We start from the raw sequence: 144,179 nt of genomic DNA on the forward strand, positions 1-144,179 counted from the left end.
TTATTTTTATCTCGGAAAAGTTGAAAAATCAAATAATTGCCGCAGTATATTGAGGGATTAAGCTCCTTTCATTTTAATGTTAACTCAACCACAAGGCGGGCAATGTTTCGAAAGAAAAGTTCACAGTTTGCCTCAGCTTTCTCGCTTGATTTCATGAACAGAGTGTGTACAGAGTCTATTATAAAAATCGAATTAGTCGTTAAGTTCTGTCAACATCACACATCCGAAAATTGGATTAGTTAACAAATTTTTCAAAAATAAATCTCTTAGTTTTCTTATTTAATTTTATAGTTTAATCACTCAGCGCTTTTAGATAGGTATTTTGCAATTAAGATTGTTAAGAATATTTCGAAAGTAACTTTCTTTACTTTTCCGATGAATCGTTGTGTCCTCCTATGTGGCTGTAACGTATTTCTACTGGTATTTTGTAACGGGTTATAAAGGATCGTAGCAGGCTTTCTTTGGCTCATCTATTCTTTCCGTTGGCCCGTTTCCAATAAAATTCATTCTTATCGCCTTGTAGACGTAAGTACGTGTCGAGTTAGCGCGTTAGTGACGTCTGACGACAGTCGCAAACTCATAACTGAGCTAAGTTTGCGGTGCAAAGTCCCGCTAGGGCGTGTCTCGATTTCTCTCACGTCGTCGAAAATTGTTCTTCGGAAAATTTGTACCCCTTGGCGATTGACGGACGTCGGCTGAGCAAACGAGACACGAGAGTAACGTGTAATATGTCAAACGATACAGAACAACAAATAAATACAAAGAACCGAGAAGAAGAACATAATCATAGACGAACAAATTTATTTATTTAAAAAAAACAACTAAATATAAAAACTGAATAATATAAAAATAAAATCATAAACATATTTTTTAAAGGCTTAATCATCAAGCTTAATACAAATATATATATATATATATATATATATATATATAATTAATTAAATTATTTTTTGTGTATTAATTTAGAAATCCGAAATGTCTTTAATAAATTAATTATGTCAAATGAATTGTTCAATTTAATGGGGGGAAAACAATTTAATGAATTATATATTTTTTTAAATTTTATATTTATTTCTTATTACTATTAAATATAATATATATATATATATATATATAATATATTTTAAATTTGAATATATTAGAAAGAATATATAATTATATTAATGTATAAATTAATCAATATTTATTTAATTAAAAAAATGTATATATAAATTTTTTTTATTTTTTACGTACAGTGGTAAATGGAAATCTGCTGTAATTACATACATTATTCGTAATAATATAAAGTTTACATTAATACAGAATTTTTTTATTATTTCTCTGAAAATATTAAAAAATATAACAATGAAAGAATATTAAAAGTAGCGGTATTACGAATTTTTATAGTCAAATTATTAAGCGATTTAAATGTCATTTCTGTTTTTGTACGTTTATGTAATTTTCTTCTCTATTTTCTCGCAATTATCGATTTCCTGCATTGGTTGGCCAAATTCTAGACTGTGGTTTAAGTCAAGTTGAGGTTTCACAGACAAATTGTTTGCTACGACTCCAGAGTATCCAATGTCTCGTTCTCCATGATAAAGGTGGTGAGAGCGGTTTCTCTGCTTGTGTGTAAGCTAAATTCTCAGATATTAATTCAACTTTGTAGAACATTCTACCCTTGATCATCTTAAGTGTTCGAAAATTGTAACATAAAGTAAATATTTTTATCAAACTAAAATATATTTTTAATTAACATAATAATATATGTACGTGTAAATATGTTTGTTTGCTTATATCGTTTTGTTTAAAGTTAATACAAGATTTTTTTATTTTTGCATTAGTAGCAGTGTGATAAAGTATAGAATAGTACTTGTAATATAATTTAATGTACATATGTCAAATTTATTAATAAATTAAACATAGAATCAAATATACCACCTCTGTACATTAATAAACAAATGAAGTTACTTTGCTTACATTTAACATAATTATTATGATACTAATTACTTTAATTTATTGTTGGCACTGTAACACGTTATCTACGAGCGACTTTATCATTTCCATGCTATTGTAGATACGAACATGTCTTTATTCTTCCTTTTTGAATAAACACTTATTTCGTATTCGTTGCACGCAAGGTGCGACACATTCTCTTTGCTGGAAGAAACTTGGTTCGGGAAGATCTTCCGTTTACAACTTTCCAACTGCCGCGTGAAGCAACAACTAAAGAGAAAAAGATACTCCCGGCCGTATGGAAGTTGCAGAGCCGTCCTTTTATTCTTCTCGTCTCGTCGTCCGTCTGCTTAGAATGTATCGAATATCGCAGCAAATATCAAGGATTCTTATATTAGAATTCAAAATTCGAACAAAAACATTTATATATCTATCATACATAAATTTCCAATTTAGTAGATTCTGCTTGGTAGAATATCATAAAAATTAGAAAAAAACAAAATTCTTAAATATTAAGAATTATTTTATCATAAAAATTTGCGTTATATGTTTTACTATCATCTTTATAAATCTCAAATGAAACTGGCTGAAATTGTGATATTTTGTAAATTATGAGATGCTGATCAAAAGTTACCTTAGATAAAACCAATCCCATCCAAAAATTTGTCTATTTTTTACGGTTTTGCCTAAAATAATTTTTGCAATTTTACTTGGGATGCAAAATAATATTTTGTATATATAAATCCAAAAAAATTTAAAATAAAAGTAAATAAATTTTCATTAGATTTATGTATCGTTTAAAAGTAAATCGTATGGAGAATACGATAAAAAATAAAATTAAAGCACTAAAAGAAATTATCTTCGTTTCAAGATTAATATAATATAACACCAGAAAAAATTTCGCAGTCGCATATCGGGGAATGGAAACAGGTCGGAAGCGGAAATCTATCGCACGCGACGCACACGCATCGACGTATCGACTCCGACATGTATATCCGCGACTTTTCGTGCGTGACATTTTGCGAGGTCGCGTGAAACAAAATTGGACGGCGATGAATTTCCCGATGGTACTCCGGATATTCCGGCTCGGCTGCTTCTGCACGAACGGAGAACGGAACAAGCCGAGCAATTGGCATGCCACCCGTATTTCTCTGATATCAGCGAAGACGTCGTCGATGAAACATCTTCTCAGATCTGCTGACGATTGTAAACTCGCAAGTAATTCGAATCATACGTTGCACTTTGCCGTTTAATCTAATTAATCTTATGCACACACACACACACACACACACACACACACACACACACACACACACACATACACACACACACACCACACACACACACACACACACACACACACACACACACACACACACACACACACACACACACACACACACACACACACACACACACACACACACACACACACACACACACACACACACACACGCTTTCATACTTGGGATGCATATTCTTTCTTTGTGTATTTTGTTATGTTATTTAAATAAATTACATTACTTTTTTAATTTTAAAAAGACGTATTTTTTTCTTAATTAGCTTCAGATAAAAACGCATTTTATATATATTTTATATATATTTTATAATACACCTCTACTTTCCAAGATTTTGCGATGTCAATACAATAATTAAACATGTTTTTATCATGTATATTTTATGACTAAAAATTCCGATTTTAAATAATTCAGAATGTCTCTTTGAGTCTGTAATTTCGATGAAACGTTAAATAAAAAAGCTTGAAAATATTTGCCGTTTCTTTTTCGTGACCACAGCAGTTGAAACGAATAGACATTAATATAAAAAGTTAAATCTTTTTGTGCTTTTTTTATACAAGTTTGTGCAAATGATATTCGAGTAATTAAAAAAAAAAAGAAAAAAAACACGAATTCTGCTTTTTCGCAACGTTGATCGGACGCGAGTTTATGATCTCACGTTTCGGTAGATATTATCTCGAATTGTCCTTAAGTTAGTGAATCTCGAGCGGTATTAATACATTAATCGAGCACGTCATGACGTACGTTGAGGATTAAACCGCCTGTGCGAAATTGAATGCGGAAGACGTTCAGCATTCTAACTCCGCAGGGCGCTAATTGCACGCGATATCAGACTCGGGCTGCCTGTAAATTATCTTTCGACGGACATTAAAAGCGGCTTCGGTGCGAACGGCCGTGCGAAAGCGGATCGCGATTGTGTATCGGGAGATCGATGTATCTTCTCGCCGTACGGCCGTAATCCATCAATCCACCAGCCGAAGACAATGGATGGATACGTTTCGCATTAGCTCGTTACCTTAGCACTCTCCCCCACCCCTTCTCGTATATTATAAACGTCAGTCAGGGGGATTTCGATTCTATTTCATCTTCATCCCGTTTGACGATGACGAGCGATGGCCATTATGCCTACGCGGGAAGTCGACATCTCGTCCTTCTCGCGCGACTTCCGGGACATTCGCGAGGGTCCTCCATCAGTCGGATCCTCACATTCAGGTGACCACAAACAAGATCTTTCGACGTGAAGGATCCTGGAGAGCCTGTCTCTCGAGACAGCCGCGCGTCTCCAAGATCGTTCGCAGTTGTACGTATATATTATGTATGCAACATTGCAATTTGCATTGCTCCCGTATCATCGAGCACGACCGAGCATCGGTTCACCGGAGGCGCCCCTGCGAGCGAGGGTGGAGGGAAGGGAGGGGGACAAGGACCACAGGAGCACAACCGGCGCACCGGCGGCGGTTATGCGGCGACACTGACGTTACATTTTGTGTAAGCATTTGCATGCTTAACTCGCTATCTCCCCGCCTCTTATAATTCCGGGCCCCGCAATCTATTATCACCATTCCTCTTTACCCCCATATCCCAACCTCTGTTCTTATCGTGCGCCGCTTTCTCATTCGGTGCCGCCTCACTCTTTAACGAGCCATTTTCTCGAATATGCTTCACCGGAGTTTCCGACCACCCCGAGCTACTAGTTAAAACTTTATCCCGCGGAGAGATATTCTTTCCCCCGCTACTCTTTTTCTTTTCCTCCCCTCCCGCCATCGCGGAAGATCTTTATATTACCGTGCTCGCGAGTGCATTCCCTCCTCTGTAGACTCGAGCGAATCGTAGACGTGCAGTTGATTGCATATATGTGACGTATACTTCCGTTGTGATCGTTACGCTTCCGGTGCACTGCGTCGACGCCCGGCGGGATGGTTTCACGAGTCATTCTAACCGAGTTTGCCTTAAAGTATTTTATTTTGTAACGCGTGCCGATCGCATTTCCGGTAGATTACGCTCGTTGCAGCTCGCGCGCAGTGTCGTCCTCCCGTGTTACTTGCGGCTGAACGAATCGACGCATCGGAGAACAAGTATAATTTCTGCGTGAGTACTCAAGCGAGTACTACCTCTTTGAAATTGTGCTGAGCACACCTTCGGAAATGAATTGCGATAAAAGCTATAGCAAGGAATTTGATTCATGCAAAATTTGACTATGAAGGGATGCGATTATCTAAGAAAACGAAAGTTTCGTAGAGATATAAACGATTTTTTATTCTCTGTTTTATTATCTTTATATTAATATATTTGTTATTATTCTTGTTTTCCAAGTTTTTTCGTGTTTCAAGAGAAATTATGTTTTAATTTATTTAAGTCATATTATTTTAATTTCTCTCAAAACACATAAACGTTTGAAAAAAACAATGTAATTTTAGATACTACGTTTTAATAATTTTTACGTTTAATTAAGAAATTATTTAAATGTAAAGAAATTAAATAATTTGTATATATAACTGATGATATAAATTAACACAAGACTGGTTAATTAATTTTCGCAATTAAGAAATCGTACGTATATTGAGTTATTTATCAAAGCAAATATAACGTAATTTATTTAAAATAAGAATTGAATATGGTATCATTTAATATGTCAATATTTAATATGTCAATATTTAATATAGATATCAATATAGATATCACATATTATACTTTTATTTGTTTATAGACAACTTTTTAAAGTGGTATATTTGTTTATTTATTGTTATATGACGAAATAATCAATCTGAAATATGAAAATATATCACTTATAGCGTCATATGTCATTCAAAATACAAAAATGCACAAAAATATGGATTTAAAGCAACAGGTATAATAGCGAGCAGATTGCGAAGCTAGCCGCGTGATTTTCGAATTTCCTCTGCTATTCGAGATTTCATGCATTGTGTTAATTTGTGAGACGTCATGGTCGTCGATCGGTTCGTAGATTCATTCTTTTTTTCACACTATTCTTCCGTTTCAATTTAATGAAATGCATCGTGTGTGATTAATGCCGGAAGCAGTATCGTGAAAAGAATTGCATGATCGTAGTTAATTGAATTGATGCACAGTGTGTGCGCAATTGTAATCAACCGTGTTTTTGCGATTGACTACTTTGTTAGATGTAACGAATTGAAAATTTGATATAAGTGCATAGTACAAAATGTTAGATTAAATTTTTAAGACAATAACAGTTAATCAATGCATGATTTTTTGCTTGGTATTTTGTTTTATTTTAGAATATATATATGTGTGTGTGTGTGTGTGTGTGTGTGTGTGTGTGTGTGTGTGTGTGTGTGTGTGTGTGTGTGTGTGTGTGTGTGTGTGTGTGTGTGTGTGTGTGTGCAATAAAGTAATCTGAGAGAAAGAGGCATAGAAAGCATTGGTGTCGGAACAACCATGGGATAAGTTATTCATTATTTATTTATCATTTATTAATTACAGAATTAATAAATTATTCCGATAACAATCGCATGATTTATACGTTATGCACTTTTTAATACAGTTGTAAATGTATTACATTTCAAATATTTAAAATTTTTATATTAATACGCTTAAAAGAGCAAATATATATATATATAATATTAAATAATTGTTTATGTTTATATAACTTTTTTAGATTTATGATTTATGTAAAATCTGTTTCTATCATTAAATATTTTATACGAAGAAAATTTCCTTTGAAATTATAAAATTATTTTATTAAATAATTTTCTACATTTGAGAAATAAATAAAAATTTAATGAAGCTATTAATTATTTTATACAAAATTATTTTATGATGCATCTTTACGATCAGTATGAGTATCAGTATCAGTATGAGTATTGTTTTAATTTAAATATATTTTACAGAATATTACAGTATTTGTGTTACAACTGTTGCTGCGCATCGTATCGGTGAGTGTCAAATCATCGTTTATTTTAATTTGAGATAATGGATCTGTGGAAATTGTAGCATATACGTGTAGAGATTTATTTATAATTAAAAATTTTAATTAAATGCATAATGATGTTACAGATAAATATTTTAAAAATCTATTATCTTGAAATAAATGGACTGGAACAGAGTTAGTTTAAATATTAAATATTTCATTCTAGAATATATAATTTTAATTTATTATGTATATAAGAATATATATATATATATATATATATATATATATATATATATATATATATATATATATATGTGAGTATTATAAACTCAAGCTTATTATTATATTATTGATCATTATTTGCTCATTTACTGGTACATCGTAATACAATAGAATTATTATTAAAATGCACAAGTAAATTGTTTGAAATTCACAAGTTTGCTCAATAAAAAATAATAAACTACAACAAATTGTTATTTGAAAAATAGAAATTATCTTTAGATTTAATAAAAATTTTATTTTTTAAATAAAATGGAATCTAGATTTGGTCTCTTTGTGTTATTTTAGAATTAAATTATGTATAAGCTGATAAAAGAAGGTTATTATTAAAAGGTTCTTTTAATTTGCATGTATGTATTTAGATAAAGAAAGAAGAGAATAAGAAATATTTTGCAATCATGTAACATATTGTATCTTTTTATTAAAATGAGTTTTTATTTTAGCATTTATTATTACAACATATTAATTTTAATCTAATCTTTGAAAATTTATCTATTTGTATTGACATATAAAATGACATTATATTATTTGGTATGAACATATTAAATTTATTAAATATAAAACTCAATTTAAATTTAATTGTAATTTAATCATTTGTACATACATTTGTACAACTAAATTTATATCACATAAATTATTACAAAATGAAATTTCTAAAAGCGCTTTGCGTTCCAGATGTTATTAATAGACATTTGATTTAATATTGTAATTAACAATAATTAAATTACAATAATTAGAGAATACCAATAACATAGATTTTTAAAAATAAAAAGATAAAAATAATGAAGAGTATTGAGCATTTTGCCACTATGAGAAAAGCTTTTTGACACCATAGATAATATCAGGTTACAGATCTTACTTCAAATACATTTCTATGAAGTCGTTTAACATTTCAAGCGAAATAAAACACTTCGTCGTGTGCATTAATTCTTCATTATGAAATATAATTAACAAATTGTTGCGTAAGGTAACGAGCGCATTTCAAAGAAGCGAGTTTTGAAAGAGAACATGAAGCATGAAACACATTTCTGTGACATTCCTCCTGCATTGAGTTTATTCAGATGAAATAAAGCAGCTCGTAAAGTCGTGAATTGAGAGTACTTAAACAACAACAGAGGGATTTGTCATCATTTTATATGACGCTATACGTCGACAACATAAAATTGAGAGTAACATGCGATCAAAGAGACGAGCGGACTGTATACAAATTAATTTAATGACAGATAGTCAATAATTTTCAAAATTTTCTATTAGGCTTGAGTATCATGTAAATTTATCTCTTGTGGCTACTTAATTATTTCAACCATTAAATTTAGCACATCGACATTATTGGCAATTTCTCCCAATATTTAATACGGATATTAATTGAACAAACGTTCATTATATTACTTTATATTATTAGATACAAATTATTTTATTTTTGAATTATATTTTGAATAATTTCATAGTAATTTGTTATATAAGCTATAATTGTGTACTTTGAGATATTAGAAATATATTGTTTACTCTATATAAATGTATTGTGTATTAAAAAAAATTATTTAGAATTACTTAGAAATAATTCTAATTGATTTATGATTCAAAACTTCATGATCCTTACAGTATATAATGTCTGATAATTAGTATAAAATAAATACTTTCGTAAATAAGTATTGATTAATAAATTAATATTTATTTATTAAAATATGATATTTATATTATTTATATTATTTTGTTAATTTATTATTATAATTTATTAATAAATAAACGTTATAAATGAGTAATTAAACGTACGTAATCTTTTTCTTGAAGAATGATTAATGTAATAAATTAAAGGTGCCATTCTTGACAAGTACGATAACAGGAGAAGAGGGTGAAAGAAATATAATCAGTTCAATCTATCTCGTTGCATAATTACAAAACAATTAACATAAATTTTAAAGTTAAGAGCAGAATTAAAAACTTGTAGTTTAAGAAGCGATATAGATAAATACCATGTAGTTTAAGTCACTGCATACGAGGGTTTAAATCTAGGGAAAAACCATTTATTATTACGTCATCGTTAGAAATTCTAACGCTTCAAGAAACTGCGATTGCATTTCCGTAGTCACTGTTTTTCGTGAATACCTTTTGATGCATGATCTTCCTGCTCTTATCGGTTGCTTCAACGCGCGATCTGTCCGATGGCCCGAAATTGACGCTCGAATGAATGGATATTGATTTGAATACTAACTCGACGGCATCGAGTAACTCTTCGTTTTGTCTTGGACGTGGTTCGAATACACAGGGGAGAAGGAATGGATGATAGGGCGAACGGGGGATGCGAACGGATGCGGCGAATCGCGGATCTGGGTGGCGCCGGGGGGGTCCGGCACTCCGAATGAAGCAAAGAGAATCGAATGTCTGCAGGGATCTGGGATAGGTACTCTCAATCGAAATCTATTTACCAGGTACTTAAGTGGACTCGAAGTACCGCCCAGGATTAAATTGACCTGCAACCAGCTCTCGTCCTTCCAGCTCGCGCTCTCCGCGCTTTCCGTTCCATCTGTATTTCCATACGTGCCTCTCGCTTTCTCTTAAGTTCTTCCTTCTCACTCTCATACTCTCTTTCTCGCTCTCGTTACTTTTCGTACTTTCCCCTGTATCTCTTTTTCGCGCTCATATTTCCATCACCGTTCGAGTTTTTCGCATTTTCTCGAGTTGATCGCCCTGTTGGCGCATAGTACTGACGATTCGATTGACGATTTTCGTCGAAATCACTGATGAATCCATCGATCGTAATCACAATAGGGCGCCCATTACTGCATGTAAATACAGGAGTATTATGCAAATTTTTCGCCATCGAGTTCGCTTCTTTGTCGCTTCCTTTCTCGCTCACCATACGATACATTGGCCGCAATAAGTGGCGACAGCTCACGGATTTACGATAGCCACAAAGCCACCGTAGCTCTCCATTAGGTTTTGCATATCTTTGCTTAAACCTGCAATATTTCTCGACGTTATTTAGTACAAAATTTATATGAATGTAAATATCCATGTACTGTTTTACAAACTTATGGAAATTTCAAGTATTAATCAATAACACTGAAAATTGAAGATGAAAAGACTATTTAAACTTGTTTAATCAAGTTTATTATTGCATCAATAATTAAAATAATTTTTAATAAAAAAATGGCACATAAGAAAATTGCAATATTTTTATGTTTTAAGAGATTTTAAAATAATAATATTATACACTATATATATATATATATATATATATATATATATATATTGTGTATAATATTATTATTTTAAAATCTCTTAAAACATAAAAATATTGCAATTTTCTTATGTGCCATTTTTTTATTAAAAATTATTTTAATTATTGATGCAATAATAAACTTGATTAAACAAGTTTAAATAGTCTTTTCATCTTCAATTTTCAGTATATATATATATATATATATATATATTAACTATATATATATATATTAATTTAATTAAGTATATATATATATTAACATTTTAGCTTATATATAAAAATATGAATTAATGACAATTGTAGGTAAAAGAATTTTATATTAAAACATTGTAATAGCAGTCTTTAATGTGTTGTTAGTCATATCGTATAATATCGTTAGATTATCGTTAGATAATCGTTAGATTATCGTATAATATATACGTTCGACATAGTACGATAGAAGGATACGACGAGCTATTACTCAGGCGATATTCGATTATCGTTTAGCGGTAGTTTTATGTCGTGTTAATGCACACCGGATTTGCCATTGTAATACCGCGAACACCATGCTTTACTACGGCGCGGCACGTATCGAAAATGACTGGAACGCTAAATCCATTCTGCAATAGTACGATAACATTGAAGTAAAGTTGATTAAATTTGATGTAACGTGTTTTATGTTGTAACATGTAAGAACAGTTTGAAAACTGTAATCGTCAATGGATTCGTCTCTTTTTTTCTCTATAACCTGTATCGTTAAATATTTATTTTTATGAGAAATCTCAGATAAATGATGTACAGAGTTGTCTCGATAGCCATTATTTGATATACTTTTGCAATTTAAAATAATATATTCCAAATATTGTAATATAATACAAAACACATTGTTTCCAATTTCCTATCTTTACTTCTAACGTTACATCAATATACAATAAAATTATTGTCATAATATTATATTATTGTCATAATTGTCATATTATATATTTATAATATTATATTATAAATATATTGATTATTGCTCTTTTTGTTTAATCAAAAGTGGTGATGAGTTATTATTATTAAATTGTGAATAAGTATAATTATGCAATAAAATAAGATTCTTATGAATAAAATACATACAAGATACAACATATATTATACACAATATTGTAATACACGGAATTTCAAGTTTATGTAATTAACGTTAAAGTTCGTAGAATAAAATTTGAAAAATTCGAATAGAGACTGATCTTGTAAATCTCCCAAGGGACTAAGGAGGAAGAAGGGCGAACCCCACGTCTCAAATAACATTCTCGGCACCTTCTCGAAGATAGGAAGGGCATCGAATAATTTCAGTACGACATCAAGAAAGGCGAGCTGCCTTGGGGAGAATGGAAACGAGTTGGAGAAGAGTTCGTCGGGACTTAGCTGAAAAGTAGAGTGCTTTCTGTAATTATAGCAAAGTGAGCTGCAAACCTAAAGTCGCAAACAAAGTTGCACATTCTGACAGAAATTCTCAGCCTTAATTAACGTTCTAATTACCGGTCGAGGTTTTAATTAATAATACCGCATTTACAAACAAGACGATTATTATAGTAATTTCGCTTTATCGTTGTAATTTTAAATAATACAACAGCTCTAATATTACAGAAAAACAATACACCAATTCCAATTTTAGTGTAGTTATTTAATTAGTTAAAAATTAGAAAAATATTGTTTTTATTCAATTATTAAGAAAGAATAATATTTATTAATATTGATAATATTTTCCTGCTTCTTAGAATTATTAATATTAATATTAATTATTGCAGAGAATAATTTGGTGATTTATCTATAGATACATTTATCTATAGATACATTTGATATAATCATCATCCTTTCAAATTTTCAACGTTCAAATTTTCTATAAAAAGTGTACAGTATTTACTGGATCTTTTAGTTTTACTGATTCACACGTGTTTCAGCAAATCTGTTTTTGACCAATCATGCAGTTAAACGCGAAAAGACAGCGGAATTTAGGTCGTACTGTATTGCGGCAAAACGAACATCATCGTTCGACGCGAGCTAATTGGCGTAATTGAGTGACTCGACGAGGAAAATCAACATTCAACACGTTGGGTTAGGCCAAAACTAGCCGAAAATGTCGAGCGTTGTTTACATACAAGAAAGCGACCGATTTCTCGTCTGTTTCCACCAGCACCGCAGAAACAAATCGCGACACGAGCGCAATTTTCGCACAGGAAATCCGTACCACCAATTGACAGATCAAACAAATCCTGTCGGCATTCGCTAGCAGACGTCATATCAACTGTCCCGACTGAATGTAGAACATCCGATATGAGCAGTACGCTTCGCGAATAATTTGAGCACAAAGAGAATTTTAGGAATATTGTCTTTCGTGAAATTCGATGGAAATGGAGTTTCTGCATTTCACACAAGTTTAAAAGCAAATAATTGAATTTCGGATCACTAGTATCAAAGATAGAATTAATTCGCTGTAGCAATTTTGTAAGAACTGAAAAAACTCTATATTCTTATTAGAATTTAATATTTAGGACAGAAATTAATATCTAGGGCGAATACACACATACACACAAAGTAAAAAATATCCTTGTTTTCTCTAACTCGAATATATACAGAATTTTAATTAAACTTTGATATATGTCTTATCATATTATATTTTAATCTACTTGTTCTATATATATATATATATATATAAGGAATTTTTTTATTTTAAATTTAACTGACAAAGCCAATCTCAATTAAAAGATAATATTTATAAAGTAATCATCTTTTTTATATAAAACTGAAACAACAAGAGAGCATAAATAAAGCATTTATTTATTTAATGTTTTTAATCCAAAATAGTTTAATTATTCATTTTTTAAATTTTTTTAATCGCAGTTGTAACTTAACAATACAATCAATACTAAACAATTAAATTACGCTTTATACAGAAGATATAATAGCAGTGCAGAATAAAATTGAAGTAATTTGAGAAGTCTTTGATTATGAGTTCTACGGATATCGGTAATTTATATAGAATGACTCTTAACTTTGATGCAACTTCTATTTATTTTACGAAGACGAGTTTGAGTATCAAAATTCAATTAACGCGCATTTTCGATAAGCGGCTTGATTAAATGAAGTCTCATGTTGTGTAATTTATAAGTCCAATGCACTTTAGTGAAATAAATAGAGACAACGAAAATTTCTTGTCTATTTAAACCATAATATTATAGGTTTTTTATGGCAAATAAGATGTTTTTTATCAATAACGAATGGGCGAGGAGTGCTTTTTACTTATGAGCGCATCTGAGTTCGCACGATCATCATTCATCTTCTACTGGTGCATTTATTATTTTTAGATAATTTTTATGTTATCCCCTCGTGTGTCATATTATTTCAGGAATATGACGTTAACATAGTACTTTAAATTTAGAAAATGTAAATGTATATTTTATGTAGAATAGCACATTTTCATTTTATAATAATTTTGACTTTCTTCTAAATTAATCATCGCGTCAGAAATAATCAGAAAATTTAGAGAGATTCCTTTAGAATGAATATTTAATAAGATATATAACTTCTTGAGATAGCGATACTAAAAGCATTTTAAAATTAGCTTTCATATAAAATATTTTGCTATAAATTTTGCTATTCAGAAACTGTGCTAGAAAGAATTAAAATGAATCACTTGAGGGGAAATTTACATGGTTACTTGTAAAAAAAATTTTATTTAAAATTTAGTAAGATATTCAACATTATATATTTACAATACTGATTTCTATAATATATTATTTTATATGTAAAGTGCAGATTCTCTTTAAATAAATGTAATGTTTAATGTAAATAAATGTTTAATGAGAAAATAAATAGTTTAACGTTGTATTATTAAATGTTATCATAAAATGCATTTTTTATATAATATAAAAGAAATTTAATTTATATACTAGATAAAAGGGAAACAGAATGAAGTTTTTTGCATTTATTTTTTGGAGATTGATCTTCGTAAATCGCAAGAAAAGTGCGCTTATATGCAAAAAGCGAACAAAGTTTTTCGGCGGTATCATAAAAGACATCGCGGACACTTTTATGATCTACTAGTGATAAAAGCACAAGTGTCAACAACGATGAACAAATATCACTTTTCCTAATATGCATTCCACTGGTTTGCTTGCGCTTCGGAAGCATTTTAGAATAATGGATTATGCATACCGATAAAGTGAAATTCCTTTTGAACATTCATGTTCCATTTATATAATTAAGAAACATAGTTATTCAAGTTTAATGGCAATTAATCTCGTTAACGCAGATCGAATATTTGAATAAATTGCGCACATTGAAATGCTCATGAAATGGTGACAATGACGATCTATCGCATTTGAAACGAGAAATGGAAATATCGTGTAACGGGATATTATTCGACTAATTGATCAAGATGTATCTCGTTGCTGTTGGAGGGGACTTGGCGATGTCGGTACTTAAGCGGAATTTATGAACTCTCTTCGTAAGTTCGGTGTATTCTAATGAAATTACCTGAGAGAGCCAACTATTAATAGTAAAAAAATCGGTATTTATTCTTGCGGACGACTATTAATAATTCTTCTAGAAGTACTTAATTTTTTTAGATAATTAACCACGTATAGATAATACATAGAATATATATAATAATAAGAGTAAGAATTAATAATAAAAATTTGAATATTTTTATACTCAGAGTTAATTTTTGACATAAGCTTGTAAGTGACATTGATTGATTTTATATTTCATTAAAATTATTATTATTAAAATTATTTTATGATTAGCACTTCTTTCTTTCTCTCTCTTTTTCATCACTTTGATTGTTCTTAATATGAGCCAAAAATGACACATCTAGTTGTATTATGAGCACATGATGTTTCTATAGTGGTAAAAGAGACGAGGAGTGGTCTTGGAAACGATTGTTGCGGATAAGGAAATGTACTAGAGGACTCGAATACATTTCTAAACGGAAAACTACACAATCCTTTTACTCTTTTACTCTTTGTTTTCGAGGCTTATTTACTGGAACGCGGTAAGCCTGCAGAAATAGAGACTCTCTCTAACTTTGCAGTCTCATCCGCGATGCTTTAATACTGGTCCGTATTTGCGCGTTTGCATTTATTTACTATTTAATGACTGAAAATTGCTGGATTTTAACAAATATTACATTTGCTTTTTGAGATTAAAATTGTATTTCTTTTTATAAATAATGAGATTTGTGTTGGCATAATTGACTTCTTATAATATTAACAATATTTTATATGTAGCTTGCAGTTTTATATAAAAATTTAGAAACACATTTATGTCGCAACATTTTTACGTTGAAAATAGTCATGGATTTATATTTTATAAAATAAATCTTGCATTATGTTGTATAAAATATTGAACATTGAAAAATCCAAAAATTAAAATAAAAATTTCAAAAAATCCGGAATCAAGCAAAAAATATTGAATTTAATTGCATTTTTCAGTATGTACAAAAAGCTATTGAAAAAAAGGGGAAGCGTAACGATTATAAGCATTGTGCCAAAATGGGGAACAGTTTGGAGGAGTACAGGCGGATACATGGCAAAATAAACTTCGCCATAACGGCTATACCCGTTGCTGTTCGTCGACGTGTTAAATATGAGCAAAAGTCACGGCATCGTTATCATGTATATGCAAATTTGTTCGCCAAAATAGACGAGCAAGACGTAACGGCCAACATCCTGCTCGTCATATCTCTCTCTTTTACTCTGTGTCTGTCTCTTTCTCTCTTGTATTGCCGCATCTGACTACACGCTCGCAGTCTCTACTCGTTTGGCATTCGTGCATTTGCCTCCTACTCGTTTCTATTCAGGAATCTTCTATTTTTCCGATACACCGGCTGCGTCACGCTTCGGGCGGCATCGATTTCCTTCGTTGGTCCGTTGATTATTGATCTTCTTTCTTTCTGCATTTCTTTCTTTATTCGCTTTTTGTGCTCTTTGCTTATAATATCCGTTCTCTACCTCTTTTTTTTCTCAGGCCAAAATTTTGTACAGTTAAAGTAGATCTCAGTATATTTATCGAGAATCGGTGCCAACCCCCAGTACGAAAACGATAAATCGGTCATGAAAGAAGTAAAATTCGGAGCAACTACATTTCTCGAAATTATTTTTGTCATAATACGAACGCGTACGAGCGAAGCTCATGCGGCAATCGGGAAAGTCTCGAGACATTTGAGCACGCTCGAACAGTAAAGGCGGATCGTAACGTACGGTTGAGCTTAAATGTCCCGCAAAAGATTGGGAAAGACAATAAAATAAATCTAAGTAAATTGTAGGGCGAAGTTTACTAACTTTGGAAGAATCGTAACGGTAGTAAAACACGGGAATGATCAACTGGCTGAGAGACAGTTTTGATTTACTAAAGAAATACTTAAATAATTAAATTAAACATATAATCATACGCATAATAAAAATATGTTGTAACATGTATAACATAACAAAAAAAAAATATTTAGATGAGTCTAAATCTATTTGATAAATATTATTTTTTTAGATCAAAATTAAAAATTAAATTTTCACGGACAGAATTTTGACAATACTGTTTGATTTCGTTTGATTATCAAAATTGTTAATATAATTCTCAAACTGCAATTAATAAATTATCGAGATGTAACTTTTGAATTTTCTGTCTGCTAGTATCCATCGTTATTTTAAATATCAACATTGTGATTCACATTCAGTGCAATAGAAAGTCAGTTAAATTATAAGTAATTTGTGGATTTTGAGAGAACTTAGAAATTTATATTTTTAAGGCGGATATATTTGTTTTGTTCATCCATCATATTCGATCAATTTCCTGATAGGTACTTTTTGGGAATATGAACGCGTTAATTCCATGACGTTGCATATTTTCGTTTTATCTTTAGGCATGAATGAATGTGGCGAACTAAAATTATCGATGGCCTTGTAGGCCAGTGCGACACGTGCGGTAAGTCTCTTGATGGCCGACCATGCATGCGATTAGGGTTATAAACATCATGTCCAGATATTGACATTCTAGACATACATGGCTATTTGCAAAAACGTCATTTTCAGAAGTAAAAAATAATGGAAGATAATGAAGTACGCGTATTATCTTTATTTCTTCATTTCTTATCGTGTAATAGCTTTTGCAGCACTGAAAACGTTTAGCTGGCTCAAATAAACATTTTCGCTTCTTTGTCATTACACGCTTAAAAACTCTTTTAACGTGTAATGCAGTTTTGAACTTAAGTGCATGTTAAATAGTCACATAAAAGAAACGAGTTTCGCTCGTGGTCATGCTGGTGTTCGTTTTTAATGCTCGGGAGATACGACTCCCAAAAGCGAATTTCTTGCACGCCAGTATCTGTCGCTATTTTGAATGGCGATGAGCTCGCAGCTCTCGTATGGAAGCGTATAATTATAGTCGCGCATATTCACTATGGGCAGCTCAATCACATTCATTCTATTTCCATGATTGCGTGATACCTCATAACGGTAATAACAATATCCATGCATATGATCAAAGGCGTGATATACGAGTTATATCCGTTGTACGTTGGTATGCTGTACATTGCAGCAGGACACACACTTATTTCATGACTAACGTACTTGTCATACTGTAAGAATGTCTGCCATACGACGCGACTGTTCTGGACTAGGTCACGCGGTGTGACATGAATTATACATAGCGGATTATACAAAACATTAGGAGGTTTCATAAATTTATCATTTTATATTAAGATTGATAAGTCACTAGGCGCCAACTTGGAATGATAGAATTTAATTGAATGAATTATTTATTTTTACATGTTTTTCCCATGTTTTAATTATGGCGGGAAAGTAGTAAAAATGCAGCGTAAGTTGGGAAAGTAAAACATTATTCATGCATGAGATACAATAAGAAAGAAGAAATAATTATGAGCGATGCAAAGACGATAACAAAACGTAATTAATAATTGTTTAATGCATTCCATAAGATAAATAAAGTAAATTAATAATTAAAGCCCAAAAACTCAAAAAAATTTGTAAAACTTATGATGCGTCAATATCTTTACGTTTATGATGCGTGCAATATGGCGTACGCATTGATACTCTAGTCAAAAACTCGAGTATCTTATCAACGCAAAATTCACACATTCTGATCGAAAAAGCGAAAAATTCACAAGAAAGATTCTGCTCAAATGCACGCGGAATAAAACATGTACTATCCGGATATCCTTCGATTTCCATCGAAAGTAAATCGCATACGTAACCGATAGTTTTGCATACTTGACGAACAATGCCTGTGTTGTCCTGTATGTCGCGATATCAGAATAACTGCAAAAGTGGATCTCGACAGAATGTACAAAAATGATTGACTCTCAAAACATGATATTTGGGATCTAATTTTGACGAATTGATATAGGCAGGAAAAAATGATTTATCTTGCTGAAAAATCACTTTATAATTTCCAATTTTACTTGATTTTTATTTATTTCATTTTTGCAAAGAAATTAGATTAGAATCAAAATCATTTATAACTTTTTTTTTGTAAACAATTGTTAAAAGCAATTGACGTGGTGTATAAAATGACGTTATCTTGGAAAATGAACAAAATTGCGTTACATCCTACAGAGATTGACAAGTATCTCGAACGAAATTGATTGAATTTACGGCAACTTGCAATATCACCGTCGTGATATTCATACCCCGCAGTTCGTCACTTAAAGAGTTTTTATTTTCTTCTCGGTGGAATTCAACTTGCGGACTGTCAGCCGCTCGTTCTTTCCCTTGATCACTCCGGGCAACGTGATGAGGAACCCGGAGAAAGTTATTTGATCCTTTCGCGATTCTGTTCATAAACAAAGGAGAAGTACCCTGTGGCAGGAAGTGAGGATCTCCCTTCATACCGTCTTTGTAGTGTAGTTAGCTTGATACTGAGAGGTGACCTGAATATTTTTCACATAACAGAGGAAAGGCAAACTGAAAACAAATAGTGAGGCAAGAATATTAAAATAAATATACAAGGAAATGTATATAAAGTTTCTTGACGTACAGACAAGCGAATGTAGTTTTCTCGAAAGCACTACGACAATTTAATTGCTAGATTTTGTTATTTTAGAATTGAAAAATATTAGAGAATTCTTCTGTACACCTTACATTTTTCTAAACCACAATACAAGTAATATTTTATTTTTTTTCTCTCACATGTGCTTTTTCTTTGTTTCTTAGTTATTTCATATCGCTTCTGATTTCCGTCGATGTTATTGGTGATACGTTGATATTTCTTATTGTTCTTTACGGTCAGCTGCCTTTCTCATTGATGACGCGTTGCCGTGATATTGAGACACACGACAGTGTCGTATGGGCTAGTTTATTCCGCTTCTTTCGTCCGTTTCGCTCGAGCTCATTTAATAGACCTGTTTCGTAGATCTGCGTCATCAACTTCCCGTCGACCCTATACACGCTCTTCAAGTCTTCTTCAAGACTTCTGTCTCGGTGATGAAGCGCCACGAGAAAGTTATCTGATCTCTTCGAGACTCTTGTTGCAAACTAACGATTCGCAAAATGTATCGCGCCAGTGGAAGTAAGTATCTCCTTAAGAAAGCAGTTTCCTCGCAAAGAAAAGCGACGCTTCTGCTCGTTTATCATTTGCCTTATCTTGTAATGGATACCTTTACTGCCTGCCACAATTTATCTCGGGCAATTTAAAATATTTTATGAATCTATCCACACTCGGTGTTATCCGGTATTGGCCCGACGATTCTAGCAAAGTAAACGGAGTTTATAAATGTTTTTGTGCACATCTAAACTTTGAACGTAATTCATCTGCTTTGTTTCCGGATTTTAAAGAACTTTTTAATATTCCTCTGCTGCGATTAAACATAAAGCGAAACGCGTAAAGATAACACGCGTGCATTCTGTGAAATTACTGTTCCTTATTCCCGAGTAACATCTTCGTTAGCATTCGCGTTGCAATGCAACTACGATGGCCGAGGAAGCTTTAACAGCATGGATCTTCTTTAATCAACGCATAATTATTGCATAATTTCGGACCCGGGAAACTCTCTTGAATATACTCCAACGTTGCAGAAGGACTCATAAATCAACCACCTAGAGTTCTAAATGTGAAAATTTATGGAACAACAGAGAGGAAAATGCGTTATGCTTTCGCACGATCGCGCTAACGTATTACACACAAGAAATTGCTGACATCGACAAAGCATAATTATCGATGGATGGAATTTTCATTGTAATTTTATGCATTTTACAGTTAATTTAGTGTGATTTACGTTTGATTAGACTTTACAAAATTTTATCAGATTTAATATCTGATTACAAGAATATAGTATTTTGTATTTTATTGTGATTTTTTTACAAGAAGCTAAGTAAATAATTTATTTCTGACAACGCATGGATTTTGTATATGTAATTTAATTCTTATCTCTCTAATTTAATTATATTAGGAATTATTCAGCGCAGTCGCGTGTGGAAAACATCGTCAAGTTTGACTAGTATTCTTTACACATACTTTCTAAGTTCTTAAAACATGGTAATCCAGAAAGAGAAAGTTTCAAAATCTTTTGAAGATTGTACGTAGATGGCTCGATCGTGAAGAAATGTGTGTTCTACAGGTGGCGATATACATACACTCTAAAAGAGAATAGCAGTAGTTTCCTCTATGATATCGCATCTCAGTTACTTTATCCTTGATATAGATTTATTTTAGCGCTACCTATTTTTACTTAAAAGGAGCTAGAATTTTTTATTTAAATCTTTCGATATATTCCTCGCTATAATAAACGTCAATTTTAAAAATATACAGGAAAGCTGCGTAATGAACAATTCGCGCGAAAATTCCAATCAATCTCAAGTTGTGCATGACACTGATAGTCATTTTGATGTGAATCACACACGCGCGAATTCGCGTAATATATGGAGCGGAGTAAAACTTTCAATATAAAATATATATTTCGATTGCAATGTCGATCTCGTCGTATTCTAGATTCTTAGCAATTTGGTCCCGAAGCCGAATTCAATTTTCCGTAATAGACGTAGCCGGGTAGGCTTGTCAAAATAACGGGCGACACTCGTTCGTTTTGCGATGCCGCGATTTGTTACAAGGCGCACGCATGGTCACTCTAGCCAGGTAATAACGTGATTTTTCACTGGCCGCGGCACACCAGCCCGGCATACGTTTTCGCGCGCGATCCAATGCTGTTTGAGCGATCGCGTCATTTCGTCGTTGCGACGTCTCTCGTGAACAATATCGTACCGATTTCAAGCAAACAATCCATCGCGCCCCGTTTGCATCGGCGAGAAGAATCGGCTGGTTTTCACTCACTCAAACGTTACATTCGTACTATCGCCTTTAAGGCTCCGACAATAAATTTACGTAAACACAGAAAAGCCTAAGGCGGAGAATGACTAAGGGGTATAATACTTTACCAGTTACGAAGTTGATAAAGAAATATGGAATGAAATGTAGCATTATGATGCAATAAGTTAATGATATTATGGAAATATGAATTACGTTCCTTTCTCCGTTTTCTTTTCTTTTTTTGAAGAGAGATAAGGATTACTCGATTGACTTTATATCTATAAAAATTTAAAAAATTTTTAAACACGAGGAATCATCAATTTTGCCTTTCTCGTGCCGAATATCTGCTATTTAGAAACTCCAGTTTAGAAATTCGTAAACTATGTCACTTGTCAGTATCGTGATAAAACTTTCTTCGACTGTGAAGCTTTGTTAGTTGCTTCAGTTAGTTAAGCACGTGTGTTAGAGATTACAAATGAAATTTCCATCCAACCAGACAGTTTCCTCTCATCTATTTGTATTATTGCATCGCATTCGTTATCAAGGATAAAGTTACGTCGACATATGTTGAAAATAATGACAAGAAAACTGACATGACGGAAACATGACATGACATGACTAGCACTGAAAAGGATAGTCGTCTATCATATTTGATATTTTCTAAAGATATGCTTATATATAACACGACAATGCAATTATAAATTCGAAGGCAGAGATTGTTGACATAAAACTATTGTTAACGAAATAAGGAAAACTTTAATAAGAGAACTAGTAACCGAGAAATCGTCAGAAAAGGATCAAATAACTCATTATTACGATTCAGAGATTTTCTCTGTCGTATTGGACTATCACTTTTTAATTGAGCGTGAGGACAAAGAGAGGAAAGAGGGAAGAAGGTAAGCGAAGGTAAATTCTCTCTTCGTGTCTCTGCGGCGACATTGAGAGTCGAACCGACGGAAATTGTACCGCTTTCAATCGCCGCCCCGAACGGAATGAATGCGACAGAACTTCATTACGACAATCAGTCTGGGGTCTGGGGGGTTCGTCGCGGGTCAATCGTCCGCACCCCGCTTCCGAATGCCGGCGGCTTCTCCCTAGGAAAATAGAACACGCGCCGGTGATGCATCGACTTTCAAAGAAAGCTCTCCCGTTTCGCTCTTCCGGCGCGCGCGCTCGCGCGCGCGCGCAACAGCGGCAGCGGCAGCTAAGAAGTGTCGCACTTAATAAACTGAGAGTTAGACGCGGGCGCTACAACGAGCACCATCGAGAAGGGTCACCAATAACTTCCGGTCGGTCGTTTATTTGCGTTCGTTTTCCACCTTTGAGAAACAGCACCAACTTCGATCTCTCACCGTCTCTCTTCCTTTCCTCTCAACGTTCCCCCTACTTTCCGCCCTTTCTCGCGTGTGCTTTGAGTTTCACAGTGTAATCTATGGGGCGTGGCGAAATAGTTTTCGATTTCTCAGCCTTAGAACGACGGAATTTACGACGCCCGACGTTTTAACTTCCAGTTTCTTCCCGCTGACGCCCAGCCCACATCGTCCACCTCTATCACCTCTTTCCCAGGACGGGGGACTGCGCCTAGGGGTGCGGGTGGGGTGTCCTAGCTTATCCTCTTTGGAGAAGAAAAAGGGAATAACTGGAGCACACGTGTACATATATATCCATATGCGGTGAAACTAAGCCGCCAACGCTTGCCATAATTTCAAATTGTATCGAGGCGATTTAACCGACCCACGATCCTCGTAATTTTAGGATAAAGCATCATGTATTCATACCCTCTTATTGCTTTTCTTATGTTGTCTGACGTGTGTTTACGTATGTGCTTGTGTATTTTTGGATGGTATCGCTTGGCTAGTGAGCCAAATCGTGCTTACAGTTTTCTTTTTTGCATAAATGTGATTAATACTAATAAATATTTGGTGAATATAGATAACAATCATACAATATTTTAATATTTCTAATTATTTGAAAAGTACAAATGTAATGTATCTCTCTTTATGATAAATATATAAAATATAAATAAAATATTATCTCTATAAAATAATCTCTATTAAATGAAAGAAGAATTGCAAAAGAGATAATACTTTTTTAATTTTATTTAAATTAAATTTGAATTTAATATTAAATTCCGATTGTTTAATGACTGATTTTATTTAAAATTAAGTAAGAGAGACGATTTCCATTATTTATATTAGGCATGTTAATTAATCTAATATCGTATAATTATGTTATCATAGATAATCTAGTAACCAATCGCCAGGTTTCTTAGCTCTTATTATATGCGTCGACATTTTAAAGTCTCATTTAATATTAAAGATATGTAGAGAACAATTTTGCGATGCAGATAAATTTATTGTTCCGTACGTTTACTAAGCGAATTCAAAGAGCTATTTATAGACGTCAGAACAGATAGTATAATGGTAGGATACAGATAAAATAGTTCTGTTCAGAAATTCTCAAGCGGAAACCCGCTGGTTTTGTCGAATTTCAGGCGCAGGCATAGATCGTCGTAGTTTGAATCTGAGCTTTCGAAAAGTACAGAGAAGAGATATCCTTTGTCCAGACGAAATAGATGTGAAATTCTATTTCCTCATAAGTTATGTATTGCGACACATGATATATGATAGGATACGTCAATATATATAAAATGGGCTGCATACCATCTCGAAGTTGACACGGCAAAATAACTTTGAGCTTTAAAAATTATCTGTGAAAATTATACGTCATCTAGACTGTTTGACAAAAAGAAATAGCAGAAAAGCTAAAATAATAAAACAAAAGAATTGATAAAGTTGAAAAATTATAAACTAATTTGATTCTTTAAGAAATTAAATTTTATAAAAAATAAAAGTTTCTGATCTATTAATTAATTTTAATTATTTTTTAATGAAATTTAGCTAGTTGTTATATTCGAGTCATTAATTAAATTAAATACATATAAACACATAATATTACCTTTGTACAAATTAACTCTATTTAATTAACTTTAACATTAATAGATTATTTTATTATGCTGTCATTCTTGTTATGATATATTATTTATTAAATAATGAATGTAATAATATATTGATTATATCTTTTATATTTATTATGTTTTTATTTTGTATTGTTTTATATTTATTATAATTTATTTTAATTAATGTTGTTAATATTTGTACAACAATTATCAATATAGAAATTAATGACTGACAAATTGCAATTTATAATTGTACGACATTATAAATTGATATAATATTTTTTTTTGAAGTAATTTTTGATATATTTTGTAATATTATATAAATAATGTTACTCACTACTTACTATCTCTATGACAAATGGACTATCAAATGAAAGATATTAAACGTCATAACATATGCGTTTATTTAATTGTTAAGCTATTTGTAAGTAATTGATAAATTATTAATTTAAACGGAAAAATAGCTTGTTTGATCTCTCGTAATAAAATATTTGTTTATAAAATGAGAGAAAAAAATACAACAATTATGAATTATTTGATTTGTTACCGAAATAATTTTTTATTGGAAATTTCAAACAAACTGCAATTTGAGCTAAATTATCATTTGTCATAGATCTTGAATCGACCATTCTTGAATAAGTGATACGTCTGAAACGTATGCGCGTGTCGGATTACGTAATGAAACACTGTGTTTCAACTGCGCTTATACTATACCGGCTCGATGCAATTTTAATGTGAGAAAGAAAGAGAATATAGAGGCTATCTCGAAATGGATGCGCACGAATAGCATGCATTTATCTTGAAGAATATGTATTAAGCATTTATTTCTTGCTAATAGAAAATTATAAAATACAGAAAGTTATAAAATCCTTTTGTTTAAAATTTTATAACATTCACAATAAGAAATATCAAATGTGATTATTATTACTCTTTGTAATTTTTATTTATTAGCGCTTGAAATTCAATTTCTTATAAAGTTCAAAAATAGGTTGCATTTCTACATTAATATAATTCTAATATTCTCTTGTTGTAAAAGTTGAATGACGATTAAGCATTGAAGAACTTTTGTTATTACGATGTTATCCATAGGTACGAACGCAAAAACAGAAAGAAGCAGCTGGCATTTATTGTTGTGCTATGCTCGCGTTGTATTATTCTTGTTTATTATTCTTCTCTTTGGTATCTCGAAATTAAGTTGCAATATTCTTATATCTCGAATGTAATCTACGGCAACTTATTGGCATAGTGGCAATAAAGAAATATGAGCAAAACGGCGATATTGTTGTGCATCGCCTGCAACGATGAAAGCGTCCATTTATCTGAGACAGAATCGTTTGTAAGCTGTACATTGAAGCAGAATGCGCGATGCCGTGTTAGATTTATGAACGATCAAAATCTGGTGTAGCACGTATAAAATCTGAGCTCGTAAATCTTAACGCAATTATCCAGATACAGTTTTCAACGAAAATTGTGTAGCAAAATGTATCCCATATAAACAAGTTTAAGTTACGCAGAGAAGTTATTCATGTAAAACTTAAACTTTAAAGTACGATATGAAAGCTGATCAAAAATAAACACACTGCCAATCTATATAGTCTGTCTCAAGAAAAAGCTTCTGAAACAGAGAATTTCAATTAGTCAAGTAATTTGAGAGAGTGCAAAAAGAAAAAATATTTTAAAAGGTTTTTAATTGAGATCTGAGTGACGAAATATTTTATGCTTATTAAATATTTGATAGAAAAAAGCGATCGATCAAATTTTTCTTAGAAAAAAGATTTATTCCTTTTATTCTTAATTTCATTTAATACCTTCTAAGAAGAAGAAGGAAAACGATATTTTCACATAGTTAATTGTAGTTATTAGATTAAGAAGACCTTAAGACAATTAAGAGGTTCGCAGGCACTCTCGCTTTAACGGGCAAGCTGAGTGGCGATGAATATAATTAGCGTTCTCGCGATTGGCCGTTTTCGAGCAACAAATCTCATGATGGCGAAATCGTTGGCGGCATGGTGGACACAAAAGTCCCTCTTGGACACTCTACAAGAGCGACTGGCAGGATAACGTTTGGCAAGGCGCCCGTGTTTGTTGACTTGAAATTTAGCGGCCAGCGATTATTCTGGCTATGTGCCATTATCTGCTACATGCGAATCGAATCGCAAGAGAGATAGATAAATAGATAGAAAGAGAGGGGAGAGAGAGAAAGAGAGAGAGAGAGAGGGGGGGGAAGCTGGAATAGGGTGGAGTCCTGTCCCTCATGTCCCTTTGGAATAGGGAGAACGTCAAATCGCATTACCATCCGGCACGGTGGCGTTATTCATTTGCATTATTATTTCTCGTGCGAATAACCCCGAATTCCATGCCCTCTGCGTCAATGACGCGCAACTCTCTCCGATAGAGCTTGCGATTTTGTCTTTATTCAAGCTACTGGTGCAAAATGCCTTGTCTCAAGTAAATTTAGTAAATCTAGTTAAAAGAGAACATTCGATCATTTAGACTGCTCTGTGTTTAGACTGTTAAAATATTCAAGGATCTTATCGAGTTGGTTCTAACTTCAACCCTAACGTAACCACGTTCCCTTAATATCTTTTGAAGGCTAGACTTGAAAGCATGCAAATGATTGATGAAACAGATCTAAATCAATATTTTCTTCATTTGAAATTACGAAATGTATGTAATGTTGAAGTTTAAATAATCGGAGTGAATCTTCATGGATGATTAGAAGTTGTGCGCCACTGCTTTATATTTGACTCCATCTCTTCTCTATCGTTTCGCACCTCGCACCATCTTACAGCACTCACGTTCGAACTTAACGTATTGCGACAAGGATAAATTCGCAGCTCGGAAGCATTCCGGCTTCGTCCGCGATTTTTCTTGGATATTTGTTGCTCCATCCACGTGATATCACCCGCAAATCGAAAATTCTCAACTGTCGGTGGACTTTAAAGCAAAACGAAAGTCACGCAACTGGTAGAATAATTATGAGAAGCTTATCGCGACGGCTCTTCCAACCGGTTTTTCCAACAAATTTCAAATCATAAAGTTTCAGATGCGTTTCTGTCGGATAATTTGCGTCATCGTATTCGTGGATCTAAAAACAGTTAAAATATAAAAGCGGTAACAACGTTTCCCCCTTTTCAAAAGTTACATATGATTCTGCACGCGTCTTTCTTTATACAAATACGCTTTTACAATGATCATTACGTCCTCCTTTTTCATTCCCCTAGTTTAGGGATAAGGTTTATCGGGCTATCTCGAATATCGGTGAAATTCTCCACATTGGAGCACACATATTGTACGACGTATGCAGCACGCGTAGCGTGATAATGTTCACGTATCAATGCAATCGCACGTGGCGTCACGCTTACCCGTCTCGTTTCGGCCACGATGGCGGTGTAAATATTAAAGATAACGCGACGCGAGGCGCCATGCCGTCTGTCAAGATTAGAGCTGCCACCCTCGGCACGCTGAATATAATGCTGCAAAAGGGACGAGGATAGGCGTGGAAAAAGGGCGGACGAGATCCTACAAATTACTTCTCGCGTCGAGACTACTGGGGTGAGCTCGCTCGGTCTGATTTCACCCCTGTCTACGCCACGGAAAGAGCATTTTTTTGTCTACCGCTCGTTGATCTCCCTCTTGGTGTACGTCATCCCTGTGATGCTGCAGGGCGCGACAAAAGAGTCCGTTTGACGAGCCGCGACAGACGCTTCCCATTTTCGAGGACTTTCTTCTTGAGACTTAAGTGGCTTCACTTCTGCCTGCGACAGTCTCGGAGAGTTATTGACGTTTACACCACTAATTTCTGCTCTGATTTTGTGACTATTTGTTGTAAGAAGTTTTTTCAATAAATAGACACAATGACTATCAAATAACTTTTTGCTAAATTTGAAACGTAATTCAATGTGAGGTTAAACAGTTACATATTTTAACAACTGATTTTATTAGCTTAGGTAAAATTCAATCGTTTGATTTCGTTGAATTGTTCCCTTCTAACTTTATCTAATTGTAAGTTAAATTTTTTTCATGTTGAAGCTTAAATTTTTTAAATTAAAATTAATCATTTAATCTCATAAAGGTATGAGATATTATTAAAGAGATATTAAATTTAAAAGTGAGACGAAACTGTATTAGACAATGTTATATAAGAATAATTACAATGTAACTATTATACAATATATAATAAACGTCTTTAATAGATAATGTAATAGATTAATGGTTTAATAGATTAATAGTTTTTCAATTGTTACTTTGAGTTTTTAGAAGGAGTCCAAATGCATATAATCTTTCAATTAAAAAATTGAAAATAAGTGAGAAGGATATTTTTTTGATAAATATTTATGCGATGGGATGATGTACGAAAAATGTTATTTTCGTCAAAAGAGATATCGTTACATCGCAAATTATAAGACTCAAAGTGTCAGCACGTGCAAATGAAAAAGCTGTATATTTCAAACTGTCGCATTGATGCACTCGTCAACGCAAAGTTATATCGAGGAAAATGTCGCTATCAGTTTTGCTCAAAGTGACTTTGAAAGCTTTCCCTCTTTCCCTCCCGTCGTTATCTCTCTCAGCGGATTTCGGAATCGTCTTTGGATTGCAGCCGTGAAATCCATTACCGTCCTCATGAGGTGACGTCGCGCGTACATCATATTCCTTTGAATTTCCATAAGTGCGGACACTTCTCAACGCCGCGGCTCCCCGGACGAGATGCAAATGGCTAGGTACGTAAATGCAAATCTGCCGAGCGCGTAGCACGGACACAACGAAGACGGCGTCCGCTCGGTGCACGGTGCAGATTCTGCGACACCATTACGCTTCGTTCGCTGTCATTCCATGAGTGACTGATTTGTCAAACTCGTTATACTCATGCATGCATAACTAAGTGCATTTTAACGAAGTCAAAGATAAGATTTATGCTTAAAATTATACATATGTATATATATATATATATGATATATATATATATATATATATATATATATATATGTGTGTGTGTGTGTATGAGTGCTGTATAAGAAAAATTTCTATATGAAAAAGATAAATATTGAATTTTAAATATTGCTGGACGTACGAATTGTTATTAAATTAAATTTGTGTGTGCTGGATAAATTAAATATTTTTTTAATATATGTTTTTAATATAATGTTACGTTACGACTTTTTTTTTATGAACTAAAACTTTGTCTTGTCTTCTAACATTTTTACAAATTTACAAACTCACGTCAATAAAATTCTGATACCGTCGTGTTATATAAAACTTTGAATGCAAAATGGCCCGGTTCTTTAAATTTAACGTAGCATTTGGAAAATATACATTGTACGATTGTCGACTTTCTGTCTGATGAGATAAATCTAACGCGAGATTATTATTCGCGTGGAAAGCGGGAGTTTTAGGCGTATTTTCGGCAAGATCGGAGTTCGTGCTGTTCGCCAACTTGTAAGTCACTGCGAACAACGCTGGGCGTACGAAACTACGGGGATGGTTATGTATGACCGATGTGCCGAACCACGTTGGATCTAATCCAGTGTGCATGCTGGGGCATACATCAGTGACTACTAATGTACCGGCGCTGCTCCGCGTGCTTGCGCTCTGCAGTATGGGAACGCGTGCACGTATGCATGCGATAATTCTGATGTTCCACGGTTCCACTTTGGAGATATCTACGGCTTGTAAACGGACGGAACGATCGGTGCTGTCCTTATGACGGTATTCGTGAAGCTCGTGTTGCGCAGATACGACAATTGGAGTTGAGAGACTGAACGTTCCTCGTTTCATCTTTTTACTCCCTTCTAGAAATTTAATTTTAACACTGGCCAATGCAATATTAGAAATTACTTATTTTCTAAGTATTAAAAACCGCTATTAGTCTCCGTGATTTTAATCTATACTCAAAATGAGTAATTAATCACTATGTTCCAGTATTAAATTTCTATAAGGGCTTCGATGGTTTGAGTGTGACTATTCTTTTTTTATTTACGGAGTAAAAATGGAAATATTGAGGAAATCCATTGTTGCAAGAAATATCTAGGAAATGAGTAAGAACCGATATTGAAAGTATGCTCCGCATTATAATAGCACACGTCATGAGAGATTCAATTCTTATCTAATTATTTAGTTCATTAATTGCTTTATTGTCTTCTCAATGAGTATAACGTAATTTGAATTCTCTATATCTCTGATCTGTCGATAGCAGTGTCGGGCGAAATAATTTGATTTCTAAATGCGCGATGTAATTTGGTTTAATCGATGGTTCAGAATAGTAGAGTCTTCCGCACTAAATCTGGAAGTGAGTTTCGCCAAGAGGGTTGGCTCAAACAGTGTTTTAATGATTGGCGGTACCAATACGTAAACGGTAATTGCTATGATATAATGAATGCATTCACAGTGCATTAAATATAAGAAACGTTATTGTTCATAACTGACGCAACAATACTGAATTGTATTATTTGAAGGTACAAAAATACGTCAGCTTACAACGAGGTCGAGATTTTATTAAAATATTTACTTTACGACGCATTAATCGCCTTGGGTAACAGTACTTTCGGCAGCTATCGCGAGACTGTGAAGTTCTTGATATTATGCTTGTGATTTATGTCATTAATTAACGAGCTCCGTTAATTTTGTTTATTTAATTTCTGTTTATTAACGTTCTCTCAAATAGCTCCGAATTTATTCGTGTAGATTGAATATGATACTCAAATACGTGAATACCTGCAAGAGCGTACGGTAATTTAAGATACCTTATAATACTGTTGTTATTCGAGATGAGGGAGGTTTTGCGATTTCGCTTTCTTGAAAGATTATGGAAATGCTGCGGATTATTAATGAAAATCCAGCAGCATTTGAAGATACAACGCGTGACTACATAATAAAGGCATGCATGAAAAAAAAAAAAAAAACAGAAATAGAAAGAAATAGGTATTAAATATTTGATATCAATAGAATCACATTTCTCGTATGGTCAACCCCTCGAGAATATTCAGCAGAAACGGACGTTATTTTTATCATTGCCTGCTCGTTAAGAGTCCCCGACTCACCGTAACGATACTTCCGGATGTTGTATTAGCTCCAATGATTTACGGTATGCCATACGTCTTACGGGTGCTTGCTCAAAGGAGGATCGATCGAGCGCACGTCGCGTCCGAACAACCGTTGCAAACGAGGCAACTGCTTAACTGTGAGACGCGAGTTGTGTCTCGTCGCGCGACATACTTGCAGTCAAAGTGAGTCATTATTGGACGCTTTGTCTCGTCGGGGCGACGAGAAATTCACGAAACTTTACTCTAGGTAACCACTCCGCGCGAGGAAAGTTTGCGTTTCCGACGAAATGAGTCTTATCCCCATCGACGCTTCGCGACGGGGAAATACTCTTTATTTCTGCCGTGCTGTCGCGAAGTTGACGATTTGTTATTGATGCATAAACTTGAACGCAAGTTTACACGCGTATCGCGAAGCATAAATAATCAACGCGAGTTACGTAGTTGCCGTGAAAGCGGCGCCTTGCATACTTTACGTCACTCGTTATTTTATTAATTGAGCTTTCGCGATCGATTAAAAGTTAAGTTTAAATACAGATGCGTCTTATTAGTTTTCATCAAAGAGACATAGCATAAAAAAGTATTTATATAATTATAAATATTTATGTAAAATAAATGCAACATTCAGAGAGGATATTAGAATTCTTAATGTGATAGAAATGGCGTTGCAAAGTATTCGTCTGCAATATAATAATTTCTTTGGAGAAGCCCGCTCGGTTTAAAGAAATGAGGGTGAGAATCGCCTACGGAAATGTAATTCGCGATAATTTCTCAGTTTCAATGGATAATAATGATGCCGGAACTGACCTGCGGAGATTTATCAGCACGCAAGTAGCAAGTGGGACCACTCTCGGCCACTCTTTGAGACTTCATTCCCCCAGTTTCGGTAAGCTCGATATCGCGTGACGAAACTTATTGGAAAAGTTTCCCCCCCACCCTTTCTCGCGGGAATTCCGCGAGTTGGAAATACGATCGAGTGGATTTGCCGATTCGCTGTTACGGAATAACGGGGCGGTGAAACACTTGAAATATACAATGTCGCAAAGATGAAGTGTCGTAATGAAACGTTTCGTACGCATACCGTCCTTCCGCGAAAGTTCGAAACCGGCACGGCGCACTGGTTATTGGAAAAGTTTTCTTTTCACCGATAAAACCTCTTAATTCATGGTGATTTGTTATTGGCAGGTGCTAACTTAATAATCTCCTTAGATTATTAGAATTATGACGTAGATTAGAAATTTCTGCTTTATCAATAATAGGAGAAAATTTAAAATATACAATTTCATTGCAAGAAGCTTCGCTTCAGTTATATCTGCATTATTTAACATTTGCTTTAATCTCTGTCGTTAAATTATTTTAATTTTTAATGTAATCCCTTTATGAATAAATGATTTTAAAATTAAAAAATTTGAAATACTTTAAAATTTGAAAATTTAATGTATTTTTAACTTATTACTGTAATTTAAGTATGTAAAGGAGAGGGAAAGAGGAAGATAGGAGGGCAATATAGCTCTGTAAAATATTCTCTTCATTTAAGGATTACACGGCTGTAGCAATTAGAAGTAGCGGTAAAACGTTACTCTTGATAAAATAGTCACGAATAGTCACGAATTCCGCAAAGCCTCCCTTCAAATTAGATTAAGACATGCGAAAATATAAAAGTAATTTATCATAATTCAACGTTGCTCCTATGAAAACGAAACATAGTTCATGGTCAAGATAGATCGAATAGATAAGATAGGTTTACGTGAAAAATATTTATTAACGATTAATATAAAATAGCGAGATATGACGCAAGTAACAGGAGCGAGCGACGAATTTGAATCGAACGAATTGCTGGAGATCGTGATAAGATAAAAAAAAATAAATCGTGTATGGAAGGAGAAAAAAGGTCTAGTGAATATTGCGAACTATGATTTGGACACTGTACGAAAACGCGAGGGGATATTAATGCGTTTGGGCCCGACTTGGCCGGAGGCAGAGCAACGCAAACTTCAATCGAATTAACATATGAATGGCACTCGAGCCAATTGCGAAACTTTCATTTTAGTCGAGCAACAACCCAAAAAAAGTCTCTCCGCTTTCTATTTCGTCGAATACAAAGTTTTGTTCGGTAACATTATCATCACTCGCCAGACGAAATTAATTTATTTTAAATTTGTTGTAGGTTTCATATTATTTTAGTTATTCGTTTACTGGAACAACATTTTGAAGGATCCGATGATTTATGCTTTTTGTTATTAAAATCAAATTTTATATAGTTAAAAAAATACTTCAAAATGTGACAAAAATATAAATTTTAGACTAATGGAAAAAAAAGTTCAACATGTTTTTTCTATCACAGAAAAAAACAATAAATATAAATATAATGCGATAAGACAAATTTTTATAAATCGTACCATTGGTAACATTATACAAATATTCTTTTTGAATAACGAAAGATTATATAAGATTATATAATTGAAAATAGCAACCATCGACGATTTGTTTTGCAGGATAACGTTGTAACACTGTGCAGATACTCGTGTAAGATGAATTACTATGCTTTCGGGACTTTCCCATCGTAGATAGTAATTGAATCGCGTTGAGCTAATTACATTCTATAATTAGGTATGCTATAACAACTGTGTCGCTGCAGTAATTTGCTTCTGTGATAAGAGTGTATAACATGATTGCTGTCTCTATTTCTAGGAGAATAAATCAAAGTTATCACGTAAATCCAACATCTTTTTTGCGAAAACCCATTGGCATTTTATAAACGGAAAAAAACATCTTTTATATTGTTATGAGCAATTACTGCTTTAGCTACCATAGCATATAGTATACATGAGATCAAGTTAACATCCTGTATTAAAAGTAAATCTATATGTGCGATAAAAATAGCTTGTTTGAATAAAAAACTTTATTACGCGCGCTACATACAATGTTTTCTCACTTATGAAAGTAGCTCTAAAAACCCTTATTATATTCTACATCCCAAATAAATAGGATATTGTATTTATTTGATACGAAATTTATCATTTATTATGCTAAACATTATTTTAGTTCATTATTTTATTATATTTTATATGATATTTATTAGAATTTAATATTTATTTTTAAGTAATATGTTAAATTGTATTTCGTGTATATCAAATATAGATACAAATGCATAGATTAAAACACAAATGCTATATTTTTAAATTAATTGAATATATGATTTTAATTAATCGATAGTTAATACATCAAATTGTTATATTATAATATATTAAAATAAAAATTATTCCATGCCGAAAAAGTCGATTTATTATATTTTTCCACGAGATGAATAAATTTATATTTTTTTGTTAAATATGAAAGATTCTCATATTTAATTTATCATCGGTAGCATATTAAGTTACATTTTCCATTTTCTTTTCTGAAAACATATCTGCAATTATATTCGAGAAAATACATATTTATTTAATTTTATTTTTAAATTTATCCGTTATTCAAATTGAACTATGAATGTTGCTAAACTTGAAATTAACTGTTAAAATTTTTGATGATTAATTATGTATTGACAGGTTAATGATGGAGAATCGCTGACAACATCCTTATCAATAGACTATAGTACTATACGTTATTATTATCACTATACATTATTATCGTTATTATCACGTTATTATTACTCATGACGTAGCTCTGAAGGTTTGATTAAATCGTCTTTTGTAATAATAGTCTTTTGTAAATCGCCGCATCGAACAACTTATTCGTATACGTATTACGAATAAATACAGTTTTAGATCTTTATGAGGATATTTTTTAAAATTCTAATAAAGAAAATTTCAATAAATGACAGTTTAATATGACACATGATTATATGAAAAAAGAAAATGTCTTTGTTTTCATTGTTTCGTAAGTGTATTATTATTATTTTTGGTCAAGTATGTAAAAATATATTTGTATGTTTTTTATATGTTAATATATTGCTATTTTAAATTCTCTTCAATATTGTAGAAAATAAATTTTCTATTAACTGCTATTCCATATATAAAAAAAAACCTAGATTGTTAGATATTTGCATGTTTCATATAGTTCATATTTGACATGTGTAATGTTTGACTACATCTTCGTACGCGTTCAGAAAGGGCAATCCACTGTGTAAACGATTAAGAGATGATTTCGTGTAATGGGAAAAATTTCGCGATTGTCATGCAGTACAATAGGGCGTTATCGAGGCCGTTCGATATTCCGAAGAATAATTTATCACCTTACGGCGAAACCGCCGTCGTTGACATCCGCGTTTCCTGGCGGCACCCATGATAAGGGACAAAAATTATTCAAATTCCATTTAGGGAGTTTTATTACATTCCTCTCGCGAAACGCCAAAGCGTTCCTTCACGCTTAAATCCATTTTGATTCGTTATTAAATTGTTATATGCGCGGTGTGAAACGCGGATCGTAGATCGTCACCGTTTTACGTAACGCCGTTTTACGTAACGCCGTTTTACGTAACGAGCGTTCGCATAATTTACAACGTGATATATTTAATCCGTATTAATGAGGGGATTATTAATCGCGTTGGCACGACGCCACAGCGTTAAGGCTAGACATGTTTTCCTGCCGGCCGGAGTGCGACGTGTAAATCCTCGCGACTCATGAGAGTGGGAAACAATGGAAATGCACGAGCGATTTTCGCGGTAACGCTAGCGAGCGCACTCACGGAATTTGTGACACTGAAAGGACTTCATTGATATTAAATGCCGCAATGCCCGCATTTGTTAGAGTGTGCTTTGCCACGATGTGCCGAGGCAAGACCGGACTAAAAATTGTTCCATTAATAATTCAGGCGAGTCAGCGACCGGAGACGTCTTTTAACTGTGATGCTAATTTAATTTATTCGCACCATTAATTCTTGAATTTTTAGATATTTCTTCTTGCGAATATTTTACAATATAATATATAATATATAATAAGATGAAATATTTTATGCAATATTCATTTTTATAAATGAATGTATGTATGTATGCGGAAAATTCTTTGAAAATTTGCTCTAAACGTCTTGCCATTATAAATAAATGTCTATTTGTATGATCATATTACTTTCACGCATGTTTTCTAAATATTACTATTATTATTGAAACAATATTTGTAATTAACAGAACACGTGTCTAATTATTTAAATCAGTTTGAGGAATAAAATGGTTATGTCATCAATCAATTAGCGCATCAGTAATTAGTATTATGATTATATAATTCCAATGTTTTGATCTAAATAAGCTAAATTCGTACTTTACTTTTGGCAAGAAATACATTTACATCCAAGTTTTTACTTCCAGTAAAAAATTATTATCTCGGAAGATAATCCCGGACATGTTTATTTTTTTACCGATGGCAGTTCATCGTTGCGGTTTTGTAAGCTCGGGAGCGGAATGGCTAGACTTTAAAGTCGCCCTTAAAACTTTATCGCCTTCGTATACACATCGAGAGCGTAGGAAACGTGGCGGGAAAGAATTCCTCGTGCTGGGGCATAGCGTGACGCACGTAGCGATAGATTCTGTAAATCCCCGATACAGTTACACGGTTCCCGCTGCTGGAAATACGAGCGGGAACGCGGTGGCGGTGCGATTTAACGATCACAAGAGGCGCACGCTTAAGCGGGGAGAAAGTTCCCCTCTCAAACTTTGGATGAGAGTCCCGCAACTCCGCCACCGTCTATCTGTCCATTTGCCGTTTGCGCTGTACTGGCGTTATACTACTTGAAACATGGATACAATCTATTATTGCGTGGCGGTTTCCGAGGCCGACTTTAACTCGAGTCGTCGTTTAATCGAAGATCGAATTCAAGACCATGTTCGGCTTCTGTTCGATTTCAGCCTTTATAGAAACTTACAGAGAATTTGAGTTTTCAAGAATTGAATATAGGATAATTTTTCGTTTATAATATAAATGGAATAACAAATATGTTTACGTTCTCTCACAGAGAATAGCAAGCTGGGAAGGAATCCTTTTGCATTTTAGACAGTTTCTTTTACAATAATTTAAAGAAAATTTTTTTCAAGAGAAACCGGTTACTGTCATGTCGTGCATTTTATGTTCTGAAAAAAGTGTTAATATTTCTTTAAGATGCATGCTCGATTTCCAATAATAATTATGACAAAATAATAATATACTTTTCATATTTTTCTTGAATGTATAGTAATTACGTGTTTACATGAAAATCGCAGAGCGAGAATGCGAACACATTCTTGTAATACGACAGAATGGGAACAACTCGTGGCGCCATTATTCCAGCAGTGGATGAAATTAGTAGAGCCGTTTCAGAACGAATTCCAAGACAGGATTCCTTAGCGGGGTAACCTTCTGTGGTTGTGTTATCGCATAAATTTGTGCCCCTTGTATGCCGACGAGGGTGTGCAAGAAAGAAGGAGTACAAGCCAAGCCATTTACGCAGACGCGCGATTTGCGCAAAATCCGCTCAAATCCGCGTTCCTCGAAAAGTCTCCCATTTTCAGGAATTCTTGATGCATTCCGCGCCTAGAAGACGCCGTTTTAAGATGTTATATGTTTTATATATATCTTATATATATCCTATACTTATGGAGAAAACAAATTCGTTTTTTCATCGCGCTCATCATCGATGCAAAGGGTTGGTCTTGATGGCAAGAATGCTGGACGTGCCGGCGGGGTTTTATCGGAATAGAAATCTCGCGTCGCGTTTCTTCGATTCCGGTTTTGAAACTTTGATCGCTCGCGGCTTTGTATAAACTACGCGAAGTTCGCGAACTTCGAAGAGGAGCGCGGCTTGATATGAGTGGTGCATTTTGAGTTAAACGTAATGCGGAAAGTTGGGAGATGGGCGCGAACACGAATACACAAGAGACGGATTTTGGCGTAACGCCGCCAGAAATGTTGAAACGAAAAACGGATGAAGAGACGAGAAAAGATTTTTCCCCTTTGCATAACTAGGCAAAAGTCAGGAAGAGCGAGCGCATAATTAGACGCGTATGCAACTCTCTGAAGAAAGGCTGAACATTCAAACTGAATGAGGTAACATTCGTCAGGATTTAATACATCCTCGTAATCTCTCGTAATATTTAAATACTCTCTCTAGAGCATTAAAGAGTTTACTATTTGCATTTATTTTACAATACTAATATATAAATATATAATATGGAAAATATTAAAATTCTTAAAGCAGAATTCTTAAAGCAGATTGGACGAAAATATAAAATACTCAAAAATTAACATATGCTAAATATGTATTAAATATATATATTATTTAATATTACAAAAATTGTTGGCATTTAAATAAACAAAAAAGATTTAAATTAATGTAAATTTAATTTTAGATTTTATACATTAAAAAGTATAATTAAAATTTAAAATTAAATTTGCAGTTTAAATCTTTTTTGTTCATTTAAATGTTAACAACTTTTGTGTTAGATAATTTTTAACAATATATATTAATATTTTTGTCAACTGAAAAGAGAGAAATTAAAAAATGTTCTATCTGCTTCTCATGTAATAAGTTGTATTGACTTCTTTATTCTAAAATCGGTGCATCTGTCGGTTCTCTGCAAGATTTCATCTTAAAATGCTGCGACTACGAAAGCAGGCGGGATTCTTCAAAAATGAAAATATTGGAAAACCATTTGAAGTGGAAATCCCACTTCGAGATGAGGTTTAAAGATGGAACTGCTTTGATAAAGTTACGTTTGATGGATTTGCCTTAGCTCAATAGTAAACTTTTGTAATGTTTTAAAATACCGAAATTTTTTGCATGTTTTAAACTGGCTGTATCCACAAAAAATACGACCGTAACAAAATGTCATCTATCAGTGCTCAACAAATTGAAATATTTTCAATTGACTGGGATTATTTTCAATTCGCAACATATTCACTTTTAATAAAAAATAATTTTATGATACTTTTAAATTATATACATATATATAAATTTTATATATATATATATATATATATATATATAATGCTTTATAATATATATCGTTTCATACAATACAATAATAATTAAATATAATAATTAAATGATAACTTTAATATGACTAATAAATTATTATTACATTAAATATTTTATTTATTTTATTAAATAGAGTTCTTTTTTCAATTTATAAAAAAATTTAGATCACAACATATATCTACATAGAGCTCTAAAAGACTTCAATTATATTAAAAATTCACTGTATGTCAACATGCCATTACAAATGGTCTTTTTTCTCTATATATAAAAACTTTTATTAAATTGGGATATTTAAAAGAGGTAATATTTTTACGAATATTATATTGGTACTTTTTATTTAACGATATGGGTAATTTATACGCATTTAAAAAAATTCACCTAGAATATTTTGATATTAATTAAAAAAAATGTTCTACTGCATTGAATAAAATTATAATATTGTCATGTAATATATAATGCATGATTGTTTCACCTAATACTGTTTAGTTATCAGTGCTAGATGGAACATCATTAATGTACGTTCTCTTCTACATAAAAGATACAATTGTGTGATACTACAACGGCACGATTTATTTTAGAAAATTATACATTTGCATACTAAACGTTGCTATTTTCATCGGCGGTCACTCGCGTTTCTGCTTCATGATAACGCTCCGGGTCGTGCCGTGATGCGCCGCTTTAAAAAAAGAATAAAAGAAGAAAAAATTAAAAAAGAAGAGAGAAGAGACAAAGTGAAAAAGTAAAAAAGTAAAAAAGAAAGGAAATAAACGAATAGTTATGTCATTAGGAGGCGCGTTGTAAAGCTCTGAATATCTCCACGCTCGCTTGCATACTGCATTAATGTCTCCCACGCGTTTAGCCTTTCATCGATCAAGCCACGTTGCAGTTTGGAGTGACGATGTCCGGTGCTTCAAAGGGTGCTTTGCCAATGCGGTTACGAGTTTCATCAAAACTTCGGCCCTGCCACGTAGTCGTGATATCCAGGCCCGGACGAAGTCCTGCGTCGTAATGCCGTTTTACAGCGCGGTGTTGCGTTATCCCATTTCCCGGTGGTCTAGAAGATGCGGACGTCACCTTTAATATCATACATTTTAATAGCTACGCCTTCTCTCGGGATCGCGCGAGCGTTAATGAACGCCCGCATGTTTTATAGGTAAACGTTGCACTTCCGCCGCGCGCATGTACGCGGGGGAAAGCCGCATGATTAATTTCGCGTCAGAAACTGGAAACCCCCCGATCTGTACCTACGAAAATTGCTAATTAACGATTGCGAGGTAACGCTCGTGACGGACGAGAAAACATGCGAAAACGAAAATATTATGCTTACATTACAGTTTAGCGTCGGACCCGTGATAATTGCCGGACTTGTGATACGCTCATTTCCGAGGTACGAGAGACGAGAACTCGATTACAACGTAATCGAATACGATGAGATACGTGTAACATTTTACGTTCGATTATCTGATATCACTTTTTCGCAAAAATGTTAAATACGGACGAGAATGATTCGTAAAATAGACACTTTCATTAAACATAAGTAAAAAAGTTTCATATTTATTAAATGCAACATATGCATATGTATAATATTACGCGTAATATATAAAAATTTATAGGTCACAGAGAAGTTCATAAGTCTCTTTGTCAACTTTGAATAAAAATCGGAGTTACATGTTTATGTGACATTTTTAGTTTATCATCATGCCGGAGGAGTAAGATCCATTCTGACATATAGTCGCTGTACACCGTTTATGTTCTCATCATGCCGTCAATAATTCTGATGCCAGGGATGTGTATATGTATGTGAACGCTGTATATCGCCAATTCTCCGCGAAATACGTCAATCTTCGAATAGAGCCCGAGGCCGATCCTTAATACTGATAAACTAGAAAGCAGGCCAGATCGACCTGTTCTTTCGGATGGTGCGGGATCGTTAATAAATTTGTGTTTACTAGCATGTTGCAGGAGTATTTTTACTCCTTTATCCTTAACGTGCATTGTCGCAATCCCTTTGTCATGAACATAAATATTCCATCACCGATGGTTTAAGCCATCACCGCACGTTTAAGAAGTCTACTACTCGTAAGTAGTAGCCAATCTCGGCATTATTCGCAATTTCGTAAACGAAATCGCGCTTCAGTGAAATGTAATCACGCTAGTCAGTGTCACTTTACGTCTTATCTCCTGTATAATTCGATCTTCCGAGGGAAGAGATTAATTTCATTTATTACTTTTTATAAAAAAAAAATATATATATATATATATATATATATATATAAAGCATTTGTAAAATAATCTAGATAGGTCAAATTTATTATTAATTAAACTATTAATTTATTTATATAAATAATATTGATTTAATAAGATAATATATATTAATTTAAATTAATATATAAGATCTTTGTTTGAACTTGTTCGTCATTTATTATAAAATTTTTAAAACAAACATAAGTTTAATTGTCGATAAATCGATTGACGAAAGTTGGTCGTGTAAATTTATATAGTAGGCAAAGTGATATCGTAAAGTTTAAGAAGTCTACTTATATCAGTTTTAAAATTACCTGAATTAAAACTTGTAAGTTATGTTCTCTTTCTCCCTCCTTCCTCTCTCTCTCTCTCTTTCTGGAATGATTACTGCTAAAGTTGATATTATTTGGAGCAAGCTCAACACGCAGCTTTATGTTTTTATATGTGTCGCACGTGTAAAGGAAATTTGATGAAAGAATAATATATATATATATATATATATATATATATATATATATTGACCATTTGCTACATAGAGACGAATTCTACTCCAGTTGCCGGCCACGCGCTGCAAATGATGCAAATTGGTGCTAAATATTTGTATTTCATCGTACACGGTATTACGGCCAAGCCGCGCGCGTATATATAATGGGAAAATGTTTAATTATTAAATTGCGTTATCAATGCGCGCTGGTCCTCGTATTTAATTAATCGGAATCGATTGACGTCGTAACGGCGGAAGGGGGGGAGGGGGAGGAGAAGCGGGGGATACGGCGGCGATATTGCGTTGAACAGCACTTCGACGGCGTCCGAATTTAATTGCGGAATCGTAAAGGCATAATTTTGCAGTTATCGCAATACGGCGCGACGCCGCTCTCTCCACCGGGCGCATACCAACGCGGTATGCGACCGCGCTGCTAAACCCACAATAATCTCAACTCGTTCCCGAAGTGAACGAGGCGGGTGCGATTCTGGGGCGATCTGCTATCCTGCGAGATTCCACGCCCGCGGATTTCGACGCTGCAGGCACACACCGCCGGGAAAGGAGAGGAGCCCACGGTGCCGCGCGTCCTTTGCATTGCGGCCGGGTTAATGCTCGACGTCTGCTGCCCCACACCGCCGCGCCAAACCAGTAGGACTTCGAATTACAATGGAAGCATGAGAACGCCCGGGACTCAGACATGCGACACGGTTGCTCGATCGGGGGATCTGTGCAGCGTGTTGCGAAGTGCTCGCGTCAGGCGTCTCTTTGTGTTGCACCACCTATCGTGCAAATCGCACGAAAACTGCTGCGATTCCTCCTCTCTCGTAACGTTTCGAACGCGATGTGATTATGGTTCAACGACACCCATGGCATGGTTCCGTTCAGCATCGCTTCAGCACGAAATTATTATGTATGTTTACCAGAAAATGAAACATTCATCAATGACTTAATGATCAATGACCATGATGGATAATGTACTTAACGTAAGATACATTTTCTCCTTATATTACATCGTTTGCTCTCATAATTTTTGATTTATGATATTCACACGCAACGCAATTGTGTGATTCTGCCGGGGATGGTAAATATTTTAGAACAAGAGAGGACTCTTGAATCGGTAAGTGTTCGATCAGGAAACGATCGACCTCGTTTTACTTTGATACACTGACGGGGGTGTAAGAAAGAATGGCGTCTATCTGACGTGCCGTGCAAAATCGATCAAAACTAGGAAGATAAAATTTTTCATTGGCGATTCCTTGCTTCTGAATACTAAAATGAGCATAATGTAATCTTTCTCTCTCCTTCTCTCTCTCTCTCTCTCTCTCTCTCTCTCTCTCCCTCTCTATCTCCATCTCTCTAAGAAAGAAAAAAAGAGAAAAAGGGACGGAGTAAGCTTCATTTTTTTAACTTTTTTATGACAAATCACACATTGGTTTTCTGGCAAATTCTCAATTATGACTGCTGATTATTAATTCTTAACAGATGCATTTTAAAATGCATTTTGTCGATATCATATGAAAATTTGTCTGGATCATAAAACTACGAGAAAGTATAACAGCTCACAGAAATAGTTTCCAGTAACGTGATAAGATAGATAGTTTACATACCAAAGTTTCCGTCAACTCGAGTGTCAAGTAGTAAAACAATTCAGGCATGCATATTACCTTAAGCGCACCTTAACTCATATAAAATAGGTAATTTGATGACGCTATTGTCGAACTTTGCTAGTCATCTCACCTGTTCCAACCAATATACTCTCGATCTCGACTCGACAAGATCGTAGTTTAAACTTGTCATACAAATAAAAATAATATAAAGTTAAATTTGATTATATTTTATTATATTATATATAAAACAAATAGATTTATAAAGGTATATAAGATAAATTAAATTTGAGTTATTGTTAGATAAAAAACCGGTTATTTTGTACGAGTAAAGCGTGTTGTTTTTCATACTCTTTAAAAAGTTGTACACTTTATATATCGATGTCTCTATAAAATACAATTGGTATATTTATTGCATGTCCATCATGGTTTATTTTAGCGTTCAATCGGTTTTTCCAAAGACGCGTGATTGATGGTTCTATTCTCGTCGAAGAGACGCTTGAGCTTCAAATCCCATAGCGTTTCGGGAAAAAAAATTGATCAGCGAGCGAAGTAATCCGCCGGCTTATGCGCGACGTATCGTCGGCTACAGGAAAGAACCAAATTGGCCATTAGTATCATTGATGTAACACCGTCGCCGTCGACTCTCGCAAACGTCTTCGAGTCAGCCCGACACTTCGATTTAGAAACTCACGCCGCCTGAACTTTCCCATTAACCGGTTAATTTGAATACGTCTCGCGCCATGGCATGTGACTAACGATCGAGCTCATTGATCTCGGCCTTGATGCATCGCGGCTGGTGCTTTAAAATGCATCAGAATAGCGCGACCTAACGGAAACGAAAGTGATCACTTTCCTTCTTCCTCTTCTAAACTCGACGACGTCCGGAAATTCCAAAAATTCCTTCTCGCCTCCTCGCCATTGAAGTCAGCCATGCTGATCTTCAATTAATAGTTGTTGACTTTTCATTATAGATTATTAACGATTACATTCTTGCCAGATTTAACTGTTCTTGTACATATTCCTCACTAAAGACTCTCGGGTTAAAACGCTTTTCGCGAGGATTTATAATCTTTATCATCAATTATCCATCCAAATGACTGAGTACTCGTTTGCTATTGTGAATATTTCTGACACAAATTCACTATAAAATTTATCGTAGCGCTTGCAAGATAGCGAATAATAAATGGCAACATTAATCGGATAACTACCGAATTATATTCGCAATAATGAAATTCAGTCAGTTCGTTTGGGTTGATAATTGTTGGTATCTCTTCCATATCTCGAATTTATAAATTTTCGATCACTACCACGCGTATTTGTTAAAAAAAATCATCTAAATTTCCGGTAATAAAATGAAAATGTGTATAGATGGTTGTATATTTAAATGTGCAAATATCGGATTATTATTATTGTTACATCTCGCGTTGCTAAATCGCTTGTTAAATTTAACGGTAAGATTTATAATATCCCACTAATCCCAAAGATATAAACTAACGCGTTTCATTTTAACAATAATTCCTTGTAATATTAAAATGTGTGTTGGCACAGAAGAACAAAAAAATTTTCTTCTTCAAATCGTGGAGTTGCCGCGAGGTAAAGCATTTGAGCCAGTTGAATGACATAAGGTACACGCGAGTACGAGATTGGGATGGGAACATCGGCATGGAGATAGCGCGATAATGAATTCGAATCATCGCGAAGAATTTCAATGAGGAAGCATACCGGGGGCAGATCAGTCGCAGGAAAGAGAGGCTAAGAGAGATTCTAACGTAAAAGAACTTTTCAATCTCTCCTCGTGGTCCTACGAAGGATGAAAGGATCTCGTAAGTCGTACGATTCGTTTTATATCCTTCCTCAGAGCCCAATGTTTCTGCTCCCATCTCTCTCTCTCTCTCTCTCTCTCTTTCTCTCTACGTCCTCCCGGGCGAACTGGGAAGCCTCGGGCGGTGTCACGCGAGGGTAAAGAGGGTAAATCAGTCCTAGGCACTCTCTCACTTTAACGAGAGTAAACGCGCTTGTTTCCGAGTACAAAATACTCCTAAAGCAGCTAATGCACTATTTGGCTCTACTTTCGGTTGACTGATATAATATGTCAAATCCTGTAAATAGATTAAAAACCTTTAAAAGAGTATCTTTTCCCTCTTTTTTCTTTCTTTCTTAATTAAGGATAATTTAAAATCGATTATTTTTCTGTATATAATGAATTATTAAAAGATTTTTTTATAATTTTACTAATGTCTCTTAAAATAAGTGATGATATGTAAACATAATAACGTAAAGATATTTTTTATCTACAGAATATCACAAAGAAAAATATATTTTTATTTACAACAATCGTAGAAAGAGATAGATTCGCTTGTTAACTATTGTAATATTATATCAATTTTCTTACAATAAAATTTATTCTTCTGATGAAGTAAAAAGTTCAGGTTACATACATATTAAAACGGAAAAAATCTGACATTTGGATTTTATGTGCAAGTGAAGTTTGACTGTAGCGGATAGATTCGAAGACTAGTGTTTAACAAGAATTAGCATCTAATTTGCAAGTCTGCATTTATAAGTGCGTTTATTAGTGTTAGCTTTTTATTAACATCTGCAAATTATGCAACATCGTGCAGCATCGTGCGGTAAAGCGTCTTTCCACGATGAAGTTTTATCGTATTCTCATGGTAATGACGCTTTTTTATACGGCGGGGCTAAATTTAAGGGAAGCAACCGTTAAATATGGGAGACAAATAGTAGCGTATTATGTGAAATACGTTTCACATCGGGGCGGCGTTGCAATAAGCGATTTTAAAAGCTATTTACCAATTCATTTTGTTGCAATCTCGCGATGCGAAACGATCGGAAGTTTAGTCAAAGGAAACTAGGACGCGGTCAATCGCGGGGAGGAAACGTGTCGACTGGAAAGATGAGAGCAAAAGCGATAGGAAAAGGTAGAAACACAAGAGGTAACTGGTAACCTGCAGCGAGCGAATCAATAGCCTCTACGTAAAGATCTCCGTAAAAACAAGTCGGGAGTGGGAAATTTCTTTGCACGGGGCGTTATTCCGCGGCCTCGTAATCGGAATTGCGGATTTTAAAACGAACCGTCGATTTTGAATTAATCCGGAAATGTCGGCGTATTAAATTCCTTTAATCTCGAATCCTCGGAGTCGGAGCTTCGGCAATCCTGGGAATCGGTTCCCACAATCGCGGAGGAATATTGACAATAAAACGAAACCGTCGTTCGTTCTCGTTATCGCGACAAATAATAATCCCGCGCCGCCGATGCCCGATGTAAGCCGAGAAAAACATTACGGGCGCACCGTATATCTCCGACCGGCGTTTATCGCGCGTTACCGGGACAGCACAGCGACCTACAACCAACGAAGGGAAGCAGCACCATCGTAAGAAATATTAAGGGTCGGCGAAAAAAAAAAAAAAAGAAAAGCCCGAACCGGATGTTCGAATGGTCCATAAAATACGATGGTTGAATTGGCCCGAGTTCTATGACGCGTGTCGGGGCGGTGTGAAAAATGTTCCAGCGGTGCCGCGATCGAAATGAAACGATCGCATTATTACTTGGGTGTGGTAGAAGTTACATCGAGGACCCCTAGGTTTGCCGCAACTCTTTCCGTCTACAAAGCTTTATATTTGCCTGATCTGTAATAGAATTTCTTGACGAAACTTCGTCGAGATATCGATAGTTCTCCAGTCATGCGAATAAAATTCTAACATCTCAAATACAGACGGAATTTTATGGATATTTTACGTTGCCAGAAAATTTTAATTTAAAATCTCATTAAAAAGATATTTTATGTTGATATTATGCTAACATTAAAAAGATTATGAATTATGCCATTTACATAGAAAAAAACGTAAATTCACTGTATATTCATGATTTAATATTCATAATTCTTTAAATGATCAAAACTATACTTCAAGAAATGATCGTATCGCATGTCTGACACGTTGTATCGAACAGTGAATGACTTGTTTGTTATTTTCTTTCTTAAAAATTCAGAATTTAGGTTCAATCGAATATTTTTGTTGGTAACCTATTGTTTGGCAACGTATGGTATGGAAAATAAAAACTCACTCCAACCAACCTCGCGGTGCAGTTTTTCGAAGCTGGTGCACGGAAACGTTTTTCCGGGACACTCGCGTGCGCGACATTTTCAAGAAATTACCTCGTGCAATTTTCTACCTTTCGTTGGCTCGTACCTTTTACTATCTGGGCAGAAAATGATTTTGTATACTGGCGAATTTGTACCGTGACATGTATTGATACGACGTTAGAATTATTCAACGAATTATGGTCTATAAACTCCACCGACGTTAAATATTTTTAAAAAAAGCAGATGTACATATTTTGGTATATATGTTATATGAATTTAAAGTAAAAACAAATTTTACTATTTTAAATATGAGGCTTAGTAAATGCGAGATTGATTAAATTTCTTGAAAAAAAAAAAAAAAAAAAACAATTATTTTCGATTTCTAAATCGCGATTAAAGTATTTAAATGTTAAAAAAAAGTTAGACATTTGAGAAACAATATATTTACCAATAATTATGTAAATATATAAAAAGTATTATTTTTACGTAAATTATATTTATATAAAATATGAAGACTAAATGTATGAACGCGATAAACATGTAATAAATACCTAGCCTGCAAATTGTATTTCTGGAAAAGCAAGAATTACATAAAAGAATTAAATAAATAAGAAAATCTTTCCTTCATGATAAAATATGATAAATGATTTGTGAAAAAAAAATCTTTTTTGTTTTTATTTTCTTACAATTAAAAAAAAGACTGTTAACGCAAATTTAATTTACTTACGAAAAATGTCCGATATCAAATTGGTCAAAGAGCAAAGAATAACGGTTAAGTTAGGGAAGTTTTTAGGGTACCGCGTGGGTATCCCGCTATTGACCGGAAGAGATGATCGCGACGCAAATAGAAAGGGATAAGTGGAGAAGGACAGGTGGTAGTAGGACACACACGTATAGGGTGAGGGAGGCGCACAAGGGAGGCGAGAAAAGAGAGTAGTGGTTTCCTCGTCAAAAAAGATGAAGTCAACGCGGTTTCGTGGAGGGTAGCTGCACACGGCTGAGCCCGCGGCGACGCGAGGGCGGGGGTGCGTTCTTTAAGGTAGGAGGCATGCGCGGACGTCCGGGGGTGCAAAGCGGCTCTCGGAGGTTAGTCGCTTGCCAACATCACGACGTGCCGCTTGCGCCTCGCGATCGCGTTGGATTTACACGCACTCGCTTTCTTCCCCTTCCATCCTCGTCGTCGCGCTATCACTCCGCTCATCGTCAGTATCCGATTTGTCAACTGTCCGGCATTGATCGAGAGAACTTGTCAATTTGTTTGTGACGTCAATTCTTTTATCGACGATTCTTGCAAATCGAATTACGAATCCTATCAAACTGCGATTTCAAATTTATTGAAAACAGCGCGTAAATTTTTACGCGCTACGACAACGACAACGACGACGACGATCGCGCATTTTGGGGATGTGTATCAGAAAAGTGCTCCGATTGACCGGTTAAAATGTGGATCGCACGATCGCGATTGCGAACGAGGAACGATTGACGACGTGATTCACTACGGTAGTGATTCACCCCTGGGGATTCTCGACGCATCCTACTTGGGCGAACGTTTGTTCTCTGACGATCAACAATGATCTACGGATCGAAGTGACTGATTGTGGCGCGATGATGGAATGAAAGTGCGCGCGGGGGCGCGTTCAACCCGGGACCAGTTTTTTCGCGACAAGCAGTGGCTAAACAGTGTCGCGTACTCGACAAACAGCGATCTGTTGTGAGATATCAGCTGCGACGGATTCCTGGACCGGAAGTGATACCTGCACTGCGTGTGTGTCATCGTCATTGCGGTAAACGGCGCGTAAAAGTGCGCGTGGAACGGCTTATGACATGACGAACGACACGTTCCTCTATGTAAATTGAAGAGGATCGCAGTGCGATTCCCTAGTGATCTGGATACGTGTCTGGGGTACACGGTGCAGAAACGCTGTCTTACCCTTCAAGAAATTCGCCGTGTCCGAAAAGTGCAGTTCCGAAACCGTAAGTGACATTTCTTTCCGTTTCTTTTATGTGCGTACAAATATATCGTTGAATCTCCTGTGAAGTGAACGGATACTGAAATATACGAAATGTTTCTAAAAGGCGTATCTACCTCTAAAGCGGAATCTTGAAAAAGCTCTTCTATGATGCAACGGAAGTTTAGCTACTGACTACATTATTTAATCGAGATCCGTATTTTCATCGCGCTTATAATAAGCGCGTCTATATAAACGAGAACGTTATTATACGTTTACACGTTTTCGTTTTTTAAATTTTCTTTTCCGTAATGCGAATTTGACTGGAAGGCTAAATCATAAATAAAAAGTTAAGATAAAAGAGGTAAAAAGTTTTTATATTTAATTTTTAATAAACATCCCGAAGAAGTCGATATCTATTTATTTTTTGTATGAAGAAAAATCTGGTTATACGTTACAATTTAAAGTCTAATTAATGATTTGTGAATTTGGATTTATTAATTTCAAGAATGTTTAGTTTGATAAATTTTAATGTTATTAATTCTCTTTGTCATTGTGTTTACACCAATACATTGATCTTATAGTTTATGATCATTACATTCCATAATGACAGAACACATCTCATTAAATTTAATAACGTAACTCTACTTAACTATTAATTTAATTAAATCTTATTGTATTTGATACAATGTCGTTCTGTGAACACATGTATTTTAAGTTTGATTGTATTGAAGCGTATTCAGTGGCTAATAATAAACGAAGGGAGCACAAATGACGTTGCTCCAAATATCGCACTAATAACCGTACAATGAGAGACGTGTATACGTATCTATATGAAGGATTAATGACGCTTGTGGTTAAAAGGGCACAATAATAATAGCAACAATTTTGATAGCGTTTTGGTATAATAACAACAACGGAACTCTTAATGTAACGACGCTCGCGATGTCGACTGGCTGGCTGATAGATTGAAATACGCGTTATTGCGTTATTGCGAATGGCGAGCAATAATATTTACTCACGGAAACAGCAAAACAGGAGAATTCTTGCTTGATTTTCTAATTGGATTTTTACGCCATTTCCGTATTGAACGATGTTGCGATGATGAGCGAGCGCGGGAGATGAGACTTCGATTTGCACTCCAGACGAAAAACGTAATACAATTTATCAGCGACGCCGTGCGAATTTCGGTGTGCCGAATATGCAATCGACTGTACATGCTGAATATGCAATGCATTCTCCAACTTATATCTTTTGCGGAAGGAATTTTATTGGATGGCAGCCCTCGGACGCTTTGCGCTGTTCGGCAATAAAAATGTTCAAAGTTAATCGATTATCCCATCGAGTCGAGTTTAGATCCTCGTTTTTAGCTTTAGAGTTTCGTTTCGAGTTTGCCTACGGACTTTGCGTACGACACGCTACTGAAATTATACTAGCTATGCAGAGAGAAACGTGATAAAATATTCAAGCCGGTACGATATAACTTCAGTTGATCACATTACGTGTGAATGTAATATTTTTATTTTTTTATCTGAAAGTATGACAGTTTTAGAGACAACTTTCAGCGCAAACATAGTTAAAAATCCTAGTGATATTAATCTATATTTCTAATTAATCATGATGTTTTCGATGAGATGAATGAAACGTGAAATGTTTGTTTCACCATTGGGACAAAGTATAAAGAATAAACTGCGATTTTGCGTTTTTGATGTACTAAAAGATATTTGAACGAAGTAAGATTATTGCTATATCCGCGACATGTATTTAGGGGACCACGAGATTCGGACTCTCGTGAATAGATGGTTCGCCGACAATCGGACTTATTTCCACTCGCGTGACGTAATTTCGCGAATTGCTGTCCATCGATCGTTTTCTCCGCGCCACTTCAGTGTATGCGTGACGCGATCCGTGCCGTAGAAATGGCCAATATTTTCTGACACAATAGAACCGGTAGTGGAGATTACGCGTGGCTCCACGTTCGATAACGTGGCTTTAACGTTAAGCGTAGAGTTTTTGCGTCGAACGGCTTTCCGAGTGATGCCGTTACGATTCGTCCCTGTGGACGTCCGCGAGTCCATCAGCACGCAGTGGACTTGTTAAAACGAGTAATTAACAGGTGCCCATTATCGGCTTGTTGCGTGGCACTCTGGGGTTGTCAGCAATTCTTCATTGAAACGTTATTCAATCACCTGCATTACATGCTCTTCTCGTTACTATCTCTAGTGTGAAATGAGTCGATTTATAGGAAAAAGAAGAAAAAGCAGTAAATGTTCCTCTGGTGTCATAATAATAAATTAACAAATACCTAGGTGCAAATAGAAATGACAAATCGTACGTCAAGTTAATTAAATTATACGTATGTATGATAAAATCAATTTTAGAGCGAGAGATTCTTGAAAAATAATTTAATTACAGAGATTGCGTAAAGGATTAAAGTTTAATTAAACTATAATAACACTTCATATTGTTGTTTGTATTCTATATTGCTGCAAGCAAAAGTTGTTATATATTTTTATTTCCATTTATTTGAAAAATGTTTGGTGTGACGAATGGATTTGATAGATACTGCAGAATGAATCTCTTCCGCAAAAGCAATTGATGATTTAATATTTCGAAAACGCAGACAACGCGCTAGTGGAAAATTGTATGACTTTGTTAAACTCCGATTTTACGTTGATATTCTGCGAGAAATAGATTAGTTATCTATATTTGGTGCGTTAGATATTTTAATTTCTACATTTAGGAATTATCTTCCCAGATAATAATTTAAATAATACTATAATAATAAGAAGTGAAATATTGATAATAATAGTGAGAAATCTCTTAAAGAATCTCTTAATAAAATTCTGTGCAACAAGATATGTGTGTGTGTGTGTGTGTGTGTGTGTGTGTGTGTGTGTGTGTGTGTGTGTGTGTGTAAATATGTATATAAATATTTCAAAAGACTAGATTAAATTACACACGAAAATATGTTTAGAAGCGTAATTTTTATCTTCATAATGTATATAATATTTAAATTATTAAACGATAGCATACAAGTCCAGTTTAATTTATATGATATTATGTGAGATTTATTTTCTCAAGATTGCTGCTTTAAAGACGCTTCTAGCTATTCTACGCGTTCACTGTGTAATGCAGTTATGCAAATTAAATTAATAATAACGCTGCTAGGGGGCGAACTAACTATACAGGATCGCGATCTAATTGTTTCGCGGGTCATATCGATGATGGTTTGCGAGAACGGATCGTGTGGGAACAAGAGAGATGAGAGGGGAGAAGGTGCAATTAATTACTTTGATTATGATTAGCCGTGCGTTATGCAAATCGCTTAGAGAGGTAGATGCGCGACCGATATTCGGCCACTTTGCTAATTGCTTTTCGATATGCTGGTGGTTTTAACGCGTGTGAAATAGTGTGAACGCAAAACTCAATTCGAATCTATCCGATATTAAGTGAGAACATCATTGTGTTCTGCACGATTGTAGAAATAATTCGTGATCGCACTGAAAGTACATTTTCATGTTTGGCAATTACACTCATCAATTTCTTCGGTCAGAGAATTAACAACCTTTTAAATTTAAAAAACGGTTATTATCTACTAAAAATATATTATTTAATTTATATATATATATATATATATATATATATATATATATATACGTGTGTGTGTGTGTGTGTAAATTGGCAACTTTTCCTCTTTGTTTATTGCTTTTTTGAAAATACGATACACATCAATTAATTAAAAAAAAAATATCTTCTTACAATATATTATAAACTTATATAAAGATAGATTGATGAAATGTAATGGATTGATGAAACTGAAATAGCAATTACAACGAAATAGTTTAATCCCAAATAGGCACAAAGCAATTCAAACATTTCGCAATTCTGTTTCAATGTAATGATTAATCAATCACCTATTAAGGGCTGCTAATCCCATTTCAATAGATACCGTTTTCCGCGATTATAATTCAAAACGTTATTGAGTCGCTGAGCGAGTAACTTACGGTATGACAACCGAGGTAATGCGGAATGAGAAGATGATCGATTAAGCTATTTTCAAGTTTTCCGATACGCGAGCATACTTCGCAATTCAAATTGCGCGAGACTGATGCCGTGCGCCTCATTTTCTCGGTCGAGAAGTGCCAAGATATTCGAGAAGATGATCGACTGTGCTCTGCCATTCTCCTCCGTCTTCGTTAATTCTCATGCACATCGTGATGTGTGTGTGTGTGTGTGTGTGTGTGTGTGTGTGTGTGTGTGTGTGTGTGTGTGTGTGTATGTGGTGTAACAGACCGCGCTATGTGTTACCCGACCGAATTAGGACCTGTCTATTCTCTACGCTCGACACAAATGCGACCCATAGGAGCCAGCCGTCATAAAAAATTCCATTTCACGCTGGCGCGAGGAGAGAGCAATAATGGCATACCAACCCCCTGACCGGATTTCTTTTTTTTCTCTAATGTTGTGACACGACCGACAAGAATTACGAGGGACAGGAACGTCCGTTTTTACGCGACGTGTCGCCGTCCGTCAGGCCGGTGATCATAAGAGATCACGAAGAGAATTCCTTTCACTCTCATCGATGTTACGCGATATGTGACGAAGGACGTCGATATATAACAGCGGATTTATTTATAAAATAAATATTACAAATTTTTCACGTTTTATTACTAAGTGGAAGTGAAAATATACGAAATAATACCCGGCAAAAATGGATACGGTAGTCAAAGTATTTACAATCATTAATATGATTTGTTACAATAAATGGGGATATACGTGCATAAAAGACCTAAACGCAACGTTATGAGTAGTATGCTCGCAAATATAAATAATATAAACGGAATGAAAAATTATTAATGCAAAAGCTTTCATTTTTTATCATAAAAATAAATCTCGTCGTGCAATTATTCGCATCACAAAACGTTCATTGCGTTCGAATTCTGTATCGTCAAAATATCCTTTTACCATGTGTTTCCTATCGTTGTTTGAAAATGCATAGTCAATTAATAAAATAGCATTTGATGTTAAATAGCAAATGTAACTGGAAATTACGAGCGGAACGTGTACATCGAAGTTCTCCCGTGCAGTACGACAAGTAATTTCCGATAATTTCGGTCTTCGATATATTTTGCGTTACTCCACATCCAACATCGAAATGAAAATCAGGTCGCGAAATCATCGCCCAACAAAGTAGAGCGGGGATTGGACTTTGCACAGCGCGTCGATGAGTATACCGTGTGTATGCTCTGATATTAAATTCCTAAACGCAACGAATTCCTCTGGGAGGTGACGATAAAAATTACAACACGCTGGAACGTGGCGCGACTAAAGTTTGCTGAATGTATTAAAATTGCACGAGCCGACGTTGCAATTCTTCAGAGAAAGATTATTAAGAGTAATGGCTTATTCGTCTCTAACATTTATGCGACTTGTGTTGGAGTATGCGAAGTTGTATGTTATCTTTCTGCATTTTTAAAGCAAGTGAATATGATTCTTTTCGCCGAGAAGTCGTTGTCTCGCAACATTATAGCTAGCTGTAACCGTTGTGTCTCCTTAGACTTACAAAATTTCGTTGCAATTCCGTTTATATTTATTACATATAATATAAATTGCAAGCACATATTTGTATCATTCAAATAATACTGAAATTTATTAAATTATATAAATATTTTTTGTATTAAAATAGCCAAGTTGTCCAAGCGTGGAATAATTTTTTATTTTTAGCAGAGCAATGATGCGCATGTATTGACTATTACATATACATATGTTAAAATAATGTTAATTGACTTTCTGAATTCTTCATTGTAGTCGAAAATTATTATGTCACGTTTCAATATCAAAATATTCAAGTTTCTTAAGCGTAAAAAGTTGAACAAATAAAAATGGCAAAGATATTATCGTAAATTTGAAATATGATATTTCTTACAATTAATTGTGCGCTCAACATAGCAAGAAACTTTGCTCAGTGGATTGTAATATTCCATTGTTATCTGACTATAATTTCCGTGCGAGTGGAAATGCTAACCTCCGCATATATTTTGCAGAAAACGGCCGAATGCAAATGTACTTCCAGCAGAGTTGTAATTCGATTATTGAAAGTTCCTTGTTCTTACTTAAAAGAATTGTCTTAAAGTTTTCTGAAAATTTCTTCACATTTTATTTTATACGTACATTCCATGTATGTTTTTACTTCTCCAATTTCTTGGCTTTACTTTCCATCAGATTAATTGTTTTTATATTATATACATTTAATAAGATATTCATGATTGAACAACCATAATCGACGTCTAACCGCAGCTACATTAAATTTATTCAATACCACGTTAATACTTAATGAATTTAATTACAGTTTATCCTGGACAAAGTACAGCATATTTAATGTCACATGTGTGGCATTTTAGTCGTTGGATGAATTTGGTTTTAATAGAATTTTAACTTGGCGCTTAGTTTTCAGATCATATAATATTTAATGTTGATATTATAGAAAGTACAATTTTTGACGAAAATATCAAGTTCAAACATGAGAATTGTGTTTTATTAATAGTTTGCACCTCGGAGCAACTTTATATGTACTTAAGATTTTCACATACCGTTGTTTATTCTAACACTTTTGAAAGAGAAAACATTAGAAATGTAGTTAGTACGCTGTCAAATTGAGTGCAGTTTATCGTGGCTTTATTTCAACTATATGATAAATGTTACGATTCATGGAATTGAAGTATTAATTAAATTTTTCAAGTCATTAAGTGGAAATCATCAAAATCGTCAATAAAAGCTCAATAAAGAATAATATCGTTCGAATATCGTTCGAATCTTGCGACAATTATTGGACAAAATCTATTCGTACGTGCATTCCCGTTCAATAGCCGCTAATGCGGAGAATCTGCATTAAGGCTCGATTAAACAGGAAAGATTAGCGTTAATACACAATGTAAGGATTACAGGGCTGACTCGTAAAACGGAATACTCGGCTTGGAATAAGACAGGCAGAACTGTCGCGTCGTCGGGCGGAATTGTTCCTGTCTTTGTATAATCAAGCTTCGTTGCCCGAAGCACGATGCGGAGATGCGCCGCGGTCCCAGGGGTAGGCAAAGAACGGCTTTATCAAAGGTACATTACTTATTCCCGCCCCATTGAATTAAACGTCCTCCTGAACGCCGGCGCCGAAGTTGCGGCCGTCTCGAATGAGAGCCAGTACGAATTATTATTAGACGTACCTTTGTCTCGCGGAAAGAAACACGTATATCGGCAATCTGTCCCTCGTTAATTGAGCGCAACTTTCTCTTAATTGTCATAGTAAGTATCGAAGCAGAAACACTGCGCGAAAGCCCAGTCGGCGTAACGTAATTACATCAAGGCGGACTAAACTCGAATCGTCCAGCCTTATCGAGCCATTATTGTTATCGCGCCGCTTAATTTCCTCCGTCTCTGGCAGAAGTGATTTGCATCGTAGGTACTCGCAGATCATTATCAACAACTGACAAAAGAGCCGCTACAAATACCGATACATCAGCCGATGCAATCTTAATCGTCCGCTCAAACTTATATTTTAACTACTGAAAATATATTCGCACCGTATAGACAATTTAAAAAGGTATCAAAGATTCTTAATAAAATGCACGATAAAATTTAAATAAGTGCAATCACCTAAAAGGTGATGTGTAACAAAGTACGAATAAACCTTCTATTGGTCATAAGCGGAAAAGGGATCGTTAAAATGTAACGAGCGATAGCCAAAGATAATAGCGAAACAATTCGCTACGAGCGGCAATAACAATTTGAGATTGTAACGACATTTTTGCGATCCAATGCGAAATATCGAAATTTTGAAAATATTCGTTCGCTTTTGGTGAATAGCTTAAAATGATATAATACTATTTATGTAAAGTATGAATTAAAATATTTTGAAAATTACGAGTTATTATTTATAAAACTACTAAACACGTTAAAAACAGTGGTGTTCTTATAGAGTTATCAAATTTAGAGATATAGTAAAAATATGTTATAATTTTTAAATAATACAAAATCCAAAAAAACTTGATAAAACATCTTATTAAATATAAAATAATATTTTTATATAAATATTATATCTGCAAGTAATATGAGATTAAATTATATAATTGATGAAAAATATTATTCACTACGAGGGGAATTAATGAAAAAATTATTTTTTAAATTAGATTTATAGTGAGATAGATTTATAATCTCACGTGTACATATGTGCGCACGTTAATGTGTGATATTAACAAATGCGATACACTTCAAGTCGAGTTGAGATTGACGCTTGGCTGTTATGCGTTAATAAAACACGAAAAAAATCCCGATATTGTATACAATTCATCAACTGAAACATCAACATCGTTAATATATAATAGCATCGCGTGAATTACGATGATTTCCAATTTTTTCGATTTATAGTAACGATGTATCGCATTGTGTTTGTTCATGTCCGGCGATCGATGACAAAGATGAATGATTCTAATACGTAATATATTTTCATTTTGTATAATTTATAATTAACAAGATTGAACGCGATATATTTTTTCGTTCCCATATTATAACGATGAATAAGCCTTTTATATATAATACTTATAATACTTATAATAATATATAATACTTATCGAACTTTGTAAATATACAAAATATTAATTATTATAGTACTTGTGTGATTAATTGGTTTGGTATCATTTTGCATATAAATCTTGTTGAAAGAAGGAAAGCAGATCTAAAATCACATGAATAAAATTCCAATCTAATCCAAATTGAAATTAATTTAAAAAAATAAATATTTCCTAATTAGTCGAAAAAATATTTAAAATTAACTATCATATAATGTCATACAGTGCAACATGATAAAAAGTTAATTTTAAATATTTAAAATTTAAAATTAACTTTTTATCATGTTGCACTGTATGACATTATATGATTTGATAGATATATTAAATATAATTAATAAATGTTTATCAGAACGAAATGTATAATTTCGTTTATTGAAGATAATTTTGTCAATGCATACTCAACATTTTTTACGCAAATGCTAGATCTTCAATTGCTTGTGTGATTCTCGTGTTTCCGTTGCGCAAATCACTAATATATTCGAGCTTGCGGAACGTGTTCCTGACTTTTTGTATTCATGAAGGGTCGACTCATTGTACGCGCGAGGATTTATATCCGAATGGAACATAAGTAAAGGAGAACCGGACGACGAAAGAGGATAAAATTTATTATGCTCGGACATATCCGGGTGCTGCGACACTCTAAAAAAAAGTGAAATGTATAGCTAGTCCAACCGCTCGACCGGATTTACAGTGGAATGCCAGTGTTACATCGCGCTGCAATTTTATTTTAATTATCATGTTGGATAGTTTATATACAGTCAAACTTAAACTTTGGGGAAAATTTGGAAATAGTAATATAATAGCGAACTTTTGCTAATTGAATTATTGGATGTTTCAGCGCTGATAATATCATATGTCATATTCGATATTACTATTATGTTAATTATATAAAGGTTTAAATTAACCGAATTACGATATACGAAATACTAATTAAAATACATTAAATATTAAATATTAAAAAATCTGCGCTTTGTAAAGTAGAAAGAATAATAAAATGATATGGATCATAATCATTAAATGAATAATAGCATCGCATTAGCATATAACAAATAATTTGTTTCTTGCAAAGTTGATTAAGTTTCTTGAAACTGCGCTTTATTGTTTATACAGCATTTGCAAGAAATAACATATATTTTCTGTTTGCTTTTGTGAAATGACATGATGACGTTTATAATTCTGTCTGATCTTGCCTTCGCGAAACCTGATATTTTCCCCTTGGCAAATGTAGAAAAAATATTAGCAGCATGTGAAGCAATACGCCATTTCCGAAGGACACTCGAACGAGCTATGTCAGGTTCAATTTCCCCGGAATGAAGATAGAATTTACTCTCTCATGTTGTTGCAACGCTAGTGCACGCTCCATATCCTAAGTTCGCTATCATTGCATTCGCCAACGGCAAAAGCATTACGTTTGCACGATAAATCTTTCATACACGTATCGCCATTGCTTATATCGTGGTTCTAATTAAAATTAAAATACGGAAAGACATATAGGCGTATCTTTATCGTTTAGCGGATATATTTTTTGATGGACGTCTGGATGCGACCTGATTTTCTAAAAATTTATCGCGGAATTTAAATAAAATTACGTCAAAGCTCTGCTCTAGTAATTTTAATTTCAATAACATTCAGGTTTACTAACTCAAGTGAGACAAACTGTTGCTTCCAATCTTCTCACGAATGTGAGAAAATACGAGAACTTTTTTAGCTGCTTAGTTTTACCAGAAATATATATATATATATATATATATATATATATAGATTGGATTAACATTTATTTTTTTTTTTCGAACAAACTTATACGTAATCGCAAAAATAGAAGCTGAAATTAGCCAACGATTTTCTTATTGTGTATTTTTTATATCTATTCAATGAAATTTATACACTTTTATATTTTTGTAATTCTTTTTCTTTCTAAGGCTGTATTTTATTTTTTTTATTTTATTATTTTTTATATACCTCTTTAAATATTTTCATAAGAAATTATAAATCTTTTTGCAAATTTTTGTTTATAAACAAACCGACAAACAAAATGTGAGAATTTTCTTTGTCTAGTAATACAAATCAAAAAATCTTGTTTCAACTACCGCCTCTAGTTGAAATCTTATGTGTATTTATGCGATCGCAAAAGTTCTCTGTATTTTTTGCCGACAAGTCGGAACAATAATTTTCTTGATTCTCATTTTATCTTTTCGTGCTACAGAAAATAAATCAGATGGTTCCATAAAGATTGCAAGTTGTGTGTTAAATTAAATTGAAATTTATAAATAATCTCACAACTCGGATGCCTTTCCGCAATAATAAGTTAAAACGAATATTAATCGCAATGTGAAAAATTTTAGATATATCGTAAATGCATTTTACGAAAGCAATCTTAATGTTAAATGAGCTCTAAACAGTGCAGCATAGAAATTTTTTAATACGGTCATTTCTACAGAATAGGATTTAATTCTTTCTACAAATTTACTCTTGCGGAACATTTGAATATTCAAGAAATATACTTTATAAAGATAATTTAAAAACGTATAGTGGAAAAATAATTGTGATGTCATAATTTCCTCATATAAATTATTTTAATGTGGTGTTCTCATAAATGAAACATGCTTGAGTTAAATATAGCAGTTTAAAGCGCGCTGCAAATTTCATTACGTACTTCACAAAGATGAATAAGGATTGCATGTGATGACAAAAATAATATGAGTATGTTTTTAACTTTTATCCTTTGTTAATTAACTTCGGTACACACAAATATCTAAAAGTTCTGGTATATATTACAAAATATGTGGGTAATTAAGAAAAAATTATCAAGAACAATGTAAGTTTTTTCCATAATCAATAAACTCGTTCTTTCTGTGTAATTGTAGCCACACAATCACTTATTTTAATGTACATGTTGGTTCATTCAAGATGTTGAAAGCGTGAAAGATAGTTCTTTCTTCGCGCAGAAAAATCGATGCGTAGCTCCGACTTTTCTTTCTATCCATTTGACAGCTATTTTATTTCCGCAAATCGCTAATGCTGCAGTAACTCTTTGCTTTTGAATTCACTTGAGATTGTCTTGCACTAGCAGAGGGAATGATAAAATTCGTTTCAAAGATTCTTTTTACTACGTTCTCTAATATCCGATCGCTTGCATCTGACAAGTTAACAAAACTCAATATATTTCCATTTGTCTCATTTCTGATAGAACAATGCAACAGTGTCATAAATTCGAAATATTGTAAAGAGAGAGAAGGAAAAAATTAAAAAAAAGAAGTATTATAAGCGCAACGAAAAGTCTTATCTTAAAGTGATATCAATAAGATATTCTTCAAATTAATAAAAAAATTTATTTAAATTTATTTAAATAAAAAAATAATTAACATCTAATTCTCTTTCAGACGATTTTCTTTGATAAATCAAGAGAGATTTATTAATCATCTATTTTAATTTAAATGTTGATATATTATGTTCTATTATACTATATTCATGGTATTTTTAAGATATAATTTTAATTGAATGTGAATTAATAAGTATATTTAAACAGTAATAATCGCAAAGAAAGCAAATAATACTTGTAATTAGAAATTTGTAATTGAGTTGTGAAAATAAAAAAAGTAAAAGTAGGTAAAAAAAATAGATGTAGAGAGGTAAAATGTAGAAACAAATATTGCGAAGAAGATGGGAACTAGTATCTTGCATCCGGAGTTGACCTCACGATACATGGTTGTCACCAAGAAAAGAAAGAGGACAGGGCGAGAGAGAGAGAGAGAGAGAGAGAGAGAGAGAGAGAGAGAGAGAGAGAGAGGGGGGGAAGGGGAATAAGGCAGGGAAGGTACGGAAGATACTGGCCTTTGCATAACGTGCAGCAACCCACAAGCCCGCCGGGTGAACGTATTATTGCAATTTCACATGCAAAAGTTATTACACGAAATTGTCTGAAAATTGCACTCCGGCTCAGCCGCGCTTGTCCTCCTTCGCCGCCTGCTTGCGTCCTTTTTAAAATAAAGCGGCGTTTGCACTTTCCCGACCGATTTGCGCAAAATATACACGATACTTATCTTCCACGCCGCGGAGCGTGGTCCAAATCGTGTAGATACTCACGATCTTAAATCCGCAGAAAATATCGTCGTGCGAATCCTTTGTGATATTTGGCGACGACGTTTACACGAATGGATCCGCGATGCTGGCGGATCACAATTCCAGATTTGTGGAAAAATTCCCTTCGCTCTATGTAGTGCGTGCACAGCTGTCTGTGAATTTTCTCTATCTATGAATCCGTGATTCATGTATATGATCAAAATGGAAGGACGAGAAATGTAGATTATGTAGATTGAAACATGTAATGCAAACGTAAATAATAATTACAATACCGGGAGTACTATTTTGCGAGATCACGTAGACGTGTATAATATATTTAATGAGGATCGTGGCATTGATATTTGGAATTTATGGTATTTGCACAATGAAAGACTCAATGGTATCATTTCATTGTTATTGCACCCGTTGCATGAAATTGCAAGATATTAAATACAAACAGATAATATCCAGTTGTAATTGTCACATAAATACATATCGTATATTTAAAAATCAATAGACTATTAAATAAAAAGTCGGAAGTCATGGCGTAGGAGGTGGATAGTATTTAGAATATTATATTTACATATATTTGCCTTTCCGATATGCCTTATCGATTATTTTCTCGGTTGACTTGACTTCACGACTATCTTTCACGAGGGAGTACTGAGATATAGCAGATGGCGTGACGAATATCGCGTTCGACTTGTAATTACGGCCACCGGGGTATAATGTGGATAATCAAACGGTCAGACGTTCCCATTCTCAGTGGAAAATCACCCTCTTGCCAAAGGCATCACGTATGATTTCTATCATGTGGAAATCGAGAAGAGGGACGGTTGAACGGACTCAAATATATCGGAGTGGTGTCTCCTTTATCTGGACGATCTGATCGAAGCGAGTCCATTTGCTGTCGCATTACGTATACATTTCTTTCCACGACTTTACTATTAATGAATTATTAGGGACTTGCTAGTGGATGTGGAGCTTAGCGATGTAACGCGAGCGTCAGATGTAAAAAACCATATGTGGCTAGTCCGCGTTAAGCGCAAAGTGCTAAGTAATTCTTATCGGCTCTTCACAGTTTATCTTTCACTATAATTAATAATTTAATCTCTCCCAGAGGATTCCAATTTCTTAAGCAGCTTTACACGGCGTGACCGTTTCGAAGATATGAGCGTGTGATAAATAAATTTTCTTCAGTTTCTTTTCATTGCATTAAAAATTGCAAAAATGATATCTTTTCGTTGAATTCCCACTTCGGACAATTGTATCTGGATTGTATCTCTTGTTTCTTGTAAAATTGTACAAGATTTCAAGACGACAGGTGCTTAAATTCCCACGCTGCTGCAGTTTTCCAAATATGTATCTTCCAAGATGTTTGTTTGTTCCGCAGTTTAAACTACCGCTATGTTTGGTAATCTTGGTCACACACTGTGAGATAATAGATATTTTTACGACAACAATTCTGTATAAAGCGTCATTTATTTATTATATCATATGACATTTATTTATACATATGACAATTATAAAATAAAATTTTAAAGAATGTTATTCTTCCTTTTCAAATATAAATTGGAATTACATGTTTTCTTTGCAATTTAGTCATTATATCGTGGTATCGAAGGTACCAATCTATACATGTTTATTTTAAAGCGAGGTTTATTTTTCTTTTCCTTAGGTCTGTAATAAAAATAGACTTATTACACATGGATCATGTAAAAATAAACATGTGCAATAAAGCATGTTTTCATGATGTCGGTTTTAGCGCGACGTGGTTATGCGCTTCGCATCGGAAAATATTCGAACTTTGGCTAGAAGTATGGATGTCCAATCTACCCATAAATTGACTGTACGTGGCACAGTCAGTAAATCGATATGAGAGTATATGTCGTAAGAATATTTTATCTCGTGTCATGGAGTCATTGCACCGTAGAGTTAATAAGTTAGATAATATTTAAACAATTAAATTTACATTATTTTATTTATTTATTTAATATCATAAATTATATAATTAAAAAGCACTATCATAGATTGCGTTTCAAATTGTATTGAAAAAACAGATATGTAATTTGTTTCACATTTAGATATGATTTCTTTTAATTAGATTTAGCGAGATAAAATGAAATATAAATAATAAATAAATTTAATAAATTTTATATAAATATGACTGAATATATAAATATGAATAAATAAATTCATGACATTTTAAAAATATGATTAATGCATATCTTTTACCTATATTTTATAATTCTATATATTTTATAATTCTATTTATATTTATGTTTAAATAAAATTTATTTGCATTATTTTTGTTCAGAAAGTAAGAAGTTAAAGAGGTTAATGGAAAAGATTAATAATTAAGTCTTCTTAATTCACATAAAATTTATGTAGATAATCCTTGAGTAATTTTACAAAGCTATCAAAAGTAAGGATATCTAATTTAAAGAAATGAATGAAATAAATTCTGTTATCTAAAGAAATTTTCGCAGTGCAAATCGCTCATAAACCTTCTGAGAACCTTTTAATTATCGTTAATGCGGTAATTTTGCCGGTACACAAATCAAAACGAAAATGCATTGCGCACGAACAATAAACGATTATATTTGACGTTAAATTATTGCTTTCTGCCTATTCTAATTTTCCGGTAGATGCACTCGTAACGACTAGAGATGTCAGAATTACTGAAATATGAACGTTTAAGTAGTTTTAGTTTAAAGGCTCGTTTGAATTGTATCTCACCTGCATTGAAATAATACTAGATGATAATCGATAAATATATAAAGACAGATTGTGATAAAATATGATATAATTTCAATTTAGTTAAATGTAATAAGAGAAAACATTTAATATGGTTTTGTCAAAAAAAATTATTTTATTAGTTATTTTTTATTGGTTATTTTAAAATTCTGATAAACTATAATAATTAATTTTCAAAAGTTCGTAATAATACGTAATAATTTAACAAACGATTTATAATGAAATACAGTTTTAATAATTTATTTAGTTTGCGAAAGTTACTGTGCGCTAGTTATGGAAAATTATTAGATTAAAATTAAAGTTGGATTAAAGATGGAAAAAGAATTCCATCTTCTGGATTCTGAAAAAATTATCATAATCCATATTTTATGATCTTCCAAAGAGAAACGATCAACGAGAGGCAGGGAGAGAGGGAGGGGAAGGGAAAGAGGAAGAGAGAGAGGGAGGAGGGGAGAGAGAGAGAGAGAGAGAGAGAGAGAGAGAGAGAGAGAGGGAGAGGAGAAGAGAGAGTTGTTCTTCAAGAAATTCTGTAAGAGTAATTAAAATTACTATTCCGCAGATATTGATAATGAATTTTCATGCGTTGCATTATTGCAATCAAAAACGCATAATGCTTCATTAAACAACTGCGGTTTAGAGAAACAATAATAATGGGGATTATCGGTGGACAGCTATAAATGAGTAAACACCGGATTGCAGGATAACGCGCGGTACAAATACGATATCGAGAAATCGCAAATGTGCAAATAAATATGGCAAATTTTCCGGGCCGATGCATATGAATTAGGGAGATGTTTCAGCATAAATAGGATACTCGTAAAGGAAGTGTACTAAGAGCATTTGCACAGCGTGCGTACACAGCGGATGGTAATTATCTGGCCGGCAATTTTTCTTTTCACGCGTTACGTTGTGTTCCGTAACATACGCACAACGGAGGCCACTGAATTAATGCAAATTTATGCTCGCATGCTTACGCGCAGCTTCCGTTGTAAAGCCGATCGGCTTATCGCGACTTACGGACCATAGAGACAAATAAAATGAGAAAATTAGCACGTTGCTCCTCGTAGGGCAACGCTTTACAATTTAGAATCAGAATTCCTGTGAGTCATGTTCTATTTTCGAACTCGCGCAAAGTTAAACTCAACTCGTGTGTGCTTGTCGCAGAACTTCCTTAACTGTCGAACAGTTATTTTAGAATGTTTGTAATTAATTTATTAACTTCAGCGTTACGCACCTTTAAGCGTTAGCTTATTAATACACTAATACATGCGGTAAAGTTTTCACGCAAAATGTCTCAAATATTCATTTTTTAATTTAGAAGGAAATAGGAAAGTGCTGGAGTTTCTGTATATATTCTCCCTTTTGTTCATGATGATTTTTTTATATAAAAATTCAATATTAATAGGAATAAATTAAACATTAGAGATAAAATATTTTTACGCAAATATCATATTTTCCATATATTGTGTAATAATGAAACTCAATCTAAATAAACTTTTCGTATGATATCTATTTTTGAATATTTCATTTCGTACTTCAACATTATTCGTATAATTTTATTGATAAGTAGACGACAGTTCTTAACTGTCGGAACATAATTGTAGATCTTGAAGAAATATATTGAGAAACCAGTTTAGTAGAGTAATCGATAGTGAAGCGGCTCGTATCATCGTTGTCATCAATGTAGGTGAACCTGGCCCATGACTCAAGAATACATTCGCGCTGTACATGATTGCCCCGGGCTCAATCTTTCTCTACACAATCATCCATACCATGAAACTCCCCGCGCGCCCCGTTCTCGCGTGTGCATGCGCTTATACGTGGTGGTTAATAAAACGCGCGAGGCGGATTCTGTGTGCTTAGAGGATAATCCGTCGGGCGCATCTGTCGGTCTCATAAAGTATTCCTTGTCGCGCAAGACCCGAGAGAATGGGTAAGCCGGGTGCGACAGCGAGTTGCGGTTAGTCATCCGTGTCAAATGGGCAAACCTAAACAGATTACACGCTGATTGGCCCGGTCTTGTCGTCTTGTTGTCGGCTAGAAGCTACCCCCTCTTGACAGAAACGCCAAGGCGACAGATGTGCCTATTAATTCTGCGTTGCTCTCTCTCTCTCTCTCTCTCTCTCTCTCTCTCTCTCTCTCTCTCTCTAACTAGAGCATTTTTTGTGACCATATCATGTTCCTTGCGCATGGTATGCATTTAATGGCACACCGCGACGAATTCCACAGGGGGTGGCGCGCCGCGTTCTTCGCGACCGTTTGTCGCATGGGGCGAGGTTATTAGAGGCGAAATTCGCGTCGGAAATGTGTGCGTATATCTTCGGCACCATTATTCCACGACATGCGGTATTACACTCGAGATTCGAACGACTAGACAAATTCTCACGACGGCTCCGATTTGTTTAAACCCGGGCAAATCTCACCCTTCTGTCAGGTATAGCAATTTAAATCCGCATTAAATTTCTGGAAACTAATTTTACGTCGCATATTTATTAAGGCTGACATTTCAAATCTGCCCCGCAACGAGATAGATTCTAACGCTATTGATTTAACGCGACTAATAATTCACCGCGAATTATTAGTCGCGAGCGAACTTGCGTGTTTAATTTGGCGCTTCGTAGTTTCCATCTAGGTAAATAATGTATTATTGCAATGCAATTACGTGATTCCGTTTATACAAATTTGCTTGCACAAGAGAAACTCGCAAAATGTTATGTCATTATTTATTAGATTGTAAAATAATATTTTTAAAGATATTAATATAATACGGTTATTTGAATATTTTTATATCAAATAATGTGTTTCTGATTAAATAATTCAAAACATTCTATGGAAATATATTTATCCTAAGAAGTTTAATTCTCAGACTATTAACTTTAATTACATCTTAATTAATTTCTTTTTTATTTTAAATCAAAACAAGAAAGAAAATTAATGAAACCTGCAGAAAAAGCTTAGTGTCACTGATTTGTAAATCATTTGTAAATCATTTTGTATTTGCTTCGGCGACGATAGGCAAAAAGTTTCCAGTGACAAAGACAAAGCTAATATCATTTTCAGAAAAGATATGGATAAGAATTAATAGTCTCACGGGCAGTCTGGATTTATGCAATATTAATAGTATCACTCCCCTGTTAGTCGCGTCTCTTCTCGAGTCGGATTTAAAGTGAAGCTCTCAAGACACTAGATTTCTTAAGAATTTGATTCTAAGGTAGTCGCACAATGTGCGGTGTACTTCCGCTAAATAATTCTCTACTGGCAGAGTCCATGAGACCCATGCGATAACGCGCGCAGGAAGAAAGATGTTACATGAAGCCCGGTCTCATACGCTATTCCCTTTGACCTAGCCGTGATACCCTAAATCCGGCAGTCTCTAGTACTTTCGTGACATGCGCTCGTGCACATATCCATCAAACTTATGTAAAGGAGGAGGATGCCACGCCAGAGGATCAAACGGGTGTCAAGGGAAAGCGGCGAGAGTTCCGGGAGAAAACAAGAAGCGACGGGCGGCGCTTTGTTGGGCGGATCACTTAGATTTGATGGGTAATTTACGTTTCCTCGGCGTCACGCCGGAGCGCGCACCATAAGACACCCTACCGGATCGATAAGATAATGATTAATTACGATTTATCGATGTTATCGCCTTGTTGCGCGGTGACTCATAAAGCAATCCCCGCGATAGGCGAGCGTGCAACGCTGTGGAATAACTTGCATTAAGTATATCGATTCGTTTGATTTACTAGTCGAGGTAGCGTCGAACTGAGCCGCGCGATATTGCGAATGTTCGCGCCCACTGCAGGCTGCCATAAAAAGCACATTTATGAGCGACGAAAATACCCGGCTCGGGGAATCATGGGTGTTCCTGAGCAAAGCAAAGCCCTCTGAGAGTTTTGCATATCGATATTATCGTTCCAATGTTTCAGTTTGCCGATCCTTTATTTTCATCGATCAATGGATCATGTCACAATTAACGCGAAAACTGTAATCATGTGTGGTGAGGTAATCAATGCTGATTTATGAGCGATGAATTGACCCGTGCGTCATGGAAATTTTTATGCGGGAAAAAATTCACTATAATCGTGAAAGTCAACTTCAATAATTCATGTAAGATAATTTTTGCGCGATAGAATGTGATGATATTGTCAAACAACAAAGAAAGTTATCAAGTATTTATTATATTATGCGTGTTATAATGATAAGATAAAAATTATCTTTCTGTGATGTAAAATGTGCGCGTAATATTTGTGATTAGTATTGCCAGAAATTTCAAAGCATTTCATAATCGGGTTGGAATGTTAACATCCTATCATTATGTAAAATAAAATTTGAAAGCGAAAGATTTGTTGCCTAAAAGTTACCTTTATTTATTAATTATATGATCAAGCGATCTGTCGAGGAAACGGGCGAGACAGAATAATTCAAGATGAGAAGCGAATTCGTGAATAGTGTATCTCATTTTAAACTTGCTTGATACTAATTTTACCGTGACGAAATTCTTATATACTTTCTCTTTTCCCACGATATTTTTATTCGTTTATTCGTGTTCTATTTTCTTCTTATGCGGAATATAATGGAACACATTTCTCCATATATAGAAAACATATTTATTTTACTGGAGCGTTAATACATTAATTTTTAAAAATTTGAAAAAATTAAATTTTAAGAGTTTAAAAATTATAATTTTTTTTAAATTTAATATTCTCATAAAAATATTATTTTAGACAAGAATTATGAGAAAAAGTGATATGGACAATTGAATGAGAAGAGGGAGGAATTGAAATCTGAAGCTTCTGTAAATAATGATTTTAATGTGGAGAATTTAATGTCGGAGAATTTACGATTGCAATAGGAAATATTTCGGTAAATTTAAAATATTTTACACACATGTGTAGCTGCAAATAATCTTTTTTTTTCTTTCACATATGATGGATGAGATAGAAAATTGTGGTAAAGCGCATTGGAAAAATTCTGATGGCTCTCCGTGAGAGCAGCTTTCATTCGGGCGAGTACGCGGCGATGAGATTGGTACTCATTCGTTACTGTAATTCAGCGTGAGGAACGGATGAAAACGGGAAAAGAAAGGGGTAACCACTCTTACGATAACGAGGAAAGGCTCGTGGAGCACGTCGCTATTCCAATTATGTAAAAACAAACCCGTAAATCGGAATTGTCAACGATTGTCGAACGAGTCAATAGATAGATGCGAGAAAAGGATAAATTCATTTCCGCAATTTAATATTTATCATAATTTCACTCAGAGGTGTTTAATCTTACGAATTCAACTACTTATACTTTATACAATAAAAAACTGATTTTCATCGATAGATAATAGAAGAAAATGATGAAGTGTTAATATTGTGCCGCATTTGTCATCAATAACTCTAATCATAATTTTAATGTAATGTACAAATTAAGTTATATAGTTCTATATCTTTCTACAATTCCGAATTTCCGATCCGATCGTAGTATTCCTAGCGTTAATTCGTGAGAAAAATGCTATTAGGGCATTAACAATTGTGTCACGTCGTGGCGAAGGTTTTACGAGAGCGAGAGAAAAGGAACGAAAAAGGGGGAAAAACGAGGATGAAAAGCATTCAAAGGATTTTCATTTGGTCGTTGAAAGGGTTCGACGCCCACCTGTGTATCCCTGAGGTCATTAAGCACGACCACGACTATGGAAAAGTTCAAGACAATAAGCGAAAATCGCTCGAAAAGTGTTCTCTTGAGATCGCTGTAAATAGGGACGCGGGAAAATTGTGTCAGTGAAACAGAGCGTTTGGTAATAAGCGAGAATGAATTTTATCGTTGAATTGTAACTCTATATTTGTTCTTCCTGCACTTGCCCGCATTATATTAAATTTACATGACCACGTATGGTATGTATCATCTTCATAATAATAATAATATAATTTATGGAAATGGAACGGTGATATTCGACATATTATACATTTCATATCTCTGATTAGCTGTCAATTTAGAACGCAAATTACATGGCAGTTCATTTTCCATATCTTTTCATTTTTTTGTTAAATAAGATCGTCATTTTCGTGAAACAAGCTGATAAAAAAGAACGCAATTTTAACAAATTTATGATAATCTAACTTTTCGTTTTGAGGCAAATTACATAGTGACGTGACCCAAATTACACTGGCTGAAATTAAAATTGGCTCAAACCAAAATATTACATCCTTTTCCTAGCCACATTTTGAATCTTAAATAAATAGATTGTCTCTGCAATACGGTGCATGGTCCGCTTTAATATTTCACGTAATTATCTCTGAAGCGAAATTATTCAAATGAAATGTTTACAAAATATTTTATAGACATTCCGTAGAATCTTATTGTAATTCTGAAATTATTACTCACTTTTCAAGAATGTTTAAGGAATGAATCTTCCTTATATTAACTATAATTATTATGAAATTTCCTTATATTTACGATGATAAATCGATAAGTGCATTTTGATACATAAAATCTGACAGTTATACAATAATTTTGATTGTGCTCCACTCGTAACAAAATGCAGTTAGCATCTGACGTTAACCAACGAGTAGCATAACGATGCGGTCAAATATTCCGTGTTTATGATGATAGAGAAGCATCGTTAGTATCATGTGTAATTGGGAACTGTGGTCGAGATTCGAGCCCTACAACTTGACGTAATCGGTTGCGTTATATAGAGCTTACCTGACGCTGACGATTCATCTAGAATTTGCTTAATTATAGTGGTCTCTAATTAACGATTGTGCGAACAATTATCAGAATGGGAGCATTGAAATTAAGCGTTGCAAACCTACAAAATCCACCTTTCTGTAGTTGCGTTGGCATGTGCTTGTCGATTGTAGGGTGTACTACTGATTATGTGTTATTCCTTGTACCTGCTCAGATATCAATCATTCTTATCGGTTGCAATTATCGTAGCACTATTGTATTATGATGGTGCGCGTGATTTCATTACTTCGCCTCTCTGACAATGACAAATCGCTGCGAATGATTCAAAACACGAGTACGATATTAGATTTATTACAAAAAAAAAGACGTTCTTATTAATAGAGAGAGCTTTGAAATTAGAGCATTTTTTGTAATCAATTAACATTCTTTGACGTAGTTATCTTTTTAAATAAAAATCTAAAACATTTCTGGCGAACTTAAGAGATTGAACAAACTTTGATGAAAAGAAACAAGTAACAGATTTTTTTTTTCTTATCTACACATCAGTGGCAAGAACGTTTAAATCCAAATTGCCCACGTGAGAGTTAACGAATTGCTTTCTTCCTACATCGACAGGGTTGCACCAGCTGCACAACTTTCGAAAGGAAGTAACAGCTTACTCGGTTTTTCAGAAGTAGCAACCGCACTGCCCTCGAACTGTGCCGTCCTGCTATTGACAATGTAAATGGATCGCCGCGTCGTGAGCGCATAACCACGTTTCCTGCAGAAGCGAGAAAGGGCGGAGACGTGCAAACGTGAGAAATCCGGCGGATCTACCGAAAGGATCTTGTTAATTGAACGCTTACTGACCCATCGTGGTGTAAGCAGCTGGACAGGATCGATCGCGGGACTCACGTCATAGAAATTGGAGCGATCGTGTTCCTTTTCGTTCTCTCGGCGCTGGATTCACGTTTATCGTCTTTCTCGAGCTCATCGACACATATATAGATATATGTTCGTATATATATATATATATATATATATATATATATATATATATATATAGATCGAACTAATCCGAGAACGGGTTACGGCCACTGGTGTAACCAGGACGTGCCGCAGCTCGGAATCGGTGAGCTTATCGCGCCTTTCTTGCGCGATTTCTTGTTCCATGCGACCGTCCATAACGCCAGGAGCCATGAAAAATGTCCCGGAATCGTAACGATCTCTGAAACGTCAAGGCGCATCGAAAAGCTGGATATGTACTTCTGTATCTGCCGAACGTAGAACTTGCAGACCTTCAATTTGCGATCGTTGTCTTTCAAAAAAATTTGGGACGGTAAATCATCGATCAATAAAATGGTCGTCAAGAATGTAATCATCAGGATGCATTAATATTTGGATTTGCAAAATAAACAAATCTGCTTCTAAAAGCAATATAAGTATCGTTAACTTAAAAAATAACTTGTGTAAAATTTTGGTTATTATTTAAATATGATTATTATTACATTGACTTTACATTTGGACACAATAATAACTTCCTGATCAAAACTTCTATAATAGTAATCTGTTTCGCTGGTTTACGCGAGCCGGGATGATTATAGCAAAATCTCAACTCAAGTTTCGCATTGTACCTCGAACCAGCGTAATGACGTTCCTATTAATCGGATACGGTGCATCTCCTAAATATTCGCTCAGTCACGGCGAACTGAAATTCTCTGGATAATCCGACGGATCGGACTTGGAAGTTTCTCCCAAGCATAGAAATCTTGCGAAAGTGAACGCAGCCGGAATCCGGCCTCCATCTCGTAGCTTATACCGTGACAAATGGCAAGGTTCGTAGATAATAGGCAAGGCCCCTGGATTCGTATCTCGGCTTCCAATCGATCGGTTTCAATTCGAAATCCTCGCTGCGGAAAGAGCCTGTCTTTCCCGGCCCTTATCGGCAAATGGAATGTGTACTGTATATGCGGTATAAATACGACAAAACATGCTTGTCGAAGCGCCAACTTTGCACGTATATGCACGTATCTGTATGCGCACACATACGTAGGTATTCGAAAATGCCAGATTGGCGAGGAATGTCTGGGAAGAAACACTTATCTCTCTCTTCCGTTGTTGCACGAGAATAGCAGCCTTCTGCGATACATTATAGGAATTCGGGGCTTAGAAGTGCATCAGCCAGGAATCCGGGACGTTCTTCCCGATTAATCTTTTTTTTTTCTTTCCTTTCGAGAATTTCGAGGAGCTGGCTTTTAAAGCGATGGGCATTCAACGTCGACGTAGACGAGGCAAGAAGTACAGGAGCTCTGTGAGAGGCGATTTTAGCAAAATATTCAGATCCATTTCTGCTGCTTTGCATCGTTTTTAAATAAATAATAATAATTGTTATATGGCTTTTTGTTAAAATAATAAAATACAAATCCTCTTCGTTAGATATCTACATCAACTAATGAAGAGATATTAATGTTGGTTAATAAAATTAATGTCTGTCATTTAAGGCTCATAAAGAGATATTCATTCGCAGAATCAATCGCACCTTTTATTTCCTTCGAATGCTAAATCGAACGTTTCGCAGTGCTAGCTCAATTTCCATCGGTTGCACGTTGCAACTCTGTACTTATTGCCCGTAGCTTAAACCGAAATTTGTATTGACCGTTAAGCGGGTATTACGAGGGTAGCTTATCGTTTATCCGTATTTAACAAAATGACCGCGAAGCCCCAGACTACGTCTAAATCGACGGTAGTGGATCCGGCTATTGTGAAGGGCTTCTACATTCAGTTATTAGACCGTAACATCCGGCAACTTAAGTGCCTCGCACAGCATAATTCACGGGAAGCCTTGGTATCCCAGAGGTGAAGTTTCCGCGTCTCATTCTCTGATATCGCTGGCATCTACCACCTCTTAGAATTCCGCTGATGCGACATATCGTTTCTCCTGGCTCCCCGACGAGCTTCATACGTGACGAGAGTAATTGCGATCCTCGTAACGCGAAATAATCCGCCATGCGAGCATAATGCTGTGTTAATAGAAATCTTATATTAGCCATCTCTTCGGAGCACTTCCCATATTCGTTCACGTCCACTGATGACTTTGCAAAACATTTCAATATCTTACTAAAATAATCAATCGGTTGCTTGGAGGAGTAGAAGGCAGGAAGTGTTAAGTTTTCTCAGTTTGTTCTTCTACTTCCAGGCTAGAGAATGATATTGACCGACCTACTTTAAAAGTATCGATTTCATTCCGATCTAGTTTATACCCAATAGACATTCCACTGTTAAATATTTTTTTAAATATATTGCTCGAAATAAATTGACAAGCTATTTCCAATATCAATAATTTCATTGTATGATGGACAATTTATTTTTTACGAAAATAAAGAGTTCGATGATAAATATCAATTTAATATTAATATCAATTTTTTCTTTAGCTGAATATGTTTAGGTATCAAATTAATCACATGAAGTACCGAGTGCATAATTTAGAACATGAATAATGCTTTACTATGCTTGTGCTTTCATAAATGTGCGTGTTAATAATTAATTCAATATTTTACATTATATTCAAATTGCAAATGGCGTCTATATAAAGACTATTTTATCTTAAAAGCGTGCTTAGTTTAGATTTTCTGTCATCCCAGAACAAGAAGTGACATTCTTAATTAACTGTCGAGGGGGGAAAGGGGGAGATCTTTTCGTCCCTTTAGAATATAAACATATTGCGATGATTCTGCGATATATTTAGCAGGCGATATATCGAGAAGACACAGGTAATTTTGAATAGAAAATTAATTTCTTAAATATCTCTCCGTGATATGATCTTGTGTTGAGTTAATATATCATACTGTAGAGATGCCACAAAAATAATTTCTTAATAATTTCTATATTATTTAGATATTGCTTTTGAATTCTAATCAGTATCGATGGCATTGCGAGTGTCTAAGCTGTTTTAAAAATGATGAACAGTCATCGCTAGCCGCCGTGACATGTCATTAATTGCACGTAGCCTCAGCATTGAAGGATATCGATCAATAATTGTCCGGTCGGACGAACGTGGGATAAGAAATGTGCTCGCACAGTTCGTACTGCAAAATCTATTAAAATAAAGATTAATCTTTGTGCAGATTGAAATACGAACGAGGAGAGCGAATTCGCGGCGATCACTCGCGAAATTGAAATTGGCGTGATTTGTTGCGACAACGCCTGTCTACGTCGTTATTTTAGCAATTTCATTCTGTAAGTGAACAATCGCGAGCAATGCTGCGCACTTCCGTTGTTGTTGTGAAATATTGCTTCAACTTTCTACCGGAATCGAGGCGGGTAATTTTACAGAATATCTTCTGGCAAATTGACATAGAGCAGAGAATGTAAAAAGAGTTACATTTTTTTGTTATCTAATATTTAATACAAATAAAAAAATAACTTTTATCAGAAATTTCGTTCAAAGTTCTAAAGCATTTAAAATATTTGTATGTGCGTATGTATGTATGTGTATATATATGTATTTCACATATTGTATTATTTCTCTTTTTCAATTTTATTTGTAATATGATAATTACAGAGATCGTAATTCTTTCCTTTTATGTGACGAATAATTAAATGATAATTATGTTAATAATTAAGTAACGGTTATATTGATTAACAAAACTATAATTAATGATTTCATATTTTAAGATTATAATCAGATATGACTATGAAGCAAGTACATTCAATTAATTAGAATTACTCTAATTAGCATGTATGTTTACTATATGTTTAATCAGAGTTTTAGCCCGATTAAAAAATATACATCAATTGAGATCAGCAATTGGTAACAATGTTAAACATTCGCTTCATACAAATGATAAATAGATGTTGCTATTAATTAATTATCCTCTTTATAATGGCTTATCAACATCGAAAGCGATTGATTACAACGTGCTGCCGATGACAATTAGTTTAAGATTGATTAGCATATTGTTAAAGTCGATAACAGAGGATGGATTTACTTTATAATTGCTAAGGATTTACTTTATTTTAATTGCAAAATTTTCATGCGATTCCTCTATCTGCTGCTCGCAAAATCAGGTCGGAATAATTTGTGTAACGTTCACATTTAAAGTTTCTATTAAACTGAATATGAACTATTGAATTTAACATCCAACGTGCTATGCTTGGCAAATACGAGAGAAAGCTTTAATAATAATTCACCGGATATTCTAGTAGTTAAGCTGCACATTCATATCAAGGCCGCAAGTTTGAAAATTGTTAGATTTCATCTCTCATGGCTACAAAATCAACAATGTAAAAACTCAATTAGCTATAGAATTCAAAGCGTTATATCAAATTTTACATATCCAAAAATTGCGATATATTGCGATTATATTGTACTAAAACTATAGCTAACAAACACTATGTGATTTTGTAACAATCAAAATTTTATCTTTTAACAGGGTGTTAAAATAATATCAACTAATTTCATTATGGCTAACTTTATCTAACATAAAAAAAATAAGGAATCAGTTATTTCTTGAAATCTTTTAATCGGGCGTCTGAGATTTTATCTATTATTATAATTTAATTATTATTTTTAACTTTAATTATTATTAATAAAAGTTAAGGATTTCGGGAAGCAATAAGGGCATACTCTCTTGCAACGTAATACAAATCAATTTTATCTGGTAAAATAGAAAATATTGAGCTATCAGAGAAGATCTCGGAGCAGCTTTGCGAAGAACGTGTGGCTTATGGGCATCGCTTTGGCGGGCAACTTCCTATGCATATGTAGATGAATGCTCCATGCATGTGCATGTGCAGGAAATAATACACGAGATTGCGAGGAACGGTCCTCGATACTCGATTACGATACAATCTCATCTCTTCTGTCTTCGTATAATCGGCGGCTGGTATACGTTGTTCTTAGTTTTAATCTTCATCGGCAGGATCAAAGCGTTGGCATTGCAGGAAACGCGATGATTAATAACGGCGACGGAGAACCGTTTATTGTACCCTCGCTGGTCCCCCTGTTGCGTTGACCCTTTATTCTCGGCTGGCGCACACACACACACACACACACACACACACACACACACACACACACACACACACACACACACACGCACGCACGCACGCACGCACGCACGCACGCACGCACGCACGCACGCACGCACGCACGCACGCACGCACGCACGCACGCACGCACGCACGCACGCACGCACGCACGCACGCACGCACGCACGCACGCACGCACGCACGCACGCACGCACGCACGCACGCACGCACGCACGCGCGCACACACACACACACACACACACACACACACACACAGCCGAGGGGATGCAATAAAATCTGTTAGAATCTCTAGCGCCTGTAGCACCTGACATGACTCGCCACGATGACCTGCATATCTGCCTCCGTTCTTGATCCTATCAATCCGGCTACGCGATCGGTCGATCGCCTCCCTTATTCTCCAGTGGCGCGATACAATGGCGCGGGGATAAAGACCCCTCGATAGATTATGAGGAAAGTGGAATTTGAAATATCGGGGGAAGTGTCGTTGATGGTAAAGGGGACACAAGGGAGCGTTTCACGCCGTGACAGGAAGTCACCGAAGAGCTTCGCGGTAATATTACATCGCCAGTTCTAATAAATTTAAAGATTGGCACCGTTTAAAACTTGATCGACATCATTATATCACTTGATCGATGGGGAGAAATTGTATTTCTCCTGAATTTTATTTATTATATTTATTATACAATTAAATGCAATATTTTGATGGTCAAAATCTCTCGCGATGTGACGATCTCAATTATGACTTCAAATAACAAAGAGCTTGACGAGTTCTAAAATTCTATCCTCGCAAATCTTTTTACATACGACAATGCAATTACAGGTTACCTAAAAACGTAGAGCGAATTTAGCTGTAGAGCGAAGAAATACAGGCAGAAATAACGCGCAACCTCCGCAATGACGGTATTTTGAATAACCTCGAACAGGCGAGTGCATTATACTGCCTCGTTAGATCTCCAAAGTTAAATTACGCCATAAAAAGAAGCGTAATAAACCATGCGCTTTCCGTAAAACATCACACGATGCTTAATATGCCCGAGTTAAAATTGGCAACGAATGCGTACTCGCGTACCTTTCGAATACCTTTTTCAAAGAACATCGTGACTACCTCTGTGCTCCATCAAGTTGGTATATTCCGCGCATTTCAATATACCCGTTTGCGAATGCAAATTTGTAATAACGAGCCTCTATCGCCAATTGTAACGCGCCAACGTCGAATTAGGCAATGCATTTGCGTAGGACGGAAGAGAAATGCAGATTCGTTCATCATCCCCGACGCGTCGCAAATGCAGCTATCATCAGGCAATTTTAACAATTTAAAATTCGCGTTTTCGAATAATTCCCGACTGTAAAAGCATACAAAATATCCGGAATGTTTACTTTGAAAGAACAAAATTAAATAGTTAAGATTCATATCCATCGGAGCGATAAATTGAACAAAAGTGGAGGCTATAATAACGAACTCAACTTATATGTATATAATTTGTGCAACGACATTTTCCATCCTTATCTTTAAATACAAACAAGAGATTTATTTGTTCTGAATTAGAGCTAGGTCTCCGGCAATTTTCCAGGGCCGCGCATCGTTCTAAGGTCATAAAAGCACGCAAGCCACCCTGTTAACCATAGCGTCGGTCGATCCGGACATCGGTGCACGGTCATCGTGGACGATCAACGGATCGCATGATTCCAAGTGCGTTGCATAGTGGCGATGGCCATCGCAAAGTTCACGCGATCGCGGCCCGACCGAGCGAATGCGATTCGTTTTTGCGTGTGTATACACGTGCCCTCGCGGCAACTCCTTTATAATGGATGAATTGCACCGAGAAGTTGCTCGACTACTGGTCAAAGTACACGACCTGGTTTTTGAGAAGTTGAAATTTACTAAACGTGACTGGCAATCAAATTCGGTATCGCGCGTGTATAATTTGGCGGCTGCGGTCTCAAGTCACAGTCACCTATGTTTCATTGTCGCGAAAGTTTTGCGATCGCAAAAGTAGATATTTTTCCAAATAATCGTCGCATTAACGCTTGAATAGAAAGAGGATAAAAAATGAAATCGGACTATATTTGAATATTTGATAAGAAAAGGAATATTCTATTTTAATAAATTAATGAGGAACATATTATATTTTAATAGCAGTAACATATACGATTATTAATTCTTATTTATTAGGAAAATTGTTCGAAAAAAAATGTGTTAATAATAAAAGTTAAATAAATTTTAATTGCACCTGATCTCATAAGATTCCAATTTTTATTATGAAAAAGTTATTTAATGACATCTGAAAAGTAAAGTAATAAACTGTATTACTTTTCATATATATAATCACAATTTTTAAACGTTTTGTTATTATTTATGAATATCAATTTACGAATATCAATAACAAACCTGGTGATGAGTTATCCACAATTTCGTTTCTGCAAAACAAAATATTCGAGTACGCTGTTTTATCAGTGCTAGAATTTCATAAAGCTGATATTAAATAAAGCATGTGTTACAGCAAAGACCAGAAGAAAATTATTAAGACTTTAAAAAACAGGTCTTTTTTAGCTTATATTAAAAATTTTTTTCATACATTTAATATACAATCCCTGACAGTACTTTTGATGTCTATCATTTGCACGTTTACATTAATGTGTAACATTAAAATACATATTATAAAATCTCTCATTTGTCCAGAATAGTTGCAGAGAATTCTATTCTATCATTTTTGCAAATTCGTCATAAAAAGAAAAACTCTGTAAGAATATCCAAAGTTAAAATTTCATGTAATAACTTATTTAAATTTATTTTATAAAAAATGTTATAAATTTAATGTTTTATGTATGCATTATTGATTTCTTATCGCCATATTTTTCATTACAAATCCCATGACGAGACTGTCCGAGTACATCTGTGCTGATACGATTCGTTTTGTATTCTAGCATTGTGATCAGTATCTTTCGATGGAAAAACTATCGTCAAATCTTGCACGGTAAAAGAATTTACGCTTTACAGTAAAGTTATAGATTCATATCACGCAGAATACATTACATGTATTCACTGCACGGCGCGTTTTCATGCGAAGAGAAAATATCAATACACTCGATGTATCGGCAACAAGCATCGCGTACGTGCGTTACCAACATTTCTAATTTACACGAGAATCGTGCGATAAAATCGTGCGTTTTGTTATAATTTCTCCTACTTCTTTTGTCTGCCATTATCATAGGAAAAGTATTGCTTGTCGTTCGAAATGCTTGTGTAACTTCGGAAAAACTGTTGGTTTAGTTTAATAAAACATCCACCTAAAACATCAGCCTTTATATAATATGATATTTTGCATTAAGTACGTATAATAAAAAATAATAATATTAAAAATAGGATTGTACATATGTCTTACTTAATTATTAATCTTTTTTTTTTAACAAAGTTTTCACAAAGTAAAGATATCAATGTATTGTTTTAGAATTGGAATCTGGCACTGATAAAAACGATAAAATATACATCTTTAATTTTCTTGTTGGTAATTTCTTTAGATTGCGCTAATTGGGTTCGATTAAAGACACATTAAAAATATCTTTTCTACATTTAATTTTATGATTTTCGAGAATATTTTTTTAAGACATTTTCTGATGTTTCTTGTTGCACTACTTATTGCGACATCATAAAGTGTAAAGTGCCCGACAGCACGAGGAGTTATTACAGCCGTGAAGAGGTGAAACGGGACAGACTTTGCCTCCGGTAGTGTAATCTTAACGTGTGCAAGGGTTTACTCTGTAATATATGTCACTCGCATGCCGCAAGTGCAAGTTGGTTAATCCGTGCCCCGCGTGCGCCGGTCACGCCGCGACAATTAAAGGGGATCTTTTAATCGCGCGCGGTTTAGAACTGCTTAAAATGGAAATTTCGTCAGGCCGCAGGGTCGCGTGCGAAGCTATCCCCCCGGTAATAGCGCTTTTACGAGCTCGTAAAGTAACACTACGAGCAACGATGAATTTCATCGCATATGCTCCCTGGCCGTTGTCCATCTCAATTATACACCCCTATCATCCACTCATTAAGTCTAATTCCTGAAAACACAATAGCTTTTTTCATATAAATTTATTTTAATAAATCCCCGTTTTCTCGCTATACTTGGAATATCAAATATATAATATTTTTCTTTCTCAATAATAATTTATATTTTTTAAAAATAGATATGATTAAAACCGATTATAAATGATTATGGTTAAAAACGATTTATTTATATTTAAAAAATTTTAAATTATTTTAAAAAAATAAATATGATTAAAATAGATATGCTTCCGTCACATGTTCTGTAACATTTCTTTATTCTATATTCTCGTTACGTCAATATCAATCGCGTGTGTATTTTCGTTAGAAGCAAAATTGCTTTCGGGGAAGATATTAAGCTTAAATATATTTTTCATCCACCTGAAATAAAATTGCGAAATCGTCGTTACGTGTATCTCCAAAAGGTTACTTCGTACAGCGTTGCCCTTTTGTAGATACAGGTTTACGGGACACATAAAGCGATTATGATGGCGTATCGTCGTACGGAGTTGCATAGTTGATTGTCACATGTCGCGGGTGACACGCGATTCTGGAAACGCGATACGAGCCTTGTAAATGTTCCGCACAGGCGGCGGGCGAATGCTTGACAGCCACTCTCTCTCTCTCTCGGAAAACACCGGCAGACATTCTGCTTTGCGGCCGGGTTGTGCTTTTGCCGGCGGCTTGGCGAGAATGCGCCGTCAGGTAACATATATGCAGCCTCCCGGCTTGTAATTAGTCCGCGTAGATATCTACGTCGGAGAGCGAGGCAGTGAGAATATTACGACACGCCAGGAACGCGCATCGTACATATATAAACGCGTGTGTTGTACACACGACGGTGTGATGTACGTGCAGCTGAGATTTTCTGCTTGCGACAAGTGCATTCGGAGGAGCGGATAAAGCGCGAGAGAGCGTGTGTCAACCACGATGGTCTCAAGACTTTCAACGGCACATCTTCTGGTGCACAAGACTAATGTTCAATTGTCTTGTCGTCAAAGGAAACGGAAGTCACGAGATTCTTCATCTCTCAGCTATTTCACGAATGATGAAAATTTTAGAAAGCTTCCAAATGACGTCGACACTTCTTTCATAAATGTGGCAACTATGTTTAGTAGCGAGAATATCATTTCTTTTTTCTCTGATTTTGTTGTAAGGATGCAGACGACAAAGCATTTTCTCTATTATTGAATAATGAATGTTCCTTTTTAGCATCTTATTCTTCATCTTTCCTTTATTTTTATTCCAATGGGAGCCTAATATATCTCGTATCTCTCGCTATGTTATTTCTATATGTTTATTCAACGTATCTGATACAATAAATATAAGAAAAATTACGTATTTAGAATGCGTTAAATAATGCGTTATTACAATTTTTTTCTCATGTATTAAAAATTGATTTTTTTAAGAGGACAGGAAAGGTCGCGATTCACAAGTTTATACAAGATATAGCATGGATAAATAAGAAATTTCAAACGTAATTTTTACAGAACGTGCAAAGTTTTCTGTTACAAATCAAGATTTAAAAACTTGATATCTTCCTTTCCCATCAACAGCTGTCTCGGGAATAAGACTCCAATTAATTTTCTGCTATCGTTTACTCGGAAGAAACTCGAGATAATACATTGTCCACTGAATTCCCAAGAGCTTCGCCTGTTATCGTCCCTTTTTTTCTTTTTGTATTCCGTGTTCTTTCGTCAAACGCTGATGCTTCGAGATTGATTCCCGTGGAGATTCGGAAAACCTGTTTTCCTCTTAACGATAATTTGAAGAACGTCCGGATTCCATCCATCACTCTCACGTACAAATACTGCAATAATCAATCGATCATCCCCGACACGAGCATTGCAGGACAAATTTTCTCAAAGCTTCCTCGAACAGACGGAAAATTCGATAGATGTCGTTTGCATTCTTAAGCATCGATTTCCCGTTATAAGAACAAAGGAACGGGCGAATTCCTTCCTGAGCTGCTTAAAATCGTTTTACTATTTAGCTATGCTTTCTCGCAATCCCGGGAGAAAGAAATAAATGCAGCGGCATACTTTTAACGCGAGTCAGACAATTTGCCGATAGCGACTGGAATAACTCCGAAATTAATTAAATCGCGCATCTCCCGTTCTTTCTTCCTCGACTCGGCCACCGGAAGGAAGACTCGCTTCGAAATTCGCGGAGTACAACGTCCGCAAACTCTTTGCTTTCAACTCGCCACATTTTGTTTCCGCGCGGAAACTTGTCCCTTTAATTACGGAAGTCGACGGGGGGAGGGGGGGGGGAGAGGGAGAGGAAACCGAACGCAAAGTTTTCCGCAATTTCGAAGTCGCGGGAGCGCGGGCAAAGGTTCATCAGCTTGAGATTAATAGCCCATCTGTTTGTTTTACTTCGCCCGGCCCGCTCAAGTACGATAAAGTTCTTCCGTGATTAATCGTGCCCGAGTCCGCGAATTTAAAACCCCCGAAGCGCCACGCCGACGACATTCCGGTTGTTTCAATGGTACTGAAGGGCGTATGACATTAACGTAGTCTTAACGAATTTTCTACGGGGGAAGATAACGAATTCAGAAGAACTCCAGTTGGCCCTTAAGTCTCCGAAGGACACTTAGAAGTTTCCAGCGCGCGCGACGAGGAGTTTGTCCTATTTGCGAAGACATTTTGATTCTCGTGCAGGCTCATCTATGAAGAATAAACTCTAAGGATGTACAAGTTCCTATAGACGTCTGATAAGAGCTCGTTTCATGGTTCATCAAACTTTGGACAGAGTTAACATAGCGATGAGGAGAGTTTTATCTAACAATTTGAAAGAAATAAATTTATCAAATTTATCAACGAAGTCTGGCATATAAACCGCAGATCAGATTTTTGATTAATAATGAATAATTATAATGATTACAATGAATATTATTTTATACGTCGAATTACGAATTAATGAATACGTTGATTTATTTAATTATTTCTACCTAGATATAACGTCATTTTCAATCATAAAATTTTGGACTGTAAATATATAAGAAAAAAGTTCACAGCAAAAAAAAAGCGAGAATTGATGGAGACAGCGGTGCTATTTACCACTAAGATGAAACAATAAATATCTATCATGGTTGGAAACTAGCGAACTAAAAAAACCGCACCAACTGCGCCCCTGTTGCGTCCGATAGTTTGTTGCTATTTTTTTTGGTTTATATTTCCTGGTAATATGCTACATCGCATCGATTCGAAGAGTTTTCTATGCTGTATTTATTACACTTTTTTATTTCACTTATATTTTCAAAATAATTTCCTCCTATACGAGATATTAAAAAAATAGAAATTGTGATTTATAATAGAATTTTATATTTAAACATAATATTTGTAGAATTAACATAATCATCTTTCACGCTTTAAATAAATTTTTAATAAATGTGTGAATTTTTGTAACAATTACTATCTCGAATAAAAATTCATTATTAGAACACTATTGATTATCGCGAAATTTAATAATTCTCATTAAAACTTACCATAAAATGGTATATTTAAGATCATGCAAATATCATACACTTTTCCTGCAAAAAAGATTTTTGGAATATTTTATCCAGTCATGTAATACATCAGCAAAGCAATTTTTAAAGAAGTAGTAATCAAGTATTTAGTCGTAAAAATGAAGCCATCCGTATAATTTATTCCTCTCTCTCTCTCTCTCTCTCTCTCTCTCTCTCTCTCTCTCTCTCTCTCTTTCACGTGATGAACCGGCGTGATTCTCTCGCATTAAGAACTTCCTGGGGAAGCTCTCGGCCTTTTCGCTCTGATTTTCGTGCTACGAGCGGGATTAAATCTGCACGCCATTGCATCGCACCGATTACGCGCAGTCGGACTCCCGGCAAAAATTGAACGCAGATGCGCATCCAGTATTCAAGCGGGGGTGAATCCCGCGGGAGAGTAAAGACAGTCATAAACAAGAGATTATCTACCATCGTCTAAATCCCTCGCGATATCCTTCCCTTCATCTTATTACGCGTTTTCATGCTGATCCTACCGTGCACTTCCATCTTCCTATCTTATCGGATCTAATCGCAGGATATAGGGAAACGCGCATCCATTTGGCTTCCCTAATCTATTAAAGTACATCCCTCCACCGCGTTTTAACTTTGCCACACCGCTATTCTTCCCGCCGCCCCGTGTCAGCCACTTTGCTCACGCGAGGTCATCCGACAACTTCATCAACTCACGGCACCCGCGATACGCAAGTTGTATCTCGTTTACGGCATCTCTGCGAAAATCAGATGATGTAATTCAGTTCTGTTTGCCCAGGCGTCAGCCATTACCAATTTCATATCCGCCGTTCTGTAAAGTCGGCATTACAATGTTGGCACGGTAAGGGAATTCCGCTCGTAAGAAACAATTTTACGTGAGTTTTACGCGTTTTCACATTGAAGTGCTTCAAACAGGAAATTGGCGCTTAGGATGGGAAAGAGTTTTGGAGTAATACTGCTCAATTATCGTTTAGCGCATTCGGCTAAAAACAGCGCTCCACATGCATCGCGTTTGTGCAACGATTGCGCTGGGCTCGTCATAGGCCGGTAATATCCGCTGTAAAATTGTGTTTTACGTGACTGGCTCTGGCGTGAATTGCATGCTCTTTATAAGCGACGTAAAGGCAATATCTTTCTTTTCCGATGGTTGTCTGTTATCACGAAAGTGTACTTATCTTTTCACATATTAATACTTCATTTTCACGTTTATTGATTCACTCGTTTAACTAATTTTTAAACTTCTCTTATTTAGAGAAGTTTTAGAAAAGAGGTCAAATCTCTTTTTTATCATTTTTTTGATCTATTTTATCTTTTTTTTAACCTACAATATCAATACTTTAAACAATGTTTACGTATAGTTGAATGTTCTTTCATGCGAGAGGTTCATAAATCATAAATCTCTACAAAAGGTTTGACATTCGCGGAGATAAATTTCTGTAAATGGAACATTTTTGAAAGATCTGAATGCACGATTGTAGAAAGTGGGGCAAACAAATGCAGATTCAAGACGCGCAATTTCGACGGTACGGATATGTAATTAGCAAGAATAAATTTTGCTCTCTATGCATCTAGCGCACGTAAGAGATTCAGAATATTGTTCACCGCAAGATAATATTCAAGCATCGCGCGCGCGCGTGCGCGCACGTAATAAATGATAATTATAAGAGAGCTAATAATTGCGTAACTTAGTCTCGTGTTACGTCGCCACGCTGAAGCAGCCACGTAATTTCGGATGCCGCCTAGATTGTGTCGGAATACGTATAAACACATCATTCTGAATTTCGCATATCCAGCGCGTGAAACGGCGGGTTACACCACAAGCAAGTACAAATTTAATTAGCTCGCAAGAAGCGATGAAAGCGCGACCAGCGTATAAAGCTTAATTACATTGAAACCGTGTTCTTCACGCTTTGCTTTACACGTGCCGGTATCGCGAAATGAGAGCTTCGGATATTTTAAATTAAATTCGCCTTTCAAAATTTCTCACGACGGCAAGCAGGTCTGTCGCGTTAATCACGAGGGGCACGTTGCGCAAATTATTATTGAATATTCTGCAGATGGTCGCACAGGGACGTCCTTATTTCGATCAATTTAGTAAGGATACTATATATACTTGTAACCTATTAACTTCTAAATTACGTCTTTTGGGAAATTCAACAAAGTAGTTTTATCAATCTCTTTGAATGTATATTTAAGGAACTTCGTAGAAGACAGTAATTCATGGAAATTGATATGTAAATTGATGCATATATTAAAATTTTAAGAAAAATAATGGCATTTATGATATCTGGCAATGTAAAATTCATCAGAGCAGTAGCTGCACCTTTGTAAAACGTAAATATGCGCAAAGCCAAACAAATTCAAAATTTATTATTTTTACTGCTGTATTTGTTCAACCTTTTAAATAGCAATGAGTTTAACGGTTCGCATTATGATCATAGTCGAATTGAAACAATATAATTATTAAATGCAATTAATAGTCAATTATAAGTCAAAAGTTTATATTAATTTCGAATGAAAAAGTCTGTTAATGAAGTTAGTGAATCGCATATGCGTAATTCACTTTGATAGCATTAAGTACTTGATTTTATCGTAACAAGTTTGGCGAGGTTAATGAAATACCAGTAATGCGTGAGCTTATTAACAGTTCGCGATTTATTATTCATGATGCATCTATATGCGAATCTATAAATCATTTGAGCGTTCTATGATAGAGCCGATGGGATATATCGCGGAAGCACGCAATTATGGCAAAAATAGAGCTTGCAATATTATCTTATACAAAATACATTGTGCGAGTCCGCGGCTAATATTCAGTTTGCACTTCCGCAGTTAAACGTAGTTAAACGCTTATATTGCTTTATCGGGCTTTAGCTTTAATCTCCCGTACGTAACTGTACGTGTACCGTAAAAGTTACATCAGCCTGCATAGAATTAATGCTCCCTCCGCTCTTTCGTATTGATGACTCTCGCGCGATATCGCGACATTTTCTATAACATTGAGGAGATTTATTGGTCAGGATTATTTAGAGATACTTATCGCCAGAAAGATCTGACATGGGCGGGTAATGGAGCCGTCGGTACTAGTCGCAGCGCGAACATGATGTCGATGCGCGGAAACCGCACAAAAACCATGGTGGGGGCGCACGAGAGAGAGAGAGAGAGAGAGAGAGAGAGAGAGAGAGAGAGAGAGAGAGAGAGAGAGAGAGAAACAGAGAGGGGGGAGGGAGGAGAAAGAGAGGAAGAGATTAAGGTAATCCCACCTAACTGATGACGGTCGTTTCAAAGGTTTCAACAGATTAATTGGAAGATCGATCGACACTCGCGCTTCTTACTGCGACAAAAAAAGCACCGTTCGTCGTAGCAACGTTGATAGGTGCGATGTAATGTTTCTTGAAGAGCATTAGAGCGTTACTGCACGCAGTACCTTGCGGACTTGCATAATTTCTGTTTTGCGGCTTCCCGATTGTTATTATCTCTCGGCTTCGTCATCACATCAACGGTACGACGGAATAAATTTAACAGACAATTCAGTCTCCTTTACGCTTGTATACACACTGCAATAATATGTGTATATATTGTTAAACATTTTTTTAGTTACTTAAAAAATCTACTTGTAATTTAATATTATAATTTTTTTTTTAATATTATAAATATTTGAATATCCATAGTATTTATGTAATATTTATGTAATATGTATTGTGAGATATATTATATGATGAATCGTCGTTAAAATGTATAAAATATCCCGTATGATTATACATACAAGTATTATAATGCGAGCAGCATGTCACTGTATGTCACTTGCACGATAATTGTCTTTTATGGAATCGAGAAGGAAAGAGCAACGGAGAAAGCAATTTACTAAGCTGCGTGAGAGCGTATTGTCGGCTAATGACAGTGCCGTGTTATTGTGGCAAGCGGTGTTAGCGTCAGAACGTGATTTATGGATAATAATACCACGTTACTTGGACATTTCGTTGAAAAAAAAGGGTAGATAAAGCGCGCGAATGCGAGGCCTGTTATAATCCTTGTCGTCGCAGCCTAATCGATTCGCGTTTAATGTCTGACTAATTTTGCTCTCTATCACTTCTCTTGTCGTTCAGTATGAAAAAGACTGATTTCATAACAGTATGTCAATGCTCTTACATTGTTTTTTATATCGGTGAAATAAAAATTAATTTATTATACGTTATAATAGAAGTAGAAAGAATTTATATCGCATACGACATAAATAAGTAGAGTACATTGTGTTACATTTTAAAATTAATATATTCGAATTAAGCAAAATATTTGATTTATGTATAAATTTTTACATAATATTATAATAAGTACATAATAAAAAATATTAGTATCATTATCATTAATAATTTATCCTTTTCAATCATAAAATGATTTAAAAAGGAAAAGTTAAATCATATCAGCATTTGATACGATCACAGCACTGAATAATGAAGAAGCGGTTCAAAATATATTTATCACCGCAACAATTCGATTTAAGCATTAACTATATAAAATATTTACAGTAGCTTCGTATTCTCTGTTGCGTTGAGCAATTATTTTTCCGCAGCCCAGCTTTCTTGAAGTACATCACTTCCAGTGGAATCTCATTCCGCACCCTGTATATCTGCGCTTCACTTAAATTATTCAGAGAGCGAGAGTTTCTCTCACTTCCTGAGAAGGGAGGAGGGCTAATCCGATGGCAAGAGAATCGCAGGGCGCACCTGTACGCATTTAAGACGGTGGAAAAAGGGTGCGCAAGTTACTTAGTCTGAAATCAACTTAACGCAGTTTCGCTCTGCGTTTCATGTCCGTTTCCGATATTATTTATCATTCATCCTCTTTTTTTTATTGTAAATTTTATTATACTTGTATCTCACATCCTGCTGGTTTTCCTTTTCCTCTTCGATTCTTTCTCTTATCGTAAGCTGATTAAACTAAATCACAGCAACTTCCGGTATAATATTTCATATAAGCATGTGAACGACGAAGATAAATCGTCAGTGGAAGCTTTGCAATTGCTAATTGTAGGTTTGCGTTCGACTTGCTCGATTTGGTCCCCTGTTCGTACTTATCACGCGCATGCATTATTCCCGACGTTGTTTAAAATTTCGACAGCGGAGTGCAGCACGAAACTCCACAAATCCCTGTCACTATCACATATACGCACTGGGAATAATTTGGAAATAGCGTAGTTTTATTACATATGAATAACATAATTTTTGAATTATGCGCGACATTTTCATTGTAATTTTAACTTTTATCTATCGTAAAGAATTTAAAAAGTGTCTTGTTATATTTATCGCAGACTGCAATATAACCATAGCGGCACAATTAACAATTGTTTTGCTTTATGACGAAAGATGCATAGAATCTTTTTTTTAGAAAATAACAATCTTGTAAAGTGGACGTGGAACATGTGCTCGTTGAGATCCGGAAAAAGAAATGCACGAGAAAACGAAATAATCAGGCAGTTGTCGTAACCTCGAGCCGCTCTAATTTAGATCGCGCAAATTATATGCCGTATATTCATATCTCGCGGTGCAAAAACGCGGCTGAAAAAAGCCGTAATTTCAAGATTTACGCGCTGATTTCTGAATGCGTTAAGATAAAAATGTAGCGGCTGAGCGAAAACGTAATTAACGTAGTTACGAGAAAGCCGTGATGAAAGGGGGAGGGGGGGATAAAGTCATTGTCGGTCTATGTTATAGATCGGGCGAGAAAATAATGAGTTGGGAATATAACTCGGAATTGGACGATAAGAGAACGTGGAGAAACGAGATACATGGAAAGCGACGATAAAACCAGCTAATGACAATATCCAGATTATTAACCGCTGACGTGAAAAGAAATGGAGGATTCCACGATTAAATTGCGTAGAGCATGAAAATCATTCTATCTCATTATTGCACGAGAAGTGTAACGCATGTGTTCAATAATGTGTATATGTTCGCTTAACATTGGGATGCATGACGTAAATAGCTCATGTTGATTTACCATTTAACGTTGGTGGCGGTGATAACGTATTAATTATCATTACCCTCATTCCGAGAGGTATATAACGGGTGGAGTATTTGAAATATGTCGCGCTTCAATAGCTTCTCGATAGAGACAGTTGAAATTGATTATCCACAATCTACCACTCTTGCGAGAATTGGAACGCGTATCGCGTAAAACGTGGGTAATATTTTATATCTGACCTATTTTGCAAGTCCCAAAGTTTTTAAATGAAGAGAACCTGTTTAATCAAAGAAATACGTCTAATGATTCTGAATAACGGCCCTTCCTCGTGGTTTCCCTTACAAAAATCATTACAAGCGTCGTTTGATTCGGTCGACTCAATCAAACGTGGAAAATGTATGTATATGATATCAATAAAAAACAAAGAAACATTCTGCTTTTGTTGTGCGAAATATCGATGGCCCTTTGGTCGACGAATTTCTATTTAAAAGATCTTACATGTTGTCTCGGCCGTTCATTGAATACTTTCATTGAGGAAACCACTACGTACGTCGAGTCGACGATTTGCATATGATTCTCACCCCATTCTTGCATTCATTCCTTTGATACGCGCAATCTTACTTGCTTCTCGCTCTTTCCATTGTCGGCTATCTTTGCGCATCTTCTTTCAAAGAGGTCGTCGTGCCGACGATACAGGAATAATATTCGATCTAAAAGTCGCATACATACTTATTCTATCGCATATGAACCCATCTGCTACGTGCGTAAAATCTGCAACGAATTTTATTGTGTCCCGCGTAAATACGCGCTTTTATCGGACGATCCTTTTGCTACCTCGCCACTATGACATATTGACATTATGCTATTTAGGTTGATTGCCGTAAAAGGCACCATATCTGCTTTTCGGTTTTCGCAGCCGTAAAAATACCACCATTTTTCAAAAAAATCACAAAAAATGTCACACAGCTTTTGACAATATTCGATTTTCTTTCAGAATCTTTATTACATAATTTAAACAATTTTGTTGCAATTTTGTTCTTCCTTTACTGCATATTTTTATTATTTTGAAAATTTAATTTGATGTTTCCTATGTCTATTTTATTATGTCTATTTTTAAATTTCTTCACTTGAATAAAATCATAATAAAGAAATATATATCCCTCTATCCACACATTTAGATTTTTTTATTTACTCTACGAAAATTTTTTATCTCTTACCTTAAGTCTAGAGAAAAAAATTGATGCATTCGATAATTTTATAGAGCATGTCATAGATACAATGAAATATAAAAATTTATATTAATTAGAATTAATTTCTCGGAAGAATATGTTCACGATTGTATATTAGTCATTTGGAAGTTTAATAGAATTAATTAGAAACGCTGTTCTCTCGAATTTAACTTAAATTAATTTTAACAATAGATATACTCTCTTCAAATCGACTCGAACACGAAACGCTCGAATGAAATCGATATTCATTACTTTTGTTGCCTAATCATTGTGGGATTGACGCGTCGTTACATGTAAATGCTGTCAAACAACTCGAATAATCATGCACGATACGTTGGGGAGTATCGACTCGTTCGAAGCACGCGATTGCTTCTTTGGATATTCTGTTAAATATTTAAATGCCAGTGCGGAAACAAGCCGCTTATTTCGGGACGGAGAAAAAAAATGCTTTAGACGAGAGAATTTATAAGATTTCCGATCCGCCATGAGCTTGCGTGACTGGCTTCGCGCAATCCGATCCTTTGACATAAAGGAAACGGAGAAGAAAGATGTCGCGCATTCTATAAATCTTTTATCAATTGCAGTTTTAAACACAAGTATAATTGTTAATCTCGTCTAAATAACGAACGTCTTAGTATAGATAGGAAATAAAGTGTATAATACGGCCATTTGTCTGCAAGTAGTCGCAACGTAAGTGAAACACGCATGCGAGAGTAAAACGCGGCCAACCCCTCGGCATTGAAACTAAGTCAGTTTTATGAATGAGAGAAGGAAAACATTTGTCTTCATGTTTCACGTTACCTTCCTTGATTTATATCTCGCAAGAATATGCTGAATAATTAAAAGAAAGCAATTACTATGGTCAAAAATGATGGCAATCTATATCAAAGTTGAAAAATAATAATTATTCTGAGATCGTTTAAAAAATTAAATGTATGAAAAATAAAATTATTATAAATATATTTATATGAATTATTACTACAAAAAGTTAAAAAATTGATTTTATCATGTATATAAATATAGAAAGTAAATAATAAAATATTTGAATAATGAAAAAGATTTATAAAAAAGATTTTTTAATTAACGTAAAGAAGTTGTTTCTACCAATATTTTTATGAATTATCCTTAAAGAATATTAATAAAATAAAGAAGCGGCATATGATTATTATATAATGTTGATTTTAGGTGTTATAATCTTACCAAATTTAACTAAACAGAAAGTTTTAAAATATAGTTTGCTTTTTGGTCGGCAAAAGCATACGCGCAGCGTTTGCTTTGAAAATTTTAACATATACGCCGGTTGGGAACATATGGTATACGTGGTTGGCTTACGAATAGCCGAATCACAACCTGCGAGAAGTGTAACATATCGCAGGTTTACTGAGCGGAAGAAAAACACGAATATCAAATACCCTTCGTAAATTAGAAAATTTGCGAATTCGTTTCTGCAAATTTAATATAGATTTAACACTTAATATCGTACGTGGAATTACTAACAACTTCTCATTGATATGTGAAATGATATGTGATTTATAGAATTTCAGGAAGTTATAATATTATATTTTTATGTTATTTTATTATTTTTATGTTATTTGCTTATATTATTTTTTAGTTTAATTTTCATTAAAATTTTTTTATTTAAATATGACATGTTACATGTCTCTCTAGAAATTATATATATGTATATGTATCTATATATGTGTATATATATATATATTTTAAAAAGAAATTTATGAAATTATTAGTTTTTCAAAGATAATAATAATTGTTTCATGAAGCTATTTGCAATAATATAACTGAAAAAGTTCTTTTAATAGAAAGATTTTGCGAGATTATTATATACATTAATAAGTTATTCTTTTTTTTTAATTATCTTGTACAAGCACTTAAAGCAATTAAAGATTAAATAATCTTCACAATTTTGAAATAATTTTACTCATATGATAAAAATTTATGTTAATTTACGTAAATTTACGTTTATTTCTTGTAAAATTAATTGTTACCTAAAAAAATAGCTTCAAAAATATAATAAAATTGTATGCGCAACACTGCTATTAATATAATTTATTAATAATTTTTATAAATATTTCTGCATATAATGTGATATGCTCACCGGAATACGAGAGAGACAAAATTTGTATCAGATTTATGTCAAAGTATCACAATGCCACAGGAGTGTCTATTACACAACAAAAGAATCGATATCAACAGTCAGAATAACGAGTGATCAGAAATCTGCGTAGCGATCGCAGTTTTCCGTTTCTATTTCGTTATTCGAGATACGCAACCACTCGATATATCGTATTTATCTTTTCGACAAATAATATTGTGTCTTTTCGCTTATATATAAGGACCCAGATGGTAATTATGCGAGTATACGACAACTACCTCGAAATGTTCCTATTTCGGCAATCCCAAGAGACTACGGTAAATCGCGATACGAATAATATTCGGGTCGGATATTTATCGGACTGACAAGATCCTTCGTTTTTCGAAGCGAAATATTATCATGCTCGTTCAACCATCCTTTTGTCTTGAGAATTCATCGAATACTCTAGATGTTTTCCTCGGAATATCTCTCATGTGATCGCGAATTTGCATTTTGAAGAGCCTTTTCGTTCCCGTATCTGTTTCGTCATTGATTCCCAGCGGAAATGTTCAAAGTCTTCCTAATGCATTTAGTTTGTTCGTGTGATATTCTTTTCGCTGCGCAATTCTCTTCCACTGATTTTATCATTTCCGCTCCTATCGTCCTATGTTTAATTATTAATTTTATTTTTTTAATTTTAATTTTTTTATGTCAAACACGTATTTTTCTGTAATATTTTTTATTATTAATTTAACTTGTTTTATTTCTTTATCTTTAACATAATCTTTCGAATGTTATGTTCCCTTACTGTAAGTTTCATTCTTAAATTTTTGTTAATTTTCAAATTTTTCATTTTTTGATTCCCAACCTTATTAAAAAATTTTTTATTTACTTTAAAATTAAATTTTTTACTCGATTACTTTGTTTCGAATTTTCGAAACGCATTTGTCTTCATATTAAATACATAACTTCCTTTATTATTAAACTTTACAAAAAACACATTGTACAAAAAAAGAATAAAATATCATTAGGAGAACTGTGCGGAGCAAAGGATCAGCTAGGAACTCCAGGGTAAGAGAATGTTCCTCCGCGTTCCTATCGATTTCACACATTCAACAAAAACGCTACATCTATGTGAAAGCGTTAAGAAAAACTTGCACGTATCTCGCAAAAAAAACCTAACTTTTTATTTGACGAAACTAGTTAATACCACGTTAGGGCACCTTGTGCGTAATTTTGGAACACGCTCCAGCATTCTAGTCTTTCGTTTTAGCCGTAATTTCTTTTTTTTCTCTATTTTTTCAAAAAAAGACGTATGGTCTCGCAAAGTGGACATGCCAAGTATATCGAAAAAGAGAGCTTAAAAGAGAAAGAAGAAAATAGTTTTTATGTAAATAGAATAAGATTTCTATAAAGAAAATTGTGCTGTATTGTAGAACTAACGGTAGAGATATTTCCTTAACATAATTTTCCTAGCTTCGTTGCTATATTATTTGTTTAAAAAAAAATTGCTGCTACTTTATATTTACGTTTGCATTTTATAACTGTCAGCTATCACTTAAGTGAGAATGCCGTTAGTTTATTTCGCGCGTAAAGTGGAGTTGAAATTTTCTGTTGGCACGATGTTATTTATATTAAATTCTTCAAGTTTATTGGTACAATTTTCTATCGAAAACTATGTTGGCTTGAAGTTGGCGGCAATGTATGATGAATAAGCAAGGAGCGTTGTCCAATATAAAATTAATCAACTTCTTGCATACAATGCTTTATCCATTTCATTAATATGCATTACTTATAAAATATTACTATTTTTTAATTAAAGTATAAAATTTTAAAGAGTTTAGTTATTATTAAACTTTGAAACGAAACACGATAAATTAGAGAATATTTTAGAGAAACATTATACTTAGCTATATATTTTTTATATTGATTTTATATTGATTTTATTGATTACCTTTAGCTCTTTTATTAGCAAAATATAATTACATTTTAATGTTGTTAAAAAAAAAAAATTATACGGTTGGTTAAATGAAATACTCATTAATTGTATTGTATTTATGTGTCGAAACAATTAAAATAATGAAAATGAGCGTTAAAAGTAACCTCTTCATATTTTTTTTGTATTTCCAGCTGTTTCGAGAGCGTTGTATGTCTGAGAAAAGGAGAGAGAACGACGAGTATTTTATGATCATCATGAGGACACTCTGGATCGTGGTGGTCATTCTACTCGAAATACACTTGTACTTCACAGGTAAGTTTAAATTTAATAATTTATAAAACTACTTTCCTGCATTGTTATATTTTATATCACACGATTTTCTTATCAAAATTTGTTAAAACAATAATAACTTGCATAAAATTTGGAATGTTTTTAAAAACAAAGAATCTTTTTAATGATTTATAGAAAAAGCGATTTTTGAAATTCTGTGAAAAATATAATATTTATTACGTCTAATTTTATTAAGTTTACAATTACACATTTAGAATTTCTTGCTCTATTTCGAATATTACATACACAATTTTGCCGCATGATTTCATTAGGAGAGTATGACTTTTATGAGATTAAATTTCAGAATTGTGGAAACGACATACTCATTCGTATTTCTGTCTCGTGTGTTCTCCTCTCGCAAATCGCGTGTTTAAGTATAGCGGCTCTTCTAGCCTAAATAATTTTGTTTCTAATTCTCCTCCGCGTCGTGCTCATCCTCGTCAACATTCGCTTCACGGTGGCATACAATTTTCAACGTTAATGATGCCGCTTAAAGAAACACAAGCGTTCACGGCGCACGCCACATTCTTCCGTACTTCCGCGTTCGAGCGAGTTATTTTCGTGCTGGCAACTAGAAAACACTTAATCTGGTGGCTGACAAGCAATTTCCGGTTATCGTGTTGAAAATCCGCGGCATACTTGCGCCTTGTTAATGTCGAGCTTTTCGACGAGTGTATTGAAATCATGTGCTTATATATCTTGATGACTCTCCTCGGGAGACATCGATATCATTGGCACGGCTATAACAGACAAATTTGCAGAACGTCTCATTTTCGAACGAAACGACGCAGTACTGAAAATTTAGGTCGTCGCCGTAACACCTCCGAAGCTTTAGATCTAATTGAAAGTTTAATTAAATGCACACCGGCCCCTATTACCAGGCCGTTTTACGATTCCCGATTCGGCAAACTTTCTGAAATTGTGCCAGATTAATCTTTTACTACGTGCGAATACTAATCACTGGTAAATTCAATTTAGAAAATTGTACCAAGTCGGTTTTACCTCATCTTTATATAATAAGGGACAAACATTTAAAATTTAATGTATCTAATCGCTAATTAATTATTTCTATTTGATTTTACTTTTGAAAACACATTGCGTCATAGTTTATATATATTTAGAATGTATATCTTAAAAATATATATATTTAAAATTATATTATATTTTCAAAAATTTAGATATCAAGATTGACTGACACTTGATTGACTGAAGCTAATTAAATATTTTTGCATGAACAATTCTCAAGTTGATAGGATACTCTGTGCAATTAAATGATGAATGCAAACACACAGCGAGAAGGAAGTATGAAAAGATGTTTCTAGATGTGATTTATGATAGATTCGCGCGGATGCATATGTTTATTCACTGATTTTTATTAATTATTTACTTTTTATTAATTATCATAAAAATCGCAAAACGGTACAGGAATTCTCAGTTTAATTCGCTTTACTTCTTTTCGATATGTAATTATCAGATGTTCTATATACACATTATATAATTGTAATCGGAATATTTACGAACGTGTTCGTTCAACATAGCGGAAACTTAAATAAAAACCAAGTAATGCAGTTAAAGTAGTCGCGTGTTATTATATTAGATTATATTAGATTATATTATATAGAATATATAGAAGATTATATAGAAGAACTTCAACTAAATGAAATACTGCCGTAAGTGTACACGCGGCGTATATCTCGCAACATTTTAAAAGCGAACTTTGCATCGTCGGCGCGAGGCGTCAAATTTCGAGCTTCAGTTTTCAACTCGCAGAAGAGAAATAGAAACTTTCTGGATATTTGCCGGCTGTGTAAAGAGACGCTCGCGGATAAAATCTGTTTTTTTATCGGAGAAGTCTGAAGGGACAAGAACGACTGCGAGGGACAAACTAGTGCAATGTGAGAAAGTTTTCGGCTGAATATCCGCGGGAATTCGCCGCTGTTTGGCGCATCTTGGCCACCGGTAAACGCTCGGCCGAACCGTAGTAATTGCCATGACTAAGTTATTCACTTAAGCCACTCGGGCGACGCTCGGGTTATGCGTTATCGTCGGGATGGTGGGCTGCATTAATCTCGGAGCAGGAGGGTGTTCTGTCATCTCTCTCTCTCTCTCTTTCTCTCTCTCTCTCTCTCTCTCTCTCTCTCTCTCTCTCTCTCTCTCTCATTCCCTGCGCCGCGCCCTTCGTCAACTATGGAAATCATCCTTAATCCTTGATCGTAGCCTTAGAACTAACAGACCTTGAAAGGACAGATATTACGAACGTGGTATAAAACTTTCCTAGGTGTGCGAGAAAATACATGATTTCTCAAATTTTAATGTAGTTCTTTTGAAATTCTTATTTAATTGAATCTTTTAAAAGGCTTTAATTAATCTCGATTCTAATTTGCTAAAATCTACATCAGCTAGATTGGAAAGAATAGATTTATATTGAATTTTTATCTACACATACATGTTGTTTTGTCTTAATAATGTTTAAGATTACGTTAGAAATACTTTTTTAACATACTTTTATATATTCTATAAAAGAATTTTTTCACATATTATTATTGTAACAAAATACATGGCATACGCATACAATTCATTGTTTTACAAATAATGTAAAAAAATGAATAAAAGTTTAGAATATTTTTAACACGTTTCATACGTAGATCATAATTTTTGAAGTACATGGAGTCTCCTCAGAACATATAGTAACAAACGTATGCGTCACAAATTGTTATAAATATCTGAACTCAATTTTCAAATTTAGAATTTGTGATGATAGATAAAAAATTATAAATATTTATTCGTTAATTTGACATGTCGTACACAGATGTTACTTGGACAAAATAGTATCTATCTTTAGAAAACATTGTTATAATTTATGTTCGCAGTGAGCCAGGCGAAGCATCAGCAGAACTCAAGTGCCAATAATGCAATCGCCCCATTGAATAACCCGGAGGGTAAAAATGAAGGTATTGAAGGACCAATTGGAGAGGTGCTTGCTCAAAGTGGTGGCACGGCAATTTTGCCGTGCAAAATTACTGATCCTGGAGCTGGAACGGTAAGTGTTACACAGTTTATGTAATGATGTATATTTTATATTTTTAAATTTTGTATATATTAATATTTCTTTCTCTAGAAATGTTGTCACATGTCATTTATTTTTTATACATACAAAATATGAAAAATTGAAATATGATCGCTTTTGTCAGCGTTTTTATTTTTGTTATTTGAATATGCATTGTTAAAAATAATATATATATATATAAAATAAAAATTAAAAATACGACTCCCTCATGTTGTATTTTAGTAATATGTAATTTAATACGCTACAAGTTGAATATTTTATATATATATAAATTTTATTTTTATTAATATCTACGACAATTTATAATATATGAGCAAAAGATATTATAAAAAGAATTAAAATTCCTATTTGTTATATGAATGCATAAATTAGCTGTTGAAAACGACATTATTCGCTGAATTCCAATGCTTAATTGAAATGCGTAAGTGAGTAATTTTGAATCAGGAAATTATTTCTCTGAACGAATATTGAAATATTAATAATCAGCATTTTTTTCCGCTTTATTCTCCTCTCTCGTGCCATTTCTCTGCTCATCTCAAAAGCCTCTCGACTTCTTCCATTCACACTAGATTTTCCAGATTTTCATTTCCGTTATACAGACAGTCCGAACGATCTTCATTTAATTTCCGTTTCCTATCGTGCACATGCCAAGTGCGAATGATTTGTAAAGAAAAGAGTATTCGCTATTTCTAATATGGTTGGCGTTCGTGTCGTGATGAAACGACTATTCAAATGTAAACCATCGGGACGTGAATGGCAAACGCGAAGATAAAATTTGAAATGTCAAAGGAGCTCTTTGTAAAAGAAATATCTCCCATCACAGACATTTTTAAAGTTAGAAAATACAAATATAAATTTTCTTTGGCACGTGAATTATTTCGACATTGCATGCTGACAATATTTTCAGACGTGTTTTATCTTCATCACTTATGTCTCATAAAAAAAGTGAATTACACAACACGCTAAGACAACGACATGCGTGACTAATTTCCACCATCGTGTGATAATGACGTTGATATATCTCCACACGCGTCCATAGTTCTATTTAATGAAGAACACAATTATACAAGCTCGTTCTTCAAAAAAGCAAAGAATTATTTTTGCTGGTAAAAATGTAGAATCAAATAAAACAATAAATATTTTTAACTTTATCATAAAAAGATTTTTTGTGTAGACATAAAAAATCATATATTTTTATTGCGGAGTATAATATTGAAAATTACATATAAATTGATATAAGTACACGTATGGATAATCAAAATAAATCCATATTGTACATTAAATTAATTGTCTTTCCTTGTTTAAGAATTTTTATGAAAAGATATTTATTTTCAAAATACATTTAAAAAAATTTGATAAGTTTTTAACTTGATATTTTCAACATGACAGAAGTTTCCTGGATGGAGATATAGACAAAATTCAAATAAAGTAAAAAAAGTGATGTAGAAAAAAAGGAATGAATGACTATCTCATACATTTGTCTCATATCTAGGTTTGACGTGCATCGTAGCGTGTTTTAATAACTGTTTGTGAAACTCAGGCTTCTCCGATTTGTCGAGTTTGCGATTGAAAGCGCAAACAGGTAGATATTCCATCCCTTATGGAGATATAGATTCCGTGTAACCACGCAAACATGTGCGTCCTGAATACACACATACACACACACACACATACGGCACGCGGTATTGAAAGCGGAAACGAACGCGATGCGCCACACTGGGAGTATAAATGATAGGTCGATACGGTATTTTTGCACGTGAGTTGCAGGCCGTTTGCCTTTTTTTCCTCTCTTTTTTTCTACGGTCCCCGCTACATACTTTAATGCTGTAGCCGTCAGTCCAGCAAATTGCCCTAGTTTACGGTCTACAACGGCGCGCTACTCCGACATAGCGTATGCTCTTTGTCTTATTTAGTGCCATCCCCAAGGAAAATGAACCGACAATCTGCGTGAAACAACGAACGCATCTGCATTCGTGCTTCATTCCGAATTATTTTCATTCCTGCTGGATTCCGCATTTCAGTACGCGATATACTAATTGACAATATACGAGAAAATCAAAAAATGTTCATTGTGCATATATCATGAGTTATAATTTTTCTTCGCGGGATTTATTCGCACCTCTCGTGCCCTGGTCTTTTAACATTTACGCTAACTGGGGCTCTTCTCGGAAAATTGAAGATTACACCCTTCGCGCCGATGGAATTCGATATTTGGAATGCCTACGAACGTGAACTATGCCGAATTCCACATCGTAACCGGAACCGGTTCCGTTGGACCGGATGCCCATTATACTTCACATCCTCGCGAAGTCGAGAAGTTCGCTTGGAAATATTTTAGAATATTTTAGCGAACTTTGGCGTTAAACCGACGGCGCGCCAGATGCCGCGTGAACTGTATCCCTCTTTTTTTCTTCCTCCCTGGCAGAAGGGAGGAGAAAACGAAAGGGCAATCCACATTATGTGCATACGCGATCGAGATGGTGGAAACATTCTTCTCTCGATACTACGGCGCGCGGTATACTTTAGAAATCGGAATGGAATTCCAAGAGTCGACAGACGATTCTCTCTGTGCGACAGGCGATGCACGTTCCCATGAAATTCCGACCTACGGATTTCCCGTGCCGACATCACGACGTGAATGAGACGTAAAGCCGACTTTAAACGCGCGTTTTCCGGCACACAGCTGCTTCATGCCGTTTGAAAAACGGACTTGTGTTATGCACATGTTGTGTATAACTATCGTATTTGGATCTTATACCATATGGAGTTCGTTAAGATTTATATATTTACTGCCTTCGCAGTGTTGTAAATTTTTTGATAGATTTACGATTAAATCTCGCGACAACTGTATCCTTTAGTATGGATATTTTTTACTAAAAATCACTTTGCACTGTAATTCCTTTGGCGTTTTCCGCATTTATAAACATAGCTCTGCACTTGTGCACACTTTCTTCCTTTAGCATTTAATAAATTATATTTCTTTCTCTGATCAGATGGAGAAATGTCAGATATTCTTTTGAATTCTGTACGCGCTTCTTTCGTAAAAAGAACAGATGCTTTCTCGCTTTGATGTAGATCGAAATTACGTTTCAATATTCGTCAGAAACAAATCGATACGCGTTGCGTAAGCTGAAGCCCGCCATGAACGTGCACGAACCGCCGTGAACGTGCACGAAAACTTGGGAACGTTCTCTCTGGGGATGTGGCATGTTTATACGAACTCCATGGAGAGTTTACTCTTCTCCCTTTGATTTCTGGATTTTACAGCTCCGCTGGGCACGGAGAGTAGGAACTTGAGCTCGTAATTTACTTACAGCGAGACTGTTTCAGGTCTCTTTCCACTTCACGCATTGCCAGAGTTATGTACAAATTTAATGAAAAACGATTACGTTTTTAACACCATCATTTTCTTTATAGAGATATTACTTTAGAATTAATTTTCTTCATTTCCATTCGATTATATCAATGGAAATGAAGAATCTTGCATAAAAAAGATCTTATTTAAAATATTAGAGAGCATTCATATTTTAATTGAGTCAAATTTTAGATGAAAACTCGATTTATTATTTAATCATTCGTGTAAAATAAATGCTATTTGACGAGATGGCGGAAAACAAATCTATTGAAAATGAATATAGATATGTTGAATGTGTATCAATAATATATGGATAGATAGTATTAGATATAAATATTATAGTATAGATAATATATAGATAGTATTATATATAAAAAGAGAAATGTAGCTGTAATTTTAAAACACACAAAAATTTTGAAAAAGTCAGAACCGATATTTCGAGACTTTCTATAGTTTGGAGGATTGACATATTTATTTATCATCTATCGCTGCTCCGACCGATCGCTCGCTGGCGAGATTTTGTTCTGGACGATACGAAAGTTGCAAAATCTAAGGCCACTTATGCAAAATTCTCTGTCACGAACCGCATATAACCTCGGCGGATCTCGTCGCCGACCATGAATAAAAGATGAATTCGTGCGCGTCTTGTGTACTACAGAAATACAGAAACAAGAAACAAGGCCGCCCTTCTTTATACCGCGACTAAGGCCAAAACAAATAAAAAGCGTCTCACTATCGTGGGTGGTAAAAAGGGAGATTCGAAAGAGGGAGGGAAAACGCGCATTATATCTTGTCTATGTAACTGCCGTCGTACGGAAGTTTATCTTTTCCGCGATGAAGTGACATGTATTCGTAACCGGATATGAGATTCATAAAAGTTGTTCAAGCGACGAATAACGGTATCCATAATATCTGAATTAACAGTATCCATAATTTCTAAATGAAAAATTAAAATTTCTGAAGCCATTCTTTCCATTCTTTTCCGATTTTATTTGATTCACTCATCTGTTCTAGTTATCTATCGAATTATTATTTTTGCAAATTAGTATGTTACGTATTAAAAATGAACATATCTTATATTGACTTATAATAATATAAGTAACAAGTTTAAATCCTTAGATATGAATAGGAGATAACATTAGATTAACAATAATAAGATTAACAACATTAGATTTATTATATTGCACGAATTCTTTCATTACTACAAGTATAAAAACTTTTCACGTCTACTATCTTAGTGATGAATCACAGTGCGATCGCTATAAACTTTTGCACATATTTTTCATTTACACAGTATCGTATAAGATGTCGCATTATAAATTAAAGCATCAGATATTTTTTTCTATTTTATCAGCGAAACCGGAATTTTTCAATTTAAAATGCCATTTATCTTCGCTTTGGAATGAGCCGAAAAAGTTTCGCATAAAAGTTGAGCAACGGAAATATTCAAAGCCGTTTTTGTATCATCCAGGTACTTCATTCTCTGTTCTCTCAAGTATCCGGTGCTATTTTAAATCCGGAGGAAACCTGATATAGCGAATGTTTCTTTTACGACGGTCTGCATAGACATATGTACCCGAAATTTGCTTCGATGTGATCGTGGCTCTAGTGGTCGAATGTCTCGATTACGGTGCTGGCTTCGGAAACACAATAGGTAATTTGCTCCGTCGAGGAAGGATCCGCGGTCGTTTCTCCGGATGGAACATGCAAAGGCCGGATGTCTTAAATGAGCTTTCCTCGCGATAATTAATTATTATTCCCATGGGTTTCAATTCATGCTCGAGAAGTCAAGCACGAATACAAGCTCTCTAGTTTGGCCATCAACTTGCGCATAACACTACAGGATGTGCGTATAATGGAATTAACTTATTCTGCCCAGACCTACTCATATCGGACGTGATGCACTTATCTCGCTGGGAAATGCGTCGACGTCGTGCGATAATGTAACGTGTGATGTATAATGGAAACCGTCAGCCGGAAAGATCATCTACCCGGCTGGCGGAAACGACGCTACGATGGAGAACATTGACCTGTGGTAAATCACGCGATAAATGTCAAATTGCTAGACGGTAAAGGACGCGCGGCTACAGTCGAGTGTGTTACGAAGGAGTCGACATTTTGTACCACGCACTCTTCCTCAACGTCATCGCCGACGGAGAAAATGGATATGCGCGGGTTACTGCCGAAGCGGAGTACTTTCTTGAGGAACATTCTCGACCACGATGAATCGCGGGATAAGATGGGCGAGGGTATAATGGAGGATATCCGGATAGTGAGATACGAGGGATAGACTACGAGGGTAGACTTCCCTTCTTTGAGAATGCAGATGGAGTGAATGAGAGACCGGCAGAATGGGGAATTACCGGAAATGAAAAGATTCGAGTGACGAATTCCTTCGTAGATGTATTGAAACATTAAATTTTTATCTCTAAATTTCTACCTCCGAGCTTTACTTTTCCTATTTGTAAGACTTTTCGAACGATTTTACTGCTACGAGGCGTTGTACAAGATCCATCAGTGAAATGGCCGGATTCAAGAGCTCGTCCCCTCGAATACGATGCTATGAAGCTTTCTACATTCGGTTTTCAGCTCGATTTTTGTGCATAATTTGTTCTATGTCGAGTCAGGAAAATACATTTCAAAAGCATCCTCCTATGTGCAAGCCGAATGAAATGTATCGCGGTGAAATGCGACTGATAATCAAAAACAGATAGGACAGATTGGGTGGCGCGGATGGAATCGATATCATGAAATGATGACGTAAAATAAATTAAGTGTTTTAATGCTTTCACATGAATATATAGAATATCCATTTACGGAACTAATATAACGTAAAGATATAATATTATTATTTAGTGACAGTTGCAATTTCTTATTAAACTCGATATTCTACTAAATGAAATTGGATTGTGAAACATGTATGTCATATTTGTTCATTCAATTAGCTTTATAGTTTAAATTTGTCTAAGATGTCAGATTCAAATTCACATTGTTATTGGCAGCATCACATATAGAAATTGTTCGTGACTAACGTCAATCATTCTTAAAATGATAACATCAATACTTGGTTAAATAAAGTAACAGATACAATGATTGAGCGATGCACAGCAATTGACTAATACACTTTCGCTTCTCAATGCATCAAAATCGACATATCGATTATAATTGTTTTCAAACTAAATCTCAATAGTGTTTTCCCTTGTTAAACTATAATCAATAGCAAACTTGCTGTCTTCTCAAGCTTACAAGACCGAAAATCGATTTTTATTCCATTAAACTACGAGAGAGAGAGAGAGAGAGAGAGAGAGAGAGAGAGAGAGAAAGAGCAGTTAGTAACTTACAAAATTAAATTTAAAAAAAATTATTTCTAAATATGCATATCAATTTATAATAAATATCAAGTTAAAGAATAAAAATAATTAATTTAATAACAAACTGTACATTTAATAAAATATGTCAGCATTTTGGATAATTCAAGCTTATAAAATATACATGATATAAATTGTTTATTAAATAGTTCCATTTAAAAGAAAAACCGTTTATGAATATTTTTATTTTAAGTGATAGTTTATGCTTTTACCATTTCCATTTTGTCAATTAAAAATATTTAATTGACAAAATTAAATTTAACATAAAAAATATCTATAATATTCTACTAGTAATGGTTATAAGAAATTCAATAAATATGAATTTTCAGAACTAAATGATAATTATCTTCAATATTTCAAGAGAAGAGAGAGAGGTAATTTCACCTCCAGTTCTTTTCGATCTTGTGAATAATACCATCGCTATACAGCTTTAAGTTTCTGAGGTTGTGACGCGTATGGAGTGTGGCTGTGTAGTGGTTGGCTTGATTCCCGCACAGGGCGGATATAGGTGAGGGAACTTTCCTCATTACAAGAATACTTTTAAAACGGTTCGGCTGATAAACGAATGAACTTTCGGTGTTCCTTATCGGCAATCCCGATGTTTGCTATCGAGCAAGAGTTGAAAGTGATCGCAGAAGTGCAGCTGCGACGGTGGGACGGTGGCTCTTAATTTCCCCCCTATCGTCGCGGCTTTATTGCCGAATGGAAATATTCTTATCATTACGAAAAGGTACCTTTTTTCCTTTATCGAGCAGTTTTATTCGCGACAAAGATTTTCAAGAAAACGTTATTTCATTACGATTTAGTAGACGTTTCAGTCTCTTCAATATCACACGTTTACGTTCAGCTTAGCTTCTACGTTCGTTCCATGCTACTCATTTCCGCAAGATATCTGGTATGTGACGACACAAGTTACTGATCGCGGATGGCAATTCCCAACCGACAGATAAAGAATGTGTCGGCATGGGTCGCTTGGCATCCTGTAACCGGGGTATTTCCCAATTAAGCTCCCACGACGGTATCAGCTTGACTTGTGTGCCGCGTGTATGCACTTTCCGCGCGGATAGATGCCATTTACTTGCCGCTGTACAAAGTCTTTCCCGCCTAGGCCAGCAGCAATCCCCATACGATCTCGGCTTAATAGCTTCCCACGGGAATTTTGTGGCCATCGGTTACCTAACCCACGTCTAACAAGACTGATGATGATGATTGAGTCAGGCAAGACAACGTAAGAGGAAATTAAGTACGGAGGGGCCCCGAAACGCGTCGGACATGCTACTCCAATTTGCATTTCGTTCCAAGTTTTAATTGGTTTTAATCCTTTGGCGGACTACGCTTGCTTCTCCATTCGCTTCATACCAACTTTTAACCCTTTTCGCTAGAAAGCCAAATAGGCCCGCCGCGTGCACAGACTTCAACAGTTTTCCCCTTAAAATAGATATACCTTTAGTATCTTCTCGTACATTTGAGCTGAAAATAATTAGAAGGAGTATTACCGCAAGCGATTTGTCGGATAATTTAGATGTCGGGAATCTAAATCAAGTTACATACCTTCCACACGTAATATATATTGTAACATGCATTAATTTCATGCTTGAAAGCTTCATTGCGACTTGGTTGCTTGCTCTTAATGGACATAGAAGCTTCCTTAATTGGCTACGCAAGTATCTTGAGTAATGAAGTCCACATATTCGGCAGTAAGACAGGAACATTGTTCGTTCTAGCAATGCACGCGCGCGCGCGCGCGCGCGCGTGTGTGTGTGTGTGTGTGTGTGTGTGTGTGTGTGAGAGACCGTCTCTGGAGTTAGTTGAAAGATGGACGTTGGAGAGATTCGAGATCTTTGTCCTTCCGACCGCTTGCGAAGACACCACAAGCGAAGACACAAGTTCTCGTAACTTCGCACCGATTGAGGCAAACTCTACTACTCAATAACTTCTACCTTCAGTCAAAGACCAGCGACGTGCAAGTACACATACTTAAACATACACACACATACACACAGACACATATAAACACGCACGCTCTTGCCATATTGGATTCGCCATTACACGTCGGCGCGCCGTAGATAGGTCCTTTTCGGGGTAGGATTCAGGATTACAGTAAGCACTGCGGATTACCAGGTTTGGCGGATACCAGAAATGTCATATCCTTGGGAATTGGTTTCTCCGGGATGTATTACGTGAAATCGGCCTAATTATGTTTCTGACTGAGAGTACTAAGACATTTACGGTGAAGTTCGTCCCAGGGATCCGAATGTAAAAAATAATTGGATTGGCAAACGTGACGTCTCGTGCCGAATCGAAATTCAGGAGGAAGCTTCGTAAACGAGGAATTTACTAATCGAGAATAATTAAATTTCATCGAAGGATATCAATTAATATATATCGTGTCATTATGTTTAGGAAACGTAATTACTTATGTACATCTCTTCAAATCTCTTATAAAGGTAGTGCTTCGAGCTTGGATTCAGAACCTTATGTTTTGTGACATAAGGTCTTATAGTACAGCCTACGTACTATAAGATAGCATTCTATATTTGATAAGCATAAAATAAAACAAAAATTTATTATTGAAAATATTTAGAAAAAAATTTTCTTAAAGCTTAAGAACACGTATTAATGTAAATGTAAAAACACCTTAATAATAATAAATAATATTCACAAATCTATTCTCTTTTATCTTTCAATGACTTAATACATTCAAATTTGTACATAATCGATTAAATCGATTTTTTTTGGATGTACAAAAGTGGCGGGGAATGGCTAATACTATTATATAATTAAAATGCGATGTAGCCGATATATTAAGTATAGTTTTGTTGTCAGTTCCCTGGAGAACGAAAATTACCTTGAAATTAGGGTGCTCTAATGGCCATGATAATTGATATTCGATGCGTGTCGAGACTATTCTTCCTCCCTCCCTCCACCTCCCTCCCCCTCCCCCCTCTCTCTCTCTCTCTCATATTTCCTCATATGATATATGTAGTGTCCCATACATATTGTTACTATAAATAATCTAACTGCTTTCAACCACTATAATCCATAGATAGTTTTCATTATCTAACAACTGTCTTTGCGTCCTATAGCCAGATAACCATAACCGTAATTGTCTTTTCAATATAATAGATCAGATACTATAATATTTATAAAATTTTAGATAAAGTTTATTCCTTTCTATTTAAAAATCTTTCATCTATATAAAAAAAGAAATACACGATTTTAATCAATAATATATAATATTATTCAAGCAATTTTCATTTATTTCGATAAAGTTACTACTTATTTACTCATAAATATACTTTTATAATATATAAATTAAAAATGTATTATCAAGAAATATAAAACAAATAGGTATAATTAAAATGTTTTAATTATATTCATGTAAAACAATTATATTCTATTACAATTGCATATTGCAATGTTACAATTTTATGCAGTTCTATATTTAATTATCATGTTAATAATAATATAATTTTTCTTTTAATAGCCATTTATTAATATTATTATTAGTAATTACAAAGAAAAATTAATAAAAAGATTGCTACACTTTTTATAGCTCTGAACTACAATACAATTTTATATTATATGTATATATTAATTATTTTTTTGTTTTTTTTTTCTGTGTCATAGGTTACGTGGGTGAGGAGAAGGGACAGACTATTATTAACAGTTGGTACCAGTACGCATTCCATTGACACAAGATTTCAAGTCAATCTCGTCAGAAACGATTGGCAACTTCGCATACGTCCTGTGATGATGGATGATGCCGGTATCTATGAATGTCAGGTATTTTGGCAAATATTTTATTCTTCTATGATGCTTTTAATTTTTAGTATATTTGAATATGATATTATTAGGATACTTATCCTAATAAGTTTTATTTAGGATACTTTTTATTTGAGCTTTTATATTTCAATATTCTGATATTAGATAACTGATATATTTTATTTATTCGCATAAATGTATATTCTTTCTCTTCTTGGTTTTTTATAAAATATATATAAATGTGACTTTTCTTTATTTAGTTCATATGTCAAGTTTCTGTAACAATAAGAACACTATTATATATTATCATTATAATAAAAATTTAAAATATGACTAAGATTTTACTCAATGTTAATCAATGTTTACTCAATGACCAATTAGTTTTTATTTTAGTCTATATAAATTAAATTTTCAATGAAGTGAAACAGTATTGTCATTGTTCCTGATAGATTAAATAATTTCTAATGTATAGTTCTGTGACACTTCGTTAAAGGTTTCACATGTCTAAAATGTCAGCTGAAATGCGAAAGCGATCGATTACAAGCTTGTGTTTTAGGTCGCAGATATTAGTCATGACTTTAACAAGTTCTTTAAAGGACAATCAATATTGCTTCGATGATATGAATACAATTTCTAATATACATTATAATGCGCGACTTGTTATAATTTGAAACTGGCTATTGTTGCGATGTTATTTATAGAAAATATTTAAAATTACAGTCTCAATTTCTTAATATTATTTCACATGATATTATGTTATAAATTATATAAGAATGTTTATTATTATATTGTATCGCCTAATAAATGTATATTTTATTATAAATTTGTACTTTATCATTTTTTAAATAATCTAAAAAGTAGATTATTTATATTAAAAAAAGTGACTGTCCTTTTTTACATCAACAAATAAAATTATAAAGTTGACAATTGGAAAGTTGCAAAATTTAAATATCTATCAGTTTCTAAAAAATTGATTTTATCTTACAAAATTTATTTTTACAAATTTATAAATTTTTTATGTATATTAGCAGGCTATGCGAATAAAACTGGCAAGTTTCCTTCATAATATAATAATTATTAATTTATTTTATAATGTTCGCTCTTTACAAAATAATGGCTACTTACTTTCAGCAACTTCTCTTGATTGCTACTCTGTACAAGTGTTCCAAGTGTTCTTTCGAAATACGTGTCGTTTGTCTTAATGTACCATGAAAAGTTACAGGTATTGCTATATTACGATTGCAGGTGACGTCGCATCCGGTACAGCAAAACTTCGCTCGTCTCAAGATTACAGAGGCGTACTCGATAATACCAGGTGCGCCTGATCTGCACGTGAAGCAAGGCTCGAGCCTCCGTTTGGAATGTCAACTTATGGCAGCCACGGAAAATCCCTTGTACGTCTTCTGGTATCGTCAGGGCCGTATGATAAATTATGACGAGGAGCCCGGTGTTGACGTCAGGCTCACCGAGAACGGCTCTATTCTGACGGTAAACAAAACGAAGCTTACGCATGACGGTAACTATACGTGCGCACCTAGCAACGCCAAGTCGGCGTCCATTATGGTCCATGTGATCGAAGGTAAGAAACACGAAGCGTATCGCTGGCTAATATTTAGTTTTTCTGGTAAACTTGATATCAGTTGAGAGAAACTTCCAAGTGTGAATTTACTTTAGCGAAATACAACTTTACGTCTGTTTGTATCGATGGAATATATTTTAAATATTGCATTTAAAATTTTTATATTTAATGAAAAAAGATATGCGTGGGGAGTATCATTGTATCTATTTAATTGTTTATTTAGTGGAACAGATATATTATTTTCTGTCTTTCGACTAGAGAAAATGTATGTTTTAATAAAAGATAAAACAAACTAATTCTCTGATAGATGGAAATTTTTCCTTGTATCAAATACGGACTAAAAGATAGAAGATTGATTGTAAACTTATTTTTAAGTACAAGTGTGTACAGATGTTTTTTTAAGGTTTTAATGTAAAATAAAATACTATTTGCTTACTACAGATAGACAAGTAGTTAACAAACAGTTGCAATAGAATTGTGGAAAGTTTGTGTTAACGTATTGGACGACGATATTTACGAACGGTGTATTTGTAGAATATGTGCAGAATATATAAAAAAATATCAAATGATTCTCACAAATGTATTACAGCATTTCATCGTAAGATTGTCTCTAGAAAATAAAATGTTCAACAAAGCAAATATGGAATAATTTATCAAATAATCCATTTAATTTCGAGAATGATGCAGGTGCAAAAGGAAATAATCTGTGCATTTTGTATTTAGGTAATATAAATGTTGCGCAATTTAAGCACACGTTGATATACACGTGCATGCCAACAAGGAGATCATTGACATTCCTTGGATATTAAGCTTCATTAGCTTTTCTCTGTATTCACTATTATACGCGATATTAAATCACTGATTGCAATCGATGCAATTGCTAAAGATCCGATGCAAGCGCACGGCTTCTACGGTACAAACGGTCTGCGGATTGCATAAGTAGGCTGAATTCACAGTTTCACGGGTTAAAACGGGTGATAATTGACTCGCCTCAGTTATATCGACGAAGAAGAGATCGGCTGCCGATCGGGAAGAACTTCTGCGAAGCTTGAATATTCATTAGAGTAAGTGCCGAACAATTAAACGGCTCGTAGGTAGCTCGTTACGATCAGATTTAGCGGCACTCGCAAACGCATTCATCCCGCAGTCCCTGCGCATACTCGCGATAACAGAAGGGCGCTTCAAATTGCACGACCTTCCCTCTAACGATGAAACTTTTACAAAACCCCTGAGTTTTGCGCCGCGAGAACGAAGTTCGAAAGCAATTTTTTGAAAGTACAATATACAACTTCGGGCCGGCTTTACTTACACTTTAACGCGCGTTTAGTAACAACACGATAGCGTCCCGTGGAGCATTATCAAACTTATCTATTATTTTCTCCTTAGAAGACGATACACCATTCTACGCGATTCTATTTTAATCTCTTCTTTTTTCAAGCCCGTGTTACGATATGCTTTCGACATTGTCAAAAGTTTCTCCAAGATGTTAATGCGGACTGTATCAAGCCTCTTTTTTTATATTAAATTTTTTTCTTTATCTAAGCACGCTTATTTTTATAAAAAAAAATAAGAGAAGAGTAATGTTAGGTCGGATAAAAGTACACAGCAACTAAAATTTGGAAGTTTTGTATGCTAGATAAAATTGCGCCATTCGAATTTATTTTCGAAAAAATATAATAAAATTAAGAATATAATAAAATTTATTTTCATCTCAATAATGAAAATGCATATCTTAATATATTATCATATACTTCAGCTTTAAATTTTATGTTTTTATAATTAATGTGGACTTGTTAGAAATTATACAATAAAAAATTCATTTAAATATGCAAAAAAGCATTGAGATTATTTCAAATTATAAAATATTTAAAACATTTATAAAATATTGTTAAAACAACATTGTTGACTTATTATATTCATATATCAATTTGTTAGAAACATGGAAAATTACAAAAAAATAGATACAATTTATTGAAGCTTTTTAGAATTAAATTAAAATTGTAGAGAATAGCTTTTAAATGGGGTTTTACGATGGCGAAAAAGAGAGGACTCGGAAAACTCGAGAAGTTCGACAGATATTCATCCACTGTTTGCCAGAGCACGTGATAGAGAGTGTCATGCACGTGACCAGATTGTCGAGAAGTATTTTCTACAAGAAGAAGTGTGAAATGATCCGCGTTTCATCTTATATCTCAACTAGGAACATCGGACAATTCGAGATCGTTTAAAATGTTTCTCTCGGGGAAAAGTTTTACCGTTTTGTTTAAGAGAAACACTTTCTCTCATTTCTCTAAATGTGAATTTCTCCTCTGATTTAAACATGTATATTTTTACCCTAAATTTTATTATCAACATTAGACAAAGATAGACGATGGTAACGGATATTATTTATTATATTATTTATTCGCCTTTAGAATCTGATTCATTAGGTTTTTATTTATAGGACATTATTTATAGAGTTTATGTTTATGTTTATTATGAAGTTTATGAAATAATTATTAAAGAAGTCTGTTATGTCAAGTTACAAAATAATTATTGCCAAAAGGATAATCATTTTTTTGTAAGAAATACTTAATATTCTTTTGGCATACGTACTTATTAAAAACATATCGAGGTCATATATAACTGCTATTTGAAAACAAAACAAATAGTTACTATTCTTAATGAATATTTTACAACTTCTCAGTATACATTCTTTAATAAATCAATCCCGAGGAGGATATGAAAACCACCTTTGAATCACAATTTATTTTGCAAGTAAATAGTAATGTGACTCTGTCTCAAGCGTCTCAAAATATATAATCCCTAATTCCTAAGTAGTAATCTGAAATGAAGCAGTCTCCTTAAATTTCTATTCACGCTTCCGCTTATGTCATATGAAACAGCTTTCTAATCTCGTTGCAGAGGAGGAGAAGCCAGCGGCGATGCACGGGGGTGACAGAAGGAACCTCAGCCCGGCAATTTTGGCGAGCAACTTTCTCGTGTCCCTCCTGGCGGCCGTCAGCTGGAGGATACCGAGTTTCACGAGCCTTTACCCGACGTGAATTACCGCCGCCCTGGCGGCGTTCTTCAGCCCGTCCGTTCCTCCGTGACCTGACGACGGGCCCAGCGAGAAAACGAGTTCTCGAAGTCGTTGTCCTGCTGCCTGGGATTGGCACGAGCCTCGCTTATTTTCGATCCAAGAAGAAACTCCGATAGCGGGGTTGATTGTGCATGTGATACCGCAAACTTACGACGATATCTCGGCTTTCGTGTGTCCTTGTTGCGTATACTAGATAGACTGTGTTCCGGGTTGACAGTTGTGGTACGTGTGCTCGGTGTGCTCGGTGATGTCCTACAGCTCAAAGATTGAGAATCGTCGGTGAGTGCGTTTCTTCCGGTACAGTGCAGATCTGTGAATCCTTCACTCTTCAAAGTTTGCGTTTTACTTTCTACCTTCTTGGCCCGTTTTTGCGCAAGTGCCGCGTAAACGTACTTGGCCGGACGACTGTATTCCACTTTGGAATTGAGCAATTTATTGTAGGATACGTTTTATTCTTAAACTCTCGCATAATCTTTGCGTTTCGTTGCGCGCGAAGTTACAGTCCACAAGCCCTCCTTTTCAATCTAACTCTCTTGACAAAGACGAGGAATGAAATTTCAATGTGTAAATACGAGCGCAATTTCTCTTGTTGTACTAAGAGATCTTTTTGTGATGAAAAATCGTACAAAATAATGATATTTAAAAAAAAAATACTCAAAAGTGTGAAAAATTAATCTTTTGGCTAATTATAAGTACATATCTATTCTGAAAATAATAACAAATTATATCTCATTTTATGATATCCAGTCATGTTAAATTTCATGTAATATTTCTTTTATTCTAATTATTTTTTTTTAATATCCTTTTATTGTTTAAGCTACAATTATAATTTTTGCTCTTGCGACAAAATTATGTATCGGATGTAACCGCGTGAATCGCAATGAGACCAGAGAATTATGGAACTATGGTACTAAGGTATGTTGTAAGGTGTATGATATTGATGAATGAGTCGCGTAAGCGGAAAGGGAGTTCCGAATTGTTTGGACAGGAAGTTCGGTTTCTCTCAGGAAATTCGTTTCCCGATGGGAACCCTTCCACTTGATATGCGGCTCGTTGATATCTTTCAGTGTGCGCGATCGGCGAGTCGTTTTCTTCGTACATGCATTCTACATATATATATATCTATACACGTATATATTCGTTATGTACAGACAAATGTACACGGCGAGAGCTCGATTTATCGTTCTTCCAATTAATCGTAGCATTATTCACATTTTCGAACTCCAAAGTGATTTGTATTGCTTATCGTTTACCGAATTCATTTCATCGCATGTTTTCGTTCGTTCGAAATATTTCCCCCTCGATAACGTTTGATCGAGCTTTCACCGTACATACGATACGTTATTGCATAACGTAGAGGTTGCTGCGAAAATTCTGTTTGTTATAACCAGTATTCGCGGCATGGCCATAATAATGACAAATCACGTTCTTCGATTGAATCACTGTAGTCCGCCTGTATGCTAACCATACAACCTTTTTACGAAATAAAATTTGACAAACAATAAATCCATCTGAAACGCATAATACGCAGATTAGCTCAGATTTGAATAAAAAAAAAAAAAAAAATATTGTACCGATCGGGGTGTATCGCACAACGATAAAAATATATTTCCAACACGCAACGGCTGTAAATTCCGCATTCATCTTATTTTTTTCCTCGATAGTAGGGAGAAATAAATCTTCTTTCGGGCTGGTGTGGATACGTTGTTTCGAAATCGAATCGCAAGACAAGATAAGACAAGCAGATTTCTCGCGACAACTTGATTACGCGGACCTGGAGGTGAACGAACGACGTTTTCCTTCCGCGCTGTAGAAGCCTTATTTCAATTCCCATCGACTGTCGCAATGCCATTGTCATCGCGAAAGAAGTTCTTTTTCCACGCCTCGCGATTCTCCAGGTGGATATACACCGAAGCAGTCTCGCTGTTTGTTCGCGCGGTGTATATCTATCTTTAAATAAATGATAAATGCAAACATCCGTTCAAGTGAATGAATGTCCGATGTGAACACACAAAGAAGAAACGAGGAGATGGCAGTGTGCGAAGCGGTGCGAGCGTTTGCTCTCTGCTCCGTTCACCCGTTCTTCCCTCGTTCTTTCTCGTGTATACCCAACTTTCATACGTCCTCAAGATTGATGAATAATCCAGCCTCGGACGGCGCGCATCACGCGAGCGATGCGAACGATTGGATCTTTCGAGACACAAAATACACTCCTTCTTCGATTATGTTAAGGAAATCGAGACTTATACGATATTCTATTGATGATACGAACTGTTCTGAGATACGAATAGAGTTTCCGTTTCTCGTTTCGTTAAAATAGCGAAGATAACATAAAATGAAAAAAAAAGAGAAAAAAAAACAGGAAAATTCAGAAAACAGCTACAGGCTCTTTAAAGAACGTTTAAAAGATGCCTTTATGTCCCTTAGATATTTTTCCTCCGGATGTTGGGCATCTAGAGTTGGAAATGCAAAATAATGGAAATAAAGAAAGTAGTGACGAAGGAGTGTACTTCGGAAGGAGTCTTGTGTTTTCTGCGATAGCTGTCGGTGTTCCGCGAATGTATCGCGGAAGCTCGATGCGCTGATTTCGCGGCTTTTCCGCGGTGAGAAACGCGTTGGGCGTTTCATGGTCTTTAACCATACATCGAGTTTTATGCGCAGCACGCACGGCACGTGACGATGTGGCCGCGGATGACTCGCGTTCATCAACGTTATTTATCTGAATACGTGGAATCAATGTAAATACTAAACATTCTAACTACGCATTCAATAAAACATTAATCGTGACTATGAGTACAATAAAATTATTTCCTTCATCCAAGGCATCTTCTAATTATTTTGAATCATTTAATAAAATATAAAAATTTCATTTCAGAAAAGCACAACACAAATCCTCTTTGATAAATTTTTTATCTATAATAATTTTTTTAAGTGTAAATGTGTCGTAGTATTAGAATTTTAACAATATTGAAGATAAATGCTTTCCATGCAATATTATTTCTAAATATTTACGCGCATGCAGTTTTGAAATACTTTCTTAAATATTGTTTATAACATTTCCGAGTATTTTGATAATTCCTGTACAGAACTGTTATTTTGCAATATTATTTTTACGAATGCAAATAAAAAGATGTATACACAGACTATATAAGTATGCATAAAATGTATAATCAGTTCATTAAATTTGAGTTTTATATTACATATGTGTATTTTCAGTAAATATTTCTTTCAACGAGAGAATCGATGAATAATTACTCTTATAAAATCAAGGATAGCTTATCAGAATATAATTTGCATAATACTTGTTGACTTCTTGACGAAAGCTTCGTAAGCTTTTAAGGTAAGAAGAAATCGTATTTTCACTGCATGCGACTAAACGTTTTTACAGACTACTTAGCATTTCACCCTACAGAAAATAGAATCTCAATGACGGAGAATTATTTCTCACGACTCACATGCAACCTATTACAATCTATTACGACTTATTTTGCGTGAACACGTATGTTCGCGTGTTTATTCTCTTTAATCATTTATACCATGGCATCTATGCAAATATTACCGGTCTCTACCGTGTCTAACTTAAAGTTCCTATCCTCATAAATTTCAACATTTTTATCATTTTTTTTTATTTGTTACTTTTATAAATTTCAATTTACATAAATACAAATAATAGGTTGATTATCATAATTACGACTGACTTCTGAGGGTAAGAATAAAAGTATGTTTGCATGCTTTTAAACATATAAATACATTTTAGTAAGTTTAAACTAGGCTCTTGTTTAATGAAACCGAGAACTTTGTAAATTAGTATTATATAAACGATAAATGTAAAATATTTTAAAGAGAAATTCTATGTTCTTTTTTTTATTTTCATGTATTCTTCTAAATCATTTTGTATATAATAATAATACAAATAACTACAATTGCTTTACGATATCGCATTCTACAAAATATGACATTTAAGATAAAATAATTGCGTAAGCAATATAAAATATTTGCTATGTGCATTCAGTAATCACGTTGAATGTGAAAACGGAAACAAACAACGGGGAACACAACGAGGAATGGAGCGATCGCAGTGACTCTTTTGTTGCACCGATAAACCACACATCTACTGAAAGCACCTGGGATCTTCGATATAACAAACGCAAATCCTATCCCGAGCTTGGTTCCGATTTACACCTGTCGTAAAAAGGAATCCGCTTAATCGCGCACTGAGCTTGACAGGATAGAAAGAACAGGACAAAGTTAAGATGAAAGTTAAACAGGCTTTGACTCACAAACCCTTGATAACAGATAGAAAAAATGGTAGATATGTGATAGAGATATCAAATTCCATTATCATTAAAGACGGAAATATACATGACGAGCCAGCCGCTTTCCATTAATATAATAAGAAGTCAAATAGATGACATGGGCAGATAATAATGAAATTCCGTAGTGGAGAGAAATAACGAATATAGAGAAAATGTTTCGATTACGTGAATGTCAGTTAAAATGACTCAAGTCTCGGCTGGCAATTAACGTAATAGAAATTAAAGGAACACGCTAATAAGCTCGGCATATAATATAATCAGCGCGTAAATAAATTTCTATTATAAAACTGACTTTTTTATCTTCTCATAATTTCCTCCAATCTTGTTGAAATGTATTTTTTGCTATTAATTAAATATTATTACAGATTATATTTCTGTGCAATTGTACCTTAAAATTTATCATAATAAGATATAATTTGTGGGTTTAAAAAAATACTTAATATAAAGTTAGATTAAAATAGTAAAAGTGAGAATTATTTAACTTAGTAGTATTTTAAATTAGAGTATTGTCTAGATATAATATTGCTAGAAAATCGTAGATGGCGCAGATAGATACAAGAGCGTTTAGAAAAATTGTTCATCATACACATAGTCGTCTATATCACATACACACATAAGTACTTATATTTAAATTTCAGATGCTAATATCGCTACGCAGCGCAATATTCGTGCCTGGCTGCGATGTCTCTCGTTTTTATATTTCGTCTGATATTTCGGTCTGATGCTTCACGCTCCCCCGCCCCGACTTGTCTTTCTTTTATTTTCTACCCCCAACGGAAAAAAGTTACGCGATAAAAGCTCGAAACTCTTTCGCAGCGGCTGCTAAATTGAAACACCGTTGAAATAAAACGACTTCCCTTATTTCTACCGTGATCCTCGAGTGCAGGTATCTCTGTATATTCGCACAGGTGCACTCAGATTTGTAATAAAGATTCCGACTTCTTTACAATTTCGAGGCTGCGTTGCGTACGTGTATATTCGCGTGTTTCAATGGGGAACGAGCGATGAAAAGAACGCCTTTGCTTTAAGGGATAGAGCGAAAGATTATCAGAAAGACACACCACTGAAAGAAACAAGAAAAAAAAAAGGAACGTAGACTCATTACACGGACGAAATTATTCGGTCGTTTTGTTGCGAATATATGACTAGCTGTCGAGTTTAATGCAACGAACGGAAATGTCGATATTTCAGTATTATGATGAACCTCCCAAGCGAAATTTTAAATGCAAATTCAGCAATCTTTTCGAATCGCGTTTCGTCATGATTGAAAATTATGGCAGCGAAGTAAACAGTATCGATGAAGTATATAATGTAATTTGCATATATACTGTGAATTTGTATTATTTATGTCATTATCATCATCATTACTATAATATTATAACAATACGTATTTTTTTCTTTTTTGCTCTACATATAACGTATTGTAATTCATTCCATGTTTGTCGAATGTTTTTTTTAATTTTCTGGATATAAAAAGACAAATAGTATTTGTTTTAAAAGAATTTTGCCGTTTACAAAAAATTTAATATTAGGAATATTGATATTTTTTTATTATATCGACATTTTAGTCCATTCGCTTATTGTACATATCCAAAGATTGTACACAAGATTGAGCGGAAGCTCCGAATCATCTTACATGTGTGCCGACCTTTCCGGAAAATTGGAAATAATATACTTTATTGGCAGAGCATATTGCAGGATCAATATATCGTAAGTATGTTCATTCCCATTCTTTCCCTTCTTTTCTTTACTAAGCACGGAAGCAAGGACTCTTCGTGTTGAAGGAACAAAAAGAATGAGTGGAAGGAAAAAGTAAGGGATCACTAGGTGATATAGCGTATCACTAAAGTTGAAAGAATACGACGTTATCATGGCAAACATGGCAAAATGGGATGATCGATCTTAGTAATACGTCTCACTGAGTAACATGTTCCATTTGTATTTTTATCAATTATTTTCCGACTAAATATAAGATACTAGACTACTCATTTTATTATAAATATATTACTAAATAATTAATGCAAATATAAATTTATCTTTCTTAAATTGTGAAGAGATAATTTTGATTGATTAAGAAATATTTAGCGATCAAAATAACTTGTAAAATAAAACAAGTTTTTTTTTTGTTATTTTACAGTGTGACATATAAAGCATGATCAAGTAATTTTTTTTTCAACGATATTTCTCTTGGCTCTTCATTTCCGATCGGATCTCGTTTGACTGTAGAATAAAATTGTTGTAACGTTCATACCCGTATCGCGACCCATATTCCATACTTGAATAATGATGACATTTGCGGCCTCTGATCCACGGTTGGACTTAGTATGTAGAAAGCAGTAAGCGCTTTATAGCGACAACTAAATCTTGCACGTACAAATGGGTCGAGCGGTATGAGGGATGATGCCGAGAAAACAGTGTTTTGGCTCACTGGCGCCGGGCTTTGCCAAACTTTCTTCGTAGCTCAGAAATACAGAGGGATAGAAATACAGAGAGTGAAGTTTCCTGCTCCTTAGGAGTTACTCGTACCAATTGTGTGGTATACATAACACTCATCTGCTAATGAGTTAATTACAGAACAATTCTTGTTCGCGCACCTATAATTTCTGTTAACGGTATTAATCCGAAAAAAATTATTATTTCCGTACCACATTATTTTCCTCTTAAGGATACCAATTTGAATTATAATAATAATTAACATATATGTAGTTGAACTCAAAATTTAAGTTTAAGAAAATGTCAAAATGTGAGCAATAAATATGCATACAAAAGGGTATAATTGCGCTCGTGCAATATTATCGAATGTAGTACTGCATCCAGCGACGGTAAATACTACGTTTAGAAAGCATGCAAAAAAGTGGCGTATAACGTTACTATATCTTTTGATCTTGATGATACTATGTACACAGAAGTCCACAAGTTTGCATTACATAGGACTTGTATAAACGCAATTGTGTCCGATCGCATCAAAACAGTTAATAAGTCACGATTCGCGGAAGTATAACGCGATAAACTATTACGTTTGAATATTTTAAAGGAAATGACACAAAGAAAGATTGAATGTAAAGCATAAAAGGTTGCTGGAGCGCTTATAGCGCGGAGTTATTTGCTCGCATTTTAGCAACTTTTAATGGTTTGTAATGCAGATGCTACGTACAAATGATATTGCTGAAGAAACTTGTGCGATGCCAGCAACAAATTGATCGCCATTTAAGCTCACTTATTAAAAAAACATCTATTTTTATAGTTACTTTGTAATCTGTTAATATATATATATTTTGCAGCGCAAGAGAACATAACGAAAAACATTGTATTTAAATGCATTGAGCTTCGCACTTTTGTTGTTTCGCGTTATCTTCTAACAATAGACTTTGTCACCGATTCAACTTTCATATTTTTTCGACAAAGACATCAGCAATCGCTTCATTAATCGCTAAACTTTTCAATTTAAAGTACTGCGTATTTTTAAAATCCAATAATTATAAATTAAATAATTATAAATTACAATAATTAATTATATTGTATGATATTGCAATTTAAAAAGATTTAAAAAAATGTTACAAATGCATTTCCTCTCTGGAGATATTATTTTCTCTCCATTTATCTTTAATCACTTGAAGATGCGAGGAGCTTTAGCTTTGAATCGGTCTAGTTAGAAGCTGCTAAGGTGTAGTCAAGCCACGTGCAAGTCATTCGGGTCTGTGGTACGCATTGAACTACTTTGCCGTTATCTGGTAGCGAACTCACTGTCATTCGAGCATTACCGCGGGGCGCGAATATTATCGGCGTGTCACGCATATCTCGAGCATAACGGGCAAAATTGCGACGTCGGATCGAGACGAGTAACTCCGGCGGTTGTGCTGAGCTTTCACTTTCGACACGCCTATAGCTATCGAGCTAGTTTTACGAGCCTCCGTGCCACCCACCCGTGGTTTATCGTCCTAGTGAGAATCCCATTCCTCCGAACCCGCTCGCCGAAGGAATCGTTCGCAACTTCAGGACCGCCTTTTGATGGTCCCCCAGCAATGCTGAGCGTTGAACGAAGTATCACAGTTTCAGAATTGGTGGATTCAGTGAAATGCAATTACATAGTTACGAAAAAAATGATAATAATAGAATCTAATGCGGCAAAATTTAATTATTCCTCTAATCAGTTTTTTGCTTTCATTAATATGTAATTTTAATTCACTTTATCGTTTCAAAGGTCTAGAAAAATTTTTCGAGATAACAATCTAACGAGACAAAATAGTATGATTAATTATATTTTTTCCCACGCCGTTCGTTCAGAACAAACAGAAGGGGAATTTTTTTACTTTTACGGTTGCAATGTTCAGCGAATAGCGAGCGATAACAGTAAATTATCCTGTGTAAAGGGAGATGAAGCGACATCCCCTCCAGCTCTGTCGGTTAGTTTCCGTAGATATCGTGGGTTGTATACTGCTACGGATTTTCGGGATGTGAGAGATAGTCGTTTGCTCAACGACGCATGAAATTCAAAGGTGGATCGGATTATATCAGCGACACGCGCTCGCGCCGATGCTTCTTCCAGATACAGAACATGATGTATGCCGTTGAGCTCGCACAGTCAAATGATACGGTGGCGGATGATTGTTTAACGAGAAGTGCGGCGAAATTAATCCACCGGCTTGAGATTTATTGACGGAATAACATATGGGCGAAGCGGATAGTGTGCCGCATGCCAAATGATGCGGCGCCGTGCATTTTCGGAGGAAATTATTTAGACTGCCGTCAAACACTCGGCCCGACACCAATTATCGCGTAGATCATTAGCTTACGCATATTAATCTTTGTTACAGTGCCGTATATCTCATCGTCATTCCCGTACATAGAGAACGCGCCGTAATAAATTTATGAACTGACCAAGAGATTATAACAGGCATTACGTAGGAGGGACGGCAAATGTGAATTGTGCAAATAATTACGGTTCATCCAGATTTCAATTATATCTCGTGTCGCCGAATGTGTCGCGATATTTAGTTTCAACCAGAGTCATATATCTCGATTGTTAGCAATGGAATATTAAGTTATCTGATAGAAAGAGACAACGTTAATGCAGCGGCGAAAAACTTCATGCAAAATTGTATTTATATTTTTTCTCTTACCAAGATATAAATCTATTATATTAAAGAAAAGAAGCAGAAATATTGATTATCAAATCGAAATGTATGCAATCAGTATGAAAATGTCGCATTATTTGTTATGAATATCACATCTCCCTTATGATGAATAATATATAGACGAAAGCAATTGTTATAAATTGTATTATCGGCCAATTAAATTGCGTCATATAAAATGTAATGTGCATAAAAATATTTTTATCAGATATATCATATTATTTTTCTATGAAATATTTAACTAATCAAATTAAAATATTTAATTAAATTTATATAAAAAGCTTATATTCATAACAATCGGAAAACAATATAATATAATATACTTATATTAATAATATTATTTTTCTTTTCTTAAATATTAATAAAAAATTATCAAGAACAAGAAATGTGCGTGTAATATCAATTTTAATGTTTCTGTTTTAATTATAGAGAGATACATATATAGAACATATATAGAATATGGACATAAAGTACATGTATATTAAATATATATAGAACCGGGAATATATAAAGTGTTGCGAATGTAAATATATGGTAAATATATATTGCATATTAGAACATGTATTTCCCGCACATATCCCATATGTGCATATCTGTTTACACGTGTATTCGTCGAATATCGAGGTATGTGCATTGTTTAGAGATGCTTCTGAACATAGCTAGTTGTACAATAGTAATTACCTTTCATGCAAACTATGCGTTCCTCTACAATGCCTCGCTCGTAATCGATAACCGTGCTGCAACAAGTAGATGCATATAAGCCAGCTGTAAACGAGAGCGGCGACTTTCGTTCCGATACACTCGAGGATCGTTACTGTACGGCCAATCTACCTCCGAAACACTAATACCCACCTGCATCTCAATTGTCCCATTGTCACATTTGCCCGATCACGCCTTTGCTTCCCGCTCATTAGAGATTAAATAATTGATGTTGATATCCACAGTATTCTCGAATCTTTTACGCGTAATTTGAAAATATCACAGCATCTGAACGTTATCAAAATCTTCTGCGTTGAAAACAATCTCGATATAAAGATATTATTTCATCATATAATTAAATATATTCAAAATTTTCGATAAATTATTTTAATTTGAAAAACATAACAATATGCAAAAAATTAATTAATAAACAATAAATAGACAATTAAAAAAAAATCAATGTTTACTTTGTTTCAAAAATTTTTCGCTTAAAATTATTAAAAAAAAATGATCTATAAATTTTTGAAATATTGCTATTTAAATTACAACATAATTATACTAATCATAAAACGTCTCCAATTTAATTGATTTGCTTTGTAATATTAAGATATATATTAAAATATATGAAGTTGGTACGAAGATATCACAAGTGCGAGTCTTGCTGGTTGCGTTTACGAGCAACTACTAATTCTTGTTGGAATTTGATGCTCTATAAATTGTGGATAACACTCGACAATACTTGCACTAGAAACATCCGAATAAAAGTTCGCTCGTTACACAAAATTTCCTGCATTCATGTCTGCCATGTCTCGAGTAACTGTGACTGCACCTTTATTCGATTCAAAGTTTCGTTTTATATCTCTTTTAATGCTAGACAATTTGGTATCGTTGCCATTAGTTAAGCAGTATTTATGAACGACCTCGATAATACCGCATTCAAGTACACCCCAGAGCCTTTCAAAACGTTCCCTTGAGCAATTAAAATACGCATGGCTGTCACCGGATGGTCCTTTTTTACGACTAACCATTACCACAATTCCGCTAGAACGGCTGCCATCGCTCGCGCTGGCGTTAAGCCGCGTGCGAAAATGGCTTTTCTTCTCGGCACCTCTCCCGACTTGCTAATTAAATAAAAGGGTCGATAAGAGAGAGAAGAAGCCCGCCTTACTCACTCTCCTATCAGCCATGACCGCGCAACGGAAAGAACTCAAATGAGGAAGTATCTGCAAAGATGACTTCCGTCCTTTTTCTTCTTCCTTCTCTCTTCTTCATTGCCCTATTATTTTATTCCTCTAACTGGTATGTTTGCTCTTTCATTATTTTTTTTCTGTTTTTTTTCTGTTGCTGCCGAAAGTTTTCCTTATCTTCCCTGACCATCATTTATTCTTTTTTGTAACTTCTTGTATGCTTCGCTTCTTAACGCTTCCAGTAGATCTACTTCGTTTGCGTCTGGAATTATTATGCTGCTTTTTAAATATAAATTTCTATTTTCAAGTTAACTTTACTATTTATGATTTTATTTTTCAGTTTATGTACAAAATTCGAAATTATTATACGAATTTATTATACTTTTGACGAATTTCTGTATCAAAAAGTAATTCAAATGAAGAGGATTTTCAGTTAAAAATATCGAATATCGTTCGGAAGAAGATATCGAGAAATAAAGTTTGCCTTCGAAAAAAATTTTTCTTTCTTTCCACAAATTTCAGACTTACTTTTTACTGCGAGTTTAACCGCGCATTCAACTATATTCCAGATCGACGAATTAGGGTACGCGTAGAAATTGATCGGGTGAAGCCAAGCGAAAGAGAAAGAGAGAGAGAGAGAGAGAGAGAGAGAGAGAGAGAGAGAGAAGAAAGAAAGAGATATGGAATAACTTCTCGATCTCAAAATCCTTCCTATTTTTTTTCTTCTAATCATTGTACGCGCGCAGATATTTCTACATTTCTACGAGACAAGCCGAAGGCAATGGCGTATGAATCGCGCGGGGCGCGTTTAATATTCATGATATCCCCGCTTAGTAAAGTGGACTTACTTAGAAGTAATATAAATGATAATTTGCGCCATTGTTCTTGCTTTACAACTCAACCCCGACTTGCAGCATTAACAATCATCAACGTCGAATGAGGAGCTCGCACGCGAAGTTCGATTCTGAGCAACCGTTGCGCGCATCCGAGAAGAACATAATTCCCCGATGAAAATTCATATAAGAGGCTGGTCGCGGAAAAGTAGCGCCGCTGGGAACGCGGTAAGTAATTTCCTGCCCGGGAAAATCTGAAGTTGCGGCGAGACTTGCCATTGAGGTACCTATGTTCTACTTACGAAGATTGCACGACTACACGAAATAGCATAGCAAATACAAACATTAATGAGTAAATTTGCATCGTCCTTATTACTGAATTTTGTTTAAGCTGACGTAAGCTCGCGCGTGAATTATATATGCGTTGCATTTTTCGTTAGTTTCCATCTCCTTTTTTCAACTTATATCAGTTTACACGGAAAAATGTTGCAAGAGTTTTTTTTGCAAGAGTTTTTTATTTGTAAATTTAACGTCGAGCTAGAATCTAGAAGAGTTGTGAAATTTTATAAAACGAAGAATTCGGATGTTTGTTAAATAAAGGATGTATGCACATGAATTCCGATATCCATGAGAAAGGAAATCGTCCAATTCTGCAAATATACATTTAGTTCTTACGTTTTCAAAATTACAGAGTAACAAAACATGTATATAATTATATGCAAGTATAATTATACGCTCGTAAATCCTGAGCTGCTCTACTTACGACGTCGAGTAAATGCGGCGGCGTTAAGCATGGTCCGCGCAATCGAAATCAGTTAGTATTAATTACACGTCCCCTTTTCTCCCTCGATTCAAAAGCCACTAACAGTAAGGATCACCGCCGTAATCGTGGTATTAACGGTAACTCCCCGTGCGCCAGCTTTTCCGGGACATCTCACGTGCCGTTGCGATTTGGATCCTTCGCGAAACAGGCTCCCGCCCTCAAATAATTCCTTCCAGTTTGGGCGAAGTTAATCTCGCCGGATCATATTGTATTACCTCGCTTGAGCTTAAGGGAATACGGCCCCGCGAACCCGGTGACAGTGGTACCAGCATACAGACCCGGGAGAATCGAGAACGAAGAAAGGGAAGCAGCGGCAGTGACGGCGGCGGCGGCGGCGGCGGCGGTGATGGCGAGAAACGACGACGAGAAGCGAAGAGGGTAGCGCGGCGACGGTGGAGGAGAATTCCAGAAGATCCACGTGGATTACATACGTGATTGTACGACGGTGACGTCACCGTGGCTATTGTTCTCGCTGTAATATACGAGCGGGCATAATCCTCAAATTACGTTCCCGTAACGCGGCGCTTCCGTTCGTCCGTTTGCGCCCGTCCGGGGTTCACGTACGCACGATAATAGTTTCCTGCATAATAGTTTACTAATGACGCCTTCATTATCATATGCGGACTGTCATCGTGCGCCGTCGTACGCACATATAGATTAACGCGGCGCTCTTCTCCGCCGCGCTCGCGATTCTCGTTCCGCGCCGACGTCGCCGACAGTGATTTCGCATCGTTTCGCACGGACGCGCGCGAATCCGCGGAAATCCACCTAGATGATTATAGAACGCTACCGGATACCTTAGTTTCTAATTTGCGATACGACTTAGTGACCAGAACTCCATTTTCGACAGCTTCCAGGTTTAATCCTTTGACCACTTCGTTTAACTACGACAGTCAAGTCTCTATATCTTTGGTTTCGTAAATGAGGGTTATTTAACCCCTCCTAGTGTGTTTCTGCGTATCTTTTATTAAGAGAAACGTTTATAATATATCTAATTGTGTAATATATTGGCGCTTTGTTAATAATACAATAATTGATATTAATAAAGTCAAAATTTGATAAGAAATAGAAATTAAATTATATGAATATATTAAAATTTGTTTAGAAAGTGAAGAAGGAACCTTTCATCGATTTAAGAAGTTAATTTATATGAGAATTTTAATACAATTAAAGATTGTAGTTTGTTCAACACTTTATTTTAATCTATTATCGATTGATCTATTATTGTTTTAGTAATAATTACTAATAACTACTTATATTAAGTACTCTCTAAGGTTGATTGAAGATCGCTTATAGAAAAGGCTATATACATCAATCACTTAAAAGCACTTGAAACATTAATTAATTGTGTACAGACTTTTATGTTCCTTTACCTCGTCAGTTTCAGTGATTTGTTGCTTTTAGAACAATGAATCAATTCACATCACAATTAAGAAATCATTAATGGATTTTTGCTTTATTACAGCTTTATTGAGAAAAATAAAATTATATCCGATATCTAATAATAAAATATTTTTGTAGCTACAGACAAATTTTTACAAAAATTGTACAATGCATACAATTTAGAAATTAACTTTTATTTTATGTCGTTTCCTTTTATCTCATTTTTATCAAAATGTGCAAACGCGATACTATTTTCATAGAATTTACGTAGGAACTAATTATATGCTCAGCATGTCGTGTCGAACTCATATACTCCCGTCAGCATGATGTAATGTGCGATAAAATGGGCCATTCCTGTTCGCGATTTTACCAGTCGATGCCCATCGATGGCACGTTATTCAGACAGCTGGTTGATGCGTAGGAGCATACTTTGATAAACGCCGCATCAAAGCGTTTTATGTCAAGAGTAAATCGACATTTTCATCGGGTGCGCACAGCACGAACGTCAGCTTTTGCCATAAAAATTTGTGTCTCATATATATATATATATATATATATATATATATATATATATATATATATATATATGGTACAAATATATATATATATATATATATATATATATATATATACATAAAAGGACCAATACATTCATGATGGCCATATAAAATTGTGTGAGGGAGAAATTCGTACATCGTTATTATCTCACGAATGCTTTCCGGATAAAGCGACACTTGCTGATAACGAGGCGCGCGATGGTGAGATATTGTTCGGCTAACGCTTTTTGAAACGCACATATTTCACGAAGGTCGACCGTAATTACGATCGACTTAACTGATGTATCTAACATTGTTTCTCTCGCGCATCCTGGGCTAGCGTAATCTGATATGTACTATCCCGACGTATCATCCGGTATTAGTTTCTGCTCGAAAATGTATCGTCGAAGCGAACCGATGAGAAAGGAATCTCGATAACCGTAAGAAAACCGATGTTGCTATTAAGTAACATTTCTTGTAATCCCAAGTGCGTCGAAATCGCGAATGTTATCGAGCTTTGTCGGAATACGCATTTTCGCTTGATTCTTTGTGGAAAAAGATTGGCAAAATAAATAAATTAAATGTTTCCGAATTAAACTCGAACATACTCGGCTCTTTGCATGAATACTTACATTAGCCAGATAATTCGAGTATTTAAATAATATAAATCGGATATTAAATTTAATTAATAAGCCAAATTATATCAATTATAAATTATAAAATAATTGTAAATGTATAAAGAGAACTGTTATTTTAATCATTAAAATATTTCATGTTGATATAGCTCTCAGATTAAAATGTCTCCTTTTTTAATCGAAAATAATAAATTGAAACCGAGCTAATCAATTAGAAGATCTGATAGGAAAGAAAATTCCGTCTGATTTTTCCAATATCTGGATTATCAGTTAGGCAAAAAGTAAAAAACTGGAGTCGACCGATCGTGCGATCATGCGAAAAGAAGAGGAGATCAATCTTCGTAATATCTATATTCTACTTTTGTAATTTCATAAAGAAAAGGAATCATATTGGCGCCACTTCCGCTGCCGAGAAAGGCTGTTGAAGATTTCTATCTTTGTTTTCGCTTCCATTTACGTCGATTCTCAAATACTTGTCGGGTGGAAAATTCCGGAAAAGTCTGGATATCGTGTATGTATCATAAAAATAAGTTGAAAGCGTCGTTGACTATATGGAATAGCTTTTCAGGTTACAATATATAATATAATCGGAATTAATGTAACGCTTTGATTTATCAATTCTCAATTAATCCCAATAATTAATGAGAACGCAATCGCAATTTCAAAATCACGTATATGTAGAGATAGCAGATGTTTAAATTTGTCTTGCAATTTTGGAAAGAAAGAGTTAAGTATAGATTGAAAAGCAATATATAATTGTAATGAATATAACATTACAATAATACATTATAATTATCCATTTTACATCACATACTAGTGTTTAAGAGTGGATATTTCATAAGAGAATGTGTCAGATTTAATTATTAAGATAATTAAATCTTATTTAATAATATACCAATACTATATACTAGATAACAAAAAGGACAAGAAAAAGTTAGCGTATATGTAAGCGATCAAATAAAAGAATTTTTTATTAATTAAATGACGTGTTTGTGTGTCAAAATGAGACATTTTCATAAACATGGATATATTTGTCTTAACGAGACGAGTAATCTCGTAGGAATTACGGACTTTGTTTGAAGTAATACATGGTGTCTTACCCGTATGAGTGTTGAAGGCAGCGATGGGGAAACGCTCAAACGGATACGGCAACACATGCAAATGGTTGAGAGGTATTCTAGCGAAAGCAAGACATAACTAACTTCGAAACTACGCGACTAGCAGTTGCAACACCTCTTGGATCCTTGATTTCCATGGTCCGGACGCCTGCCGCTATACGCACCACTGATTCAGCAATCAGAATATGACACTTTAATCAAAAATATCATATAATTCGTCATATTCTCACCTTATCTTGCATATACACTTTATATATTATAAAATAATTTCAACTTTTCATGACGAGACTGAAGATCCGCGTTCGGGGCCCCGCTTCTTCTCGGAGGGTGGGCGCGAAACGACACCTAATGAGGCACAATATATATGACCCCGAACTGTCAATTATCGGTTCTTAGAAAAAGAGTGTTCGCATCTCTTTGTTTTTTCAAACGGGAGAATATTCAAGTTCAAGAATATTCAAGTTCATACCTATCTGCTCGAGTCACCTTTGCCATTGAGCGAATGGGACGTGTTTCGTCTCTACAGTAATTTTTGTATTGTGTCATCACGCATTTTTGATTTTTGCTCATCACGCATTTTTGGTTTTTGCTCATCACGCATTTTCGGTTTTTGCTCATCACGCATTTTTTTTTATCTTTGCTCACAACTTTCTTTTTAATTAATTAATTTTTCGCATTGAATCGTGGCTTGTGTTGGCGCCGTTTGGAAACCTCGGCCATTTTCCAGGAGTATCAATATCTTATCCGCTCACGAATCGAGTAGTTCGCCAACGATACCAACAAAAAAATGCCTACAATATCTTTTGTGTATATTGATTTTAAAATATAGGGGAAGGTAAAATTTTATATGACTTTTCAGTCAAAAAATTTATCTTCAGACGAAATTGCAGTTTTCTGTTGTAACAAGGCCAATAATGTTGGGAGCAAGAGTATAAATCTGATCTGAATATATCTTATGTTGCTATTATTAAAAGCTACTGCGGATAAATTTTTGTTAAATGATTTTTCCATTGAAACATCCATTCAATTCAAACAAATTTTTAATTTTCTCTTTTTGTTTGAAAACTAAGATTTATATTTGTATTGAAAAAAACGAAAGTAATGAAAATTATTTAAGTTTCAAAAAATTATAATCGATAAACAACAGATAAAATCGAAAAGACAAATATAATTTAATCCGTAGACGATAACTGACATGATTGCATCATACGATAGTTAATCAATTTAAAAAATAGATATTAAAAAAAGTTGCAAAAAAATAACTCTTTGTCTAAATTAAGTTAATCAGTATTTGAGGAAATAATATAATTGATTTTTATTAAATTTTTATTTCGAGAAGTATTGAAAATCAATATGAAAAGATGGTTGTTGATAACACTATTAGACGAGCATTGATCATTTGTTTTTCTCCCAATTATAGTTATGAAAAATTTCATTATTTTTACTTATATGCTCTTTAAAATTGCTCTTTAATAGTTAGGCAGACTTATCTCCCGAAGGTTAATAGATATGAACCTTCAGGGGTAACTGGAGAGAGTTGATAAGATCGATAGTCGGTGACTAATGATTTCCCAGAGCGTGAATAAATTACATCGTGCCAGTCTTAGACAAATATAAATTCAATCCATTTAAATCCAAACGAGTTAAATAAACAAGAGGAAATTCTAAATTTATTTTATTATAAAAAAATTAGATCTAGAATCTAAATTTTTACTCCTTTTTTATTTCTAACACTTATACACAATAAATAAATTTTAATTAATTAATTGGTAAACTGTATCATTTAAAATTTTAAACATGCAGCTTAAGGCAAAGTTTTTTTTTTTTCATAGAATGTTTCGAATGGTAAAATATAGCTTTTGAAGTGCCTTTTTAATGCCTCTTTCCTTTTTCTCTATTATTGTACTATTGTAAAATTTTCGTCCGAGGAATTTCATTTGCATTTGAAGTATACCTGACTATTGAGACTACCTGAGTAACATTCTATAGTAACGATATTATTATTATAAAGACCCTGATATATTTTGTTGGGTTCAAAATTTAGAAGGAAAAAAGCAGGTAGTGTTAAGGGACTCTCTTCTTTCCTTCGAAGAGAAAGTTTGCATCTTCAGTCTCTCGAGGTTTACTTTACTGACAATACGCACGACATCATCTCTTTGAGCGAGAAAATAAAGTGTAAAGTTCAAGACTATCTGTTATCTGTCTATTAAAGGCCTGTTCATATTAAATATATAAAAATATATAAAAAAATAATTTTTAACAAAATCACATTTCGGTAAGTGTGCATTTCTAATTAGTATTATATAATCGATTTAACAATTAATAACATATTAATAATATTTGATATTTGATATATAATCATATATGTCTCAAATTTATAAATAAATCTAAAAGAAGTGACATTAAATAAAATGAAAAAAATATGCGGTGTTCAGATGCACCAATATTACAATTCTTTCAGGTTTATCTATATTTGAGAAATGTATTTTTTCACTTACACGTTTACATTTTAGTCGCCATGTGATGTTTAGATGCGCTAATATTACAATTTTTTTCGATGACTTCTTGAAACTTCTTGAAACGGACAATGATTGCAATAAAGTGACAATAAAATTATAATTTTTGCGTATTTAGCGGATTAAATATTTATATTATATTCATTATATATTTTAACTTTGATCATAATAGATTATTATAGGTGATTTAATCTAAAGGTGATCTAATCTAAATGAAACGTCTAAATCGAAACGTTCGTAATCTTATATGTAATTTTTATTTTTACATTTTCTTATTTATAAACATTTTTAATACAATAAGTTAGTTTATTATTTTAATACATTTATAAGAATCTAAATATCACGTGGCGACTATAAATACTTAAGAGAAAAAGTTCTCGAATTCTCGAAAACATTTCTCGAATTTTTAAATAAATCTAAAAGAATTGTAATATGACGCATCTGAATACTACGTAGCGACTAAAAATATAAATAAAGAAAAATTGTGTTGTTCCATAGCAAGGCAAGACGTATTTTCGTCTGATGTGAATAAATCTTTATTGACCTCATCACATTATCGAGCAGTGTGTTAGTGACGATAAACCTATCTAAACAGCCGAGTCAGTCATAAAGAGAAATCACGGGTTACACACGTCTTTGGCTTCAGTTTGTCTCGAGCTTTCTTCAGACGAGCAGCGAGTCATCATAGGTAAATTATTGCTGCTTAGAAATATAGATATTTTGCATAAATGTGAAATGACGCGAAGTAAATTAATTTAACGAAGAAAATATTTAAAGGATGTTTTGTTAATGTTTGGTACAATATCAGTGGTAGATAAAAGTTGTCATAATAAATAATAGACTACATCTACATAGTGCTAAATGAGGAGGTAGCGTACTTTTTGGCAGTATATTAATGTAATATTAATTATTTGGGCTTTTTTTTAAACATTATAGTATATCAAATATTATATAGCATATTGATTATTATTTAATTATATAAGAATTTTAATCTATTTTAATGAAATTTTAATTATATTATAACTAGAATTTATCTTATATACTTAAATCAATGTTAATAATCAATGTGATCATCATTTGCAATTAAATATCATTAAATATTTGAAAAGCATCTCATTGATAAGAAATCAGAATTATGAAACTTATCACCTTAATTCCTGATAAGTTTCAATTTTCTCATTCTCGTCTTATTTCAACTATCGCACGCTAGAAATACGAACATTAATTAAAATAACTTATTTTTTATGAGAAAGCGGCTTTATTTTAATTTTTATAAAATTTTTAATAAATAAACTAAATGATGTCTTCATCTTTTGACGAAAGCTACAGATAATTTGTACAAATAATTATATATTTAAATGCAACAATATTTAATGATGATTATTATCAATATTTTATATAAAAAATTAAATATAATTAAATAATTTAAATATTAGTTTCAATAAATAAATCATTACTATGTGCGAGATATTACACAAAATACGCAAGAAATAATGTACGAGAGTTTAATCGGAAGATCTGTTTATATGTCCACTTCTATAAATAATTTGTGACAAGCAAAAGGTCTCACCTCTTCTTAATTAAAAAAATAATTTAAAATCACATGAAATATCATTGGGCAATAGTTGCATATCTTGTAATGTTTTTCGTAATGATTTTGAAATTCATGACAGAAGCCAATCATGTGGAAGATTATATTTATCAAGAATTACTTAATTCAGTGTTTTGCATCTCCTTTTTAAAAAGCGCATTATTATTTTATTATTATTTTCTTTGCATTTTACATTTATCTTATATTTATCAAAGTTTAGGTTGGAAATTTCAAGAGCTATTCGAATTCTTTATCATATGAAAAATTAAGTAATATAGATTCAAATAAGATCGAGTAATAAATAAAAATGTAATGTAGAAATATTTTGTCACTAGTTTTAATCAAGTCTATTGTATGATTAATCGTTTTAAGATTTTTGGAGTATTATTAGATGACATTTTATTTATCATATATAATGCTACAGATTATATATTGTTAAAAATGTATTGATTTTACCATTATATATTTTATATCCTTCTGTTAATATTAAAAATGTAAAAATTAATTTATTATTCTAATGAATTAATTTACTTGAGTAAACTACAAAAAGAATATTATGAATAGATCTTTTATTTAAAGACTGACTATTTGATTGAATATTTGTTACGACAGTATAAAACATGCGTTGTGTCAATAATTTTTTTTCTTCTTTGTATAGCTTAAATTAACGATAGAAAGGAAATATCAATCAGCATGGCATGATACTCAAAGTGCATCATTGATTACATGATGCATTTTCTAAACTAACATGCAGTCTAGTTTTGTTACACAATTTACAAGCAATAAAGTTCGTTTCAATGCTATACTCATATTGTTCTGACATTGTTAAATTCTTTATGCACAGTACTCTTCGAGAGTAATCTTCAATCGCAAACTACAATATGGACGTCATAAAAGCAGGTTGGTTCAGCGAAGTGAACGATCTTTGGCCCGGCGTAGCACTCTCCTTGGAAATAGAAGAAGTTTTGCATTCCGAACGATCTCAATTTCAAGATATCTTGGTAGTAAAAACGTGAGTATCTTTTCAATATAAAATTATTAAATATATAAGACAATTTTCGACATTAAACACAAATAAAATTGTTAAACACAAATGTCGCATTTACAGAAAATCACATGGCAAGGCTTTGATGCTCGACGGTGTGATTCAATGCACCGAAAAAGATGAGATGTCTTACCACGAGATGATATCATATTTATCACTCTGTAATCATCCTAAACCTGAACATGTAAGTGTAACAATATATTATATTTTATATATTAATTATATTAGGATTGTAAATTCATATCGGTTTAATTAAAATTGAGTTTGTATATTTATTACTTATTATTACTTATTATTATTATATTTATTATGAAGATTTTTCAGTAGTCAATAATTAATAATAAAATCACTGTTTAAGTAACTAGTTGATTTTGTAAAAAACAGAGTTATAATATATTTTTTATTTCTATTATGATAATATACAGATAAAATGTCTTGTATTGATTATAGTTTAATGATTTTTTTTGTTCAGCATCTTTGAGAAAATATAGATTTAAATTTTTTGGAATTTCTTTTCTTAGATCCTGATAGTCGGAGGTGGTGATGGTGGAACTGTTCGAGAAGTCTTGAAACATCCGGATGTTAAAACGGTTACGCTAGTGGAAATCGACGATCGAGTTATCGAAGTGTGCAAGCAATATTTACCTGATTTGAGTTTGAACCTTGACAATCCTAAAGTAAACATTTCTATTGGCGACGGTTTCAAATATTTAAGGGATCACTTAGGAGAATTTGACGTCATCATTACTGACAGTAGTGATCCTGTAGGCAAGTGTTGCAAATTTTTATATCATTTAAAAAATTTTGAGCTATTTAAAGTGTTTTTCTATAAAAAGAATATATAATCTTCAACAAAAAATATTGTAAACAATACTGATAATTTGAATATTTTGTCTAGGTCCTGCTGAAAATCTCTTTAAGCAATCGTATTATGAATTACTGAAGGCGGCGTTGAAGCAAGGTGGAATTGTTGCTAGTCAAGCTGGTACGGTATGGATGAACATGGATCAAGTGTGTAGCACATTACAGCATTGCAAGAATGTGTTTCCCGTTGCTGCCTACGCGGTGACAAGTGTGCCGACATATCCCACAGGACAAATCGGTTTCGTTCTTGGAAGTTTAGATGAAGTTAGTATTAAATATAATATATGATAATAACATAAATTTTGAATACGTATTTATAAAGTTTTCATTATTCAATAATTTTTTTTAAAGTATATCTGTATTAAATATCTTATATATAATAGCCATTTCTTTTCTTTTCAGGAAACAAATTTGGCCGAACCGATAAGGATATTCAGCGATGAAGAACTTGATCGTATGTCAATGTCGTATTACAATGATAAGATACATAGGGCAGCTTTTATCCTACCAAGATTTGTGGAAAAAGCATTTGCGCGATGCTTATAGAGGCTAAGCGTATTTAGCGATATTTATTAAATTCAATGTAAGAGCAGCAATCGATGTGAAATATGTTTGCATTAATATTAGCATGTAAATAATGCTTGATATCTTTGTAATGTTTTAGATAAAAATGAAAATTACTCTGATATTTTTTATTTTTTATTTTTAATTAATTACTGTATCTCTATACCTTTTATTACATATGCATATATTATAAAAAAATAAATGCATATATTATAAAAACAATTTAAATAAAAATCTATTCTGATAAAATATAAAGAAAATAAAATCTTTTCTTATTAACAAATTTTTAAAAATAATTAACTATAATGTTCACAATTTTTAATAACATTTTGTCAATAGAAATAAAACTTATATTTTATCAGCAGTAGATAAGATATTAATAAATAAAGTAAAAAGAGAAAAAGTTTGATTTTCTATAAAGAAATAATATTATTACAATACTATTACAATATTTTTTGAATTGTTCAATAAATAAATAAAATTACAAAATAGATATTGATTTTTATATAGTCTATTGCATACATATGATAACTACGCTAAAAGAAATTTAACTATCTAACCAGTTGTTGTCAATATGCCGACAAATGTAAACTCCTATTGCAAAACTTTGATATCAACAATAGTAACAAAATCAATTCAACAAATATTGTAAACATATTTTACATTTAAATATAAAATAATTTGATTTCTGTTAAACTCTTTTTTAAAATATGATGAAATAATCACTTATTTGTATCAAGATATATAAGCAATAAAAAGTACAATTTATTTAATAATTAAAAATTATATTATTTATTTTCTTTCTTTTTTTTTAAATAGAGAAAAATGTTATTTTTTTTTATATATTGATTCCTTTCTTTTACAAAAAATTCCTCCAATTAATTTTAATTTTAACAAAATAATTTCGTTTTACCTTCGTAATGTTACTTGACTTATTTTTTAAAACTTTAGATTAAAATTTTAAGATAATTAGAAGAAAATAATAAATAATAAATATCTTCAGACCGATATAAGAAAAGAAAACTTGGATCAACAAAGTGGTAAATTTTTTTTTCTAAGCACAATCGATTTGAGCTAAATTCATCAATACAAATAACATTAAATTGTCATATTATTTAACTTCAATTATAGTAGATCCACAAGTGAAAACTTTGCCAATTTAAAATAGAAAATTAGCCAAAACTTCGCGTCATTGCACGAGTATCTGTAATAGGAATGACAATGGTGCAATCGCGGAATCTCGCGGAATCTCGCGGTCTCGTTAATCCCGAAGGCTTTCTATCGGATATCTGATAATTCCTACAAACGCGCAGAAATGATGATGCATTCTCATCGTTATCAATGACGTTCGTAGAATTGCATGATAATTAGCATATTCATGAATTAGCTGTGCGAGTTAATTCGGCCGGACAGTGAATATCTCAAAGTAAAATGAGGCGAGAATAGACGATGGATGGATGAGCGCGAGTGGCAGTCGACACGTTCGAGAATCTCGGGGAAACTCTCTGTAAACATCCGATCTGCGGATTTTATTATTAGAGTTGGGGAAACGGGGGAGGGGGGGAGAGGGGCGACGAGATCGTGGGACGTATTCCGCGCGGATTCACAATTCCGGGGACCTGTGCTCGAATACGATGCGAAAGAGCCCAGCAGCCCTTTGATCCGACGCAATCTTCCCCCGACTGCGCGACTGAAGCTTCGAGATTGAAAGGATATTTAGCGCTTCCTCCGGAAGTGCATCCTGTTCAACACATGTCTCCTCCTCCTCCATGCGTATTAGAGGTGAGTCCGTGAGATTAAAGAAGCCGTACACCCCAGGTGTTCATCGGCGAACGGCTCGGAGTGATTACATCGGCAGGCATTATGCATCCGCCAGGACCCCGTCGTCCCCGTGAAGCTAACTCGGATGAAGATGAGAGGTCCTTCGTACGTTTGCACGAGGGCGGGACGCATGTATGCGTGCACGCTTGCGTCGCCGCATCCTCACCACGAGTTACTCTGGACCCGCTTCGGCGAACGATCGATTTTTTCGGACGTCCAACGCTTTCGATTCCCGGTGCCCGATGTAGTGGAATGTCGGAATATAGGTCAGACGTCTATATCGTTAGCGATATAGATCGCGATAGAATGCACTGCGTGTCGCTCATATGCGGTTTTTCCGTCGCGCGCTGATTGGAATTAGCCTCGTTGCATCCGCGCTGTAAAATCACCGCGAACTTGATCAAACCGCAGTAGCGTTAATGTAAAATAATATTCCATCCATGGGCGTCAATACGCGAAATATATAATTAATTGTATCGGTGCGATAAGGAATTGTTACAAGATTTAATATTAATAAAATTACGAGATGCTTGTTTCAGTCAGTTTCAGTTCCATTCTTTTATGCAACATCGTTTTACACGGATTTTCGTGTAAAACGATGATAAAAAAAAAAAGACGGTTTACGTAACAGACAACGAGAGATACCAGCACCGTTTTGCCCGACAAATGGTATAACACGAATGGCGTGGTACGCACCACACGTAACAAAGTTATCGTATTTGTTCTGGACCCAAGTAACTCGTCACGTGTGTTTGGAAACGGATGCTGCGTGTTAATATTGCTAACATTGGCCGATCATTATATGCAGATTGGCGCGAACTACGCATGCTGCATTCACCCACGAAATTTGATTACGCCAATACAAGTATCGCTCATTACTACTGTACCGTATGAAATACGCGTTTTTGACTGCGGTCGCGCGAATCTTTGACGACACGTAATTTCCAGATTCAATAATACACGGCGATGAGAAATAAACATACTTTTTAAACGATTTATATTTTTCTAATATTCCTAATTCTTTTATTCCTACATATTTATCTTTTATCTTTATTAACGAAGAATACTTCTAGCTTATATCGCGTAAATTTGTATAAAATTGGAGTACTGATACAATTTGTAAGTATAATAACATGAGGGAATAACATGAACGGAATTGGATTAAACTAGTAAAGTGATTTATTGAATCAACTTTAATTAGAGCAACTCCATATGTAGTCGTTATTTCAGAGGAGCTTGATAGATCGTTAACTATGGTTAATCTCTCCTAATGATTCCTGTTCGATGTTCCTGATTGCGTTTCGGAAGTTGCAATAGTCTGACCATCTGTCAGTATGATATTGCTACTTTATTGGTAAATGTCAAACGGAGCAGCGGATCACACATTATGCTCAGAAATCCATAAATTATTGTTTTCACATAGATTGAAAAGTTAATTCATAAATCACACTGATCAGGTTTCTTCAAATATCGACATTCTGTGCAAAATTATTGCCATTCCTTGAAATGTTTGCAGAACTTTTTGTTACAATTCTAGATAATATTATTATAACAAATTTTAATTGCATCGTGTTAAATTATTTGACGATATTAAAAAGCAAGAATAGAGAAAATATAAATAAAATAATAAATTATACTTGCGATATTCTCTCTGCGTAATTCTTTGATTATAAATTCAATTATCAAATTTAAAAGAAGTTTGCAAGTCAAATTTTTCTTATTATTACATGTTAGACTTTTTTAACAAAATGTTAAAATGACTACGTGATCGATATCGGCTTTTTCGTAACTGATACATCATCTATCGGATAGAGAAAATAAAATGATATAGTATCTCACAAGTGTTTTTCGGAAAGCTTTTTACGAATAACTTGTAAGTTTACGGACATGACGGAAGATTATGGAGTAATTTTCGCGAACAGGAGAGTTCTAGCAAAAGTCTGGAATATTCTGGCGGAGGTAAAGAGAAAAACTTTCGCGTCTTTAAGGCTCTATTATGGTGCACCAAGATTATAACATCCAAGATTATAACATCTATAACTTTTTAGAGTGTACAATGCGCGTCATAGACCGAATTTATTTATCGCGATATTTCCTAACTGTAAAAAATTTTATTTCATATTCTGTGATTGACGTTGGTGCTTTAACTCAAATATAAAATGACTGTAAATCATGTTGTTAAATAATTATAAATTGATTTGTTGTAAATTAATTTAATTAATTTAAATTAAAATTTTACAAAAATTAATGGTAAAGACAAGAATTTATATCTTAAAGCAGAAAGAGAAATAGTTCGAAAAGAAAGAAGAAATTATCATATATTTTTGTTTTAATGCAGTGTATAATATTGTAATTTAGAATAGATTTTTAATTTCCCTTTTTAAATGATTTATATTAATTTAGCAATTACTAAGGGCATAATTTTAGTTTCTTTTTTCAGCGTGGTTCAGTTGAAAATTTTCAATTAGATAATAATAAATTTGCAGCTAATCGATCGAAATTGGTCTAAGATCATTATAATTCGGTCGTATTGAGACATTTGGTCCATCCATTTCTGGATTAATGAATAACCGATGAAACGGCAAATCGACACCGCTGCGGGGAATTATACGCCAAGATCGATATCTCCGCATGACCAAATTCTGCAATCACGAAATTCCGAGCAGATCGACGCGAAAACGCGTTGCAACTGCGTCTGACAAACGTACGCACCCGTACTAAAATCGCGATCAACCTCGAAAAATCCGCGAAAGGAATTTTCATAGCCGGCCTCTCTGCATCGCGCGCGTCACCCGATTTTGATGGATGGATTTTCGGGTTGACGAAGATTTTACGGATATATGAAAGCCGCTAAAATCCGTGGAGCGTCGATCAATTTCACGGTGTTAAGAGGAAGAGACTTTGGATTGAGAGCTTTAAACGCGTCAAGCTGTGGCTGCGCACCGCCAGAATCTTATCGTCTAAGAATTGTCGATGATCGCTGGCGTGTTTAATGGATGGGATTATGCCATTCAACAAAATGTAATTTGCTTTACTTCAGTGGGGGAATAATGAAATAAGATAATCAAGATTTCACCGCTGTTATTCAAATCGTATTTAAAAAGGTGACAAACAATTAATGTAAAATATGATAATAAAAAAATATTTTATTAAAATTTGCGAAAAATATTTTATATTAGATAAAAGATAGGTAAAAGATTTAAATCAAGGTAGGCTGCATATTACTTCCAAAATCGCAATTTAAAGACTAAAAAAATTTAACGAAATTTCTTGAAAAATCTCAATAATTCTGTTTTTGTCATTTTTCCAGATAAATAGTCTAAGTGCTTAATAAAAGACATTTCAGCACCTGGAATTATTATCGAAGGCTGTCACTTTTCAACGCAGACACGGATTCCATTACGCATAGCCAATAAACGCAAACAAGTCATAATCGATTTAACGGTGGT

The 144,179-nt window shown here is 34.3% G+C and overlaps 2 protein-coding genes and 1 long non-coding RNA gene across 5 annotated transcripts; 2 read left to right on the top strand and 1 right to left on the bottom strand.

Moving 5' to 3' along the window:
- The first annotated feature begins 49,351 nt into the window (after positions 1-49,351).
- On the top strand, positions 49,352-118,454 carry LOC105428797 (neuronal growth regulator 1). Of its 2 annotated transcripts, XM_011641294.3 has the most exons (6): positions 49,352-50,251; positions 97,313-97,433; positions 100,322-100,491; positions 110,872-111,027; positions 112,252-112,585; positions 115,490-118,454. In XM_011641294.3, exons 2-6 carry the CDS (start codon positions 97,331-97,333, stop codon positions 115,627-115,629), a joined length of 903 nt encoding a protein of 300 aa, XP_011639596.1. In that variant the 5' UTR covers positions 49,352-50,251; positions 97,313-97,330; the 3' UTR covers positions 115,630-118,454. The 2 variants fall into 2 exon arrangements, with proteins under 2 accessions (XP_011639596.1, XP_088940537.1); XM_089084411.1 differs by lacking the exon at positions 49,352-50,251 and having other exon boundaries at positions 97,338-97,433.
- On the bottom strand, positions 110,714-112,270 carry LOC148934530 (uncharacterized). The gene is made up of 2 exons (XR_016141210.1): positions 112,132-112,270; positions 110,714-111,282 (listed from the first exon to the last, which is right to left on the bottom strand). It is a non-coding gene; the product is annotated as an uncharacterized LOC148934530 (long non-coding RNA).
- A 16,940-nt stretch (positions 118,455-135,394) lies between the features above and the next one.
- SpdS (Spermidine Synthase) lies at positions 135,395-139,031 on the top strand. Of its 2 annotated transcripts, none has more exons than XM_011641293.3 (6): positions 135,395-135,533; positions 137,281-137,448; positions 137,545-137,665; positions 138,003-138,249; positions 138,380-138,609; positions 138,748-139,031. In XM_011641293.3, the coding sequence occupies exons 2-6, from the start codon at positions 137,318-137,320 to the stop codon at positions 138,889-138,891; spliced, it is 873 nt and encodes a 290-aa protein (XP_011639595.1). In that variant the 5' UTR covers positions 135,395-135,533; positions 137,281-137,317; the 3' UTR covers positions 138,892-139,031. The 2 variants fall into 2 exon arrangements, with proteins under 2 accessions (XP_011639595.1, XP_025074470.1); XM_025218685.2 differs by lacking the exon at positions 135,395-135,533 and adding an exon at positions 135,582-135,714.
- The last annotated feature ends 5,148 nt before the right edge of the window (positions 139,032-144,179 follow it).

This window comes from Pogonomyrmex barbatus, unplaced genomic scaffold, assembly GCF_055798465.1.
Source record: "Pogonomyrmex barbatus isolate J1 unplaced genomic scaffold, ASM5579846v1 scaffold9, whole genome shotgun sequence".
Classification (NCBI taxonomy): Eukaryota; Metazoa; Arthropoda; class Insecta; order Hymenoptera; family Formicidae; genus Pogonomyrmex; species Pogonomyrmex barbatus.

Coding starts and splice junctions, on each gene's coding strand:
- SpdS (XM_011641293.3), top strand. CDS start 137,318: ATGGACGTCATAAAAGCAGGTTGGTTCAGCGAAGTGAACGATCTTTGG. Junction 137,666..138,002: donor ATCATCCTAAACCTGAACAT/GTAAGTGTAACA, acceptor TTCTTTTCTTAG/ATCCTGATAGTCGGAGGTGG. Junction 138,610..138,747: donor TTCTTGGAAGTTTAGATGAA/GTTAGTATTAAA, acceptor TTTTCTTTTCAG/GAAACAAATTTGGCCGAACC.
- LOC105428797 (XM_011641294.3), top strand. CDS start 97,331: ATGTCTGAGAAAAGGAGAGAGAACGACGAGTATTTTATGATCATCATG. Junction 97,434..100,321: donor AATACACTTGTACTTCACAG/GTAAGTTTAAAT, acceptor TTATGTTCGCAG/TGAGCCAGGCGAAGCATCAG. Junction 112,586..115,489: donor TATGGTCCATGTGATCGAAG/GTAAGAAACACG, acceptor ATCTCGTTGCAG/AGGAGGAGAAGCCAGCGGCG.